Here is a 125452-nt window from a genome sequence, read left to right as displayed (position 1 = left end):
AGAAAATTAAGGCATCAAAATTTAAGGAGGAAGAAGTATAAAGGCTTACTATTGCCAGGCGGTGAAAGTTTATCATTTCACTAACATTACCTGAGTTTGAAGTAAGTTTTTTTTGCGAGGGGAAAGTGGCACATTTAGTCTTTAGAATTTAAGAGGGGAGCAAATTCGTGGTCTTTTCAATAAAAATGCCAATGAAAAGGTGTTTTCAAAAATAAATCGGGGGAATGTTCAGCAGAAGTATATTGGCCTACCGAGAACTAGTATTTGCCCCAACCCTCTGTGGCTGACTGGTCTTCAATTACTTTCTGCTAATAAAACAAGAGCTAAGAGCTCATATGTTACTTGTGACGAAGCAAGAAGAGCCAAGAGCTCATATGGTATGAGCTCTAAGAATTCTGAGAATCAATAGATTGATTTAAAAGGAAAATCAGAGGCTTAATGCCGGTCAGGATTTAAAATAAGCGCTCTGAGTCACGATGTCCTTCTAACTATCAAAATTCATTAAGATCCGATCACCCACTCGTAAGTTATAAATACCTCATTTTTTCTAATTTTTCCTCTTCCTTTAGCCCCCCAGATGGTCGAATTTGGGAAAACGACTTTATCAAGTCAATTTGTGCAGCTCCCTAACACGCCTACCAATTTTCATCGTCCTAGTATGTCCAGAAACACCAAACTCGCCAAATCACTGAACCCCTCCCTCCAACTCCCTCAAAGAGAGCGAATCCAGTACGATTACGTCAATCACGTATCAAGGAAAGTTGTTTATTCTATCCACCAAGCTTCAACTTGATTCCTCCACTCGAAGCGTTTCCCAAGATTTCCCATCTCCAACTGCCCCAAATGTCAAAAGATCCGGCCGGGATTTGAAATAATAACTTTGAGACATGAATTCCTTCTAAATATCAAATTTCATTAAGAATCGGTCACCCGTTCTTAAGTTAAAAATTCCTCAATTTTTCTAATTTTTCCAAATTAGCACCCTCCAGCTCCTCTAAAGAGAACGGATCCGTTCCAATTATGTCAATCACGTATCTAGAACTTGTGCTTATTCTTCTCATCAAGTTTCATCCTGATCTCTTTTTTGTCTACAACTTGTCTCTTTTTCAAAAGTATCAACGTAGCATTTCCAGAAAGCAAAAGAAAAAAAATCTTGAAAGGTACTGTGGTACTTTCTAAATTTGCCTATTTTTAAACTGTTCATGTACTTGGTGTTCCAGGGAGACACCTCCCTGAGCACAGAATGTTCAATATCATAACTGAATCAATTTCTATACTAATAGCCAAGGGTATTGCGCTATTCATTTATTCGTAATTTGGAATGGATTTTGACCATACAAGACTTAATTTGTTGTACTAAAGTTCTAATACACGTGATTTATTGAAATATTATTCATGATTTTTTCTTAATTAATTTGTTTATAGATTTGGCAATTTATATTAATAAATAGCATTGATATCAACTGTTCACATAAAGCCGAACTAAAATCATAGGTAGTGAAATAGTGGTCTAAGTAAAGATACAGGATTAGTTAAATTATTACCCCAGATAATGTGAAATAAAATTTTGATATATTTCCCACATTTAAATAGCAGCTCAATTTCAAATTTGAAAGTATTGAAAAGTAAAGTTAAAATTATTAACTTGTCCTTTGGGTATTGTCTGAAAAAGTATATCCACAACATCTGAACAAATCTTGGGTTCGTTGCCATAGATATATTAAATTAATTAAAAATTGGCAGGGATGCTAACTGAAAGTTTTATGTTTAGAAGAATATTCCAACTTGTTTCTGCTCATATTTGGCTTTTCTTTGAGAAACACATTTGTGGATTTTTTTTCAATTAATTAATGCTTTTAACTTGCCTTTTCTTTTAAAAACTTATTTTGTGGAATTTTTTTAATTAATTGTCTAAAATAAACAGTCTGCTATATGATATTATACACCATATATTAAATTTGTATTTAAGAATACGGATAAAATATTCCAATATTCATTCTTTTCTTCCCTTTTCTCACCTTCCTTTCAGCTTCTCAATTCAATAAATGTTGAAAATTTCCCATGGGAATAACTGTTTTTCGAGGGAAATTTACCATGGAGGAACAGTCTGTGGATGGGGATAACAAAAGGTAAAATCAACAAAGAATTTTTTACGACAGTGAAATTTTACTTAATGAATGTTCTGGCCTTATATCTAATAGCTTTTATGAGCAAAGCAAATATTATGGTCTATTATTGAATTCCATTTACGTCCCAGTTAAATAAAGGAAAACTTAATCGAAACCGCTAATGAACCCTTGATCTAATTGTCTATGCAATCACATGGTAATTATGACCTGCTTTTAGTTACGGATAGCTGTTAATTATTTAAATCAATTATTTTTATCTACAGAAAAAATAAGCCTTACAAATTTGACTCACTTATATCGTTCAGTCTTTCTTACTCCCGTGAACGTGTCACAGCATTCTCTGTTCTATTAGGTAAGAGCTTTTAATAACTTTAAATTTACTTAACAAGTATATAGTCCTACTACCGGAAGGCAGTTAAAACTTCCTATTTCACATATAATGACTGAGTTCGATAATAATGACTGATATAATACTGATCATGTATTGATGATACAATACTGATCAGTCATATAATGACTGAGTATATAATAACTGAGTTCGAAATTTTAGGGGTATAGTGGTATAAATTCACAAAAATGAAAGGAGGAGAAAATTAATTCACCAAAATTTAGGGAGGAAGAAGCATAAAGGTCTTCTTTTTGCCAGGCAGTGAAAGTTTATTATTTCACTTATATTACCTTAGTTGAAGTAAGTTTTTTTTTTTGAGGGGAAAGTGGCGTCAAGTCACTAAAATTTAAGGGGGTAGAATCGTGGTGTTTTCAATAAAAATACGAAGGAAAAGGTGTTTTCAAAACCTATCGGGGGATTGTGCAGCAGAAGTAAATAGGCCTACCGATAACCAGCATTTACCCCACCCACCCCCCATTGCAGGTTGGTTTCGAATCACTTTCGACCAACAAAAGCAATTTCTGACGTAATGAGTACCTTCATAAGTTTCTGTGACCACAAAGCGGAGATACAGATGATAAACAGACAGTCCCCCTATATAGAATTAATTCTGCTCTTTTTGGGGTTTAATTTTGCTCATTACTCTTATAATAACAGCATGGATGAGATATTCCTAGAAATCAATAGAGATTAAATATAAATTTTACATCTTTGATGTATTTGTAAGTTTTTTAAGCCCTCCCTGAAAAATTACCTCCTGCCACAAACAAAGTCCTGAATAGGAATTCAGGAGATTTTGCATCAATTTTTTACCTCCACTATCCTCTCACCTTTTCTCTTAGAACTAATTCTATATTTATAAAAAGACTCAATGAGATTTGGGTATCTTGGCATTAAAATACACCCTTTGAATTATCTCCCTAGCTGAAGTATTACTTAATTTCTGACGTTATGAGCACTCTCCAAAGTTTCTGTACCCATGAGGCGAAGGTGGAGAGGATGAAGGGGTAGTACCCCTCCTATTTGGAATTAAATTGGCCCATTTTAAATTTAGTGTTACTTTTTACTTTCATAATGACAGTGTAAAGCAAAAACAATCACAGAAATCAAGAGATATTAAATATAAATTTCACATTTTAAGGGGGTTTTTTCGAAATTTTCTGTATCCCCCTCCAAAAATAATATCCCCCCACCTTTGCGATTACATTTTAATTTATACTTCAACTCCCACCTCGTCTCTCCCTTAGAACTAATTCTATATTTATCTGAAAACTCAATTAGAGTTGGGATGTTTTGGCATTAAAATACACCCTTTGAGGCAATCTCTTTCTCTCTCTCTCTACTTATAAAAAACTGGTAAATTTCATTTACAAGTTTAAAGATCTTATACACAAATGTTTGGAATTGTAAAACAACAGAAAATTTACCCAAGCAAATTTTCCTCCTATACTCCGTATAGGTGGGACTGCCCCTTTCTATCTCCGCCTCAGGGTCACAGAAGCTTTGGAGGATGTTCATTTGATCAAAAATGGAAAGTTCTGGCTCTGTCTTATAAGCTGAAAGTAATTGTAAGCCAATCGGTTTAGAAGGGGTAGGAGTATTCATCTAGGTATGGTTTAAACTTCTAGCCCCATCTTATGGAGTCAGCAAAGCAATGAATTTGGCTGTTTGCGCTTTCTTTCGAAAGAAAACTCGGACTTTTAGAATTAATCCCTAAATGAACACTACTTTTTAAAATTTCGCTGTTAAAAAATAACTGTCTATTTAAAAATTTCGAAGCGAATGTAATATCAGTACTATAAATATCCTGAGTTTGTGAAATAAGAATTGTATTCTGTGTTTTTTTCACATAATCAAGAGGCAAAAGAGACCACTAGGGGGGGGGGGGCTACAAAAACATAAACAAAACCTTAAAATAATCATGAAATTAACAATCTAAAGCTCTTTCTCAGTTATTTTAATGTGTCTCCTTCTGGAGATCCGCTATTTTTGACCTTTGCCATTTAGTGAGCTCTTAAAGAATTTTGACCTTAGTTTACAACGCTGGGTATTGACGAGGTAACCCTCCTCATATACAGAATATTTTTTCTCGATTTTAATGTTGCTCCTTAATTTCAGCTGAAAAAATAATTATATATTCAATCTCTGATCGATTTATTATTAATGCGGGAATATCCACCCGAAAAATTTTTCTCTTCATAAAAATTTTCTCCTGCTTAAAATTTCCACTTCCTGATTGAAACACCCTCCCCCTCCATGAAATTTCCTGCGGATGGTTTCACCTGAAAAGTTTTCCTTAGCATACTTTATTTGTGGGGCAAAAATGATTATTAATTTATTATGTTTTACTTATATTTTTTACATTTACAGGAGATGAAACATCTTAGGTTTGCTTCTTTTTTCTAATCCCCTTGTTTGATTTGATCCCTGTATGGTTTGTTTTTCACAAATTATAACCAAAAGTCCAAGTTTTATCTAATGGATAATGTTTCCTTTTTAGGATTACGTGAATTGTAAAGTTTGTCAAGATGAATTCAAGATTCGAGAGATGGAGTATTTATATGAGGAAGACATTTTCTGATCCTGCATTAAGAAACAAATTTTTACGAGCAAAGATGGCAGAGCGAAGAGTATCTGCTGAGACACAAAAACAAGAAGAATTAAGAATTCAATGTAAAAAAGAACAAGAGGTGTTTAATGACAGAGTTCTGGTGAGCGAAGAATGTAAAGATAAACTGTCTGTAGGTTTTATTCATGAGCAGCCACAAGGGCTGCAAAATCACATTAAGGAGGAAGGAGAGCTTGAATTCAAATTTGAACGGCAGAGGAGATATCCAGCATCTGAAAGTAGAGAACAGATAGGAGAGGAAACAGAACTGTTGAAAGACTTGACATGCAAGCAGAAAACGAAACTTTTAAAGTACGTAAAGTTATTTCAAATTTCTGTAACTTCTAACTTACTAAACAAGATGAAAAAACAACGATATTCTCCCCTCTAAATTTTCAAAAATACATTTTTACTGCCTTCCAATTTTTTCATTTTCGTAAATTGACGCCCCTGATTTGATTGCTCAGGGTATACACGGAATGCTTACTTTATTTCAGCTTTCTCTTTCTACGCTGGCTACTTCGACAGGTTAGTTGTTTCCTTTGCCTAAGGATGGCTTAGTGGAAGTCTCTGTAGATATATCTCCTTTTTTGAATCTGCGAAAAAGGAGCCTTGTTACTATAAAAATGCCTAAAACTAAAAAAATGTTCAATTTTCCGTTCTTAATGGGCAACGTTTTATGATTATCATCTGCTCAAAATTTACTGTAGAGATTTTATTATTTACAGTTGAAAATATCCTGGTTTTCCGTTACGAATAGAGATACCGTTTTGATGTCCTTAGTACTTTAATCCTTATTACTCTATTTTATTCAGAGCCGTTTTTTTCAGTTTTTTTTTTAGGAAGATGAGGAAAAGGAAAAAAGAGAAGAAAAGGAAACAGACACAATAAAATGTGTCAAGAAGCGAGGCTGAATCTCTTCTACTGTTTTCTGTCAAAGAGCTCCCCTAGAAAATATTGAAACTATTCATGTTCATCCGTGTTGATTTTAACATTATTGCTTATTCGCATTGTCTTGTTTGTACATTATTTAGTTCAATAAATAAATGAAGGACGTGTTCTCGTTTCAAATGATATATCATCTTCACTAACAATAGTTTGCATAAAAGCTATTTTCCATGAAACTGGTGCTGGAAAGTTCTGGGGTACCGTATAGGACTTTTTATTCAAAATAAAATTTATTAACCCTTCACAATGAGTTTCAAACCAAATCTCTGGGTTCAAAAATTTCTCTCCGTTGCATGTTTTGAATATTGTAGTCTATTAAGAATTTTTTTTCGTCTTGCAATACATAATAGTGCTAACCTTAAACGTTCACCTAATGGCATTACAGAATTTATGATATTATAAAATAAATGACATTCATAAAATTTAGTTTAGTTCTGTTTGTTATACTAGAGCTTTAACTTTATTCGAGAACTTATTCGGAAAGTACTGAAAAACACTACCCCTGTTCAGTTTTGTTCAGTTCATCCTGTTCATTTTGCTCAGTCAAAACCTCAGTTGGAGAAAAAAAACTGTTGCTTGAAAGAAGTCTATTTTCAGTCTTTTTATAATATTATAAAAATTAAATTAAATATATTTATTTTATATTATTAACGAATTGACTAATTTCTTTAAATAAATAATTTAATGCAATCTCTTTTAAAGTGTAATTATTGTACAATGCGTTCAATAAACTAATTGCAATTGAATTTTGTAATGTTGGCAATTGTAGGTATTAAATTTTGTTGTAGAGCACCAATTGAAACCTATAGCATTAATTTTTTATTATTTTGCTTATAAGAAAAAATAATTTTTTCATCTGAAAGTAAGGAGCAACATTAAAACTTAAAATCCGTCACCCAAAAGTACTTTAGGGCTTTTAAAAAAACTTCTTACTGTTCTAATTAAACTTTACTTGTGTTTCAGAAGTTATTCTTAGAGCATTGGGAAAACAAATCAAACTTTACCGTAAAGAGTCTGGAATCGAGGAGGGAGGAATTACTCTTACGCGTAATGATTTTAATGTCACTGCTTGATTTCAGTTGAAAAAAGCTTGTTTTTGTTGAATTTTGGATCGTTATTTAAATAGTTGTTTTAAATACGGTTCCTCCCATCCTCCATGCATAATTAGACCTAGTGAAATTGAAATTTAAGCGATACAGGATTTATGTGAACGAAATATTTCAGAAGCCCTATCCGTGTGTATAACTACGGTACAACGAAGAACGGTAAAAATAAAGGAAACAAAAAGACGCACCTCAACGAGGATGTAGTTTATCCTCTTCATAAACTGGTTGCTATTTAATTTCTTGCTTAAAGTTCTCTTTGTTTTTGTATTTTTGGTTTCTGGACTGTTTTTATAATTCAGTTTCTTATGCTTGGAATTTTTATGATCTTCTTAAATTTTTGGATGAACTTTGTTACAAATGTGTCATGAAAAAAACATTCTGATTATTATTATTTCCAAAGTTATTGTCAAATCTGTCTGTATTTATAAAGTGCCCTTTTTAGGTTGGGGAAGATATCAAACCACTGTAAAACGGCACTTTTCGTCATTGCGCGGCGCAAAGGGACAACTACAATTTTATTTAGATTTTAAGATTAAGCCTTCTGCAGATTTTTTTTTGCGGAAGAGGGGACAAACATCTACTTTTTCTTCCTTCTTCTCCAATAGGATAGTCAAAATTCAAGCAGTATAAGTGGATATCGAAATGAAAAAATCTATTTACCTACATAAGGATTTGAAGACTGTTTTAAGTGAAATTGAATGAATTTCTCAAGCATAAAAAATAACTACTAAATAGCCAAAAGCAGATGCCAAATTTCCGCCAAAATCGGAAACTAAACTAAGTGACGATAAAAGAAAAAAAAACCTTACAATCAACAAACAGGTCAAGTTAATTGAAAAAGCGACATCATTCACAAATATTTATTTTAGATGCAGAGAGGAACCTATCATGTAGATAGTCTAAATATATATATGTCTACTATATATGTCAGTAGTATGTCTAGTTACAGCTGTCGTCACAGTAGCGATTGCAGTGCTAGTAAGAAGTTAGAAACTGCCTCTAGTTAAGGTTCTAGTTAGTTCTGCTGATTTTATTCATAATTAAATTTAAAAAAAAGTTTTTTTTTAAATGAAAGTAAGGAGCGACATTAAAACTTAAAACGAACAGAAATTACTCCGTACATGTTAATAGCTTTTCCTCCTCAACTCCCGTCTCTTTACGCTAAAGTTTGACTCTTTCTCTTAACTAGTGTTTTTTCAACCAGTAAAAAGCTTTAGCGTAAAGAGCAGGGTGTTGAGGAGAAAAGCCAATTTCATGTACGGAGTGATTTCTATTCGTTATAAGTTTTAATGTCGCTCCTTACTTTCAGTTAAAAAAACTTGTTTTTTTCTTTAATTTCTGAACGTTTTTGAATTAATGCATATTTTGATTTTGTTTCTCCTCAAATAAATAATTAAAACGAAATTTGCATCCTAAAGTAACTTTATTAATTTCAGCTATTTATTTTACGGCCTTTGTGATTCAGGGATCATTCTTAAGGAATTGGGACAAAATTTAAGCTTTAGCGTAAAGAGCGAGGTATTGACGAGATGGTGAACCCCCTCATATACGTAATAAAAACATATGAACATAGAAGTTCGTTGCGTAAGCTAATTCGTAAGTTACGTATATTTTTGCTAGCAAAAACTTTCGTAAAAAATTAAAAGTTCTAGTTGCCTTTTTAAATAACAAAAAAATGGAGGGTAACTATGCCTACTCCCGCTCTCCCTTTTTTTCTCAAAATCGTCCGATCAAAGCTATGAGAAAGCCATTTAGCCATACAAATAAATTAATGTGCAAATTTCGTTTTAGTTATTCATATGCGGAGAGCCAAAATCAAAACATGCCTTAATTTAAAAACGTTCAGAAATTAATTTAAAAAAAAAAAGTTGTTTTAACTGAAAGGTAGGAGCGATATTAAAACCTAAAACGAACAGAAATTACTCCGTGTATGGAAGTGGCTGTTCCCTCCTCAACGCCCCGCTCTTTACGCAAAAGTTTTTTATTGTTTTAAAAAGTAGGGTTGAGAGAAAGAGTCAAACTTTTAGCGTAAAGAGCGGGGCTTTGAGGAGGGAACAGCCCCTTTTATATACGGAGTAATTTCTGTTCGTTTTAAGTTTTAATATCGCTCTTTACTTTCAGTTAAAAAATCTTGTTTTTTTATTTAATTCCATAATGTGTTCTTCCCTGTCATGGTTGTATACTTTGACTTTTTTATGAGTCATCAATACAATGGTACTTAAAGACAATTGTGACATTTGTAACCTAATCTTTGTCTTGTACAGGCTAATTGTAAATTCTCTGCTCCAAAGAGAGCATCCATTGTTTTGATGGCCAGTTTTTGTGTCTTCAGTAAACATCAAGCGTTTACAATTTTACACATATTGGGAAGGCTCACCGGTTAGTTAATTTTAGCTAGTTTTGTAGATATATCTTGTGGGAGACCCCCCCCCCCCCCTATTTTCAGAACATATCCCCTGCGGCTGATTGGTCTCCAATCCCGCACGACTTATAAAATAGGACTAACTCTTAAAAAAAGACTTAACTCATTTACAGGTCTAAAGCTCTTGTGCATAAATGTTTGGAACTGTAAAACAATAGAAAATTTGCCTATGACAAATTTTTCTCCTATACTCCACATAGGCGGGACTGTCCCGTTCTCACCTAACCTCCGTTTTGGGATTGCAAAAGCTTTGGAGGATGCTCATTTGATCAAAAATGAAAAGTTCTGGTCCTTTCTTATAAGCTGAAAGTGATTGACAACCAATCAGCCGCTGGAGAGGTGGGGGTATTTTTGGCAGGATGGTCTAATTGTTTTTTATTGTTTTAAAAAGTAGAACTTTGACAAAGAGTCAAACTATAGCGAAAAGAGCGAGGCTTTGAGGACGGTACAACAGCTCTCATGTACGGAATAATTTCTATTCTTTTTAAGTTTTAATGTTGCTCCCTACTTGCAGTTAAAAAAAGATTTTTTTATTTAATAGCTTTAGAAAACAACAACAACAACTTTCTTTCAACTGAAAGTATGGGGCAATACTAATGCAACTCATTAATACCCCGCTTTTAACACTAAAATACGTAGTATTTTTAAAAAGGCTTCATATTAAACAACCCTTGTTTTTCAGGAGCCACTCTTAAACGATTGGGACAAGACGTCAAACCTAAGCGTAAAACACCAGGTATTGAGGAGGTAGCCCTCCTCATTTACAGAATAATTTATGCTTGTTTTAATGTTGCTCCTTAATTTCAGTCGGAAAAAAGCTTTTTGATACACATATTCAATTTGATCAATTATTGCGGGAAAACCTACCTGAAATTTTTTTTCCCTGGAATTTTTCTTCCGGTTAAAATTCCCACTTCATTTGTGGAAGCCCATTCCCCTCGATGAAATATCCTGCGGAAAATTCCACCCAAAAAGTTCTTCTCAGCATATTTATATTTGTGGGGCCAAGGTGGCTATTAATTTATTATACTATCTACATTTTCTGCTTCCACAGGAGATGAAACATCTTTGCTTTGCTTTATTTTTCTAATCTCTTTGTTGGATTCAATCCTGTATGGTTTGTTTCTCACAAATTCGAACTAAACATTCAAGTTATATCTAATGGATAATATTTCCCTTTTAGGTCTAATTGAATTGTAAAGTTTGTCAAGATGAATTCAAGATTCGAGAGATGGACCAATTATATGCAGAGGACGTTTTCTGATCCTGTTTTAAGAGAAAAATTTTTGCGAGCAAAGATGGCAGAGCAAAGAGCAGCTGCTGTGATATAAGAACAAGAAGAACTAAGAATTCAGTGTGAACAGGGTTGCCAAAGGGACATTTTTAGTGCTTTTTTGACACTTTTTCACTCTGGGTGACACTGTGCCACTTTTGGGTGAAAAAAGGACATTTTTTGGCATTTTTTCAAAATCAATACCACATGTATTTATTTTCAGTTTTTTCTTAACTGCAACTGTTTTTAATTTGTGCTTTGTGCTTTTCAGGTTTGTTTTCGTCTTAGGTATTTTTTTTATCGTATCCGCACCACTTTCCTTTTTAAAAGCGCGAAAATTCAAAAACATATGACTTGCTAAAGAGCCTTGAAGCCTACAGGAGTATGTAGAGGTGCTGCCTGGATAGTAGTTAGTAGCAAACTATCTGATCCTGATCTGATTTGCTGCTGCTTAATCATTTTTTGGACAAGGGTGAACCTCAGTTGATTTTCTGGATTAAGACATTAGGCTTTTGGTAAATATGCAGTTTAGGTTCACATGCATTTGAGGGGGGGGGACCCTGTCCCATATGGGTACAGTCTAACCCACTAGAAAATTCTCTGGTAACTGTCAAGATCATGTAATACTGTCATAGACTGAACATCACATCCAGTGTACTAAGCGCTAACTAACGAAATGTGATTTTTGCCTAAAGTGATGAAACGATGCAAGAACAGCAGTGAAAAATGTTTTGCTTTACATGCTGTAACCTGGTGGACTGTTTAGAGAAGAAACAAAAAACTATTATTGAAACCAACTAAGCTGAACCTCTTTATAACGCTTCTGAATTGGAATCCGATTCATTCTGTATCTGCTCGATTTCTCTAAGCCTTCATAACATGAAATGCACCATATGTGAAATCCAGCACAGCCTTTCCCTTGTAAAGGTCTCTTCATGCTGTCTAGGTTTTTTGGTTCGGTCCATTAAGCCTTGTTGGCAGCAACAGACATCATATCTGTGGTCCATTGGCGCAAATCTTTTAAGCCCTGTCTTCGTTAAGGCATTTTCCAGCCAAGACGGCTGGGGCAGCTCATAGTGAAGCAAGGTTTTATTGCCGTTTTCGTTTTCTCGCTGTACAGAGTAATCATTTTGGCTGAAAACATAAAAAATAAACAACACATTTTATCATTCTTCTTAGCTGTACTCCAACTTTTCTTTACGTTCCTGTAACACCGCAAATGCTGAACAAATCATTCAGAATCTTCTACAGTTATTATTTATTTAAGAATTAACGACGCTTCTTGACTACTAAGGTCCCTGCGTCGGCCCTGCAGTGCATTCCTGCAGCGTGATTCGATCTCTGGGTCCCGTATTACCAAGCTAAGGTCAAATCCACTGCGCCAGCACATGACATTTTCTACAGTTCTTGAAATAAGACTGCGCTTTCACATTTTTTGCCAAAAACGACAAAAATGAAAACCGTTGTCCAAAAAGCAGCAAAGCCAACTCTGGTGCCGCAGAACACCATAATAAAACAGGGTTTTACTGGGTTTTCAAAAGAAGAACAACTAGTACAACCAAAGGTTTGAGAGAACCCGAGAAATTGTACTGAATTCTTTTTCTTCTTCGCATATTAGGCAATTTGAGGTTTTACATGGGATTTTACTTATTTGAAGAACCGCTTTGCTTTTACTTGAAAAAGGAGAAAATAAATCTGGGCCTGGAGTGGCAAGAAAATCATTTAAAGCCTTTTTTGTCAACTTTTAAAGTATATTGACTAGTTTTCTAGGAGGACACTAAAAGTGTCTCTTTTTTGCTGAATTTGACACTAGTCCTAAAAAGTTTTGGCAACCCTGAGTGTAAAAAAGAACATGAGGCGCTTAATAACAGATTTCTGGTGAGTGAAGAATATAAGATAAACTGTCTGTAGATTTTATTCATGAGCAGACAAAAGGGTTGCAAAACCACATAAGGAAGAAGAAGAGCTTGAATTCAAATTTGAACAGCAGAGGAGATATCCAGCATCTGAAAGTAGAAAAGAGATAGGAGAGGAAACAAAACTGTGCAAGCAGAAAACAAAGCTTTTAAAGTAAGTATAGTTCTTTCAAATTTCTGTAACTACTCACTTACTAAAGAAAATTAAAAAACAGCAATATTGTCCCTTCTAGATTTAAAAAAATACCTTTTTACCCCACTCCAACTCTTTAATTTTTGCAAATTGACACTACTGATTGGAGAACTCAGAGTATACAGGGAATGCCTACCCTACCTGCAGATTTAATTCCTTTGTTGAATCTACAATAAAAGAATCTTGTTTCTACCTAAATGCCTAATACCCCAAAATTTTTCAATGGGCAGTGTTTTATGGTTATTGTCTTCTCAAAATTTACTGTAGAGATTTAATTATTTACAGCTGAAGACATCTGGTTTTCCGGTGTGAATAGAGATACTCTTTCAATGTACTGTTTCTGTAGAAAGCAAATTACTTAGTAACTTATGGAGGTGTCTCCCTGGAAGACCAAATACATGAACAGTTTAAAAATAGGCAAACTTAGAAAGTACAATAGCACCTTTCAAGATTTTTTTTTTTTTTTACTTTCTGGAAGTTCTATGTTGATACTTTTGAAACAGAGATAAGTTGTAGACAAAAAATTAAGAGAAGAACAGCACAGTTTTAGGAAGGGTAGAGGATGTTTTGGCCATTTTTTTACTCTTAGGTTAATAGTTGAGAAGTGCCTGAGCCATCAGACCTCTTTAGTCCTCAGTTCTTAACATTATTATCAATTGTTTGGTTCAGCTAATAGAAGAGCTTCAGCAGAGGTTCTATTCTTCTTCAGTGTACCAGATAAGCTCATTAAAGTGATTAGTGCTATGTATAAGAATAAAATTGCTTTGACTAAGCTAGGCAATGAGGTTAGTAGCTCATCTTGTATTGAATCAAGAGTTGTGTTGCAATGCATTCTTGCTTTTATGGATCATTCGGGCAAGCTTTATTCTATGGAACTCAACAAAGGTCATGAGAGAGCATGGAATCAAATGGGGAAGTAAAGCCCCCCTAGATTTAGATTTTGCTGATAGTAAGGGCATCCTAGGTGAAAATATTAGCAAAGTGAATGAATTTTTGGAGATTTTGAGAGGTCAGGCTGCAATAATAGGTTTGAAAATTAATATTAAGAAGACTTAAGTTTCTTAGACTGGGAATGGGTGAAGTTGTTGAGCTGAAGCATGGACACTGTGAAGGGTGGAGGGGAATTTGTTTGATGTTTTCCAAAAGATGTATCTACAGATTATTTTTGGAACCTGTCTGACTGACTGTATTTAAATCTGTAAGCTGTGTGAAAAAGGTGATTCTATGCTGTTTTCTGGGGCTATAATGAGAGAAAGATTCAAATGGCTAGAACCTGTTATACAGATCATGGATGAAATATTGTCAAAAATTATCCTCTTTAGTCAGCTGTTAATGGTAAAGCAAAAAGTACATCATCCCAGAAAAGGGTAGGATAAGGTTCTAAGCAACAATTTAAGGGAAACTGAAAATTATAGGGTTTGTGTAAAGAGGGAAACTTTTGATAGAATGGGATGAAGCTGGATTGTGCACAGCTGTGGTGGCTTGGTGCTGCAGTGAGTTCTTAGTACTAGTAGTAGTAGTCGTATTGGTCTATCATTGCATAAAAAAACTTAGATTTGTAGGTTCTATATATAAAAAAAAAATCATGAGATATCCATAAATAGGTCAATATCAGTTCCAAACTAAGGAGACAGATAATTTTAAATAGTTGACACATCAGCAAATTTTCTTCAGATTGATTGGAAAAACAACAGATATTCTTTTGAACACCCTTTTTTTGGAAGTGGGAAAGGGGGCAAAACTTGGAATTTTTTCCTGGGCGCTTCATTTAACAGAATTTGAAGATCTATGCATGGTATAGAGTAGAAGGATATATTTTGAAAAGTCAATCAAATTAATCAATCAATTAATTACACAGTATATTATATAACAATAACATAATATTATGGACTACTAAAACATAAAACTCGGAAACAGTTAAAGAATCAAAAGAGGAAGAAACAGGAACACAGATTAGGTTTTGTGGTTTTTTTTTTTTTTTTTTTTTTTTTTTTTTTTTTTTTTTTTTTTTTTTTTTTTTTTTTTTTTTTTTGGTGTTCATAAATTTTTCTATCCAGGAATTCTGTACTGTAGGGAATTTTGTGAGATTTTTTATTTGAGTAGGCTATATATTATAGTGTAGTCGAGTAGTATGGGGAGTTATATTGAGACAGAGGAAGATTGTTTTTGAGGAATAGTTCTTCTGGGCAGGAATTTTGAAGTGCATTCCTTATGAAACATCTGGTTAGAGGAATTTTTCTATTCTCTAGAGTTATTTTTTCTTAAGAAACTGAGCCAATTTGAATTGAAACTAGAAAAGGAAACTGAACCAATTTGAAATAAATCTTGAAAAGGAACTTCATGAGATTTCTTATTAGACTATATTATAGTAAGGTCAAGTAGCATGGAGAGTTATATTGAGGCCAAGGAAGATTGCTTTTCTGGAATAGATTTTCTGGAGAGGAGTTTTGAAGTGCATTCCTTGTGAAACATCTGGTCAGAGGAAAGTCATCTTTTCTTAGGAAACTGAACCAATTTGAAATGAAACTTGAAAAGGAAACTGAACCGATTTGAAATAAAATTTAAAAAAGAAACTGAACCATTTTGAAATAAAACTTGAAAAGGAGACTGGACCAATTTGAAATAAAACTTATTCAGAGGTGTATTTGGAATACATCTGATCAGATCGCTCTTACTGTGATATATACCAGAACACTGAATCTAAATCAGATAAGTCAGAATGATAAGGATTGGATAAGTAAATTGGACTTGGTCAGAATGGCTTTTGAATGGCTGAATTGAGCTGAGTATTTGTACCAAAGCATTAACCTACTTCTAAGAATGTTATTCCTTGAGCTTTGTTCACGGCTATTGGGCCGTCTTAGTTGAGTGGCTAGCAAGCTAGACTTGCGATCTTTTGACCGTATGAACAGTTGTTCAAGTCTTTGTGTCACTGTGGTTCACACAGGTATCAGTGGTTTGATTCTTATTTCTCAGCCAGTGTTAACCCAGCTCTAAATAGGTACCTGGAAAAATACAGGAAAGATTTGCAAAAGCACAGGATGGGTGCACTCTAACAGCAGCTCCTAAAAAGCTATGTGTGTCTGATCCTTTTGCTTCCCAATATAAAATATTTCTACAGACCCAAAATAAAGACTTCACCAAAAGATGATGAAAAGCTATTTTTGATGACAAACAATTGAATAGTTCTTTCTCTATGCTAGTGCTAACATGAAAACCCACCAAAAAGTTTGTGACACTTTTTCAGCCAATCAATAAGTGACCAGCAAAAGATCATTTTGAACTTTCGCTGCTGCTCAAGGGTATCACCAAGAAGTTTCGTCGATGTGAGGGGGAAGGGACACTACCATAAATTTTGCTTTTATCAGTACTTAAGTGAGAGCATATCTCATTTTCCCTCATCTTTTCAATGTCACCTTGTTTGCTTTAAGAACAGTGGGACATCAAACCTGACTTTTCTTGGTGGTACGTGGGTCACTGTTTGTTTTACGGATGTCGTTAATTTGACTTCACAATGGCTTGATTGCTTTTAAAATTAAGGCCATTTGCTTTAAGCTCGAGCCAAATTATAGTTGCACTTACAGATAATGGTGAAAATGGGGGAGTTGAACAATGATTAACTTTCGAGCATTATTTTTGTCATTGACTAATCAGAACCAAAATTTAAGTAGAAAGATAATATAAATTTTAGAAGATGCAAGACATTAATACATAATACTTGAGAACAGACTAGTGTTGATACACGCAAATTAATGTGAATGTACACAAATTAACATTGTTATTATTGAACCTACTTCTTGCAATTTTTATTTTAGCATCTTTGGTCTTACATCAAAATCAAGAGGAAACACGTATCATCTATGAGCTTTTTGTTCAATAAGTGTGACTATGGTCACACTTTGTTATGATTCAGTCATCATGGATATGAAATCCTTCTCTCAATTTCTAAGTATATTGTTAGGATATCTCTGGCATATGGGGGGGGGTTGTAACAGATAGTTGTAACAGTTTTTTCCAAGAATACTGTCATATTTATTCTATATGTTATAAAATTGATTTTTTTTTGTGTAGGTACAAACTGAATAGGGGAAAGCAATGAAAAAAGGGGGAGATCCTCCTCTCCGTGGATTGGAAGCAGCTTTCTCTTGCATATATGCAAAACTGTTAAGAAAGAAAGAAACTGAAAAATATCTTCAAACTTCAAGCATATTTATTTTATTTATTTATTATTACAAATAGCGTTAAGCATCAATGCTTGTCGCATAAACACAAAATCATAATACTAATCTAAAGTAAATTGGCAACAACAAACTAAACAGCAAAAACTTCTAAATAACACGAACCTACACAACAAAAGCGTCTAAATAAAAAGGCATATTTACTAATGCACTCTTAAAAATTCGAACACTCTCTGCCTTGACAACCTCCAAAGGCAAACCATTCCATGGTCCGGCAACTCTACTAACAAAAGATAATTGACTTGACCAATTTTTTCAGTGGTTTTGGGGATATAATTTATAATCATGCTGACGAGTAGAGTGATAATGGTTAAATTTAAAAAATAAATTTGGATCAACATCATCCACTCCTTTAATTATACGAAACACATTTACAAGGTCATTGCGACGTCTACGAAACTTCAACAATGGGAGTCAAAGCCTAGAAAGTTTACAGATTTTATCAACAGATATTAACTTCAAACATATTAATCTGTTGATACAAAAGTCAACTGAAAATATTGTCAAACTTCGAGCATATTAATATGTTGATAAAAAAAGTCAAATGAAAAAATATCGTCAGACTTTGAGCATATTAATCTGTTGATAAAAAAAAAACTCATTAAAATTCTAATCCTTTTGTATCCAATCAACCCCCTCAGAAATCCCGATGTGCCACTGATTGAGGGAGTGTAGATTGCTATTGCTTCCTGGTGGATTATGTCCCCCTAAAAGATAAATTTGCACATTTTTACATCAGAGATCACTAATAATCAAACATTGGAAAGGGGCTTCATTTTCATTTTATCAAATTTGTGTGTTATTTTTCTGATATAGGGTACGTAACCCCATTTACCCCTCTGTTTATAATTGGTTGCAAATTGTCACCTTTCAAGGGAATATACTGTAAGATGGCTGCATATTTTGTGCCAGAATGAAATTTTATGTGGTGAAATGCTGTGTTTAGCTGCAATGACTATAAAATATACCAGCACATCATCCCCTATGCATATCCCACCTTCTCACAATCATCAATGATTACTCAGGGGTTGCAGCTTAGTCCTTGCAACAAAAATAAAACTTTAAGCTAAAAATAACCAATTATTGTTGAAAAGGAAAACAAGAAAAACAATGGTTCCTTATTATTTGTTCTAAACTGTAACATATTTGTTTAAGATTTTTTCTTGCAACGAGTGATTTGAAATTCTTAGGGATCCTGTCAAAATTGGAGAGTTTATCCAAAGTAATCTCTTGGCATGGTGAACCCATCTTGGGGGAATTTCATTCTTGATTAGGTGAAATAGATTTTATTTTTTTACCAGCCTGCTGAAACTTGATGTCACTATACTTATTCAAACGTCATTGACGACATCGATTGACAGATTACGTCATTATTTTCTCTTGGCACAAGTTTTTCTAAGATCATTTTTGACCTTTTTTAATAAAAATGTTAAAAAGAGCAAAATAATTTGATAATTTCGGGCTGTAGATTTGAGTGTCCAAAGTTTTGATTAGCAGAATAATAAAAATAATGCTTTTAAAATTCTTTATCATTCTTTCGTCACTTAATAATTGCTATTAAAAAAAAATTCCATTCATCTCTCATAAACCGTTTAAAATATGGAACGTGAAGAAACTCAAATTTTGATGGAGGTCGAATGCGATGTAACTAACCTTTGTGAAGAATCAGTAGAGTCTACAGGAGCTAGAAATGCTGTTGAACAGGATATAAATACTCTTGACAAGCAAATAGCATTACCAAACAAACGATATTCTGAGAATGTTGACAAACAACAAAACGACGTTAGCCATTCTGCTGAAAAAGATGGCGAAAGCACAGAAAGAACTAAAAGGCGCAGACGCCAAAGGAAAAGGACTAATAAGCCGAGTTGTGTTGATTCTAACACAGATAAAGCACCTGATAGAACAGGTAACGTTGAAACCTGTATTTTGAAGGAGGTTAAACGAGATGTCATTGTTGGGGGTCACCCTTGTATAGAAACAGTTCACAGGGCCGGAGCACAAAATGTTATAGATCAAGAAAATCTGGTAAAGACGAATCCTCGTAAAAATTTAGAAAGCTTGCCGGAAAGAAAGCATAACGCCGAAAATGCAATTAACCTTTATAGAGGCAGAGGGGTTACAAATAGTGACACCTGTGGGAGGGGATATATGCGTGGCTTGAACAGAAGCCAAGGACAATCATTTAATTCTAACAAAAATAGAGGCAGTACTTATGATGGGGATAGAGGCAGAAGAGGATCAGACTTTAACAGAGGTAGAGGAATATCTGACAACAGAGGTAGAGGAAGGGCCGACTTTAACGGAGGTAGAGGAAGATCTGATGACAGAGGTAGAGGAATGTCTGAATTTAACAGTGATAGAGGAAGGCCTAGTTTTAACCGAGGTCATGGAAGGTCTGAGTTTGGCAGAGATAGCGAAAGAAAATACTTTAACAGTGGCAGTAGAATGCCATATTTTAACAGAGGAAAAGTAAGAAGAAGCAGCTATGTTGCAAACGGAGGCAATGCAAGCTACGCTCAAAGCAATACTGAATTAAAGGGAGATTCTTACGATGCCAAAGCGAATAATTTCGCATATAGAGACAGGGAAAATGGAGAATTCAACAGAGGGCGAACAAGTAGTTATACTAGGAACGTTACTGCCGAAATACAGAGGAAGTATGAGGAAGTCATTACTTCCTTACAGAGGAAGTAAGGACTTCAACAGAGGTAGACGAAGGCAAAATTTTCAAAGGGGAAGAGGAAACAGCTATAATCGGATCAAGGGAGAGTAAGATCAAACGTTATTATGAAAATGTCTGTGTAGAGAATCGTCAGTTTATCAAAAAAATTTGAATTTAATTGGAAGGATTTGAATTAAATTTTAAGGTAAAAAAGGTGAGTAAGGTGAGAAAAAGAAAACGGAATGTGTGTGGAATGGTCTGTACCTTCGCACCTTCGCATAATTAAATTGATTACACACAGGAATAAGCCTTTGGCTCTTAGAATGGTAAACAAAAAACAACAGGGAATCAGGTAGAGTCACCCAAATCTCACATCATACCCTAGAGAATTCAAATTCACTTTATTTTGCCCTAAAATTCTTGTCAATTACAAAACCAGCAAAGGTCAAAAACAATTTAAAAAACCTACAAAATTAAATTACTTACACGTGGCTTATTTCCTTAACTATTTTCCAAGTCACTATTATAATGATTGACGAAGTACTGACCAAATGACTTCAGGTACCGTTTGGATGAGTGGATCGGCGGTTTTTCCAGCTTAGCATCGTTTTTTGTTCTCTCTCTGAGCCTAGTGGAATGTTGAGTTGGGCGTGTCTCAAAACCCAGAAGAACATCATGGTTTGTTTCCAAGTCAAGGATTTTTTGACTGAAATCTGCAACCAATTTATGCCTTCTCTCTTTAAGGGACTCCAACCTTAGAACTTTGAGGCTCGTCTCCTAGTCAACATAACCATTTCCCAATATTATTTTGTAGGCCTAAAATATTTTATACAAATATTGTAGATATACCCTAATCATTAGAGTATACCTGCAATACTACACTATGGTCTCATGACATATGACCTAAGTGCAGCCACCATAGTATTCCAGCTTAAAAGTTTGGCCCTTTTAAAAAGCTGCCGACCCATGCTTTAGAGGAAGTAAAAGTCGTAACAAAATTTTCATAGGTGAACCTGTAGAAGGATCATTAGCCTTTGGTGAGCAAAATTGACTCTATTGGCCGCTGTGATCAGTAGTTTTTCGGATCGTTGGTATTATACACGTCCTGGTGTTTGCATTTTGAGGTGCACAATAGGCTGCCGTGTGTGAGGAGTACCCTTGTGCAGCCTTATACACGAGGACATTCGTTGAATAAAGGAGTGCTCAGTAGATTTTTATGGAATTAGGACTTTGAGGTAGTTATTGTGGTGGATTGCCGCAAAGTTTGGCTCGTCACTGATTGAGAAAGGATGAGACCATTGCCTTGGAACTAACTGGCTCTGTAGTGGGGGCTCTCGGAGGAATAGAGGGTACAAACCTTTTAGAGGTAGAAGGCCAATAGAATTGCCATCACATCATATTGAGACGAACCAACACTGAAGTCATTGTTGCTGCACCAGCAGCATAGTTCAGGGGTCACGCGATGATGAGCAGGTATTGTCACGAGGTCTGGTGTCTATATTTATTAAAATAAGGATCATGTTTTGACAGCAACAAGAGATTTGATCTTGCTGTGTAGTGAGGGCTCTCTGAGGAATTGAGCATGCAAAGCTCGTGATGAGTCTCAAGTTATCTTACGTAAATCCTTGACATCATAAATAGTGGACGTGAGACTAAAAAAACTGTGGTAGTTGTTGCCTCAGCAGCATTTTGGTGGGGCCTGGGAAGCTCTCTTTATCCTTCCTGAGGGCCCAAGTGGTGCATTCTATTTTCATCGCTGTAATTTTTCAGGGATCATCCGTGTTCAACTATTGGCTGCAGAAAAAATAGAAAAAAAAAAGGTAAAATAGATCAATTTATATATGTAATCTATATATATAAAAATAAGTTGTTTGTGGGTTATGTCTGTTACACTATATCTGTTACGCCAGATTATATCTTCTATATATATATATATATATATATATATATATATATATATATATATATATATATATATATATATATCTATATATATATATATATATATAAATAAGTTGTATGTATTTTTGTGTTGAGGGTTTGCATATGACGTCTGAAAAATAAGAAGAAAAAGAAAACAAACTAAAATGTAAAAACTGGGAATTGCATAAATATTTCGAAAAAGAAACAGCCGAGGAAGCTGCTCAAATAGTTAATTCAAAGAGAAATTTTAGTATAAATCATACAATGGCAGAAGAAACAGCCGAGGAATCTGCTCAAAGGGTTAATGCCAAAAGGCTTGCGGTTAAAGAACGCAAAACCGCGCAGTTAGATGAAAATCCACCTGGACAGCGAGAGTCAAAACGTATCAAAACTAAAAATGATAGCGATGATGATTGGGTTTGGGATTTTGACTTGGATAAGGTCATCAATGTCTACCAGATTTTAGTTTAAAAAAAAGAAGGTTCGGCGATATGTATTTACGTCTGAAAAATAAAGAAGAAAACTGAAAAAAGAAAAATGGTAAAAAACCAAAAAAAAAAAAAAATAAATAAAAAAAGAAAAAACCTAAAAAGAAAAAACATAAAAAAAAATAAAAAAGGTAAAACAAAAAACTAAAAAAAACTGGGAATTGCACAAATATTTCAATATATTTTGACAATAGATTAAAATAATTCGAAAACCTTACAACAGATACCCAAAATTTTGAGGTTTATTATAAATTGTTGGAGCTTTAGCATGCTTGGCACGTAAAGATTTTTCCAAGTGTCAATGTTAGAATGAACATTGACAAATTGAAGAAAACAAATCAATAAAAAGAAGAAACTAAAAAAAATAAAAAAGAAAAAAACTAAGAAAAGAATAAACTAAAAAAGAAAAAAAAACTAAAAAAGAAACTATATCTATATATATAAAAATAAGTTGTATATATGCATGTTTGTTTGTGCGTTTGTATTTGACGTCATTATAAGTATATAAGGCTTTGTATATGACGTCATTGTAAGATGACACTACAGACCGGGACACCGGGACACAAATGACGACCGGGACAGAGGGAATATAAATGACGACCGGGACACTCAAAGAGAAATTACAGACCGGGACACCGGGACACAAATGACGACCGGGACAGAGGGAATATAAATGACGACTGGGACACTCAAAGAGAAATTACAGACTGGGATACCGGGACACAAATGACGACCGGGACACAGGGAATATAAATGACGACCCGGACACAGGGACACAACTACAACGGGGACGCCGGGGGCACAGGGGGATATATAAATGACGACGGGGACACAGGGAATGTTCGATTAGCAATCACCATCAAGAAAGCTCAAGGGCAATCGTTCGAAAAATGCGGTATAGATCTGAATACGGATTGTTTTCCCATGGACATTATTATGTTGCATGTTCAAGAGTTGGTAAACCTGACAATCTGTTTATATGGACAGACAATGGGACAGCAAGGAATGTTGTATATTCGCAAGTTTATGTAGTTAAATATATATATATATATATATATATATATATATATATATATATATACCCAATGATTTTAGGAAAACCTTAATTAAACCACTGTATAAGAAAGGTGACAAGAGTGAATGTCGTAATTATCGAGGCATTAGTCTGGTCTCTGTAGGTAGCAAATTACTGAGTAATATGATACTTTTTAGACTGAGACATGCTGTAGACAAAGTTTTAAGGGAAGAACAATGCGGTTTTAGAAAAGGTAGAGGATGTGTCGACCATGTTTTCACTCTTAGGTTAATAATTGAGAAGTCCCTTCGTTGTCAAACACCTTTGGTCCTTAGTTTTATTGATTATGAGCAAGCTTTCGATTCTGTTGATAGAACAGCGTTAGCAAAGGTCTTATCGTTATATGGTATACCAGAAAAATACATTAAAGTGATTTGCGCTATGTACGAGAGTAATACTGCTGCGGTTAAGGTAGGAAATGAGGTTAGCAACTGGTTTTGTATTAAATCAGGAGTTAAGCAGGGTTGTGTTCTATCCCCCTTTATATGGATCATTTTGATGGACTTCGTCTTAAGGAGCACAGGAAAGGCAATTGGAGACCATGGAATCAAATGGGGAGGAAGAACGCTTCTGGACTTAGATTATGCTGATGATTTAAGCATATTAGATGAAAGTGTGAGCAAAATGAATGAATTTTTAGAGGTTTTGCGAGTTCAGGGTGCTAAAATAGGCTTGAAAATTAATGTTAAGAAGACTAAGTCACTAAGGCTAGGAATAAGTGAAGATGAACAGGTGACCTTAGGTAACGAAAAGATTGATCAGGTTGGGAGCTTCAGTTACCTTGGTAGTATTATTAGTAAAGATGGTGGGAGCAGTGAAGATGTTAAAAGTAGAATAGCTAAAGCTCAGGGTGTTTTTTCACAGTTAAAAAAAGTTTGGAAGAATAGAAAGATAAGCCTACAAACCAAGATTAGAATATTGGAAGCTACAGTGATGACAGTGGTCAAATATGGTTCTGAAGCATGGACACTCCGAAAAGCAGATGAAAATTTACTAGATGTTTTCCAGAGAAATTGCCTACGGATTGTTCTGGGTACCCGGCTGACTGACCGTATCTCAAACAGTAGGTTGTACGAAAAGTGTGGTTCAATCCCGCTTTCTGGGGCTATAATGAAAGAAAGGTTGAGATGGCTAGGCCACGTTCTACGGATGAGGGATGACAGATTACCGAAGATTGTCCTTTTTGGCCAACCGTCTGGGGCTACACGGAAAGCAGGTCGTCCTTGTCTGGGTTGGGAGGATGTCATAAATAAGGATTTAAAGGAAATGGGAACTTCCTGGGAGGGTGTAAAGAGGGAGGCTTTAAATAGATTAGGTTGGAGGAGGAGCGTGCGTAGCTGTGTTGGCCTCAGGCGGCTTGGTGCTGCAGTGAGTTATTAGTAGTAGTAGTAGTATATATATATATATATATATATATATATATATACATATAATATATATATATATATATATATATATATATATAGATTTACAGGTGGGACACAGGGACACAACTACAATGGCGCGTAAATAATATGGCGCGTAACAACTTACGCGCGCGGGGGGGCTTGGGGGGGGGCGAAGTGCCCCCACCAACTAGGTGTTGGGGTGGCGCGAAGCACCACCCCAACAGCTAGTATAGTTATATTTTGTTTCTTTTTGTATATTTACACCAGGTTATTGGAGAAATAAAAGGGAATCTTTAAAGACTATGTCCGTGTCCATACCTTTTTTTCTGAAACTTTCAAGGATCATTGCCTGGGCTAATGAAACCACACCTGTTTGCTAATCAGATTTCTGTAGTAATGTGTTCGACAATTAATTATATCTAGCTACCCTCATATGCAGCAGGAACATCTAACTAGATGGATAATATCTTGTTCTAGCTTTTCTTACATTATCCAAACAGGAAGATAAGTGATTTATCTCAGTAATGCAGTGGTAATATGCTAGACAAATAATTGGCTCTAGCTAGCCAATTATCTCCCTTAGGTGCAGCTTGAACATCTAACTAGGTAGATATTACTTTTTCCTAGCCTCTCTTATATCATACAACTATGAAGATAAGTGTGTTCTGTAAGTAGTTTGGTGTTAATATGCTAGACAAATAATTGTCTCTAGCTAGACAATTATTTCCCTTAGGTGCAGCTTGAACATCTAACTAGGTAGATATTACCTTGTCCTAGCCTCTCTTATATCATAAAACAATGCAGATAAATACGCTAGTGATTTTTTCCCGTATGAAGATGTTCTTGGCGCTAAGAAACTTTTATATAGCAGTTGTCGGATATTATCGCTACTCTTTCTCGCTGCTCTGCAGAAAATATTGATATTCAGGAGTTCGTAATCAAATCCCCCTCTGAAGTCCCTAGCATTCCGGCGTCAGCTTATTCTATCCTTACCGCCAAAGTCAACCAGTGCCTTGATCAGTTAAAATCACTTGCTCACCTCAATAGTCCAGCAACATCTATAAATAGTTCTTTGGTCTCAGATAGTAAGGGTACCAATCGCAAACCCTCGTACGCCGTCGTTCTTAAATATCCGCCTCCAGAACTAAGAGACCCCGTTTCTCGCAAGGAAAAGCTTGATTCTTTCGCCGGACATGACGGAATTGTGTCGGTAAAGTCCGATCCGGTAAGAAAAAGATGGGTTGTTGTTACGCGGGATAAAGTTTCCGCCAATTCTCTTGCCGCATCTGCTGTTGCGAGCTATCCAAATATTCTTGCTAAAGTGATTGATCGCAAACCTCTTGGAGTAATTAGGGGACTTCCTGATACTGTTTCTAGCAGTATACTCATCTCCGTTATTCCTGGTCTTGTTGAGGCCAGCCAGATCGGCTCTTCTCATACATTTCGTTTAGAGTTCCTTGATTCCGCTGCACTAAAATCTGCCATCGCTACAGGTCTGCGCTTGGGTTACGAGTCTTTTAAAATATCGGAATACAAAGAATTGCCCAGACGGTGTCTTAGATGCCAAAGTATCCATCATTCGTTAGCTCACTGCCCATGTGCCCCGAATGAGATGAAGTGCTCTAAATGTTCTGGATGCCATTCCAATACTAAAGACCATCCTTGCTTAGAGGCTCCGAAATGTGCCAATTGCGGCGAAGCTCATGTTTCCTATAGTATGAATTGCCCAGTGATCAAACGCGCTCTAAACTCTGCTCCAAAATGAATCAAGCCACTATTTTAAGTTTTGCTTCTCTCAGTATTAACGGCACAAAAGACAAAGACTTGTTAATTAATGAATTATTAGTCCATGACATAGTGTTCTTGCAAGAACATCTTTTGACCAAATCAAACGTTTCTAGCCTGAAGCGATCTTCTGTCCACCATTTTTTTTCACAAGAGGCCAAGAAAACTAGAGGCCGCCCTTCCGGTGGCCTAGCAATTTTTTTCCGTTCCCCATCAAAGCCCTCTGTGATTCATTGTGATGATAACATCTTAGCGATTCAATGTGACAGTACCGCCTTTATAAACGTTTACTTACCTTGCGATCGACGTTCTATAGCATCGTTCACATCTTTCGCTAAATGTTGCTCCAGTTTAAAGTCTCTGCTCGAAAGTCTACGTTTGAAAGACCTAAATTGGGTTTTAGCTGGTGACCTTAACTGTGACATTCTTGGTACCTCCGATAGATCAATCCTCTTGCAAGAATCACTTGCTAGCATATATCACGTCGCAGTTAAGAGCCTCCCATTCACGTATATTCATAACAGAGGCTGTTCAAAATCGAACCTGGATCACGTGATCTCTTCCAGTTCCAGCCTAATATCATCGATTGTCTGGGTGGACGAAGAGAAGATTGATGACAATCACCTTATTCTTAGCTGTAATTTGTCCTGTGAGCTATCTGGCAAAACACTTTCGGCTCAGCCGAAGTGGCATACGAAGTTGAACTGGGATCGTGCTAATGTCCCACTATACCTTGCTTTGCTAACTGCTTTACTGTCGACCATAAAAGTGCCATATCACCTGCTGCAAACGTCAGTTTCCTCGCCTTCAAGTAGAGTTGACCTAAATTGCTATTATTATCAAATTGTTCATTGTCTTAAATCAGCTTCCAAAGCTGCAGTGCCTGTGGATAAAGTTAGGATTGGTACAAGAAAGCTTAATTGGAACGTTGATCCTGAAGTAAAAGGTGCTAAGCAAAAAGCCAAATTTTGGCTACGTATGTGGATATCATGTGACCGACCATCGTCCGGAGCTGTTTTCTCTGTGAAACAAAAGTGTAAACTTGAATATAAGGCCAGTTTGAAGAGAGCACGCTTGAATGCATGGCCAGGCCCCACCAATAAGGCCTCCTGGAATAAGGTTATTAATAGTGAGAAATGTTCCCCATCTACCCTATCTTGTCTCCAGCTAGCTAATTTTGTTGATCATTATAAGCGTGTGTTCAGTGTATTTAATAGTTTTCTTCAGTCTTTTTATTATAAGTTGCTTAAGCCACTTTTACCATACCGTCTCCTGCAGGCTCATGTCCAGCCTGTAGCAATATCTGAAATTCGCCGGGCTTTAAGAAAAATTAAGCGTTCAAATAGCCTTGATGGTGACGGCCTTTCTTACCGATTTTTTGCTTATGATTGTCCTGCTCTACTTAACCATCTACAAATATTCCAGTTTTGCTTAGCACAGTCGCTTGTTCCTGATAGTTTCCTTTGTGGCCGTGTAACGTCTATTCAAAAGTGAGGCAAGGACTCCATGTCATGTGTGAATTATCGCCCCATTACAGTATCGTGTTTCTTAAGTAAGTTGCTTGAACATTTATTATTACCAGAAATTGAGTCGAATTGTGATTTTACACCTTTTCAGTTTGGTTTTCAGAAAAGTTTCGGCTGCTCCCATGCACATCATGTTTTAAGCCGACTCATGAATGATGCCGTAAAAACTAAAATGTCTTTATACTGTCTTACTGTTGATATTTCTGGAGCTTTCGACAATATTGTGCACTCTCAGGCTTTATTTTCCCTTGCGTCTTCAGGTGTTAATCCTTCCGTACTAAGTTTATTGTCTTCTTGGTATTCAAAGTCTAAAATTCAAGTTACCTGGAATGGCCAAATATCTGACCCGGTAAAAATCAATAAGGGAGTTCGGCAAGGTGCCGTATTGTCTCCTAGTATATTTAAATGCTTGCTTGCCTCGTGCCTGCGTCCCCTTAGAAGTTCTGTTTTTTACGGTAGTATTGGTTTGTCTTCTATTGTATATGCAGATGACGTTCTTCTTGTTGCCCGGACTCGCCGTGGATTGCTTTCTAATTTTACTATATTAACCAATGAACTATCTAAGATTGGACTGTCAGTTTATGCGTCTAAATGCGAGTTTATTTGTTTTAATAGCCCTTATGTGGTCGCTCCATTCGTTGCTAGGACTGCAGTTCTACCATGTTCTTCTTTAGTTAGTTGGCTTGGTCTGTGTTTTGGCCCAACACTTTCCACTACCTATTCATCCCTAGTGAATCAAACCGTGAAAAACCTACGCGTCGCTTACGGAAAAATATCTCCAAATAAATGCCGTTATAACCACAACGGTTTGTGCATGATTTATAACGCTTATTGCGCCCCTGTGCTTTTGTTTTTATCAGGCATGGCTCATCTGTTTCGTAAGAAAGATCGACATACTCTACGTACAGCTTATTTCAGATATTGCAAATTCCTCCTCCGGCTTCCTAGATGGCACCAAAACAAAAAAATAATTGCTCGATGTGGTTTAATTGATGTACCTCCTCGGATTCGGTCTTCCAGCGATGATTTATGTAAAAAGACTATCAACTTTATTCAGTTTTATGACCCTCTGCAGCCTTTTTTCCATATTGATACTGGTTAATTAGTCCATGTTGTCTTTTGTTAGTTTGAATTTTGTTTTTCTTCGCTGTTTATCGTATTTTTTTTGTTTATTTATAATACTCCGTACTTTGTGTTTTTATACTTTACGGGTAATAAAGTTCATTCATTCATTCATTCATTTGGTGGTAATATGCTAGACAAATAATTGCCTCTAGCTAGACAATTATTTCCCTTAGGTGTAGCATCAACATCTAACTAGGTAGATGATACTTTGTCCTAGTTTTGTTATATTATCCAACTAGGCAGAAAGGTCGGGGCCTCCCCCGGGGCACCCAGCGTATCCCTAGGTGGCGATAGTGGAACATCCCACAGATATGTAGAGCATAGGAGGCAGGGATCAAGAGGGAACCTTGTCCTTGGGATTTCATAATAAAAACTGGGGTACCCTCATACGGGGCCGTAAACACAGGTGAAGGAGGAAGAAGGTCCCTCAAATGTACACTCAACAGAGCTCACCGGTGCGTGCACACATCCCGCGAGTTACAAAACTTCTCCCAGTAATGGGTTAAATTGTTTGGTGATGCAGAACACCATTGTGGGAGGATCCTCTATGGGAGGGTAACTGCAGCAGGGCGTAAGACCCAGATTTATAATCAGCTGCCTCTGCAAAGTGCTACCTCGACTCTTTCGGGGTACCAGCAAGACTAGGTATCTTGCGTTCAACTCCATCCCTACTTGAGTGCACTCCTCTAGGAAATTATAGCCTAGTAAACGACACAGCTTTTGCAGGGGATTCTGACTAATAGATAATTCTTCTGAGTTTTGTCCATTTTGATGGGCTTTTCGGGCTGAAAAGCCACTTCCTAGCTAATGTATCTACTATGGGTTGCCCCCCCCCCCATTGTAGCATAATATTTTCGGAGGTAATAAGAGTCGGAGGTAATAAGCTTGAGACTGTCTCTGCAGCCTCTCGATTATTGTTGATAGAAGAGCATTGGCAATTGCTGAAAACTATGTTGTGACCAAGATGGGCCTAGGATTGCACAAAGTCTCTATTCATACTGGAAGTCCCAGGGACTTCTTGCTGCCCGGTTTTACGCTGGCTTAAGCACTTCAGTGTGGACTTGGGAAGATGTGTTGGTCCCTGTCCAGTGCTGATAAGCGGGACCATTACTTTTCCCAGGGCCAAAATAATTTCAAAGATTTAAAGAATATGAAAACTGGAACTTGAAACGTCACGACATTCAAAAATGATTATCGTATGGGTATTTTAACTAATGAATTCAGACAAATCGAACTTGATTTATTAGGATTGTCAGAAACTCGTATCTCAGTGGTAGAAAGCATGAAATTAGTTGATATAGAATTTATTTACTATTATTTATTAGAAATTTATTATTATTAAAATTTATTATTAGATTTATTTATTATTTACTAGAATTTATTTACTTATTCGAATCAAAAGGTCTAGTGACCTTTTTAATTGGTCAAAATGATTAGAGGGTAACTAGACCTCCTCAGACGCACCCTTATTCCCCAATGAAATCCGATCAAACTTTTCAGTTAGTCGTTTGATTCATCATAGTTGAAAAGCCCAGCAAACGACACAGGAAGGATGGAGTAAGACATGGAGTAGGGTTCATGATGAATATGGAAGCTGCTAAGTCTTGCTTAGGATGGGAGGGTATTGATAATAGAACATTAATCGCTCATTTTATGACTAAGAAATTCAGGGTATCAGTCATAATAGTATATGCCCCTGTAGAACCGAATGAGGGAAATACTGGTGACTCAGATGAATTTTACTTACAGCTAAAGAAGTAAATAGACAGGGTCAAAGGGAAGGATGGAAAAGGCCGTAAAGTAGGCTCGACAGTTACTTATATGTACTTCGAGATACTAGAAAGTATCCAGCGTTGGAAAACTGACCACCGCGCCAATCTGATATCTTCTCCGAAAAAGAGGCACAGAACCATCGAGCTAGTATTTGCAGTTAATTTAAATGATTATTTATTGCATCAGCAAAGTTTACTGTGCGATTTGGTCCTAGATAGAAGGTGGTAAGAGTGGATATGACATCGCAAGGGCTTTGGCAGCTACTCTTGATATAGCATGCCTGGCGTTTGTTGATATTAGGAAGTTAATAACATGTTCAGATCCATGCATTCCATAAAATAGAAACTCCATCAGAGCTATAATATGTAAAGTATCCTGTTCAAAATTGCACAGGTGAAGAGAATCATTATGAAATATTGTGAGCCAGGACACTCTTATTCAAGTAGATGCAATATTAAGTTTTAATGAGAGGGCTCGGCGGTTCAGTTATTCAGTTGTTCAGAGGGCTAAACGACGGTTCAGTTACACGCATACCATTGTCAGGATATGTTAAAAATCCTACTGTTAAAACATTTTCTAAAAGTGTCTATCGAGCTACGAAGTTTTAGATATTTCATTTTATTTCAACTTTAATTTTTAGTTCAATATTAGAACCGTAGACTTTTGAATTGAAAAATTAGACCACTAGACCTGCAATATTCCGATTTTCAAATTAATAGCGTAAGATTGGTTTTGCTGCCCAAACCAAATACACCAGAGCCTAATAGTTACGCATGCTCAATAATTAATTCCAATAAGCTACACTGAACGCAGGAAGGAAAAATGATTGAGGCGCAAATTTAACTAATTGGCTTGAAACAAAGACATATTCCTTTACTTGTTTTTGTACTGAAGCTATATGCGACCAAGGGAAGCAATTTCAAATGATTCTAGAACAGAGCTGCCAACTTGCATACTTTCACAGTTTTGGTATTCTTTTTTGCCTCATTGCACTCTTTTCCTACACGACCGGTAATTCCCCTTTTTTGCCAATTTTTAGTCAAGATTCCTATTTTGCATTCTCTTATGAAATGATAATAGAAAAGTTCTAAAGAGATGAAACAATTCAAAAAATAATTAGGCCGTAAAATATGCAACAGTCTGATATTTATTATCTCTGCCTGTGACTTCCCTGGTCTTCCAGCGGTCTTTCTAACATTCTCAGCCATTTAAGAAGCAGTGGATCTAAGTCAAACTAACAAGTAGAAATATGTAAATTGGAAACGCAAATTTAGTAAAAGAAGTCAAAAGCTTGTTGGTGCAATCATTTCTTTCAAAAATAAAAAAGTGAGTATGCAGTAAGATGATGAACAAGCAACGACCAAAATAAATCGTTTCATAGTCTACTCTCAAACTAACAAAAAAAAATCATAGATTAGGTCTTCTCATTATTTTAAAATGCAAATGGTCCAACTCGGCTTGTGATAGCCAAATAATTTATTTTGAATGCGGCCCATACTATCAGAATATAACATCTATAATCTTAGTATACTATCTAATATCATACTATCTCTTCACCTGAATATATTGTAAAATCCCCAATGGAAAGCATCACTCTATCGCTTACAGAGGTTTTCAGACGCTTACAGAAATTAGATACTAACAAATTGCCAGGACCAGATAACCTACACCCCAGGCTATTAAAAGAAACTGCAGCTATCATAGCAGAACCGCTTAGGGGAATTTTCCAGACATCACTTACTTCTAGAGAGCTGCCAGCAGACTGGAAAATAGCCAACATTACACCGGTTTTCAAGAAAGGTAATCGTTCTAAGCCTGAAAACTATCGGCCTATTAGCCTGACCTCAGTCGTCAAAATACTTGAGTGCATAGTCAACGATTCCATCCTTAAGCATTTGACAACCAACAAGATCTTGCCCCCAAGTAGCATGACTTCCAGTCAGGACAATCAATTGAAACAAACCTCTTGGAATCATACAAGGAAATCACAGTCCTAATTGACCACGAACATCCAGTTGACCTGCTCCTGCTGGACTTTGCTAAGGCCTTTGACAAGGTTCCTCACAGTCGACTGTACTCCAAAATATCCGCTATGGGTATCAATCAGGCTGTTGTAGACTGGATGATGAATTTCGTTACAAATTGTAAGCAGAAAGTTCGCTTATTTGCTACAGATGGCAAACCAATCTACTCTGACGAGGCCGAAGTAATGAGTGAAATACCACAGGGAACTGTACTGGGTCCAACTCTCTTTCTGATTTACATCATTGACATATTTAACAATTTTGACAATGGAATGCACCTATTCGCTGATGATGCCAAACTCTTTGGTATTGCGTGCCCTAAGAGTATACAGCGACTGGGCTCTACAAATTTAATGTAGGTAAATGCTGTGTATTACACCTTGGACCCAATAGCCCAATGGCAAACTACACGATCTACAACCCCACCACCAAAGTAAGAGAGCAACTAGAGAACAGAGCAAAAGAAAGGGATCTTGGTGTCATCATTGATGATAAACTTAAATTTCACAGCCATGTCCAGCATGTTGTTTCCCGTGCAGGCTCCAGTCATGGACTACTTAAACGAACTATCAACAGCAGACAGGCATCTATGTTTATAAAACTATATAAGGCTCTCGTCAGACCCCATCTCGATTTTGGCTTGTGTCGTACTGGTCCTTCTTATCAACTGTCCTTTCTTTGGCGGCATCCTCAGTACAAACCAGCACAACACAAGAGGACACTCCAATAAGCTACCAAAGTCAAGCTCCCGATCGAAAATTCGCCTAACATTCTTCTCGAGAAGAGTCATAAACCATTGGAATCAACTGAAAGATTCAACTGTCAGTGCTCCCTCCATCGAGTCCTTCGAAAACCAACTTGACAAAGAGTGGGAGAAGAAGCAGTGGAGGTTCGACTGGCAGTCATCAACTCAAGAGCACTACAGGTCTGAAAGACCTTAAACTTCCCAGATGGATTAAGGTGAATAACAGAATAAGGCACATTATGAAAATATGGAGTAGTAGTAGTTTAGGGACTTCTTGCTATCTAGAAAAATAGTTGAGTTACGTTCAATTTAATTAGTTCCTGCTGTTTTAGTAGAATTTCAAACAAAAATAAATAGAAGAGTGATCACAACAGTGAGAGGGGCTGCAAAATTCTGTGACTTACACATTTTTTGTAGCAAAACCAATTTTTTCTGCCTTCATTAGCACTCTATTGAAAACTCAGCAGTTGGCAATCCTAGCGTCAAATGTACACACTTTCAAAAGTAGTAAGAAAGAATCCAAGGTCAAGCACTAGATATGATATAGTAGCTTTTTACTATTTTACTGAGCTTTAGGAAGGAAGCTATAATTCATCTTTGGGTGTGTACCAAAAATAATATTTGAAATGATTATTGAAAGCTCAGAATAAATAGCCTAGTTGAAATTTTGTATGCTAATTTGGTTAATAAAAACTTATTGCATATTATAAAGCTAATTTTTTAATTGAGCCCAGAAATGTAACTTAGTACTTTATCTATAGTTTTTAGACTATGATGTGAAGTTAAAAAAGTAGGCTAGTTAAAAAATAATTTTATGTAAAAATCAGCTTTTAAACTATTCCTTAAACAACTCTTGATGATGTTTCTATGCCCTGCTGAGATGAAAAATAAAAAAAACATCAGTGCCCCACCCCCCCCCCCCCACCCAAAAAAAAATTCTTGTTCAATGTGGAGGGTTGTGATTTATTTTCAAAATGACATTTTACTCTTGAAGCTAATGAAAATAGGCCAATGGTAAAATTCTAGTTTTGCCACTTTTTGCTATCTTGGAAAGGGGTTAGGTTAGGAAAATGAAACTTTCAGGGATAGAAAAAATTTCAGATTAGTTGATGTTTAAAAGTATGCATCAATTTAAGTGTTTTAAGTTGAATTTACGAGTGAAATGATTATTATGTTCAGAAAGGGCAACAATTGCATCAAATTATGTGCCTATCTTAGTCCTATATAAATAACAGAATTGTTTACACTTTAACCCAAACTTTAAAAATTGAATATGAATATAGTACAGTAGAGAAGGCATAGAGATTAAAGTATACAAAAAAACAGTTGAAGGCATAGAGTTAGTAAGTAAAGTAAGTAATTAAGATGGCACTAGACCCTTAAGGTCCAAACTGGTGGTGCTGATCTCTGTTTGATGGCCCTTCAGCAAGGAAGTGCAATGGGGGTTTGGGGACCAACCATCCTGTGCTTTCACACACCCTTCCTGCTTACCTTCCCCAGATTTCTCCAGGTACCCATTTAGAGCTGGGTCGACTCTGGCTGAGCTTACAGAGTCTCGCCACTGACCCCCATCCCAAACTAAATAACTAGTCATAACTGGGATTGAAGCCATAGAGTTAGAGGCATACAAAAATATTTGAAGGCATGCAGATGGAGGCCTACAAACATATTTGAAGGCCTTTGTTTGTACTGTGGTCAACTTGCTCAAGAGCTTGTCAAATTAACATTTTTGAAAAGTTTTTTGTAAAATGGACAAGTTTTCAATCTTTTCTGAGCCATAGCCTAAAAGTAAATTATTTTGGAAAACATAAGAAAGTTTAAATAGCAAACAGTTTTAGCTTTTGTATTAGACATAAATTTAGAAGAGAATATCTGTACTTGGGACAGGCCTGAAAAGACACCCTTGTCATCTTGCAAAAAAAAAAAAAATCACAAAGAAATTGCTCAACAATATCTTTGCAATAGGTGACTTCTGCAGAAGTTTAAAATTCAAAATCACCATTTTGTCATAAAGTTGATGGGACCTCAATTCTGGGTTCACTCTCAAAAATATTCTTTGTGAACTTCTTGAAATGTTTAGGGAGACATAGGTTTTGAAGTGGCCATTTACTTTTGCTTGCTTATTCATCAGTTCCCTGGGAAAAAGAATTGGTGGATCTGAAATGTTCTTCTTACCATTTTAGATTAAAATTGAATTTGTTTCTGTGACAATATTTCATTCCATACTTGGGACTGTCCCAAGTATTGATACTTGGGACTGTCCCAAGTATTGGTAACTATGAGGTACAAAAACTCTTTCATTCCCTATTTTGTTTTGCATTTTAATAATTGATTTAACTTTGTAACTATGTTTATCCCTTAACATTTATATTATCATTGTAATTGTAATTGTTCTGATGTGCTTATGCTAGCTTGTGTGCTATTTTAGCCAATAAATCATATTCTATTCTATAAAGGCATATTAGGGTCTGTCCTAAGTATAGTTACCACTTGTCCCATCTATAGAGCCCGATTCCGTACTTGGGACAAAATGGGGGCTATGAAATTAATTCCTTTCCTTAAAAACCGAATGAGCTCCCAGTTTCAAACCTTGGGGATAACTTTGTTAGTTAATGCAAAAAGATGTTGATATATTTTTTTGGTCTCATCACAAAACATGAGGAAGTTGGACGCAAACAAAAAAATTGTCCCAGGTACAGATACTGTCTCCTATTTTAAATTCAGAGAGTATTTTCTAAATATCAGATAAAATTTCAGTAGTATTTGAGTTAAAATTGGTGTCTAGATTTTGGTATATAACCATATGGGCTTTTTTTGCCTTTGACAATTGACAACTTGACTCATTTCTTTAGATACTCACACCATTCATATCTGCAAGTGTAAGAATAATTTTCAACATTAGCATAGATGTATAGAATATCTCCAGTATTATTTTTATGATACTGTAAATGGATGTACAGGCTAAATGAGATCCTTAGAAGTTCTCCTCAAGCTCCTGTCTCCATCCCATTTTTGTGTTTAAAAATCGATAAACCAATTTTTTATTCTAAGAGCTCATGAATTAGCCTAAAAATTTAAAATGTGTTTGATGTCAAGCCTATTTGAGAGAGGATAAGCTATATCCTAAACTTTACTTGCAAAATTCATCAATGCTAAAAAATTGGTGGGAGTTATAGGGGACAAAAAAAACTTCAAGACCTAAAGGAATGCAACCTTGTTGTTGTTGTTGTTGTTTTTTTATTTTTCTTCACCGAAAATGCCAAAAAAATCCATTTTTCAATGAAAATGTGAAAAAAAAGGATCTTTATAATCTACAGAGCTAGTGGGCTACAGTTGCATTCTTTACGAAATAATGATAGAAAAAGTGCTAACATAGTAAAACAAAAATCAAAGAAAAATTCCCTGGGTGAAAAATATACACCAGTATTATATCTATTATCTCTGTCTATGACTTTCCCCCATCTTCCAGTAATCTTCCCAGCATTCCCAACCATTTAAGAGAAAGTAGATCTAAGTCAAATTAACAACTGTAAAAGTACAAAGTGGAAACTCAAATTTAATAAAAGAAGTTATAAGCTTTTTAGTGCAGCCATTCTTCTCAGATATAACAAAGTAAGTATGCAGTAAAGTGATAAAGCAACAACAACCAAATCAGCTGTTTCATAATATTTTCTAAAAATGACAAAAATTCTGCAAAGACTTTAGAGCCATGCATTATTTAAAGTGTGAATGGTCCAACTTGGCTTGTCATAGCCCAAGAATTTATTTTGGATGGGACTCATACTATCATGAAAATATGGGAAAAATTGTAGTTTAGGAACTTCTTGTTATCTTGGAAAATAGTTGAGTTAGGTGAATAACACTTTCAGAAATGAATTCTGGGTAAAGACTTAACCTGAGACATTATCAATGAGTCACTATGTCTTTTTGGTTCTTGGGATTAAAGGATTGCATAGACAACAGGCTTTGAAAGCTAAGCATATTTTCTATCTAACCATAATGTGATTTGTTTCAAATCCCTTTTATGGGCTTTGTGTTTTCTGGAAGTTGGAAGTGTGATATTAGGTTTATTATATTGTAGTGTTGCAAGAAGATAATAAGAACATAATAATCCAAGATGATTAATGCTGAAGCTAATTGATGATCTATGATTTTTGAATTATGGTGCTTATGGCTGAATAAAGATTTTGAAAAGGGAGATAGAACTTACTGGTGATGTGATGTTTTGTTAACTGCCAATATAACTTCAGCTCCCCCTCCATCAAAGAGTCGGTTGCCCCCCCCCCTCAAGACAAGATGCTCCCTATGCCCATGGTTATTTCTCAACTGAGTTATTGCTCTTCTTTGAAATAGCTTGATTGGGTGGCCTCTTGTTCTGGAAAAATTATCTAACTGAAAGGAGAATTCTCTAGAAATGGCGTTTAGGCTAAAATAATATCTCCCTTTTCCTTCTTCAGTGCAGGATGGGAAGCTTAATTCTCTCAAGATGCAAGAGGTAATGACTATATTTCACGTCTTTTATGTTCTTGTTGGTAAATCTTTTTACAGGTCCCAGTACCTACTGGCCTCCCTTGTTGAGACAGGTGGCAATGCACACAACAAACTTTATGTCTGGGTAGATTTAGTCTTTGAAAAGCGTGTCCATAATACCAGGTGACCTGCTACTAAAGGTCTATTTTATTACATTCAGTGTTTGCTTGGCCCTTGCTGCAGTTTTCCAAGAGGATGGCTGTATTTTCAGCTCAGACTTTAATATACTTTCTTGCGAAAAGGAGATGTTAAGATCTATCTGCTGAAGTAATGTAATGCTGCTACACCTGTTTTTCCCCAAAGTGGATTATTTTACACTTCTGGATATAAAAGCACACCAAATTTATGGGGATTTAGTATCAATCAACACTGCATCACTGATATTTTGATATTCTTGGCTCCAAGTGTTTATGTTTGGCATATTTAATTTTTTAAACACCAATTGTAAATATCAGTTACTGTTCCTTGAAGTTAAATTAAAAAAAAAACACAATTTTTCTTTCCAAAAAGAGTAAAAAGCAATTTCTATTTTTATTTAGACATAAATTAGCTTATAATACTACATTTGCAATATATTTATATCACCCTAATTGAAAAAAACAAGGCCTAAACAGACAGAAATTATAATGAGCAATGAAGTCGACCTTAAAACAAACACAGATCATCCCAAATAAGTGAGTGTCTTTTCCTCAAACCTCCCATCAAAAAGATACTATGTTTTTGCTCACAAACAATCTCTGAAATTTTCAAGCCTTTTTTCAGAACTTGTATTTCGTTTTTAATTTCCCGCCCAATTATCACGTTTCTGCAATTTTTTTTTTCCTTTAGGAATTCTTTTTTTAATTTTTTCTAAAATTAGGCTACTTCTTTTTTCCTCGATCTGTAATGACTTTTGGAATAACAAAGTTCTAAGAACTTTTATTTGCTAAACATTCTGTTTCCGCCGTCCTAACAAAAAACTGTTACAGAACATTGTTTGCTAACAAATGAAAGGTGAAAAAATATTCCGACCATAGTCTGTTAGACAAAAATACTATATTTTGCATGCATTTATAATTTTCGTTTTGTTTATATATATTTATATTGTAATATCAAGTTTGCTATTTTGATATTTGTGTCTTTTATCTGTTTTGGTTGCCGCGAGAGATGGGCGTCGACTCTATTCTTGTGCCCTATTCAAGTGCCCTACTTAGCCAGGTTTCAATGGAGGTTTTAGGGGAGGGGACTTAATTATAGGGGCGCAAAATTTCAAATGATTCAAATAATATTTATAATTATTTTGTAATTTTTTTAAATTTTATTCTGAGCAAAATAAATTAGAGTGCGCAGCTGACAGCTAGTAGAAGCAAATTGAATCCAAGATTTTCTTCTTTTTTTTCCATATCGTTTCCCGTATAAAGTAAGAAAAGTAAGATTTGAATGAATGAACAATTTTGATGATATATGAAAAGTTTTGTTTAATAAATGAAAACTTGACCTGAACATTTTTGAAAAACAGGGGGGGGGGTCTGATCAAGATTTCACCCCGGGAGAATAATAAGCTAGAACAACCACTGTCTGGCTTAGCTTTGTCTTTTTGTTGTTATTTTTTTTAGTTGGAAAGTATTTTATGTTGAGCTTTTTCAGAGAGGAGGGCAAGACCTGACTTGGTGGTGTTTGTGCCATCCCTTCAAGGGATCTAGTTTTTAAATTTTAATAGGCAACGCCTAGAAGTGTAAAGAATTTAATAGAAAGGAAGGATTATATTCTATCCAGAAAAAAACTGGAATTTCTAATTTGGAAACAGTTCCTAATTGTTTTAGTAGATTGTTGCTTTTTTTCCAAAGGTTGTTACTGACTTTTTTTTGAAAAAAAAAATAGTTTTTAAATCCCATATTAAAGGATTACTGAATAGAATTTTAACCTGGAATATCTACTAACACTCTGAAGAGGTGCTCCATTTACGCTCGGTCTAACTGTGTATTTTCGTTTCCTCTTCACTTTCTTGAAAATAACAGTTGTAACCTTTACTGTTGCTGAAACACCCTGAAGAGGTGCTCCATTTACGTTCAATCTAACTGTGTTTTTTCGTTTTTACCCTTCCCGTTCAGTGTTTAGCCTCCCCTTCCTGGCACGCAAAATTGAGCAGCCAAAAAGAAAGTATAAAATAGGTACCTCTAAATATCGATCAGAAGTCTTAAGGGGTAACAAAAAGACCAGATATCAAAAAAAAAAGTATTAGGACAGGGGCTGGTTGGTCTCCAATTACCTCTGGCTTATAAAAAAAAGACTAGAACTCTAAGAAAATGTCCGTATGAATTCCAATAACAAATACTGTCTGTAAGCAATGGACAAATAGCAAAACTGACAGCCCTTTCCCTAAGGGCTGTGGGGGGTCATGTCATCCCCAGAGGAATTTCTATTGGACCTTTGAATTACGATGAACCAAATGGCTATCCCAGAGTTTTATTTCTATATCTTTCGAGAGAAAAGGGGCGTTGGAAGAGGGATAGCTGCCCGCTACTCTGTTTGGTCACTTAAAAAGCGCTTAAACTTTTAATTCTGGTTCGAATGAGCCCTCTCCCAATCTTCTAAGACCCTTGGTTTGATACGATTGTCCCTGGGGGAACTTATTATAAGTTTTCTTTAATTTTGGTCAATACAGAATTAGTTGTAAGGGAGATACTAGGGGATAGTGGAGGTTGAAATTGGCATATAATCCCAAGGGCTGTCTCCAGGACTTTTGCTTGGTGGTTTTTTTTTGGGGGGGGGGGAGGGGGAAGTTTAACATTAAACTCAAAAACGAGCAGAATTTATTCCGTATAGGAGAGTAACTGCCTCTTCATCATCCCCACCTCCGCCTCACGGTGGTAGAACTTAGGAGGATGCTCATTCAATCAGAACTTGAGAGTTCTAGTCCTTTTTTATAAGTTGGAAGAGATTGGAGACCAACCAGTCCCTGTCCTAAAATAGTTTTTCATATCTGGTCTTTTTGTTACCCCTTAGGAGATCTGATCAACATTTTGAAGTACCTATTTTGTACTTTTTCTTTGGCTGCTCAGTTTTGTGTGTGGAGTGAATTTTCTGCGAGGGGGAGGGGTAAGTGCCTAGACCCATTTTTAATACCCAAACTAAAATGTATAGTTTCCGTTGTAAACATTTTGTATCCCAAAAATTTTATATAATTATCTTTATTTCAGATGGATCTTCTGCCAGATTGGATAAAGGTAGAATCGAGAAGAAAGCCAGGCGTATATTATTATTTCAACAGTGTCACTGGTCAATCTTCATGGGATCCTCCGAATATACGAACAGGTGAACCTTCAACTGACAGTGATACTAGACGTCTGATTGAGACAGCTGCGAATGAAAACAACCATAGGGAAAAAATAGTGGTTAATCTTAAGAACGACGAAAATCGAAAGCGATCAGTTGACGCAAATACAAACAATAATGAACCTGAGAAAATCATTGTGAGTCTCTCGGCCGCTAATGATAGGCGTGTAGTGAAAGCCGTAAGGAAGACGATTCAAACAAATCCATCTGTCTCTATGAATTCTTCTAAAATCCCAGTTAGACTTCCAGAAATACGACCTGATATAGCTTGTCCTGCTCCACCTAAAAAGAAAATGTACTCAGAGTGTGCTGAGACAAAAAATAATGTTGTAAACCTTACAAAAAATAACACAGTGACTATAAATAAAAATAGGCCAACGGCATCTAGATTTATTAAAGCAAAATCTGAAGCTAGGAATAATTTTAAAAGGTTTGAAACTAACCAAAAGGAAAAGCCAAATGCAGATAGGAATATACCTGGTACTAGTGTTGGCAGACAAGCTCATAAAGCAGGCGAGCAGATTGTCAAACCAGTTCATCTTACCAGTGCTGCTGACGAGGTCAAAGCAGAGAGGCGTTGTTCTTCAGAAAGTAGAATTGAATACCCCAATGCATCGCTCAAAAATCAGATGTCTACTTGTGTTTCATCATCTCCTAGTAGATCATCATTGATGAGTATGGATCGGCGTCCTTCATCTGAATTAAATTTAAGAAGATTGTCTAGGGGTTCACAGAACAACCTCTTCGCTCAGTATGCAAAAGCTGTGGATAGTGATGATGAAATGGACTGGGATCCCATACCCGAAGAGGTAGTTACCAAGTCAATCCTTAATATTAGACAAGCATCAAATTGCCAAGAGTCCAGTGTCCAGATGGTTGTCAACAATTATGTCATTGCTGAAAATCAGCTTGTTATTGTTGTTGACACTAATATATGGCTGAGTCATCTGTCAATTCTAGTGAAACTTCGAGAGATGGCTGAGAGAAATGTGGTGAATATGATTTTGTTAATACCGTGGATTGTTGTTCACGAGCTTGATTGCTTAAAGTCAAATCCCGAACTTGAAATTGTTGCCCGTAAGGCTGGAAAATATATACAGAGGGTGTTGGAAAACAAGGAGATAGGGCTGGTTATTCAAACAACCCAAGATGCAAAAGAGGCCGAAAGTTTATTTGATTCCAATGTTAATGATGATAAAATTCTGAAATGTTGTCTTTATATGAAGCAAAGAGGATTTGATGTGGCTCTACTCTCTAATGATAATATGCTTTTGACCAAAGCTATGGGTCATTCGATGAAAGCCTTTTCAAGGAATGATATTGCCCAACAAATAATTGACTTTGCTCTGCCCAAGCCTGATGTGCAACTAATAATGACACCGAGAAGACTCCTTTCAATGATTGAAGAAGCGATGATCTGTGTTTGTAGTCAAATGATCGAAAAAAGATTTGAGACGCTTTTCGAAGAATTGTGGCCAAAAATAATATGCATTAAGCCACCGTTTTCTGATTTATGTCAAGTGTTTCAGGTTTATTTGAAACATTGGATAGCTGTGTTTGGTGAAATTTATCCTCGAGGACGTGATTCTGATCTGAAGACATGCAAGGAACTACTCCTAAAGGCGAAAGATAGTAATATCAGCTTGGCTCAAGTTGATATCTTTGTGAAAAATTTGCTAAGATTTTTGGAAGAAAGCAAACCCAAATACGACCTTCGAATGACAATAGATGACGCTATTTCATTGATTGAAAGTTATTACGGTGAATTTAAAATGCAAAATAAAACAGAAGACAAAACAAGTGCATCAATTTTGTGCCTTTTTCAAGCAGTTTGGGCAACTATTCACAGAATTTGTGGTTCTTTTTCTGAAACTCTTGGAGTTGCATGCGATGGGTATGAAAAACTGTCTGTTCCAGTGACTATATCAGATATGAGGGAGCTAATTCCGTCCATAGCACACAAGACTAGAAAACTTCAGCAACAAGTTGAAATGTTCCTTAGACAACCGCATGCGGAATTAAGTGCTGTTGAATTCTTCACATTTCTTGTAAATTTTTTGCCTCGATTAGGTATAGGAATGAATCCTGAAGGTGTTGAGAAACTGTCTCTACAGTGTTTGCTTGATTTTGTCAAAGATAATGAAAATGTTCGACTATTGCAAAATGGGTTGGAGCAGGTGAAAGGATTCTGCAGTAGACTCGATCATCTGTGGTCACTTTTAGTTTAATTGTCCCACCAGTTTGTTGTTAGATCGTTTACTTTTTTATACTTTTTTTTGTTTCGAACTAGTCAGGCTCGTACCAGGAATTTTTGTGGGGGGGGGGGGGATAATAAGAAAATCAATGTGATAAGATGAATAAAAAGTACACATAAATGCAGCAAAATTTAGGATTTGGGGAAACGGGCCACATGCCCACTTCTGTCTGTGTATCCACCCACATCTGTCCTGATCCTGTTCTGAATTTTTGCACCGACCCTGGCAGTTAACTGTAATATATTTTATGAAGCGTTTTAGTTTAATTATATTTCGGACTTGCCCTGCCATGTCGGTTAATTAATTAATCAATTTAGTTAATCAAACAATTAATTGAAATTTTCTCCTCTGTATTGCCTCTTTTGAACAATTTTTTTATGGGATCTGAGAGGGAGTTTTTATGTAAACAATTAAGTGGCTCTTTCCAGAAAGAAAATGAACTTTCTTCTATGTAAAGACTTTTCCAACGGTGTACGTAAAAAATAATGTTAAATGCTAAAAATAAACATTATTAAAATAAAGATGTTAAACATAACAAATTCCACATAAGTTTCATTTTCTTAACTAAAGAATTTCAAAGATTCTATATCGGCATCATCAAAAAAGTATCATTTACAGATATTATCAGGAATATATGCAGGCGAGTGAGAGGGGTTAGGCCTTCTCTTTGAAATCCTAGTTTTTTCTGAATATTTTTGGAATTCTCATTAAAATTATTAAACAAAATTACTTTATTATCCTCCCCCTTGATAAAATATGTGCATGTGTCTGATTACTGTATGGTGTTTTGAAATAAGAAGATTATTCATTATCTGCTTTCATAAAACGTTAAAATTTGCAATTGCTGATAAAAACAGGGAACTAATCTGCTAGTATTGTTAATTTCTCGAAAACGAGATCAGTTCACGAAATTCCACGAGCCACAAGAATTCCACGGCATCGGTCCAACATGACTTGAAAACGAAATAAACGCTTTGATCTGCTTTGAAAATCTCAAGAAAGAATGAGTTGCGTAGTATCTTTCGGTTGGACTGGTCTGTTCTGTCCTTTTAGGGAGCATATTTATACAGAAACTATGCTCTTCTATTTTATTGATAAATGTTGAAAAAACAGCTTTAATACTTATCACATTTTAATTATTCAAGATTTAGTTGTACTTAAGTTGCACTTACAACTGTAACTTACATAAAAAGGACAAGATTGATCTGAAACCGTTTAAAATATAATTTTTGGATATTTTGCAGTTTTTCAACCCTTTAAATCTAAAAAAAAGCAAAGCAAATATAACTCAGTAGATGGATTAAAATGTAAAATGTTCCTATTTTCCAATTTTGTATCCATATATTCGCAGTATATATATATATATATATATATATATATATATATATATATATATATATATATATATATATACGTATAATCCTCGAAATTCGTTGTATTGCTAATAAGACGAATTTTTATTCTTTTTTTTAAACCGCTAAAAGACGGTTCTAACGCCTCCTTGTAAAATCCTAAGACTGTTCAGTCCTCATTTTTTTCTCTTTTTTTACTTTATTTTACTGTGCCATTTATGGAAAAGGAAGAGATCTTTATGCCTTTTTAAGCAATTTTATAACCGGAAATAGTGTAGTTTAATGTAATTTTCTTTACAGGGGTCAGTGGGTAAAACCATCCAAGTTGTCCTTGAAAATACAAGTCAGTGGTGTCACTTTATGGAAATTTAGGGGCGTGGGCCAAACATATTTTGTCATATCTTTGGGGTGGTAAATTCTTCGTTTTTATTTTTAATGAAAATACCAAAAAGACATTTTTCAATTAAAATATCCCCATAAAGATAGGCTATAGTGTATTTTCAAAATAAGGATGGGGGGGGGGATATCTAGGAGGAACAGGCGCCTTCGTCACTGACTCGTATCTGAAGTGCCATCCAAAACTTGATATTTTGCTAATTGTAATAGTTTTTTTTTGTTTTTGTTTTTTACACAAGTTCTGCCCAAATGTTGTAAATTTTGTATGAGATAATTATTGCGATAAGACACTGTTGGGTGATGTCAAAATCTTGGGGGGGGGGCAAATCTGCAGCCAGTTTTCCAGTATCAAGTGAAAATGACGGTAAAAAGTCAAAAATAAGCCATTTGGTGCATAAAGGTTCTATTTAGAACTATAAAGGGCACTTTACAATACTACAAAGGTGAATATGTACTCTAAAAACTTATCTCTTGATGCTTCAACTATGCAGGTTTATCTTAGTTTTGACATAGTTTTCGATGAAACTAAATTTCAGCTGGGGGAGGGGCAAACAGAGGTGTGGAGGGGCAATTCAGGAGCAAAGACCCTAAAATAGTAAAAACCCAAATTATGTCGTTTTAAGAGATCTCCCTCCATTTTTTTCTATTGGGTAATAATACACCTCAAAAGCGAGGTATTTTTATGAACTAAAACACCTGTAATTTAGTTTTTTTTAACCTCAGAATACTATGTTCAAGTAATTTTATAAACCAAAGAATAAACATCGAAAAGAAGCATCTACTTAGTTTCAATTTTTCCCTTCTTCAAGTTCTGAAATTTTGTCTACTCTTGTCTTTTCAATTTTAATTTTTCTCTTTGAAAGACCACAGCCAGATACCATATTGAGTTTATCCCATGATTTCGTTAAATACTGACGTCCCTGTGGGTGAAAGTTTCAAACGAGGAATGAATACCGATATAGCCAATCATGCACATCCTCCCCATGGAAAATCTGAACCATCTTGGGTTTCTATATCGTGTAATACCCTGGGCGCAGAAGATTTTAGGGTCTCGAAATTTGAAGTAAATAATATAATCTTTATAATCATTTTGTAATTTATATTCTTTCAAGTGCATGTTCTATTTTTTCTCTGCTTCTAGATGACCTTCCTGAACCTCCTAGTACTCTGCCATCTTTTATCTCTGGTCGAACTAAATATCACAAAGGTTTCAAAATACAAATCATGTTAAATTGTTTTACTCTATCTGTGAGGTCATCTCAGAAGAGAGAAGAGGCATTAATACAGTCAATGTAGCATAACCTTTCCATAGGAAATCTAAAACATCTCGGGTTTCTGTATTCCACTCTTGGAGACTCATTGTATAAGGTGTTACGAGGAAAAATAAATGCTGAGAAAAAAAAAAATTAATGTTTCAAGCAATGCCAAAATTTAGACCTAAGAATGAAAAATTTCTGACCTAGCCCTCTAAAACCGTGGCTGTATATTCCTATGAAAACTATTATATTCACCATTTAGTCCGTCATCACGTGTGTCTGTAGTTTTTTTTTTCGGGGGCAGTGATGGTTCTGGCTCCCTTGCGCCCAGGGCAAAATCTTGATTAGCCCCCCCCCCCCCCCTACTGCCGAAAATTTTTTACATTCAATTCTAACAAAATTTGAATTTATTAACAACATATTTTGTCTACTTACTTTTATTTTCAAGAAATGGTGATGAACATACGAAAAACTGAAAATTTCGAATTCAATTTGCCAACTATGTCAACTATGCCATCTACTTTTTTTTAACTAAAAATAAATTTCAATTGATTATTTATTTGAAATTTTGCAGCCCAAAAAATTTTTGTGCTCGATGCAAGTGTCCTCTCCCTCCCTCCCCCTCCCAGAAACGCCTGTGTTTGGAGTAAAGGCGAAATATATAAAACTACTGAACAAATTATGAGTTTTTCAGGATGAAGTGAACTCAAAGACCCCCCTGGATATGTACCTATCCACGTCATATACATTTGTCATATATGTTTTATTCTTTAGGAACATTTAGAAGAACATTGGAAAACTTTCCGAGGGTTAAGATTGTTTTAATCTCATAAATCGTTGACCTACTGAGGGGCGGTGGCAGTGGTAGGCCATCAGCATAGCTGTTGGACAAATGGGGGTATCTCTCCTGAAAACAGCAAAACAAGTAAATTATGGGAGTTTTTTTAAATCATGAGGCCTTTTGAACTAGGTTTGTTGCCTCCTCAATTTTCCACAACTTTGGCCTACATTCCTGCCATACAACATAACTGTATGCACATAAGAGACTTGCCGCAGATAAAACAGGCGTCCCTTATTGCCTTAATTTTATAATTCGGTGAAATGATATTTTTAAAAGATGATGTAATTGTTTTGTTTTGTCGCCAGTGAATATAAATACGTCTTTGATTTATTTAGACTCAATTGCCTTCTGCAGAAAGAAAAATGTCCGACAATCGTCAGTGCCCCCTCTCCTAAATAGCGTCTCTTGTTTGTCATTTTATCAAGGGTATATTGTTTGTAAGCGATTTGAAATTTAGTTAGTATTAGTTTATATGAGTTTATAATATGCGATTCTGAATCTTATTTGAAATTATATTCCGGTTCATCTTAGTCGGCATTATGTTCGACTTTTGAAATTTAGTTGTGCTGTGTCCTCTTACTTGGTTTAATATATCTTTTTCATTCTTCCTTTGATGCATCTCAAGAATTGATAGTTTGTCTTTAGGCCATTATGGAGTGACGTAACTGAAGCTTCCCAAATCTAAGATGCTCTCCACATAATTTGAAAACTACATGCGTCGGTTGGAGTCCGAAGCACAATTTCCTAGTTTCGAATAATTAACAAGAGTAAAATGAATTCAAGTTCATTGATTTTTAAAAATAACTTCTAATTTGAAACCCAAGATATTCACGGTTGAAGCATATACATTCAACATAGCTATAAACCGAACCACACAATTAACGCTAAATATTCACTTTAACACGGTAAGACCTATTCATAACATTAGCTAAGAGCTCATATCGTACTTATGACGAGGCCGGAAGAGCCAAGAGCATATATTGCATGAGCTCTAACAAAATTCTAAGAATCAATAAATTGGTCTACAAGGAAAATCAGAGGCTTAATACTGGTCGGGATTTAGAATAAGAGCTCTGAGTCACGAGGTCCTTCTAAATATCAAAATTCGTTAAGAGAGAGAGGTATCGGTATATTTAAAAATTATCGTAGCATAGCTTAATTCAGTTTTTTTTTACAAAATCATACATTCAAACAAAAATCACACACTACAACTCAGCATTGAAAATTGATGTGAAAAAAGGCACAAATGAGTTGACGTAACGATTAGTTCGTACTTTAGGGGGTAGAAGTTTATTTTGTAACGAGTTCGACTATTGGGAGGGGCTAATTTGCGTAGTAGTGATCGATGGCTCTTATAGGCCAGGAGGGATTTTCCAAATTGCTGAATAAGGTGTTCAAGCCGGACTTTAAGCAGTGATAAATGTAACTTAGCGAGGGCTTGATCAGAGGGTATGTTGCGGTTTCGGAATATAATCCTTGCTCTTCTGGACGGACTCTATGTCGCGTAATAGATACGCTTTGCGGATAGCAGATGGACCCCACACCTTGCACGCGTATTCGAGCAACGGGCCAACTTAACATATGTAGGCATGGAGAAGACTTATAGTGTCACACCCAAAATGCCTCATTTTGGTAAGTTTCTGAAGGCTTGCATTAGCCTTGTAGACGGTTAAATTAACATGGGCACTGAAACTACAGTCACTAGTGAAAGTTACTCCAAAGATTTTTATTTCATTCACAATCGGGAAAGGGACTAAAGGCATATCTATATTCCTCTTCAGAGGGTTGAAACGAATTATCTTCGACTAGTTGATGGTAAGATCATGACTTGAGCCATCGGTCTTTAGCTGATCAAATAACTAGCAGATAAATTATTCCAGCTAATTTCGTGCCTTGTGGGGCCCCGCAAGGAGCATCTGACCATGATGAATCCAAATCGTTTTCGTGGAGTGCAAAGACTTTTTTTTCGGCCAGTTAAGAAGTCAGGTACAAGGCCAAGGGTGCGTCGTTTGGCACCCATTTCCTGGAGATACATGCCTGCAGTCAGGTGGCGGATTAGGTCAAAGGCCTTTCTGGAATCCACTGCGAAAATGTCAACGAAACAGCTACCTATTTTGGGCCATTGGAGGACACAGTCAAACATCCGTGCCAGGTAGATTGTAGTACTGCACTTGGGGAGCCCACCGTACTGGAATTTATCAATACGCCCATGAATTTGTTTCAGAAGAAACAAGCCTGTAAGTTTTGTTTGTTTCGCCAAACAAGGTGTAAGTGAGATCGGGCGGAGATCGTCGCATGCACGAGGGGCGCACTTTTTTGGAATAATTCTAATATAGGCCCGTTTCCACTGTGACGGGAAATAGCCGGAAGCAAAACCCTCGTTTATGATGCAAGACAGTAGTAATGCTATGAAAGCTGCATATTCACGTAGCAATTTAACAGGTAATTCACCAGGTTATGAAGATGTATTCGGTTAGATCTTCCGCAATTCTGCGTAAACATCGAACTAATGATCATTATTTTGTTCTCAGGCTCACATTTTTCAAGTATGGTGGACTTTTCATCAGCCGTAATAGGTGGATAGGTAGTGCAGATCTTGGTGAAGAATTTGCTCACTTCTTCTGTACTGATTATGGACCCATCATAATTGCTGATCTTTACACTGCTGTCAAAACCTTCGCCTCTAACTCTTTCTTATTGTCTTTGGCTTTAATGTCTATTCCAACATAAGTGTGAAGTTATTCATCTGTATAGTAAAACTTAATGCTTACATCCTTGCACCCAAAAATCTTCTCATTGAAATAAAACAGTCATGAATAATAGTTTCAGATTATTTAGAAAGCAGGTTTTGCATAAATAGCTAAGGAAGTGTAGGAATAGAATGACAAAAATAATTCTATTGTATTATTTTCCAAAAAACAAGAAAAACGTATCTTATCCTTTAACTCTTTCTTGTGGTCTTCGTCTTCAATGTCTATTCCAAGATAAGTGTGAAGTTATTCAGCTGTATAGTAAATCTTAATGCTTACTTCTTTGTACCCAGAAATCTTGTCATAAAAAAATAAAACAATCATACAGAATAGTTTTAGCTTTTTTAGAAAGCGAGTTTTTTAAAAATAGTTAAGGAAGTCTAGGAATAGAATAACAAAGATGGGCTTTCGCAAAACAATATAACATAGAAAAAGATATTACAAATGATAATTAAAATTTTCATGAGGTTATATGAGTAGATCATCCGACTTGACTGGCTGAACACAATCATAACGTTCACTCTCAGCTACAATATCACGGCCAAGGTTCTAAGCCCTTTTCTAGTATGCAGGAGGTTGGGGGCTTGAGGCTCACGGGTAAAATTTTTTCAATGTTGTGAAAAAAATTCACAGGTGAAATTGTGTAATGAATAGTTTCTATTATATAGTAACACTAGACAATGAAGCCATCTTCACGAACTCTTTTAAGGTATTGAATGTACATACTGGGCCCATACAGGCTATACTTTTTTAATTAATTGGTTATGGGACTCAATTTCATCTTTTAGGACACCAAAGGAATTTCAGCAATTAATGAAATTCTTAGTTGTTAAATTGAACTACATTCAACCCATCAATCAATCAGTCATTAATTGTTTTATTCATGCCCGAACAATATTATAAACACGAAAAGATAATTGGGTCCAAGAACCTTGACTTTTTGTGGGCCACACAATACAAAAGTAAAACACACACAGAACCATAAATAATACGCTAAATCACGAAATACATACAAAATATAAAAAGGGAGAATATACAATAGAGTACAGTGAAAAACTAAAAATAAAATTAGTAATAATACTAATAGTTATAATCGGAAATAAATAAAGCAGAGAATACACAAAAGACCAAGTTGGGATTAGAACACGAAAAATGAAAGATAAGAAGAGAAGTTTTGAAATGAGAAGGGTTCCTAAAAATAGCCTTGAAAGGAGATATACGTAATTTAATATAGAATTTCTGAGTGAAAGTGACAAAAAAAGGGTGTTTTCGGATATCCATTGATTAGCATTTAGTCAAAACAAACTTCCGTGCCGAATGACGTAGCAACGGGGAGTACTTGTGTGATGAGGACAGTGTAAACACAGACTAAACAGAAGCTAGATTAAGGTTTTGTTTTGCAATTATGAGCTTGAGGGATCATATGCCTGTATATATGTATAGGTCAACCGAAAGGTAAAGTATTGGGAATTTCAAACTGATTCGGAAACAATTATTTTAACGAGGGGGCCGGTTGCCCCAACCTAAAAGTATGTTTCTACATAAGGGTCCCCGTGGTCTAGGAACATATTGATTGTTCTATGGTGACTTACCTGCAGCAAATCATTTATAAATACACAAAACAGATTGATCACAAGCAGCTACCTTGGGGAACTCCACTGAAAACACAGCACTGTTTCGATAAGACCTTACCATCCCTAACATTTTGTGACCTATCTGTTGGGAAATATATGATCCAAGCCAGAGTTATGCAACCAATTCCATAATTTTTGGCATTTTTTCAACAACAGAGGTACTTAAACATTATCAAATGCCTTGCAAAAATTAATATAAATACAATCAAGCATTTGAGCTAAATCAGCCATCTTTAGAAAATCATTGATTACCTCCATTGACTAAATATTACAAGACCTATTTTTCTTTAAAACATGCTATGCTGTATGCCGCAGGTAATTATTTTCAAAATTATTTTGGATCCAATAAACAATTACTATTCCTATAATCCTTGGAAAAATTTAAGCGTTTGAAATAGAGTAATGATTACTGAAACCTGGACTTAATTCAACTGAGAAGCAAAAGAACTGGCTAAGCAAAAAGCCCAACAGCTGAAAAAAAAAACAAGCTAAGCTACTCAGAGTGAAAATTTCCAGATACTACTTCAACCAACACCACCAAGAAAAAGATCAAGATTTTCACGAAATAGGCAGCCACATGTTAAAAAAAAAAACACAACAAAAACGGATCCTATCTTGGTATTGATAAGAAAAACTAATCGCCAGCCATTTAAACAAGACAAGAACCCACATTTGAGGAAACTAATATTTTCTGCAACAAGGGATAATTTTGATGTGTCTGCTTGGATCATGTATGGCTGAAATGCATTTTCGCAATAAAAATCTTGCAAATATTTCTATTCAAAAGTTGGATATGGTATCTTTTGCTAGTGCTCCGGTTGAATATAGATCATAATAAGAAGGCTTTCCACAAATATGTGCAGCACAGACATGACCTGGATCTCTCTAATGAAGAAATTCAGCTTGAGCTACAAGATACTTCAGGATTGCAAGTAGAACTAGCAACTGTAACTAGAGCGGAACAAAAGAAGGATGATGATCTAGTTGACAGCTATTCTGATTAGTATTCAAAACAAGATCAAATTGCTACGTAATTATATGACCAAAATGTTTGGTACAAACAATGCAAAGCAAAAATGTTTCAGTGACTGATGAAAACGTTTGTCTGATGCATGGTCATACGAAAAATAACTGTAAGCAAATAATTCTTCTATGTCCATAATGTGAAAAAATGGATCACAATCAAAATGCTTGGACAACTGGAAAAATCGTAAAATCTATGGGCACTCTTTCCAACAAAAGCATTTCATCTTTTGCATCAGAAATGAGCTGTTATTTACTTTTTCTCTAGCTTTTTCGGCAAAAATTTTCAAAGGCCATACTGGAGGAAAACTCTTTTTGAAGATAAGAATAAGGGGTGTAAGGGGCATCTTTCTATACATACAGAGCAAATCTTATGTTCCCTTTAAAATCTCTTTTGAGTTCCATAAGATGCCCTGTTTTATTGTAAACTCGTAAATATATCCAACTTTTTGTATTTTTTGTTTTGAGTCAAAGCACGATCACTTCTTATATAAATACAGTCTTGATACTGGCAATAACCTTTGTAATAACGTATCATAATAGTTAATCATCTGACTTTTACGTGCCACTGTTTTTTCAAAATATTAATCTATTTTCTGCAATTAAGGCCTAATATCACTAGACTCTGAAAACTAAATCCAACCTGAGCTTTAAAATTATAGCGAAATGTACACTGGCGGATCCAGGGGCCAAGATTTTTTCTATGCCCTCTTATCCTGTTTTTTTTTAGTTTTGTAGAATAAATTCATCAATTTGGTCAATTATTGACACCTTTGTTACATTTTGCCCCCAAAGATTTTTCTCGTGGGCACCTTGGTCACATTGGACCTCCTCCAAGATTTTCCTCTAGATCCTCCCTTGACAATATATTATATTAATGGCAGTGCACTTTTTAAAAGGGTATAGCATCATTAATTGGAGGATCCTTTGATTTTGAGAAACAGCTCTTTTGAAATTTTTTTTTTAGAAATGCCTTATTTTTTATTTTCATTGAAGAGAAATGGTACCGCAAAAAATAATAAATTTATTAGACAAGATATGTCAAATGAAATCAGTTTATATTCTGTCTCATTGCATTTGGTTTGACCTCACGTTGTTTCGGTAAAAATATTTTTAAAGACGGTTTATAATGCGGGGTAGCTTGTTCAAAATAAGCATTGAGGATGAATCATCAACCATACATATAAAGCAATGTTAGATTGTGTCCCTGATGGTTGCCATAAACTAATTTATTTTATTTTAAACTTACAAATATCACCAATTGGATTTTTTTTTTGAGTCTCAGTGTGATCACTTCGTGTATAAATGCCGTCCTAATTGCTGTAATAACCTTTTTAATAACATATTACAATAGTTAATAATTTGAAATTTACTTAACTGGGATGTTCTTTAGGAAAGTCAGTGGAAAAACTTGTTCATCTTGGTCTACCAATTGGCCCGTCCCTAAGGCAAACCCGTTTGTTGCTGATTTCCAGCCTTGAAAAAAAATTGTAGGGCGCCTTATGCTTCAGTTGTCCGAAATAAATAAACCTTTCAACCAAATAATCCTCGATAAACTATGTAATTCAACAGCATTACCACATTTTCAATACACAGCACCATTTTGTAAGATTTTCTCACAAACAGATATACGTATACTCCGTTCATTATACTTCAAATTTGCAAAATATTTACTCCATTTACCCCTGTGGACCCGAAATTAAGCATTAATTCATAATTATAAAATAGCCGACCCAGCAATAGCTCTATCAAAACGTATTTCGAAACACAATCGCAACATCAGTTTTCACCCGTGGTGTCCCCTTCTTGTGCAGTTACATTAAAAGTTGTATTTATGTAAAAGTTGTTCAGCTCCTTATAAATTGATCTGATAGATGTGATGACTCTTTTTCTCTCTTTCTCACATTCCTTTTTTTTAAATATTCTCCGTCTGTGTATTTTTATATTGTATGACGGGTCAGTAACGAATAAATAAATAAATTTTTCAAAATATTAGTCTCTTAGCTGCAAGCGAGGCCAAACCTCACAAGACTATAAAAACTAGATACAAACTCACTTTTTACTGAATTTTTACTCAGTTTCAACTTTTTAAAAGGGACAGCCACATTCAGAAATTGGAAAACTTTTAGATTTTGGGAAACGTCTCATTGGAATGTTGTTCATTAAGAAAATGTCTTTTTTGCATTTTATTGAAGAATAGCGTTACCAAAATCAAAAATTGTATTACCTATTTTAAAAGGCAATCCATAGTTAGGGAAAAACTTTTGCTGAAAGTAGATATAAGGAGTGGGGTGTCCCCCTTTACCTATAGAGAATTTTGAATGTTCGTTTCAAAATCCCTGATGAGGTCCATACGAAGCCTTTTTTTATTGTAAACTTTTACATATCACCAACTTAATTTATTTGTTTGTTGCTTTTGGTATGACGCGTTCGACCAATAGGTCATATGCTTTGATTATCATTTTTCGTTTCGAGTCAAAGCGCAATCGCTTCTTATAAAGGATAAATTAAAAAAAAAGTTTTTTTTTTTTACTGAAATTAAAGAGCGACATTAAAACTTAAAATGAACAAACATTACTCCGTACATGAAAGTGGCTGTTCCCTACTCAACGCCCCGATCTTTACGCTAAAGTTTGACTCTTTCTCTTATCTCTACTTCTTAAAATGGTAAGAAACTTCACCGTAAAGAGCGGGGTGTTGAAGAAGGAGCAGCTCCTTTCATATACCAAGTAATTTCTGTTCGTTTTAAGTTTTAATGTCGGTCTTTACTTTCAGTTAAAAAAAAACTTGTGTTTTTATTTAATTTCTGAATGTTTTTGAATTAATACATGTTTTGATTTCGACTCTCTGCATACGAATAATTAAAACGAAATTTACATATTAGTTTATTTTTTGGCTAAATGGCTTTGTCATAGCTTTGATGGGACGATTTCGAGAAAAAAGGAGCGGCGGAGTAAGTCCTCCAATTTTTTGGTTACTTAAAAAGGCAACTAGAAATTTTAATTTTTTACGAACGATTTTATTAGTAAAAATATACGTAACTTACGAATAAACTTACGTAACAAACTTCTATATTCGGATGTTTTTATTAAGTATATGAGGGAGTTCGCCCCCCTCGTCAATACCTCGCTCTTTACACTAAAGCTTAAATTTTGTTCCAATTCCTTAAGAATGAGCCCTCAATCACAAAGACCATAGAATAAATAGTTGAAATTAATAAAATTACTTTAGCGTAAAGAGCGAGGTATTCAGAGGAGATTGCCCCCTCATATGCCATTCGTTTTAAGTTTTAATGCTGCTCCTTACTTTCAGTTGAAAAAACTTCTTCATATTTATTTTGTCATTGTTTTTTTTTAAATCTTAAAAAAACCCGTAACCCCTTCATGGAAATTATCCTTCCCCATGACAAATTTCTTGATGTAAAGTTCCCCCGCATAACCCCCTCCCCCCTCCTCAACCAACCAAAAAAAATCCCCCTGAAAGCGTCTATACACTTCCCAATAACCATTGCTATATGTAAACACTGGTCAAAGTTTGTAATTTGCAGCCCTCCTATGAGGACTGTGGGGGAGTAAGCCGTCTCTGAAGACACAGTTATTAGGTTTTTCGACTAAATTAAATAAAATGGCTATCTCAGAATTTTAATCCGGTGACTTTTTTGGAAAACATGAACGTGGGAGGGGGCCTAGTTGCCCTCCAATTTTTTGGTCACTTAAAAAGGGCACTGAAACTTTTAATTTCCGTTGAAATGAGCCCTCTCGCAGTATTCTAGGACCACTGGGTCGATACTATCACCCCTGAGAAGAAAAAAAATCAACAAGCATCCATGACCTACCTTGTGGCAAAAATACAAAATTCCACATTTTTGTAGATGGGAGCTTGAAACTTCCACTGTAGAGTTCTCTGATACGCTAAATCTCATAGTGTGATTTCCGTTAAGATTACATGACTTTTAAGGGGTGTTTCATCCTATTTTCCAAAATAACGCAAATTTCTCAGGCTCGTAACTTTTGATGAGCCTGACTAAATTTGATGAAACTTATATATTTAAAATCAGCATTAAAATGCAATTCTTTCGATGTAACTATTGGTAAACAAATTCCATTTTTTTAGAGTTTCGATCACTTTTGAGCTGAGTCCCTCCTTACTACAGTTCGTTACTACGAACTGTTTGATGTAGTATTGATGGCGATAAATAACCTTTTTAATGACATATTATAATAGTCAACTATTTGATATTACACTCAATTATAAAATTTTATTGGTTTAATAATGGTCATATTAATCACTTAACAAGATATAAAGTATGTATTTGAATAATTACATCTCAATTAACCTGGCCAAAATAACAATTATACTCGTATATTATAGAATCGAGAGGAGTTGCTTAGAATTTTTGTTATAGGGCTTGTCCATAGCTTTCCAGAGATGGTAATTATGTTTCTCACCATTCCTTTACAATAAGAAAATATATTATTTTGGATGATATTTCTGAATCATCTTTGGTAAAAATTAGAATTTCACTTCTTTGAAACAATCAGCAGTAAGCTTTGTTAATAATTAAATAGCCTAGCTAGGCTGAAAGACAAATACATTACTTGATGTGGTTTTTTTACAGAGATTGGATATACTAAATGCTACCACAGAAATTGGATATACTAATTGCTACCATGAAAATTTCACTTTAGTCCCCATATTAGGATCATATATGGCCTAGCACTAGGCTGAGAAAGGCCTATTCAATAGGCTAGGATAAGACCCCCAGCAGCCTACTCAGTCAATGCCTAATCTTGGCCTGATACTCTTCTTGAAAGGTATCTTTCCTATACATAGACAACAGACTGGTAATCTTCAACATTATGTATAGATGTTTACATGGTGGATACAAGGCATTCCTCATATGGCTTGGCTTGCAAAGCTGGTATGAGTTTTGTTGCTTATCTTTGGACACCCTTGAGTTGAGTGCTTTAATGTCCATTTTATAATGGGGAGAGGCTAGGATCATTCCAATTTCCAAGTGTAGATGTAAAATTGCTTCATACAGATTCATGACTCCACACAGCTTCATGGTGGTAAATATTTGTGTTATGAGCCCTAGGGCTCAGTTTTCTTTTGCAACTTGAGCTTGTGTGTGGCTCTGAAACCTGAGTTTGTCCTTGACAGCAACCCCCATGTCCCTCTCCTAACTAGCAACCCCCATGTCCCTCTCCTAACTTATAGCTTCAAGTAGGTCATCTCCAATATGGTAACATTGTCATGTTGTGTTTGTTTTGACCAAGATACAGGACTTTGCATTTTGACATGTTGAAATGCAAACCCTACTCAGATGACCATCTAGATAGTTGATCTAAATTTTTTTGCATTGTTGAGTGATTAGGGCTAATTTGGGCCTGTCCTAAGAGCTTGCAATTGTCAGCATATAGTGTCAGTGGGTTTTTCAGATGAGTTGTACAGTCATTAATGTATATGCTAAACAACTTGAGCCCCAGGATTGTGCCCTGTGGGACTCCACTAATTACAGGAATTTCATCAGAATAAACAGTTTTACTGGTGGTATCATAAACTAGTACCCTCTGAGTTCTTTCAGTTAGAAAGGTGTCAATCCAGGCAACTATATCCTCATGCACCCTGCTCATTTTCAGGAGAAGAAGTTGATGCTGTACTTTTTCAAAGACTTTTGCTTAATCAAGCAATATGACATCCACCAAAAGGCCATTATTCAAGAGGCTGGTCACAAAGTCATATGATTAACTGAGGTTTGTTTCAATTGAGTGACTTTTACAGAAACCATGCTGACTTTTTGAAAGTGACTGATCTCTTTCAAAGTGAGAGACCAGTGCACCATTTATGATGCTCTCAAGGACCTTGCATACAACAGAAGTAAGACTTACTGTGCAATAAAACTGGCTTGGTCCATTCTCCCTTTCTTGAAAATGGACTTAATGTTGGTCTGCTTCCAGTCACTTGGGAGCACTGTGGAATTGAGTGACATCCCATACATTACTGCTATTGGCTCACAAATTTCTTCAGCTGCTCTATTTGCATCCATGCTTTTAAGCCTTTTCAGACCATTCTCTATACTTATAATTATCATGTATACTGGTTCTCTGATTGGTTGCTCTGGTAAAGTGGGTGGAGTGTTTGCTATGGGCTGAGTGGAGAAATTTGTAACAAAGCTAGAGTTCAGCAAATCCACTTTTTCTTCAGCCTCTGAGGTCTTTATGTCATCCTCTTTCATGAGATCTGGGATATTGTTTTTAGAGGGATTAGCTACTGAGACATGGCACCAGGATCCCTTTAGATTCTGCTTTGCATCAGCTGCAATTGCCTCCTCATGGGCTTTCTACAATCTTCTAAGTCAAATTTCTTTGCCTGTTTCTGCATTTCTTGAATGTATCATAGTGGTTATCACATCTGTGCTGTATGTATTTGGCCCATGCTCTTTTTTTCTTCCCTTTAGCCTTTATGACTTCTTTGCATAGGAAAGGGAGTGTTTTTGGTGAGGGCAACCAGTATACTTGGGTATGTTTGTTGTCTGCAGCTAGTACTACTGTCTTAAGTGCCTCCCAGGTTTTTTCTTTGTTACCACTGTCAACCATACTCTCCCATTTGATCTTTGACAGGTTCTGCTGTGTATTCATAAACTGTAAATGATTTTTTCACTTTATTTTCCTTTTTGAAATTTGCTTTTCCTTTTTTATTTTCCTTTTGCTTGCTGCTTTTAATTGCAGGGTGATAGGAAGTAGAAAGGATTTTTTCAGGGTCATTTGTGACAACTCTGCTTAGTAAGGAGGGGTGTTGCTGGTGCCTAAATCATGTTGTTTGGTCAATAATCTGCATCAGTAGGCTGTCAGTGAGGGATTTAGTAGTGACACAGGAAGGACTACTTTCAGGGGGAATTCTTTACCTTCAACCCACTTAACATCAGGCATTTTAAATCTCCAAACAAAAAGATTTTTGAATGCTCATGGGCATTCATCATAGATATGAAATCAGATACAGCTAGATGTGAAATACATTGATCAAGGGTAGACAGACTATAGTAAACTACACCTATTATAAATGATTCAGATCCCATTTGGAGTTTCAAACAGACATGCTCAACCAACCACTATCAGAATAAATAAAAGAATCACTCACAGTTTCAGCTCTCAGCTGAAAACTTTCTTGTCTGAACCTAAAGTTTTTGTAGGTATACCCCCCTTCCCCTAAAAAATATGTTCTTTCATTTACAGTTTGTGAATTCCTTTCCCAATCCAAAATATATGACAGTGGAAATATTTAGTAATACATATTGCTGTTGGATATTAGTACACTATTAATATACAATGGGATATAAAAGGAAAAATCCAAAACAATAAGGTATGAATACTAGCCTAGAATGCCTAGAATGAAAATCTATTTTGAAAGCTGGCATAAAACATGCCAGTACAACATAAATACAGCCATTGTTAGCTAAAAAATAAAACTATCTCTCTCCAGCCCTTGAGTGCAAGGGTCAGACAAAGTTAAACTGAACATTCTTAATGCTTCCTATATAGAAAGACTAAAATACAGACTAAAAGACATCCTATAAAGGAAACTTACAGTCCCTTGGCTGCAGCAACAATATTTTGCTTCAAAAGCATCTTTTTTCATTTCTCTGCATCTGGAAGGGCATTACACATCAGAGAGAACTGTTTAATGCCTTTTTTAATTAACAAAAAATAGAAGTAATTTTAATTGTTGCTATAGTGGTAGCTTCAACCTAGTGAATTGTGGCTGCTGGACAGCTGCTAATTATCACCCTCTGTTTTAGATATATTTGCTCAATGCTGTTCATTTTTCTTTCTTGACTAAAAAAAAAATTGAAAATAAACTCATTGCCCCCCCCCCCACATTTTGTGAATCTGCCCTACTCTTTTCAAAACCGAAAATATAAATGAAAAACCAAAATGTAAATAAGGTATAATAGTGTTTTGTTAAAATCCCAATAGGTCAATACCTGTCAAGTAAGAAAATCTCTAAGGCTTAGAAATCTGACCAGGGTTAACATAGTAGCTTCTGATCCTGGATTCATTACTGAAAGTTTCATTTGTCTAGCTTACTTTTCAAAATAGTAAGAAGCTGCTAAAGTAGAATTTTACCATCAGTATATTTGGAACCGTGAGTGGTGTATATGCTTGTTAAGAAGATTTTGGCAAATCCAATTGTGAAGCAAATTGGCTTTAGATAGCTCAATGCCTATAGTGAGTATTTAGAGGTAGAAGGAAGATATTCTTAGGCTGTCCTTGTTGTTGTAGTATCTGTGGATGTGCATGTCTACTATCTCAATGTAAATATTTTACAAAATATGGTTTTAGTCATAAAAATTAATTTCTACATTTTAGGAGAGGAAAATCCCCATATTTGGGTTTTGTATTGTTTAAGTTCTGAGTGTGGGCCTATATTAACAAAAAAGAACTTCCTTAAAGCTGCATCATACAGGAATTTGCTCAAAAATTAGGCAGACTGCATTATGCCTGAAAAAATGGCCAGGCTCTTTTTCTTATTGAAAAAAGAGAGTTAACTTTATATTCTAAAAGCAAATTATTGCTAAATTTTAAGGATATTTCACCATTACTGAAGGCGTTTTAGATATATACAGTATGAAACTATAAGTAATGAAAGTAATTTTCCAGTAAACAGTTCATGTTTTTACTCAGTAGTGAATCCAGGGGGGGGAGGAATTGAAGATTTTTTTTCTGGTGCCCTCATTCCTTTTCTTTTACAAATCTGTCAATTTGGTCAATCATTTGCACCTTTGTCAAATTAGCCCCCCCCCCCCCAAGATTTTGCTCTAGATCTGCCCCTGTTTTTAATCAGTGATTCTTAGTGATCTTAGAAATTAAATTCACTTGAAAATTTTCTGTCACTAGTGCCTTGTTGATATATGCTATGGTGTTTTGAACCACTTACTGCATGTATGTTTGATATGGATTAGAAGTAATACAGAGTAAAAGCATGTCAAGTGCTTAAAATAATAGGAATGATAGCTCTCTAATCATACAGCATAAAAGAAAGTATATTATTCTTAAACCGAGTATATTAATAAGATGAGTGAGTATATTGTAGGGTGGATGCATGTGCCCCCCTCCCCCTCAGATTTGTTTGCACCCTCTATATCTTGAATTTTTTTAGAATTCTCATTGAAAAATACCTTTTTTTTGTTAATTTTCAGTGAAAAATCAAAAGAAACAACAAATTTCCCCCACCTTGGATTCCCCCCCCCCCCAAAAAAAATGCGAATTCATAATATTATATTCAAAGTGGTGTGTATGAAACTGAACCCCTGTGCACTAAACTTCTATTTAACTGAACTCCCATTCAACTGAACCCTTGTGTAACCAAACCCCCATGCAACTCAACCTCATTTAATGGAACCCCTGTGTAACTGAATCCCCAGGTAACTGAATTCCTATGCAACCGGACCCCTGTGCAACTGAAACCCCAGACTTAGTGTTTCAGCAGTTTAGAAATATGAGATAGTATTATGGGGTAAAACATATATTAGAATCTTGGAGGTGCATTAGTTGTACTCCAGCTATTTTCTACATTTCCTCAGCATACCCTGTAAGTTTAAACTCAGCTGTTTAAACTTTTTCAGATTTGTGTATGCTTTTTCATATATCCAGGATCAAACATAGCCTCTTTTCTTGAAAAAAAAACCTTCTATGTTAGCAATAAACAACTTACATAACTTACACCATTTGCACCAGGGACTGAGGGTTGTGAGCCCTAGGGGCATAGTTATTTAGACTTTAGACTGTTTTAAATAAAATTACTCTCGAAGTTTCAATCAGATGTATTTGGGTAAAAGGGGAGGGGGGTGGAAGCCCTCTAATCACTTTTGGCTCTTAAAAAAGGCACAGTAACTTTTGCTTTCAATCAAATGAGCCCCCTCCAAATTTGATTCAAAAACCTTTTCCTTTAGGATCTTATGTGTTAGCAATGAGCAAGTGGCTTAACTTACAGCCCTTGCTGTGGGAGCTGCTGGCAGGGTTATTAACTCCAGAGGTATGGTTATTTGACCTTTGGTCTATTTTGAACAAAATGGCTATTTCAAAATTTTTATTGGATGTATTTGGGTAAAAAATGGTGGTTTAACTCTTCAAAAGCAAGCCAGAACTTTTGATTTTAGATCTAATTAGCCTACTCATGTTAATCTCTACTTGTTTTTAGTTTGTATTGGTTATTTATTGTAATTTCTGTATATTTGGGTTTCATTTATTTATTTATAATAAATTGTGGTGAATGATTTATGGTAGTTTTGCCTTGGTAGATTATTCGATTTTATTTCTCTTTGTTTTTTTTTATAGGGTTCCTTACTTTTCGTTGAAAGACTTTTTCTTTTTTTGCCTTTTTTTGTAAAAAATTTCAAATTTCAAGATAGCCATTTTTTTTCAACAGAGCTGAAAAGTCCAATAACTATGCCACTGGCAATGACAAGACCCCCCCTCCACAACACTTAGATAAGGGCTGTAGTTTATACAATTTGTTCCTTGTTTACAAATGGGATTTATTATTTGAAAAAGGGGAAATGGCATAATTTTGTAAAAGTCCTGGACGTAGGGCAAAGTTGGAGCCAATTTTCTTAAATCAAGTGGAAATGACAGTGAAATATGAGCCACATAGTACCATAAAGACAGAGATATATACTAAACAAAACTGACCCCATTTCTCTGGATGCTTTAATTATGTAGGCTTATCTTAGTCTTGATAAGATTTTTGAAAAACTAAATTTGAGCTTCGTTAGCGAGGGGGAGGGCAAACTGGGGTTGGTGGGAGGGTGGAAATTGCCAAATAGCAAATTACACTAATTACGTGGGGGGTATGTTTGATTCCTGGTTAAAAAAAAGGGTAAGGATATTGAAGTGAAGCTCTTTGGGAATCTTAAGGGGATTGTCTAGCTCAATCAAAACACACTATGTCCATTTACCTTGTAAAAAGGCCATATCAGTAACATTTCAGAAATGGTTTTGGGTATTATGTTTAAACTTACAGGATTAGATAAGTTGTGTGTTCTACTGACCAAAAGGGAAAATGTGCATGCTACTACCACTATTATGACTACTGCTACTACTATGACCACAACTAAAAACAAGGGTGATATGAGGAAGATAACTGTGTTGATAACTTCCCTAAGACACTATCAGCAACTTCACATTCTAGTTTCCTAAAATTATTCCATTCATTTTCTATAGTGTCAAATTTTAAACTCTCCAGTTTATTATTTACCTGTTCCTGAGAAGATTCTCACATTCATATCCTGGAGTCTATCAGTGTTGACAACAAAACAGAGATTTTTGAGGATTTTCTTGACTGGAATTTATTTAATGACTAAAGAACAAACAATTCCAACAAGCCTGAACATGTAAAGACTCTAACTTGTGATTTATCCCATGATGTTACCTTACATTTGTAGAATACAGAAAAACTGAGTGCAGGGGGTTCAGTTAAATGGGGTTGAGTTACACAAGGGTTCAGTTAAATGAGGTTCAGTTGTACAAGGGTTCAAATGCAGTGTGGTTCAGTTGCAAAGGGGTCCAGTGGCACAGAGGTTCAGTTACAGAGGGGTTCAGTTGCAATGGAACCATCCAAAATGCTTTCAGTTAGTCTTTAAAGATGTCCTGAGAAATGAAATAGTAGAATTTTTTAGCTGTTTCTTTGTGGGACTATGGATAGTTTTACTTTCTTGTTATAATAACCTTATAACAAACAATATGCTATATGAAAATACAGCTCAATTTAACTTTCTAGTTGTATAAGGAAATAAAGGTTAAGATGGTTAGGTTGTATGTGAAAAAAAGAATGATTGGTTGCTAAAAATCAGTCTTATTTTTGTGAATCCAGCTTGGGCCAAACAAAAACTTAATATTCTTGAATGAGGTTGGAAGAGGTCAGAAGAAGCAATGCAAAAGGATATAGGAACTTCATGGGGAATAATAAGCAATGGAAACTTAGAAGAGTTTTTGCAGATTACCTTAATTTGCACTTTGGAGCTAATTCTTCCAAACTTTTTTTAACTGTGAAAAAATACCCTGAGCCTTGGCTATTTAGCCTGCTATCATGTTTATTTCATATTCCTCAGAAACAAGATTGCCTTAGTAATATTTTCTTTCATAGATGCCTGCAGATCAAATTTAATTAACTTCAATGCCGAGAAAAGTCTTTCAACACTGACTTGAGTGGGGGACCTGTATGTGTCTCCATAACTCCAACTCCAAAGCGTCTTACGTTATTTCTGTTACTCTTACTTTATTCACCAAAAATTTACTACTCCAAAATCCTGATATTCTGGTGGTAGGCCTCATACTGGTAAGGGCATATTAGGTATATCATCCTATTTATGTATGCCTCCTCATTTAAGTTGTTTTTTCTTTCAGTCAGAAGAACAATTAAATAGAGCCCTTGATTTGATGAGAAGACTCCCTCCCCAACAGATTGAGAAGAATTTGAGTGACCTTATTGACCTTGTTCCTGATTTATGTGAAGACCTTCTTAGTTCAGTTGATCAGCCCCTTAAAGTTGCTAGAGATAAAAGTGTTGGCAAAGATTACCTATTATGTGACTATAACAGAGATGGAGATTCATACAGGTTTACTAAGGCTTTTGGTTTTTGTTGTTTACGTTAGACTAGATTAAGACCTCCATAGTTCAGATAATCAGCCTATTAAAGATCCTTGAGTTGAAAATGATGGGATAGATTATCTAAGATCTGACTATACCTTAAATTACAATTCATACAGGTTTGCTAAGCCTCTTGATTTGCATGGACTGTATTAGGCTGTGCAAGATATTTCAGGAATCCTGCAATATTTTCTTCATGTTGATTGTTTTTGTTTTAAGGGTTTTGAAAATTTCATCACAGTATAAGGGAGAAGAGCACTGTTGTGCTTAGCTTCAAAGTGTTTTTGCAATTTTGCCATATAAGAAATTAAGAAGAATCTTCTCTTTTATTTCTTTTTTTTGTTTCGCTCTTCAATTTAGTTTTTTTCTTTTTTTGTTTTCGTCTTTTTTGTCAACTTTTTCTCTTTTTTTGTCAACATTTTGTACATTAGATATGCTGAACCTTTCATTGTGTTTCTGTTTCTCTTTTTTCTTCTTCTGTTTTCTTTTCTGTTTTTTCTTTTCATGTCAACTTTTTATTTCCTTTTTTGTCAAGTTTTTACTTATTAGAAATGAGAAACTTTTTTTTTACTTTACTCTTCTCAATTCTGTCTTCTCTTTTCTGTCTTATAATTTTTTGGCAAAAAAGATAGTTTCTGTAAGAAATGTAAATGCTCACAAAAGGAAAATGATATGACTCAAATTTTCTAACAACAATCTTGTAGGAACTCTTTATAGTTCATAATGATGATTTTCTTTTTTGAAAGTTAAAGCTCAGTTCTTAAAGTCTTTTGTTTTAATTGTCAAACTGTTTTCACTGCTGGACAAATTAATACTATAATACTTGATACAACCAAAAAGAAAATATTTTCAGAAGATGCATACTGAACTCCAAAAAAAAAGAAAAAAGGGTCCAAAGCTAGTGAAGCTCATAGAGGAAATATGCTCTCTAAGTATTTTGTCTGCACAATCAATAAGGCATCTTTGCTGCCAAGGAAGAAAAAGAAGATAAATTAAAACAACAATAAAAACAAACCCATGGGAATAATATCACGATTAAACATAACATATATACAATAGAGCTGCTAATGTCTTATTCAAGACCTAACTAGTCCACTATGTTTTGTGCTTAACTAACACAATTGTAGTGATTGAATGATGGTAAAAAATTTTACCATTTATTATTGAAGTATAGATCAAAGAGTATGGGTCCAGGCTGCAGCAGTAGCTAGCAACCTAGTAAGAGACAATCACGTCCAGTACTAAGAAATATAATAAGCAATAACTCCTAAAAATAAAATCAGACCAAAACAAGAAGTACACTATTAGAACCGCCTTGTCCAAAACCCCTATATAGGATACTTACCGTCCCTTGGCTTGAATAAAAAGGGAAATACTTTGGCTTTAAAATCAAAAAAGTGGCTGCAACCATGGTATTTTGTTTGTACGGTTCTTTTTCCTTTTTCTCTTTTGTTTCTTTTTTCTTCTTCTGTTTTCTTTTCTGTTTATTTCTTTTCATCTAAACTTTTAATTTCCTTTTTTGTCAAGTTTTTATTTATTAGAAATGAGAAACTTTTTTTATTTTACTCTTCTCAATTCTGTTTTCTCTTTTCTGTCTTTTTTTCTTTTTTTTAGTTTCTGTAAGAAATGTAAAAGTTCACAAAAGGAAAATGATATGACTCAAACTTTCTAACAACAATCTTGTAGGAGCTCCTTAGTTCACAATGATGATTTTCTTTTTTTTTTCTTTTTCCTGTCTTTTCATTTATCTTTTCCAGCTCAGATAGCTTAGAAGTGGAACATTATAGAGAGCTGTTTAATGGCTCATTTTAAAGGAAATAACTTATAAGAGCAGGAACTGGCACTAACGTTGACGAAAAACATCAATGCCATCTAGTACTCGGTGAAACTTGGTATTTTTTCAGTGTATTTTTTCATGGACTTATTAGGAGTTTCAGAAACTTGTATCCCAGGGGTAGGAAGCATGAAATCAGGTAATGTAGAATTTATTTACTCGGGCAGTAAAAATGGGGTACATAGACAGGGAGTAGGACTCATGATGAATAAGGAAGCTGCCAAGTCTTGTTTAGGCTGGGAAGGTATTAGTAATAGAATACTAATTGCTCATTTTATGAATTTCACTTACAGTTACTGGAGCAAAGAGACAGGGTCCCTGGTAAAAGTATGGTATTTTTATTAGGAGATTCTAACGTCCAGGTCGATAGAAATTGGGATAGATGGTATTCTAGCCTAGGTAACTTTGGTGTAGTAAAAGAAAACAGTAATGGCTTCAGACTGCTGCAATTCTGTAGGTATAACACTCTAGTTATAACCAATACAGTATTTGGTCATAAAATGGCCCATAAGCTAACATGGTATTCACGTGTTTGTAAATCAGCAAACCTTATTGATTATGTTTTTGTGCACGAAAGATTGGCAAAATAAATACAAGTGTAACAATATCCCGGGAAGTTATGATGGTGTTAGACTCCAGAATGAAAATTTGAGAGAAACTTTCATGGAACAGTTGAATACTAAACTGGAGAGTTTAAAATTTGACAATATGGAAGATGGATGGAATAATTTTAGGAAAACAGTTTGTGAGTAATAGATTGAGTTAAGAAATTGACAGAGAGAGTGGTTAATCTGGACTTATCCCAGTTAAAGATAGGAACGGGCCCGCAATTAGTGATAAGGAAAGAGTTAAAGACAGATGGATGGAATATTTTGAAATTGTGCCAAAACAAGATAGAGTTGCAAGGAAAGATATAGAGGAAAATGAAGTTTTTGACGTCTGGGATGTGAAAGAAGGTTTGTTTTGTGAAGAAGAATTAGCAACAGAACTAAGAGGATTAAAACATGATAAGGCTCTAGGTGCTGATAGGGTGGTAAATATGTTTCTTAAATATGGTGGCTCTGAGGTTAGAAATAAGTTAGCGAAGATTATGAATATGATTTTTGAAAAAGGGGAAGTTCCTAGCAATTTTGGGAAAACCTTAATTAAACAACTATATAAGAAAGATGATATAATTGAGTGTGGTATTTATCAAGGCATTAATCTGGTCTCTTTAGGTAGCAAATTACTTAGTATTATGATGCTTTTTAGATTGAGAGATGCTGTAGACAAAGCTATAAGAGAAAAACAGTGCGGTTTTAGAAAAGGTAGCTGATGTGTTGACCAAATTTTTGCTCTTAGGTTAATAATTGAGAATTGTCTGAGTTATGGAAAACCTTTCGTCCTAAGTTTTATAGATTACGAGCAAGCGCTAGATTCTGTTGATAGAAGAGCTTTAGCCAAAATCTTACTCTTGTACGGTATACCAGACGAATACATTAAAGACATATATATACATACATCAAACACGCAAAGACACTGTTGCGGATAAGGTAGAAATTGTGGTTAGCAGCCGGTTTTGTATTAAATCAGGGGTTAAGCAGGGTTGTGTTCTATCCCTATTTATATGGATCTTTTTTATTGAGTTTGTCTTAAGGAGCACAGGAAAGGCAATGGCAGACCACGGAATCAAATGGAGAGGAAAAACTCCCCCTGGACTTAGATTATGCTGATGATTTTAGAATCATGGATGAACGTGGGAGCAAAATGAATGGACTTTTGGAGGTTTTGCGAGTTCAGGGAGCTAGAATAGGTTCAAAAATTAATGTTAAGAAAAGTAACTCACTAAGGCTAGGAATAAGTGAAGATGATAAGGTGACGTTGGGTAACGTGAAGATTGATCAGATGGACTGCATCACTTACCTTGGAAGTATTATTAGTAAAGACGGTGGGAGCAGCGAAAATATTAATAATGGAATAGCCAAGGCACAGGGTGTTCTTTCACAGTTAAAAAAAATTCGGAAGAATTGGAAGGTAAGTCTGCAAACCAAGACTAGAATTTTGGAAGCTACACAGATGACAGTGGTCAAATATGGCTCTGAAGTATGTGCGTTCCGAAAAGTGAATGAAAATTTGCTAGATGGTTTTCCAGAGAAATCGCCTCCGAATTGTTCTAAGTACCCGGCTGACTGACTGTATTTGAAACACTATAAGCTGTACGGAAAGTGTGGTTAAATCCTGCTTTTTGTGGCTATAATGAGAGAAAGGTTGAGATAGCTAGGGCACCTTTTGTTGATGAGAAAGTGACATATTGCCGAAGATTGTCCTTTTCCGCCAACCGTCTAAGACTAAACGGAAAGCAGGTTGTCCGCTGTTAGGGTGGAAGGGTGTCATAATGAAATATTAAAAGAAAATGGGAACTTCCTGGAAGGGTGTATAGAGGGAAGCTTTGAATAGATTGGGATGGAGGTGGAGTGTGCGTAGCCGTTTTGGCCTTGGGTGGCTTGGTGCTGTGGAAAATTGTTAGTAGTAGAACTAGTACTGGTAGTAATAATAAAAATAATTAATTTAATTTGTGTAGTTGGTAAAATTAGTGTAGTAACAAGTGTCTGATCTCAGTCCTTTACGGAAAACGATTACAAAGCTTGAAAAAATGCCAAGTGCTAGATGGCGCTGACGGTTTTCTTGTCGACACTAGCGTCAGTTTTCACTCTAACCGCGAATCAAGGAAGTTAAAATTTCCGTTTTATAATAGTTGGGGGGGGGCTTCAAGGGAGGATAGCATCAAATAGTGTTTTCTGCTGCTTCTAATAGCTATTACTATACTATAATAGTTATTCTGTTACTGAAAGGACTTGTCTATGAAACTTTTCTAGTAGTTCACAAATATTTTATAATTCTAGTCCAGATGCATAAAAATATTCTTTTTGCAATCCATCAGAAAAAAAAATCATTGGAGAATTGAGTAATGGTACAACCCTAGCTTCATTGATGGGTTGAAGAAATGGAGCTTCCATAACTAAGTAAAGAAAAGCAAATTATCATACGAAACTGACCAATAAAAACGATAAAATAAATAGATTAGTTCATCTGGTTCAAATTGCTGAACAATATGTCAAAGTTACATTTGAAATTTCTTTGAGTAATACTCTTTTTTAGTAAGTTTTAGTTTTTTTTAGTAAGTTACTCATACTGCTTTCTCACAGTTTTCTACGACGTTCGCTATATTGGCCTTAGGCTATAGAACTGAACCAGGTCAAATGGGCAATGTCGGATATAAAATTAATACTGGGGAGTACCAATGAAACTTGCACTCTCCCGCTAGTCTTTTTTGCCTCTTTATCTGTGCAATTGGTGAAACTTTCTATCTTCTCTTTTTTTTTTGGGGGGGGGAGACTTACCCATCAAACCATTTGCGGGATTTGCCCCTGCAAATTTAAATTTGAAAGAAAGACATTTAGCTATATAAATAAGGGGAAATAGTTATTAAAAAGAGAGTTTAGACTTTACAGTATCTTAGCTCAGTCATCAGTATAATTCCTTCTTTTAGTGCCACAGTCTCCAAGCAGGAGAGACTTTTTTCATGTCGGAAACTCACCGTCCTGTTCAATAGCAGATTCTGGAAACTTTCATAAAATTCAGAAAATCAAAAGTACATTGAGGCCTAACGCATAAATTCAAAAAAAGAGAAAAAATGCAAATTATACGGAACTGATAGAATTAATAATGATAAATGCTTTTTTTTAAAAACTGAGTTACTTTATATTTTACTACTAAACTTTGTTTCTCTGTGGTATCAATATTTGAGAAAGTTTGACTTCTTTTTACTAGTTACTGTAATTATTAAGTATTTTTATTATTTAATTTTTAATTTGATGATACATTGGTGAGGAATCCATACAATATTTCTTGATGTTCTGTTAAAATAACACCATGTTGATCAAATCAAATTTAATATATTTAATAATATATTTTTAATATATTTAATCAAATTAACATGTTTTAACCTATATTAACTGTATAAAATTAGCATGAAATGTCAATCTTTTTTTAATAACTTAAACCTGATGATTAACATGAAATGTCAATTTTTTTTAATAACTTAAACCTGACTTTTTTTTACTAGTTACTGTAATGGTTAAATATTTTTGACCAATTACAAAAGGGAAGGTGTAAACCGATGTGAATATGGAACTTCTCCGCACTAATATTAAAATTGTCAATTCTATTTCACAACTTTGAAATTGGTTGATTGTAATTTTTCATTTGCCTAATTGGTGTGTTTGGTTTTTATAGGTCTCCTTGGAGCAACACTTACGATCCCCCTCTTGAAGATGGAACGATGCCAAGTGAAAATTTGAGGAAATTGGAAATAGACGCAAATGCTGCTTTTGATCAATACCGGGAAATGTATTATGAAGGTGGAATTTCTTCAGTTTACCTCTGGGATTTAGACCATGGCTTCGCTGGTAGGCTTTCTTCTTTTTCAATTAGTCACAAGGTCATATTCAAAATTTTATTGGGGGGGGGGGGGTTCCGGGTGGCTACAAGCATTAAAAGTGTTTGTATACGTTTTTACGAGTCGGAGCGTATTCAGGATTTTTTTTTAGGGGGGCGGGGGACAAAAAACCTGTAAAACGCACAAAAAATTTGTTTATATACATTTTTTACGTTTTCACGAGTCGGACAAAAATTTCAGAGGAGGGAGGGGGGTCAAAACCCCCTGTTGCCTCCCTAGATACGTCCTTGGTTAGTTATATTCCAATTTGTTGTTAGCAACGCCTTGGTGCCTAGCGACTTTTGTTTTAAATGCTCATTGTTGGGTGTCGTAGAGCACTCATTTGAGTTAGATAAATTCTCTCTTCTTTTTAAACTCCTTTCGCCTCTGCTTTAAAATAACGTCTAACGGTGTGATTTTTCTGTCTAATATTTGTTAATAGTTAATTGGATGACTTTGCTTAATTTATTAAAATTTCAGTCTTTCTATATGGCTCACCTTATTCCCTGGTTTCTTTGTTTACTTGCGGAATAGGGCTTTGAAATATTCTTACTTTGCTTTGAACTAAATTTTGCTCTGATTAGTCACATTTTCTCTTGGATCGCAGTAGAGGGAAAACCTTTCTTCGTTTTTTTTTTTTTTTTTTTTTTTTTTTTTTTTTTTTTTTTTTTTTTTTTTTTTTTTTTTTTTTTTTTTTTTTTTTTTTTTTGCACTGTTTTATTTATCTCTTGCTCTAATACTGTACTGTGAGTTCTTCTAACATGTTACGGAAGCCTAAACTGGAAAAGGGTAGGAAAGTTTTTCGAGTTGATTGGTTCAGCCTGGGCCTGTGATTCTCAGGCTTGGTAGCAGTATTCGTAGGCATAAAAAAATACAATAATATTGAGTTTTACCATTCGAAGTACTCCAGACATTTATAGACTATAGATGCTAGCCTATAACTGTAGGCTACAGGCTGTTTTTGCTACCGTAACAAGTGTGAACTAACTTCTCCAGAACGCTAACCCCTTTTTTAACGATAATGCTTGTAATCCATCACTCAGCACGGTAATATTTATGATTTGTTATGGAAATACAAGTTCAATTTGGCAAATGTATCTAATTATTGACTTTTGTGTCGTTTTTTTTGACGTTCTATTTTTAAATAGAAGTGATTTCCGTTTTTGACAGGTTTTGCAAACAATAATATCAGCCTCCATCATTGAATTGGTGCTAAAGTCGAATCGTGATGAGGCTATGTTGGGGCTCTGTCCCTTTTCTTTTCAGGTAAATAACCTATTTTCTTTTTTAATTACATTTGCTTATAGTATAGCTTAAAGGACAACCTAAATACTCTTTGCCAAGGCAGGTATTTCGTAAGACGTAAAAGCTTTGGTTAAATTTTTTTTTCAGGTATTTCGTAAGACGTAAAAGCTTTGGTTAAATTTTTTTTTTTTGGCTGATCAGGGCCGCTGAAAGATAATATTATTCAAAATTAGCCAGTGATTTAAAATTTAATTTAGCGGATTGGTCAGACTCATTTTTGGGGTCCACCCATCACCAGTTTTGTTTGTTTGAAAATAGTTATTTTGCTTTTAGTTTGTTTTTGAGACTTCGTAGATAGACTTCAGGCTAGTTTGTTCATGTTTTATCAGAGTAGACATTGGAGAATAAGGTGAGTTATTTGCTCCAATTATGTAAGATTATTTTTCCCCGAACCCTGGCAGGGTAAGAAAATAATTTTCGAGAAGTACCGTCATTAATATGTCGACAGGAGTGTCCTTTTACCCTCCAAAAAGATAGTTAGAGGGATATCAGTGGTGACACAGGCTCTGCCACCTTGGGAAGTCGACAAATGATATTGCGAGTTGTAATATCAGTGCTGGGAAAAATTGTAGAACTTTTGAAACCGCTCGATCGTGTTACTATACTCTAGCGGTATTACCAGTGACACTGGTGTAGCATTGGAGATCAAAGAGTGGTAGCCTGTAGGCTATCATTTCGATTAGTGGTGGCAGCCAGGCTTCCATATCGCACAGACTAATTCTTTTTTTTTAAGTGCGGTTTGTATTAATAATAATTTAGGCCTTTCCCTGTATTTCAAATTTGAAATTTCACTAGTGGATTTTTCAATTTAGTCTCCTAGGTTGACCAACAGAATCTTCGAAGAGCTCTTTCATCTAATGATCGTTTTCAACAATAGCTGTGTCTGAATTGTCTGGAGTATACTCAGGTGCTGTTTTTGTCCGTGCTTGCGTAGTCTACTCTATGCTCATATAGAAATCATTGCTGCAATCGGCAATGTTTTTCAGTTGTCAGAGGGATGTAGTTGCAATCGATGTTGTGAGCGGCATAATTTGTGTCTGAATTTTAATCAGTCAGAGTAAAGGGGCATTTAGAGCTACTCACCTTTAAAGCTCCACTGCTCTAATTTACTGAGGTAAGGATTGTAGTTCGCATGGAAGCAAAATCGGCCTGTTTATCTAGACTTGAAAAGATACAAATTATGTCGTATTATGAATAATTTTTGGGCATTCTTTTCTAGACAACAGCCATTGCTAAGAAACATGTTAATACTGACTACTGATATGAATATTGATACTGATACAAATCGAAATTGGCACTGTCATGTAACTGAAAATTAAAGTAAAAATAATTTGAAAGGAAATGTAACAAAATAGCTACTATGCGTGTTTGACATAAACTTTTCGTCTTTTATGTTGTCACGCCAAGGGGCAGATATAAAACCTCATTTTGATCCAGTTATTCTTCTTCTTCGGTAAACGGCACTTGGAGTCTTATCGTTCGGGGTCTTTATGACTTTGAAGTTGGTTGCGTAATATAACGTCGGTTGTTCTCATATGTTCTCCTCCATGGTGTTAAGTTCTATCTTTTTTAGTCAAAAGGAAAAAAAAGTTTAACCATGTCTTATTAAGTTTATATGTTGTGGGTGTACAAATGAGACTCCGTAAAACCACTGAATAAACTTAGCAGCTCCTGGAGTCATTCATCCATGTGGTTGAATAATATTGCCTATCACTAATATTCTATCTGCTCAGCTGAGAATTAGCACACAGTGAAAACATCTCATTAACAAACTTCAGGTCTAACTGGACGATGTAAAACTTCTGTTTGAGCACAATCCTACCTAAAATAGCTCATTGATACTATTGGCAATGCCTATTGCTGATACTCTTACTGTCAAAACTTACCGTAGGCACACAGTGAGAACATCACATTAACAAAACTTCAGGTCTAACTGGACAATGTAAAACTTCTATGTGAGCACAATCCTACCTAAAATAGCTCATTGATACTATTGGCAATGCCTAACTTCAGGTCTAACTGGACGATGTAAAACTTCTGTGTGAGCTCAGTCCTACCTAAAATAGCTCATTGATACTATTGGCAATGCCTATCGCTGATACTCTATCTGTCAAAACTTACCGTAGGCACACAGTGAGAACATCGCATTAACAAACTTCAGGTCTAACTGGACGATGTAAAACTTCTGTGTGAGCACAATCCTACCTAAAATAGCTCATTGATACTATTGGCAATGCCTATCGCTGATACTCTATCTGTCAAAACTTGCCGGAGGCAAACAGTGAGAACTTCATATTAAGTAGCATCCTTCAGATCAAACTGAACGACGTGAGACTCCTGTGTGAACACAACAACTTTCAAAAGGCTCATTGATGTAATTGACAAATTTTACCCATCGGCGATATTCTATCTGTCTGAAGTTTAAGTAGGCACACAGCTATTCGTATTCACTAGCAAGCCTCAGGTCGAACTAGATTACGCAAAGATCATGTATGAACCTAACTTGACTCACCGCAGCAACGCCAAAAATTGCTCATTAATGCAGTTTACTGAATATTACAATTACTCTATCTGTACGAATCCCAAGTAAGCACACAGTGAGAATGTCGTACTAACGAACAAGGTTCACATCAAAGTTTGATGACGTAAAACCCCCGTGTGAACACAACGACACGTAAAATTTGACTAATATTGCCTGTCACTCATATTTTGTCCGGTGAACTTTGAGTGAGAACGCATTGAGGACATTGCATGAACTAGCAAGCTTAATGTAAAAGTAGACGACGTAAGGCTCTTGTGTGAACATAACGCTGCTTAAACTTGCTCATTAGTGCAACTGACTAATATTGCCTATGACTTATGTTATATCCATGTTAACTTCGGTTATGAACACCTGAGAATGTTGCATTAACTAGAAAATTTTTTAGGTGTGATTTTAATAAAGAAAAGTGGAGACGGAAGCAAGAAAATCAAGGGCTGTTGGGACTCAATCCACGTTGTAGAGATTACAGAAAAATCCGGAGGGCGATCAGCGCATTATAAACTCACATCCACTGCTATGCTTTGGTTGCAAACCAATAAGGAAGGTTCTGGCACTATGAATCTTGGTGGGAGTTTAACCAGACAGGTAATTATTTAGTGCTGCTTAATATTTTGAAGCTGCTTACTATGAATAATTAAGCTAAAATAACGGAATGCGGAAAATAATTAAATGGAAAAGAAATGAATAACGGCGTGAACGAAAAAAAAAATTGCATAAACTGGGTCCTTTCTTATTTCCTTTTTCTAGATTTTATTAAAGCTCATATTCACTTCATTTCTTTGCGTAAGACTTTAAATTCTATTTATATCGTAGAGCATAAAGGATCTCTGGAGGGACCAGGTGAAACCCCAACTCCATGGACAGGGGCGAATCTAGAGCAAAATCTTGAGAGGGGGCCCAATGGGACAAGGGCGCCAATGAGCAAAATCTGGGTGAGGGCGGTAATGTGATAAAGGTGCCAAAAATTGACCAAATTAACAATTTTATTCTAAAAAAAAGTGTGAAAAAAGAAAAAAAACAGGGAAAGAGGGCACCAGAAAAAATCTTTAGGGATCCGCCAGTGCCCATGGATACGGCCCTGGGTTGGGCCTTTTTTCATAAAATGTAAAAAAGAAGAGTATTTAGCTGCAGTTTCTTTCTTGGGAACTCCTATACAACTTTTATGTGTTCCGTAATCCACTCAGTTGTACATCTTTGATTTGTTTCCAAATAGTTTTTGCTCCTTGATTGTTTTGTATTTCTAGATATTTTGTTACTTTAAAATTGTATTATAAAGCCAAAACTTAATTTTATTCAATTTGTCGGTTTTTCATCTTAATGGTGTACGTTTGGCAGTACTATTTTGGTGATGCTGTAATTTTATATTTTGAAGCAGTTTATTATGAATACGTCTATGAAATTGGCCAGAAGACGCTTTTCTTAACTCAAAGCCTTTCTGTTAGCTGACTTACTTTTTTTTTCTTTTTTTAGAGGTGCAGTAATTTTTAATCTTTATGGTAGTAGCACAGTGCTCTATTATATCGCATTTAGAAAAGAAAAAACTTTCATCGTATTTAGAAAGAGAAAAACACAAGGTACAAAATACATTAAGATGGTTTGTCATTAAGCTCTGGAGGTAATTTTCTCCATAAAACGACCAATATATGTGTACCTAATCTAACATAACCTGTCATCATCAAACCTTGCATTAAATTGAAAAAGTTGACTGGTAACGCTGTCTAAATCCAAGGAGAAAAAAAGGTATTTCGGACATTCACCGGTGAATATCGACATTCACGAATTTTAAACATTCACAATGTTTCAGGAGTATCGACTGTATCTTCTCTGCTGCAAAATTGTGCGCAGAAAGGCGGGGTTTTGAAGTTCTTCGCATGAACTTCAGCGTTTTCAACTTCAAATTTGAACTTAGTCTCCTATGCTTTGAACTTCATCGTTTTTCTACTTCTGAGAATCTAAACAAGTCTTTGAAAAGAGTTCTATTGCGATTTTCTATTTTGTAAAAAAAAAATATAATAATAATAATAATAAAGCTTGCTATGAACCCGCTCTTCCTAAGTTATAGTCTTTTGTAAGATAAAACGACTAAAAGACCCGTCTTCGCAACATTTTTTTTAGCCTAAAAAGGTAGTCAGGCTTTTGCACTTGGCCAATATGATAGAATTGTTACCACAAAGGTTCAAACATGCAGTGATGATACATGAAACATGAAGTGATGATACTTAATGGATAGAAAATGTTAATGACTTTGCTTGTCATCTGTTTGCACTCACATTTGCGCTTTGTTTAGCTCAGATCACAAAAAGAAGTTTATTGACTATAATTACGACAGATCGTCAAAGAAGCAAAATGGTTCGATTTTGCAACCTCTTATTTCTGTTATGAAGACAGAAAAAAATTTGAACCAAACATCTTAAAATCACATATTACCTATTAGATTTCACCATATATCTCACTCCCAGCAAAATACGTGGGCCGTCCGCGCTTGGATTGGATAACGCTTCGCCCGCGCAATGTCATTGGATATCATCAATCTTTTGGAAGGCAAATCATTTGATCGGACGGCTTTTGAGGTTTGCATTAATGTTGAAGTGAGATATTTTGCGTAAGCATCACCAATTTGTGTTAGAGTACCATACGCACCTAATACTGCTTAAATTAGATTAACTAATCCTAATTAGCTAAATAGTCAAATTACCCAAACTTAATCTGAAAACCCATGTGATGCAGCAGAAATAGGTTTGGATTTTAATCAGGGGCATAATTTGCTATGGGTCAAGGGGGTGGAATAGTTTTGCCTTAAAGCAGTATAAAAAACGACTTACATAAGAATTAACCAATGAATAAAATCGCTTTCATTCAAATTAACTTTTTTCACTTGTGACAATACGGGTTGAATCACATTTTTTTTTTGTATATTGTTAATTTAAAAGGGGTTGAACTGAATCGGGGTGGTTTGAATGGGTGTTGAGTTGGATTAGGGTTTAGTTGCACGGGAACCATATATACACATATAAAGGTGATGTGGGGAAACGAGAAAATCGATAAAGTAGACAGTTTCACTTACTTAGGCTAGGTAGTAATGATAGTAAAGACGGTGGAGGCAGTGAAGATGTTAAAAGTAGGATATTGAAGGCTCAGGTTGGTTGTTCACAGTGGAAAAAAATTCTGAAAATAGAAAGATAAGTTTGCAAACCAAGATTTGAAGCTACGGTGATGACAGTGATGAAGTATGGTTCTGAAGCTTGGGGGTTTCGAAAGCAGAGGAGGTGTTGCTAGATGTTTTCCAGAGAAATTGTGTGTGGATTTTTTTTTGTGTACCCGACTGACTGACCGTATCTTAAACAATAAGTTTACGGAAAATGTGATTCAGTCCCGCTTTCTAGAGTTAAATGAGGGAAAGGATGAGATGGCTAGGACAGGTTCTGCGGATGAAGAATGACAGATTGCCAAAGATTGTCCCTGTTGGCCAACCTTCTAGGACCAAACGAAAAGCGGGTTGTCCCCGAATGGGGTAGGAGGATGTCGTAAGGAAAGATTTAAGGGAAGTGGGAACTTCTTGGGAGGGTGCAAAGACGAAGGCTTTGAAATGATTGTAATGGAGGAGGAGCGTGCGTAGCTGTGTTGGCCTTAGGTGGTTTAGTGCTGCAGTGAGTTTAAAGTAACATATATTCCTTTTAATTCGGTGACTACAGAATAATTCTGGGGCTATTTTTGGTTCTCTGCATCTCACAATCATTCATATCGAACAATTTTTTTGAATAAAAAAATTCATATATCAGTTGATTTCTTTATTCGTGCTGCCTTTTCAGTTTAAAATAGAAGCTGCTAATTTTGAAGTGTATTCAAATAGCTCGGGGTAACGAATTGTAAGTAAAGAGAGCGAGCGTTGTCAATCAAAACCGAAACAAAAAAAAAGGCATTCAGGTAACAATATATGGATCGAAATATTTTGGCTTCTTATGCTGATTCAAAATATACAAGAATCAGCAAATTTACTCATCAAAACAATTGTCATAAGAAAATTTAATCCTTGCCCCCCGCCCTACGTTCATGTGAATCGACGCTCTTGTTTGTATTATTATAGCTGCAATGGTGGTCCTGGTCTTTCTTGCGCTTGGGGCTAAATCTTTATTAGCCCACCCCCCTATCTCCTAGAGAATTTTCAGGGCAAACTTTAAGAAAAATTGCACTTAATAACAAGATTATTTTCATTTTATTAATTAATCAACAAATTATTTTTTTTTATGTATTATTTATATTATTTAATTATTTTAACTATTATTATTTAATCTTTTTTTTAACTTATTTTGTTAATTAAATAATAATTTATTAATTATTTTCACTTATTATCTGCGCCCTCCACTTTATTTCAGCAAAAATAAAATTATAACAATTATAAAATGATTTTAACGGTTAAATTATTTATTTGAAATAGTGTGCCAATAAAATTACTGCGTCCGGGGCAAGTGCCCCCCCCCCCCTAGAACTGTCTCTGTATAGCTAGCTGTCTTATTTCTGTTTTTTATACTAGGTGGAGACCGATGCAACAGTAAGTGACACGTCTCCTCACATTGCCAACATTGGTCGATTAGTTGAAGATATGGAGAACAAAATCCGCAACACACTGAATGAAATCTACTTTGGGAAAACCAAGGACATTGTCAATGGGTTACGCTCACTACAGCCTTTGTCCGACAAACGTCATCAAGAAGCGTTACAGATAGATCTCGCTAACGCGCTACAAAAGCGACAGACAAAACCTGAAAATTGAAAAAATAAATTCCACACAGCATTGAATGTGATAACTTACTTATGTTTTCAAAAGGAGTTTTCTTATGGTTGCACCGTCTTTTTTATACGATGCTTTTTTTCTGTTAGAGTTTATTACTGATAAGAACAAAGATTATATGCAATAAGTGAGTTAGAGTAGAAATAATCCCGCGTCCAATATAGCTTATTTTAATTAATTGCAATTACTTATTGAATAAGCACAATTGTTGACCTCTGTTAATTGCCGTTTGGATAGCAAAATGAATTTTGCCCAATTAGTTAGAAAAACGTTCCAATTAATTCTTAATCTGTCCCTCTCTATACGTCTGTGTTGTTTCTCTTGTACCAAAAACTATCGTTGCAAATGGAAAAAACTGGTTATAATTAAAAATATTACAGCTTCATTGTGCCTTTTGGGAAAGGCTCTAACAGGAAGATATGTAATTTATCCCGATAGATAAATGCATCAAGAATTTTCTATCTAGAAAAGAACGATTTGCAGCTTACTGAGCTTTGAAGCACAATAAGCAAATGCTTAATTTAAGGTGATAGAGTACAAAAGGTTCACCCTATCTCATCCATTATAAACTTTTTAGTTTGTGAGGCCTATTTAGAAATTGATTGACTATTTAGAAATTGATTGGGCGGTCTTGTCATAACTTGAAGAGCTCATCCGAATAAATAACAGAAAATTGACTAATGATTGTACTAATGATAATAAACACACTCTACAACTAATAATGTATTCTAAATCTACAACTAATGACACACTCTTACAACTAATGCCAACACTCTACAACTAATGACATTGAAACATGGTTATCAAATAGGTGGGCTGCGTCACGTATGTATAACTGTTTGCCGGCAAGGAAAAGAAATAACTGTGACCTAAAATGCATTTATTTTGTATTGTCGGTTCCATCATCCTGAAGAAGAAACCTCCAAGCCACAAAACTAATGACTAATGATAATAAAAATTGACTAATTGATTGACTATTTAGAAATTGATTGGGCGGTCTTGTCATAACTTGAAGAGCTCATCTGAATAAATAACAGAAAACTAAAAGCTGGCAGGTGAAACTCACATCTTCAAAAAATGTAAATATTTTTTTTCGATTAAATGGAGCAGAATTTTCTTTTTACAGTTCAGGAAAGGGCAGTCCTTAAAAATATTCCAGCATATCTGCTTGTAAAATTCTAAAATCAGATCAATGGAAATATAATCTGAGTACTTCAGTTTCATTGGGAATTCCCTGTGGTGTCATCCGCTTTGATTAACAAGCTCGCCGACAAAAGGGACTGTAAACTTCACTATCTTTTCAGGAATATTTCATAATCAAACTAAAAATTCTCAATGGGTCTTGATATTAGCTAGTTCCCTAGAGAATTCGCTAAGGGGTCATTTGTCTTTGTGACGTTCAGCCGACACAGAACCTCGTAAAATGATTTAAGGTACCATATGGCCTTAATCGATTTTCAATAAGAGTGTTTGAACGCCAAAATTTAGAAAAATCAATTGCTCATTGAAGGTAACAAATCCCTGCTACGTGGTAAATGAGCTCAAGCTAAAGAATTTTTAAGTTAAAGCGGTGCCATCTGTCATCGTTGATGGCAGATGGTAGTTGATGCAGTGGAAAACAAAAGCTTTCCATTTTAATTTTCTTTGCGAAAGCGGATAATAAATTTTCTAATGAATGGATTGCCCAGACTCAACGCGTGATGTTCAACTGAGTGTTTTATTGAAATGGAATTCATATTTCTGAAATAGTGCCTTAAATTTAACGAAAAATATTTATTTGGTTATAAATGTTTCAGAAAATTAAGAACAATTTCCCGATGGAAAAGTTTTGAGCACCAAAGACAAACAGTAATAGGCTAAAATCGTAGGCTAGAACGTTTTGTTTCTCAATGTTTGCAGTACATATCACAATTTCATCAACCAAAGGTAATTACCATGCGCCAAGCTAAGCATGAAAGTTGTATTTGAATCTAATTAATTTTCAAATAATTAGTACCTTTTTGGAGCCACTACAAGCACGTTTAAAATCACGTTACTGCTTTTCTACTCCAGGTAAAGGTAGTTTTAACTACCCTACTCAACTTTAAAAGCATATTTCAAGAAACAGTAAATTTTAGCAACAGAATTTTACGAAATTGTTCACTTAAATGCGTCTTGTTTTAGTGTAATCATCTGAAGTCTTTCCAACCAAAGGTAATTACCATGCGCCAAGCTAAGCATGAAAGTTGTATTTGAATCTAATTAATTTTCAAATAATTAGTATCTTTTTGGAGCCACTACAAGCACGTTTAAAATCACGTTACTGCTTTTCTACTCCAGGTAAAGGTAGTTTTAACTACCCTACTCAACTTTAAAAGCATATTTCAAGAAACAGTAAATTTTAGCAACAGAATTTTACGAAATTGTTCACTTAAATGCGTCTTGTTTTATTAATGCTATTATTAAATGCTATTGAAATACATCTATGTGGAAACACTGCTTGAATATTTTCGAAAAAAACACCACTCGATTGCTAGTGTCTTTACTACCTATCATCTTACTGCATATAATCTTTTGATAAAACGCAATCTGCAGACTAGTTCTGACTCTTAGTCCCATTTTAGTTATATATAACTGTTTGCAAATTACGTTTAGCAATTTCATTTTAATTTATTTTCTTTGAAAATTGGGCGGGTAGGGGAGAGTGTATAGTACCCCAAAACAAACTGTAGTGGCCGATCATGTACAAAATAAAAAGAGAAGGGTTCTACAGAATTGGGAATATTTTTATTTTCAAACTTTACTCTACTCTGACCTTGCCCTTTCCAAGAAATCGGACTCTCATGAGTCTGATATACTTTTTGAAAATTAGACCTGACATAGTGTATCCACTCAAAACCTTAGGGGGTGATAGAGAATTGACAAATTTGTCAAGAGAAGACATACTTCTTGAAAAAATTTTTTAAACGTGGATATTTTTTCTTGTTCTTTTTTATGTTGATATTTCAGAAAGTATAGGCTTCAATTTTAAAACTAGTCTAAATGTAAACTTTTGGCCGAAATTGTTTAGATTTTTTAAGAGGTGTCCAGTCCAGGCATGATTTATCATAGCCTCTTGGATCAAAGCTGGATTCAAGTCAAGTTCGGTTAAAAGTATCAGCTCTCAAAAATACCTTTTCTGGTAAAATATTTTTCTTGTGATATGTCAATGGAATTGCATCGCTTCAATACTTTTAAGTTCTTAAAGGCTTAAAGACCCAAAACATTTTATTTTTTCTCTACTGTGAAAAATCATTCTTCAGAATTATCTAAATTGGAAAAATCAGATTTTCCTGTCATAGATTAAAATAAAGATTTTCCAATTTGGCGAATGTAAAATGCGTTTGGCTAACGGAATTAATAGACCAATTTGGGCTACCAATTAGCCGTAAATTGGCTCAAATTAGAAAGCAATTGTTAATTATTAGCCTGATTTGGGCTAACTGGGTAACTATGTGCACGGTTGGTTGAACTTTTCATTCAGGAATTGTAAGTTGAAGTTTTTCCCTTTTGAACTTTGTCAAGAATTCTTTGGACTTGTATTTGCAAATTGTTAGGGGAGAGCGTCTAGGCAGGGTATGTATTTTAGGATAACGATATTGGGATATTTGTAAATTGATTCATTGGTTAATGGTTCTGATTTGGTATTTAGTGTGTGGGTACCTCCCGCATAACGTCTGCAAGTATAAACGCCAAATTTCAAATGTTCGCGCAATAAACTTTTATCCATGGTCTTGTCTTTGTATTGTTTCTCTGTAACTACATTTGGAATACCCTTCTTAACTTTTAAGTCCAAACTCTTTGAAATTGCCAAAATATTTGTAAGGAAGAAATTTTAAGGTCAAAATTTCCTTATGCCAACATTTGATGGCTGAATTTAGAGCTGTTAAATTTTTCGTATTCAAAATTTGCATATAAGTATATTATTTTAGTATATATTATATAAGCAAAGTTCTTTTCTTTAGTTGCACCTAATTTCAGTATACGTGAGCTTATATAATTTACGTTTGAAGGACTGATTGATCAGACCTTTGTTTCTTCTAAAACTCAATTTCGGAAGTCAAGAAACTGTTAAAAGGTCTATCAAGTTGAACTGCTGCAGATGTGCGTATAGAAGTTAACAAATTGGTTGAACTATGAATGGTTTTGTTGTTCTTTGCAACTGCTTCCTATGTATTGAGCTGCCTGATTCAGATTTATTTTTTTTAAATGGTTAAAAAATAAGTATAGTATTGCTTAAACTGATTATTTCCTTGAAAGGACAAATAAATTTCGTTACTTCTAATTTGTTTGTTTTTTAGTTATTAGTTATCAAAATTCCGTTTTTTGAGTTTCGGTTACTATTGCGCCGGGTCGCTCCTTACTACAGTTCTTCACCACGAACTGTTTGATAAACTTTTATTTGTTTCGACCAATTACTGCGGTTTCTTCTATTATTGTACGTTAGAATGATTAGTGCTATGTACGAGGATGAAACCACTGCGGTTGAGGTAGAGAGTGAAGCTAATAGTAAGTTCAGCTTGGAATTAGAAGTTAGATACAGTGGCCACAATCGATGAAAATGTTGGGAGGGTGAGGGTAAATGTACTTTTCAGAATAAAGGGGGTGCAGGCAATTTTTTCGTTTTCCTGCAATAAAAATAGCTAAATAAGCTATCCTCCGGTATCTCGGAGTGGGGGGGGCAAAAGCCTCCCCCTTGATTAGCGCCATTGGTTAGGTAGAGTTGTAGGTTATCGCCATTTACATAGATTATATTTACTGACTCCTAAAGAACTCGGCAAAATCTATGGGAGACCATTGTATTTGATTAGAATGTAAACTCCTTTAGACTAAGACTTTGATCGCTCTTGATAAAAGTGAGGTACTTTTAGAAGTTTTGGGAGTTCAGGGTGCAAGAATGTTTTGAAATCAACGTTAAGAAGACATAATTGCTTAGACCTGGAATAAACGAAGGCAAAGAGGTGATGTAAGGTTGCGAGAAAATTGATCAAAGGGATAGCTTCACTTACATGTGTAGTATTATTACTAGAGGTGGTGGATGCAAAAGTAAATTGTGAAAAGTAGAATAGCCAGGCCGCACGGTGCCTTTTTTGCAGTTGAGAAAGGTTAGGAAGATAACAGTGATCAAGCATGGCTTTGAAGCGTGGGCACTTTAAAAGACTGAAGAAGATGTATTAAATGTTTTGTAGAGGAAGTGTCTAAGGATAATTTTAGGTAATCGTTGACTATACATCAAACAAATTGCCTTTGGATTGTTCTGAGTACACGGCTGACTGACCGTGCCAGACTGGTGACCCAGCTGACTGGGTACCGCTGACGTACGAAAAATGTGGTTCAATCCCGCTTTCTAGGGCTATAATGAAAGAAAGGTTGAGATGGCTAGGCCACGTTCTACGGATGAAGGATGACAGATTACCGAAGATTGTCCTTTTTGGCCAACCATCTGGGGCTACACGGAAAGCAGGTCGACCATGTCTTGGTTGGGAGAATGTCATAAATAAAGATTTGAAGGAAATGGGAACTTCCTGGGAGGGTGTAAAGAGGGAGGCTTTAAATAGATTAGGTTGGAGGAGGAGCGTGCGTAGCTGTGTTGGCCTCAGGCGGCTTGGTGCTGCAGTGAGTTATTATTAGTAGTAGTAGTAGTAGTATACATCAAACACTAAGCTGTACGGAAAACGGGGTTTCTAACCCACTCACTTTGGCTATAATGAAAGAAAGGTTATTATGTCATAGTCATGTTTTACAGATGATGGATCGCAGAAGATCGTACTTTTTCGCCATTAACCCAACTACAGACGAGAAGCATGTTCATTGCGTTCGTCACCGAATGATATGGGAAGAGGTCATCAGAAAGGATTCATGTGGGGAAATTGGAACCTCATGTTAGTTGATAGAGTGAAAGCTTCAATAGATTGGGGCGGAGCAAGGAACAACCCAAGGTGTGCTGTCACTTACTTGAAGTACTACTTAAGTAAAATTTTCCATTACTTGTACTTATACTTAAGTAAAAACTCGAGGGTGTATTTATTACTTGATACTTAAGTAAGATTACGAAATACTTATTACTTAAGATACTTTTAATGTACTTGTTTTTCAAATACTTTACCTTCGACACGAAAATTTTGTGTGTGTGTGTTCTTTGGCAATGTACAAGAAAACATCATCCTTTAGATTTAGAGTAAACTCAGATATAGCTCCATGCCCTATTTTTGGATATGAAATAAGGTATTTGTTCTTGACGAAAAAAAATTATAGTATGATCAACACTTGGTTTAATTTTTGTTTAAAAATTATATAACAAAGAAAATTGAAATTATTTCACAGTTCACTGGTCGATAGTGAGCTAAAATCCCTTGTTTTGTGCTAAATGTTGCATACTGTAGTCCATTTGGGCTTATATTTCTGACATTAGTGTTTAAGTTTTGTCATCTCGTCAACTGAACCAGATTTCTACCATTTCATCATCTTCAGGACCATATTATTGGTAAAACTACTGAAGCTATGAATCTTTGCCCATCCAAATGTTGTCTGCAATAAACAAGTCTAGGCAATTCTATCTGGATCCAATACAGTGGTATTTTGTCAAATTCGTTCCAGCAATTTCAGGTATTCAGACGTATCTGACTTCAGAATTGTCACTCCATTCATAAGTTATAGGCCCTACTAAATTAAAGGAAAACTCAACTTTCTTAAGACTTGAAACCGTCCCCCTCGCCCTATTTGAGATAGGGTTTGTGATACCAGAATTTGATATGAGCCCTGATCTTAGGCATCTTTGGTCTAGTTTTCATTTGGATCCGTTACTCCATTTGCAAGTTATACTAAATTAAACAGAAAACTTGAATTTTTCAGAAATTAAAACCCACTCCCCCTTGTTAAATTTGAGCTAGGGTCTTTATCTCAAAACTTGATATGTGTCATGGTATTAGGCCTCTTTGGTTCAATTTTCATTCAGACCCATCACTCCAGTCGCAAGTTACTCTGAATTAAACGAAAAACTGCTTTTAGCAGGTTAAGCCCTCTCCCCCCTGTTTTATTTGAGCTAGGGTCTTCATCTTTCAACTTGATGTGTCTCATGATCCTTGGCACCAAATCTGGCCATCAAAATTTTCATCCAAATCCAACCAGCGTTTTTCCCCCAATTACACAGACGGACGGACGGATTTGCAATGTCTTAGGTAACCATGTTGGCTAATTGGATCTAAAAAAAGGAAAACAATGGCATATCATCATCCAGGTATCATCACCTATTTGGATAGTGGAAAATATCCACCAAGATAGGTTTTTGAGATCTGTCCGCCCATCTCTGCAATCGAGTATAGCGGGAGAACCGCCAGTCAGATTTGTATTGAAATTGAACTATTTGGATTGAAAATTGAGCTTAATTAGGGCGATGGGGCTTTTAGTGTTAAAAAAAAATTCGAGCTTTTTATTTAATTCACTGTAACTTGCATATGGAGATGAATTTCGATGAAAATTGAATTCAAAATGAAAATTGAATTGAAATTGAATTGATTTCGATGAAAAAGATGCCTAAGAGTATGGTATGCATTGAGTTCTGGAATGGAGACCCAAGCTTAATTAAAAGTTGAGTTTTTCATTTAATTCAGTGTAGTTTGCGAGAGATTGATGGATATCAGTGAAGCTTTCGGTTTAATTTAGTGTAACTTGCGAATGGAGCAACGGATCCAAATGAAAGCTAGACCAAAGATGACTAGGATCAGGGCTCATTTCGAGCTCTGACACCACAAGCCCTATCTAAAATAGGGCGAGGGGGAGGGGGTTTCAAGTTTTAAGAAAGTCGAGTTTTCCTTCAGTTTAGTATGGCCTATAACTACTTCCACCCATGGCTTGCCCGAAGCCTGAAACAACCCTTTTCCAAAATAAGTCATACTGAAGCCAATCTTCAACCAAAAATTCCATTCCCAGAGAAAAATTACTTTGTATTGCACTTGGTATTTACAAAGTGACATACAGTGTTCGCAAATTCTGTAGGTCTGTCGGTCTGTCAGTCCCGGTCTTGCTAGTTTAGGCACTTCCAAATAAGCTAGGACGATGAAATTTGGCAGGCGTATCAGGGACCAGACCAGATTTAATTTTAAATAGTTGTTTCCCCGATTCGACCATTTTTGGGGGGGAGTGGGAGGGCGGTTAATTTGGAAAAATTAGATCGGATCTTAATTAAATTTGATATTTAGGAGGATATCTTGTCTCAGAGCTCTTACTTTAAATTTCGACCGGATCAGGTGACATTGGAGGGGGAAACCTAAAACCTTGGAAAATGCTTAGAGTGGAGGAATCGGGATGAAACTTAGTGGGAAAAATAAGCACAAGCCCTAGGTATGTGATTGACATAAACAGAACGAATTCACTCTCTTTTGGGGAGTTGGGGGGAGGTTTAATTCTGAAAAATAAGAAAAAATGAGGTATATTTAACTTACGAAGGAGTGATCGGATCATGGATTTCATCGGATGAAATTTCATGTTAGAAGGACCTCGTAACTCAGATCTCATGTTTTAAATCCCGACAGTGTCAAGGGGGGATTGGAAATCTTGGAAAACGCTTAGAGTGGAGTGATCAGGATGAAACTTGGTGGGGAGAATAAGCACAAGTCCTAGATACGTGATTGACATAACCGAAATAGATTCGCTCCCTTTGGGGGAGTTGGAGGGGGTATTAATTTGGAAGAATTACAAAAATTGAGGTATTTTGAATTTGATATATAGAAGGAACTCATGTCTCAGATCTCTTGTTTTAAACCCCGACCAGTTCTGGTGACATTGGGTGAGGGTTGGAGGGGGAAACTGGAAATCTTGGAAAACGTTTAGAGTGGAGAGATCGGGATGAAGCTTGATGGATAGAACAAGCAAATGTCGTAGATACGTGATTGACGAAACCGGACTGGATCCACTCTCTTTGGGGTAGTTAGGGGGGTCCATTGCTTTGGGGAGTTCGGCACTTCTAGACGTGTTAGGACAATGAAAATTGGTAGACGTGTCAGGGACCTGCACACATTGAATTGATTAAGTTGATTTCCCCGATTCCACCATCTGGGGGGGCGGGAGGTGAAGGGAGAGGAAAAATTAGAAAAATGAGGTATTTTTAACTTGTGAGTGGGCGATCGGATCTTAATGAATTTTGATATTTAAAAGGACCTTTTGTCTCAGAGATCTTATTTTAAATGCCGACCAACATTAAGCCTCTGATTTTTCTTTAAAAAAAAATCCATTGATTCTATAATTTTGCTAGAGCTCATGCCATATGAGCTCTTGGCTCTTACGACTTCATCACAAGTGCCATATGAGCTCTTAGCTCTTGTTTTATTCCTTTTTTCTTAAAAGATTTTCGACTTAGTCTCATGGTTTTTGCCACTTCATGGTGTGAAAACTGCTGCTAGAATAGATCAGTTGCAATTTCTGTCGTATTGTCTTCTAGTATATTTAAATGTGTGCTTGCATCGTGCCTGCGTCCCCTTAAAAGTTCTGTTTCTTACGGTAATATTGGTTTGTCTTCTGTTGCATATGCAGACGACGTTCTTCTTGTTGCCCGGACTCGCCGTGGATTGCTTTCCAATTTTACTATATTAACCAATGGACTATCTAAGATTGGACTGTCAATTAATGCGTCAAAATGCGAGTATATTTGTTTTAATAGCCCTTATGCGGTCGCTCCATTCGTTGCTGGGACTGCAATTCTGCTATGTTCTTCTTTAGTTAGTTGGCTTGGTCTGTGTTTCGGTCAAACACTTTCCACTACCTTTTCATCCCTAGTGAATCAAGCCGTGAAAAACCTACGCGTCGCTTACGGACAAATATCCCCAAACAAAAGCCGTTACAACCGCAACGGTTTGTGCATGATTTATAACGCTTATTGTGCCCCTGTGCTTTTGTTTTTATCAGGCATGGCTCATCTGTTTTGTAATAAAAATCCCCATACTCTACGTTCGGCCTATTTCAGATATTGCAAAATCCTCCTCCGACTTCCTAGATGGCACCAAAACAGAAAAATAATTGCTCGATTTGGTTTAATAGATGTGCCTTCTTGGATTCGGTCTTCCAGTGATGATTTATGTAAAAAGACTATCTACTTTATTCACGTTTACGACCCTCTGCAGCCTTTTTTCTATATTGATACTGGTTAATTAGTCCATGTTGTCTTTTGTTAGTTTGATTTTTTTTTTCTTGCTGTTTATCGTTTTTGTTTATTTATAATGCTCCGTACTTTGTTTTTTTTTATACTTTTACGGATAATAAAGTTCATTCATTGATTCATTCATTCATTCTGCAGTTTGACCAGCCGAATGGAATGCGTCTGAATAAGCGGGCTTGCTGCAGGCCCGTGATTTTATAGGCTAATATATGTTTGTAGGGAGTTTTACCGACTATCTGAATTGACTACACACCATGCGGCTTGCTTGAGTGAAAACCAGCCAAATGATATAGATGTCATACATTTTCATAAGTTTCTGAAATTTAACTTGAAAACTTGAGGCAGTTTCCTTGTAAAGGTGCCGAGGGCGAGACATGCTATCAATTGATTTTTGACTTTTGATTATTGAGCTTTAATTTCTCTTATTAAAAAAGTATGCAACTTACTCACTTGGCTCCTTACTTTTAAATTTGAGCTTTTTTGTTGCTAAGGTTTCTGTTTATTGAATCAGAGAATGAACTACTTTATTACCTTTTATCTGTTTTAAAGCCAATCCAAAGTTTGTTTGTCTATTTTCAATATTTTTTCCACCATTCCGACATGTTTCAGAATAACCCTGTATTTTTTCAAACGTTCCAGATTTGACTGTGAACTTGTGCACTGTATTAATCCTGTCATGTGATCTCTTTGATCCAATCAGAAGTTTTTTGACTGCACTTAATTGTTTTGATAGTCTTTTTCTTTCAAGCCGTTGTGTTGAAAATTGGTTCAGATTATTTTTTGGACTTCGTTGGGTGTCTACCAGCCAAACAAGGGAGAAAAAATATTTTCAATATTTTTTTATCATTCCCACATGTTTCAGAATAACCACGTGTATTTTTTCAAACATGCCATATTTGACTGAACACTAATCACCAGAAGTTCAACTCTACGTGCACTGTGTTAATCTTGTCATGTGATCTATCTGATCCAATCAGGAGTTTTTTGACTGCACTTAATTGTTTTGAAAGTCTTTTGCTTTCAAGCCGTCGTGTTAAAAAATTGGTTCAGATTATTTTCTTGGACTTCATTGGGTGTGTACCAGCCGAACAAGGGAAACGGTTAAAAACGATAAAACGGAAATTCTGGTTCGTGATTAAGATTTCCAAGAGAGGAATGACAGGGGACATTTTATAGGCAAGGGAAGGGGCTAAGAAGTCTTCAGAATGGCTTTAAAAAAGGAAGCATGGGCTTTATATCAGATATATATATATATATATATATATATATATATATATATATATATATATATATATATATATATATATATATATATATATATATATATATATATATATATATATATATATATATATACAATTTTGGCAAGTACTTGATATTTGATACTTAAGTAAGAATTTGGAAAGTACTTATTACTTGATATTTAAGTAAAAAAAAACAATGAGTACTTAATACTTGATACTTAAGTAAAAATTTGGAGTACAACATCAGCTGGGCTCATTAATCTTAGAATCTGACCAATTTATGTGACATCTATTAAACTTGCTGCTACATTACCAAAAGAGGAACTTGAAGATTGAAGCATGCTGCTAAAACAGGAACATGTTAAGCTGATTCTAAATACTTTTTACGTTGGATCATACATTCCTTAGAATTTATTGATCTGAAACGTCGAATATTGCAAACAATTGTTAAAGCTAGGATACAACCAAGGCAAAAGTACTGCATATTTTGACAGTGATCCATCCTTCTACTGCACTTATATTGGTTGATTGGGTAATTGGTGTCAGGAAAATTAATAAGAGCCTTGTTTATTTTCACACCTGCTTCGGAACAACAAAAATTGTACGTTTAACAGAAATGGTAAAAAATAATGTGAAAATCTAGAAGCGAATGCACATCTATAAAAGAAAAGAACTTGCAACGGTATTGTAAAGATTTAAGAAAAATTAGGATATCAAAAATATGGTAAATCATCCATTCGTCGTCTCACATCATCAGTTGCATCAATTAGAACGGAGGGGGGGCATCTGACCCCTTTAGATTCCAAGACATACCCTTGTTTGATATTTCTATATCAAAATGTCGGGTCTTTTCCTTGAAAAAATTGCCCTGTCTCCCCAACAATTTTAGGAACAATTCTTGCCCCCCCCCCACATTTTTGTGAATTCCCACCACAGTGCAACATTTTATTTCCATTACTTTAGTCACCTTCTAAACATGGTAATATCGCCCTCAAAATAGAAAGACTGCTTCAAGAAAACCAAAAGAGAAAATTTGGTGAATGCCTTCGTTAAAGATAAAAAGGGGTAATCACTTCCCAAATTTATAAGTTAGAAGACTTGAAGATATTCTAAATACTGATTTGCTCAACCGAATGCATGCCCAATGTATAATACATCCTGGGATTACATTCAACCACGTTCAGCGCCGGCGCCACTTGGCAGAAAATTTTAGAAAAATATCCTTTTCTGATATTTCGATTAAAAAAATCAATACAGACCAATAGCCCCCGCCCCCAGTTTTGAAACATACCTTTTTTACACCTTTATTAAAAATTCTTGTCCCGAATATATTTTCTTGAAAAGGTGTTCCTGGCTCGCATTAAATGGTTTTTAATTACCCCCACTCAACGAGCCTTGAGGTACAAATAGACATAACTGCATAATTTAGCGTCGGCTTCGAATTAGAAACTTCTGATATTGGCATTCCTTTTCATAATTTTGCGCTAACTTGTTTACTTCAATGAAGCTGAATATGATAAACATCAGATTTGTGAAAACACTGTATAGGTTAAGTTCATGCAGTCTCACCTTCTATGCTGCTAGATGACTTGGGGAACGAATTTTCTTTTTCATTGCATTGTATAAGATTAACGACGGTTCGTGACTGATAAGGCAAAAATTCGGTAAGTGGGAAATGGAGCTAGTGTCGATAAGAAAAAACTAGCTACTAGCGCTATCTTGCGTTTGGTTACACGTGGCTTTTTTTTACAGTGACATAAAACAATTAAATTAAAAGTAGGGTAATAGTAAGCTAATCCACGTTCTTAAACAAGAGCTAAGAGCTCATATGGCATGAGCTCTAGCAAAATTCTAAGAATCATTAGATTGATTTCAAAGAAAAATCAGAGGCTTAATGCCGGTGAGGATTTAAAATAAGAGCTCTGAGATACTTCTAGGTCCTCAAAATTCATTAAGATCCGATCACCCATTCGCACGTTAAAATACCTCATTTTTTCTGACTTTTCCTCTCCCTTAAGCCCCTCAGATGGTCGAATCGGGGAATATGACTTTATCAAGTCGATTTGTTTAGGTCCCTGAAACGCCTACCAATTTTCATCGTCCTAGCACGTCCAGAAGCAATGTCCCCCCCCCCGTAACTCCCTCAGAGAGTGGATCCATTCCGATTACATCAATCATGTATCTTCGAAATTTGCTTATTCTACCCACCATTTTCATCCTGATCTCTCCACTCTAAGCATTTCCCAAGATCTCCGGTTTCCCCCCTCCAGCTCCCCCCAATATCACCAGATCTGGTCAGGATTTAAGATAAGGGCTCTGAGACAAGAGTTCCTTCTAAATATCAAATTTCATTAAGATTTGGTAACCCGTTCTTAAGTTAAAAATTGTTTAAATTTTTAAACAAGTCTAATTTTTCCGAATCAACACCCCCCCCCTCCCCCAAAGAGAGCGGATTAAGTCCGGTTATGTCAATCACGTATCTAGGACTTGTGCTTATTCTTCCCAGCAAGTTTCATCCTCTCAAAACATTTCCCAATCAAAACATTTCTCCTCTCAAAACATTTCCCAAGATTTCCCGTTTCCCCCTCCAACTCCCCCAATATCACCTGATACGATTGGGATTTAAAATAAGACCTCTGAGACACGAAGTTCTTCTAAATATCTAATTTCACTAAGATCCGATCACCCATTCGTAAGTTAAAAATACATCATTTTTTTCAATTTTTCCTCTCCCTCCAACCCCCCGGACGGAAACGACTGTTAACAAGTAAATTTGTGCAGGTATCTGACATGCCTATCAATTTGCATCGTCCTAGCACGCCCAGAAGCACCGAACTCACCAAAGCACTGGAAATCCCCCCCCCCCGCGCGGGCCCGTTTTAATTGTCAATCGCGTATCTAGAACTTGTGCTTATTCTTCCCATCAAGTTTCATCCCGATCTCTCCACTCAAAGCCGCTTCCAAGATTTGTTTCCCTTCTTCAACCCCCCACGTCCCCGGATCCAATTCATATTGAAAATGGAGCATCTGAGACATAAAATCTTTCTATATATATATATATATATATATATATACTAAGTTTCATAAGATCCGACCACTCATTCGTAAGATAAAGATACCTCAATTTTCCCCCTTTCCCGTCTCCCCCCCCCCAATGTCACCAGATCTGGTCAGAATTTAAAATAAGAGCTCTGAATCACAAGATCCTTCTAAAAATCAAATTTCATTAAGATCTGATCATCCGTTCGCGAGTTAAAAATACCTCTTTTTTTCTTATTTTTCCAAATTACCAACCCCCAAAGAGAGCGGATCCGTTCCGGTTATGTCAATCACGTATCTAAGACTTGTACTTTTTCCCATCAAGTCTCATCCCGATCCGCCCACTCTTAAACGTTTTCCAAGATTTCAGGTTCACTGGATCCGGTCGGGATTTGAAATAAGAGCTCCGAGACATGATATCCTTCTAAATATCAAATTTCATTAAGATCCAATTAGCCGTTCGTAAGTTAACAATACCCTATTTTTTCGGATTAACCACCCACCCCCCAGATGGTCGAATCAGGGAAACGGCTATTTCTAATTAAATCTGGTCTGGGCCCTGATACGCCAGCCAAATTTCACCATCGTATCTTATCTGGAAGTGCCTAAACCAGCAAAACCGGGTCCGAGAGACAGACCGACGGAATTTGCTATCGCTATGTCACTTGGTGAATACCAAGTGTCATAAAAACGATCACAAAGCTTAAAAAAGGTCAAGTTTCGCCAAATTCTAGACAATGTTGATAGTTTTGTCGACACTTGCGCCATTTCCTACTCTTTTACCCATGTTCTTTGTACTAAGGTCCTTGCGTCGGCCCTGCAGTGTTGTTACAGTCAGGATTGAAATCCGTGTCCCGTATTATGAAGCTAAAGTTTAACCCGCTACACGAACACAGGACAATTCCCTTCTTCAAACACATAGTTTACTTTAGGAGTAACTCTTGCTGACATAGTTAGAGAGCATGTTTGATGAAGTAAATCTGCATCATTTTCATCGTCGGCATCACTATCAGATTTAAACAGAGTAAAAATATTAAGCTAGTTCTTCTGATGAAGGAGTCAAGGAGTTGAAAGGACTCGAAGATAGTCTATATACCTCTCTAAAATTTTTGGAGCTCGAAAGACAAGTTGATAGAGCTGAAACTTGTGCACATATGGGCCTATTAAGTCCATAATTACTTCAGTCATTCCTGCTGGATGTCAACCGTATATACATTCTGTAGTTAATGTAAACTTACTATACTTTACAACCTAGAATGCACCCACAGAAGTATTTTTACTCTTTAACGAGCCTATACTTTCTTAGACTAACCCTGGATTCCCACGAAAACGAATTTCACTGTGAAACATTGCATTAAAAATCACACATAACATTCACATATTAAAGGGATAATTATTATATGTGGTCCCACTCGACATTTTATTTGCGTTCAATTTAAAAAGCAGCACGTTAATTCAGCTTTTTAGAATACATCAAATATTTTAGTAATGATGATATTTAAAAATAGCTGAGAGTAAAAAATCGAATGGTATATTCATTCTTTTTTTCTTTTATGGCTTTTGTTCTAGCTTAGAAACAAATTGACTATTCAAAAGTACTACTGCTAAAATCAACCTACCCCATGCTAGTCTAGATATTTAGCTGCTATTTTGTGCAAAACCCAGGTTATACAGCATCAAACAAAACAAACTAGGCTACGTTTTTTCAAATTCGGCCTAGCCATCTAAATTTGCCTATTAATCTTACCATCATCCCCAACTTCTTCTGCGACGTTACTCCACTGCTTTCATACAAGCAACCTACTCTTATGGTTTTATCAGCTTTAGAGTAGTCTTCTATCATTTCTAACTGACAAAATCAGTTTTTAGATTTCACTTTGATTTTCAATTTTTCAATATCTTTTTGTAAAAAGATCAATTTTTCAATATATATTTCGATCTTGCCCAGCCTATTGGTTTGATGCGACTTATCAAAATTATTGGAGAAGTTGAGATTCACGAACTTCCGCAATATTTTGGAAAATCAGATAGATTTTTACCAAAATTCGCACTCAGCAGTGATATTCGCATTTCCGACTGAATAATCGTGTGGGGTAAGATTCGATAGGAACCCAGGGTAAACCATTTAATGACATCTGACAAAATAGACCTACATAATCATCAGTAAAAAAGAAATGAAAATCGTTTCCCTAAATGAAAATAATTAGGTATTAGTATCCTCTTTATTATATCATTCATCAACCAGGCAACAACTGGCGGAGCAAACACCAGCGAATAATAAAAAAATTACCTATAAACATTAGTTCTCTGTTGACTGCACTTATATTAAAAAAAAAGAAAGAATAATCGAATGTATTGGTAATTTTTATCCCTAGATTAAAATTCAACAAAACAAATATTTCCGGCAACACAATTTATTGTGTTCTCTTCTCCCATTTTTATCTACCAATAAGGATTTAACGGGAAAACCCTGATTGGCCTCACATAGCAAAGAAAAAAAAATCCACCAGAACTTATATTTTACACGAATTAAGTTAGAAAAACTCTTCCACTAGTTGGCAGAGAGAAATTCTTCCTTAAAAAAGCAAAAAATAGCGAACTGAATGGATAATATAATACAGGCATAAAATTTATTTGTCACCAGTTGTGCTCGTCTTGATGGCAATGACACACTCTTCACCGCAAGCCTTGAGAACGGTACACTGAAAAAAGAAAAGAAAATTAAAATGTAAAAAACACTTTTTTGAGATTCGTTAACACATAGCATTGTTCAATTTCCATTAAATTCATTAGCGACTTAAAATATTAAGCAAAGACCTTGAAATGAGCAAAATATGACCTTAAAGTGCAAAGAAAAAATAGTCCCATCTCCTCTAAAATTCTTTTTTCCCTCCTCGAATTTCTTCTGAGCATACATGGTTTTTTTTTTTTTTTTTTTTCAAATATGGTCAGATAAAAGCGAGTCAAATTAAACCACCAGTTTGTTAATCTCCGAGATAAATTACTATGACTTTCTATAAATAACTTCCAGATAAGAGCTAGAATTGTATAACAAAATTATCACTCAATTGTAATTTTTTCAGGAAAGAATTCTTTATTGGTATCATACTGAAATAAGTTGATCAGCGCAATAAGCAACTATGAACACAAATGATAAAATTCAAACCATGGAGTCACTTACCTTTTTCACGCAATTTTTCATTATTCGTGGGTCTGACCTACAGTCCCCCACCCCCTAAAAAGGGAAAAATTGCGCCCTGAAAATGCCCCTTGAAGACTGAAACTAAGAATGCCGGGAGCTGGTACGCGCCAAGTGGTTCGACCAAGCATAATTTTAATAAATATTTCTTCTCCTAGCCAATAGTTTTTTTTAAGATATCGGAGCAATTCCCTAGTTAACCATCATCAAAACTCTAAATCAAAACAACTTAACACTTAACCAGATTAAAGCAGGAAGAAAACTGTATAAAACGCCGAAAAACAAAACTGCATTATGACAAGAGCCCCAATTTTTTTTTATTCCCCATAAGTTTAGAAAAATTCCTTTTAGGTGGTATTTTCATTCAAATATGTCCTTTTGATGTTTTCTTTTGCATTGATAAAATATATATTAAAAACATTGTTTATAGGACCCTAAGGAGCTAAAAAAGGACGAAACTACAACTTTGATCTCAGCCCCTTACTTTCAACACTACAAAAACTGTTGGATTGCCTTAGACCTTCGAAAGACCAAGTGTCAGTAAGGGTAGATCAATCCAATATAATTTCCTTTTCTTTAACCATGGTAATCTGAGAATCATAGACTACCAAATATAAGTAAGAAAAGGATATGCATTGAACTATTACCACCGTGCACAAAGCAAAGACCATGTATCACGCTTTTCCTATAAATTCTTAGAATGAGTCACAAAGAAAATTTTCACTGGTTGAAAATATATTTAAAAAGAAATTGTTGGATCGTGTTAGGCCTTCAAAACAAGGAATCAGGAAGGGTGGAGCAATCAATTCAATTTCCATTTCCCTAACTGCAGTAATGCAAGATTTTAAAATCACCAAATGAAAGTAGGAAAAGGACAAGTACCAAACATAACATCAGCACCAATATACTATATCACCCGTTTCCGAACAAAAAAGGCCTGAAAAGATATCTATAGTAAATATTTCAGCAATATTGTTGCATTACAAAAAAAAAAATAATAAAAAAAAAAAAAAAAAAAAAAAAAAAAAAAATCTTAGACCTTAAAGACAAAGAGTCAGCCAGGTTGGAGCAATTCAATTTCCTTTTCTTTAACTGCATTAGTATAAAACTCCTAGATCACAATATCAAAGAGGAAAAAGAACATCCAGTAACGTCGTGCCCAAAGCAAGAGCATATCTCACGCTCTTCCAATAAATTCTTAGAAACATTTCTGAAGTAAACCTCACTAGTTGTCTTTGGATTTTGAGAGAACTGTTGGATCGTCTTAGACCTTAAAGACAAAGAGTCAGCAAGGGTGGAGCAATCCAATATAATCTCCTTTTCTTTAACAGCAGCAATCTAAGGATCATAGATCACCAAATGAAAGTAAGAAAAGGATATGTTAAACATGATATCAGCACGACCATGACTCTCATACTTTTCCGGCAAGGGCTTCGAGAGATTTACCCAGTAATTCTCACCAAACGGCTTTTGGCAATTATTGGAAAAGCTTGAAAACGTCAGAAACGACATTTAAGGGTAATGCAAGCTTAGCAAACGGTTTTTGGTAATTATTTCCAATATACTAACTCACTCTTGTCCATATAAAGGTGCGGGAGGATTTCTGTATTATATCAGTTGCCTAAAGAAAAGAAAAAAAATGCAAATGTTGGGGCGTCTTAAACCTTCAAGACAAAGGAGTCAGCCTGGGTGGAGCAAACATATTTAATTTCCTTTTCTCTAACTACAGCAACTAAGGATTCTAGTTCACCGAATGAAATTAAAAAGGATAAGTGTTAAACATGATATCAACACAAACAAAAACCATTTCAAACTTTTTCGCCAGACACTTACTAAGATTTCTCTAATAAATTAATCACCATTGATTCTTTCTGAAAGTTTTTGAATTTTTCACAAACATTTTTATTAGTAAAAATATACGGAACTCACGAGTTAACTTACGTAACGAACTTCTATATTCATATATTTTTACTACGTGTATGAGGGGGTTCGCCCCACGCTCTTTACAATAAAGTTTAAATTTTGTCCCAATTCCTTAAGAATGGCCCCTGAATCACAAAGGCCGTAGAATAAATAGTTGATATTACTAATAATACTGAAAATACTGACAATACTTTAGGGTAAAGAGCGTGGTATTAGGAGAAAATGAACCCATAATATGCGTAATAGTTTCTGTTCGTTCATCCTGCACCCCCTTCATTGAAATTCTCTTCCCCGATGGAAAGTTCCCCCACATAACCCTCTCCCCTCAACCCCTCCCCCAACAAAACTTCCCCCTGAAAACGTCTATACACTTCCCGATAACACATTACTATATGTAAATACTGGTCAAAGTTTGTAACTTGCAGTCCCACCCACGGGGACTGTGGGGGAGTAAGTCGCCCCCAAAGACATAATTATTAGGTTTTTCGACTATGGTGAATAAAATGGTTATCTCACAATTTTGATCCAGTGACTTTGGGAAAAAATGAGCGTGACAGGGGGCCTAGATGCCCTCCGATTTTTTTGGTCACTTAAAAAGGGCACTAGAACTTTTAATTTCCGTCAGAATGAGCCCTCTCACGACATTCTAGGACCACTGGTTCAATACGATGGCCCCTGAAAAACAAAAACAAAAAACAAACAAACAAATCAGCATGCATCCGTGATCTGATTTGTGGCAAAATATACAAAATTCCACATTCTTGTAGATAAGAGCTTGAAACTTCTATTTTAGGATACTCTGATACAATGAATCTGATGGTGTGATTTTTGTTAACATTCTATCACTTTTAAGGGATGTTTCGCCCTATTTTCTAAAATAAGACACATTTTCTCAGGCTCGCAACTTTTGATGGGTAAGACCAATTTTGATGAAACTTAAAACCAGCATTAAAATGCGGTTCTTTTGATGTAACTATTGATATCAAAATTCCGTGTTATAGAGTTTTGGTTACTATTGAGCCGGGTCGCTCCTTACTACAGTTCGTTACCACGACCTGTTTGAAAAATTACCCCAAAAAGCTCAAAACCTCATTTATGTCTCAATAAACATGCTAAGGTTTTTGGATATGTTCTCTCCTTGTACATACGCATTACCATTGCCAGCTATTGAATCTATCCATCATCTCAATCGAGTAGGCTATTCATAGGTTTACAAAAACATAGACAACCTAATACTGGCATTAAAAGGACTAAGGGGCGTTCACACTAGCATCTTCCCTAATGTTACGAATAAGACTCAGAGCAAGGTGGTCGAAGGCATGATTGAAGCTTTCATCGTAGTTGAAAATGAGGTTACAACCTTTCTTTTAATGAAAACGATTAAGAAAGCAACCAACTTAAAGTAGTCTGCGACAAATACATGTGTTGGTATCTCTAACATCCCACCATATGTTAATATTGTAAGGACGTTTATTAGTTTCCTTATATAGCGAGTCTCAACATTCTTTGCCTGCAAGGTAACACTAAAAAAGGTCTTAGGCGAGACAGATCAGAGAATTTTACCAGGAGCGAAAAATGGAGGTGGGGTAAAAACACACACCCACACAAAATCATTTTTGAGGCAAAATTGTCTAAAGGGGAGGGGTTCCTTAGATTATCCCCTCTCCATGTCTTTAGGAATGCTGAAAAGGCTTTAAAAATGGAATTAATCGAACTTAGACACAAAAGAAAGCTCCAAGCTATTTAAACTATCTTAACCGAGTGACTAGTACACTGCCCTTGCATGTATCCTTCTAGACTGGGATTCAACTTCTAGTGCCACCGATTATTGAATTTTGGATATGAGTCAATTGCATGAATCTGAGCACAGACCGAGTCAGACCATCTCTAAATGAGCACATGGAGGAATGAAACTGAGAAATGAAAATGGAACTGAGATTGGCAATGTCGGCTTGGGCTATATAGTCTAGTGCCATCTACACTACCTCTTTCTCTCTCCTTTCCACATAAAAGAGAAGATATACACCCAAAGCAAATCAATGAATGTGAAGTAATAGAAGTACGTACCACTAGTTCCTTTCCAGCTTCGAAGTCGTTTTTCAATTGAACACCTAAGTCCCCTTCTGGGATTTTCAAATCTTGACGAATATCACCAGCTTCAGTCATAATGGAGAGGTAGCCATCATCAGATATGTCAACAAGCTACAAGATGAAGAATTAATGGAGCAGAAGTGAAACTGACGAAAAACAAAATGATAATCAAGACTTATTTTATATCTGAAACTTCACTAAATAGCAGTGGTTTTATTTATTGATTATTTAAAATAAATGCTATAATTCTGAAGACATAAAACTAAGGCTATATTCAAGGTTGTAACCATAATAACTTTACTTTAACTGCAAAAGTTACTTGAAGTGATATCCGCCTGATACCGTTATGAAGTAGGTACTATCTTATGGGGTTTGTAAGGGTTTAATCCTTTTGAGTTTCAATTTTATTCATTACTCTTTCAATATAATTTGGTCTAAGAGTACTTTCAGTATGTTCAAACTGATACTGATATCGATAGCAATGAAAATGCTCATTAACTATCCTTAGTAAAAGTTTCTTAAAGTAAATCCAAAGTTACTTTTCTGTTGTTCCAGCTACTACAAAACGTCAGCTAAAGCGACAAAGTTACCTTTTGGTGAACCTGGAATGCACCCTAAATTTATACTTGGACCCTAATTAGCACAAGAAGACAAAACCACTCAAGTCGACACTAGACGAAAGTAAAATTGATGAAAAACAAAATGATATTCAAGATTTATTTTCATGGGTGAAATTTTCACTGAAACACCGAGTGGTTTTACTGATTGATTAATTCAAAAACATACTATAATTCTCAAAAATTGAAACTAAGCTATACTTGGATCCAGTAGCAAAATATGCTATAGGGCAGGGAGGCACCTGCCCCCTCCCCAAGCTGAAATTTAGCGTCTTCAAAAATCTTGTCAAAACTAAGATAGGCCTATATAATTCTAGCATCCACAGAAACAGGTCAGTTTTCTTTAGTATACCTTTGCCTTTATGATGCTATATGGCACACTTTTCACAGTCGTTTTCACTTGACTTCAGAGAATTGACTCAAACTTTACCCCCCTTCCCAGTATTTTAACCCTCTAATCGAAACTAGAAGAATCACTCTGGAAAGTCAAATTAATGGGAAAAAATCATTAATTCAGATTTTCAAGATATTCTATAATGGTGAAATTTTTACTAGCAACCTCGAAATTTTCGGTATAAACCAACAATAGTCACGTATACATTTCAGTAAGTTTAGATTCTAAGTTTAAAAACAGTTTGACTTTTTATTTCAGTGTTTCAAAATTTTAATGCAATAACACACAAGGAATGTGATAGAAAGTTGGATCTGTTTATCACGATGTTTCGATAACTATTTTTATAGTTATCAAAACACTATAATTAAACAATTAAAACAGAACACTTTAAGGATAATTTTGCACAGGCAAATGTGCCGCTGCTAATAAGACTGGTGGAAAAAAAATCACAAGAAGAGTATCACTTTCTATTTCATTTCTAAAAGTGGAAAATACAGCTTTCTATTTGGGGAAGAACAAAATCCATTTAAATTTAAAGCAAAAACTATGCTGATCAGGAGGCACGTATCCAGGGAGTGAGAATTACTGACTTTCAATATCTCCTCATCCTTCCAAAAAATCACCAACACATAAAGTGGTTTTAAAATGCAGATTAATACAATTTTTCTTATATTTTACACGATATATATATATATATATATATATATATATATATCTATTTCTAACTCTTAATTTGGTATTGACAATGCAGGTGAAAGACTCCTACCCCCCTCAAACAGATTTTTGGTGCCCCGAAAGAAAGTCACGGATAGGGTACTGCTCAGTATTGTTTAGTTTAGACACATGATACCCAAAATATTCTAGAAGGGAATCCCCCCTTTATAAACGAAAAACCTCAGTTGGGGGGGAGCGTTAAGATTGAAAAAAACCCTCCCCCTAAAAACACTGAATAATACAAAGGCAGGCAAAGGGATTATTTGAGGAGATTAAGCGAGGACGACAAAGACCAGATCTTTTTTTTCAATGAGTAAATACTTCCCGTTGCACATTTTGGAGGAGACAAATCCCACATTTAAAAGGAGTACTACTACTACTACTAAATCACTACAGCACCAAGCCGCCCGAGCCCAACACAGCTACGCACGCTCCTCCTCCAACCTAATCTATTTAAAACCTCCCTCTTTACACCCTCCCAGGAAGTTCCCATTTCCTTTAAATCTTTATTTATGACATCCTCCCAACCCAGACAAGGACAACCTGCTTTCCGTGTAGCCACAGACGGTTGGCCAAAAAGGACAATCTTCGGTAATCTGTCATCCTTCATCCGTAGAACGTGGCCTAGCCATCTAAACCATTCTTTAATTATAGCCATAGAAAGCGGGATTGAACCACATTTTTCATACAGCCTACTGTTTGAAATACGGTTAGTCAGCCGGGTACCCAGTACAATCCGTAGGCAATTTCTCTGGAAAACATCTAGTAAATTTTCATCTGCTTTTCGGAGCGCCCATTACAAGAGAACTTTCTGTGTTTGACAGAGGGCAGATCCCAAGTACAAGAAAATACATTTTAAGCCAGATATTTTCTATTGTCATGGACAGATTTTGGATGAGTTTGGAAGAAAGACGTGATGGCACCTCCTTATTTTGATACATACTTTCTCACTACCATGGACAGATTTTGATAATGTCCATTTCCATGGACAGATTTTGGATAAGTTTGGAAGAAAGATGTGATGGCACCTCCTTATGTTCATACATAAGGAGGTGCAATCTTCAGCAAGGCTGTGCCAAACAATATTGGAGCCTCTTGTCTATGCAAACAGACATTCTATCATAGAAAAATTAAAGTTCTCATTTATGATCAAAAGTAAATAATTGTTAATAAATAAAAAACACAAAAATCTGTCAAAACATCACATGAACTAAAGACCAAATAACTTATTAAAAACCCTTTGCTTAACAACCGTGACGCCCATATAGATTGATGAATTTATACCCTTCTCCTTAGGGATGCCCATTAGTGATAATATGAATGGATTTATCTAACTGAAAAAGTAATTAAAAGTAAATTAAAAAATAAACATAATAAAAAAAGTAAGCGGTAACTAATAAAAAGAAATCATAACAATTCGACAAAAAATCGTTTAAAATAAAGAATAAACTTACAAAAAAGTCAGCACGCTTAACAACTGGTACATCCATATTGTGGGTTGAAGGGCAGATATCTTCGGCTTTCTTGGAGGTAAAAATATCGATACCAACCATGTGAACCTTAGCATGACCATGTTTCCCTGTCTTTGACGTTGACATCTCCACAATTTTACATGGGCGACCCTGCAAGTAATTACCGTTTTGTTATAAAAAAATTAAGTACACTAGAATGATACAAGGAGTTGTAGGTCCCCTTAAATAGTAAAAAAAAAAAAAAAAAAAAAAAAAAAAAAAAAAAAAAAAAAAAAAAAAAAAAAAAAAAAAAAACGATAGCCCAAACGTTTTGTTTTAACACTAAGCAAAGCAAAAAAAAAAGCGTAAAAGAAGTCTAAAACAGGTAACACTGAATAGAAATTATGAAAAAACACAAAATTTATTTAGTTAACATCAATCTGATAGAGAACAATATATGGTAGAAAAAAAACTAAATCTGACCATGGGCGGATCTAAATCAAAATCTTGGGAAGAGGAGCAATGTGACTGTCAATAATATACAAAATTGACAAGAATGACAGCAGCAGAAAAATCTTGGGGGAGGGGGTAAACCCGCTCCTCCCTGGATCCGCCAATAAATCTGACATAAAAAATAATTCAACTAGGTAAAATTATCTTCTCAAAGATTTCAAGTAATTTGTCTTGTTTTTTGTTTATTGTTCGACTATATTTTATTTTCTTTTATTTCTAGGACTTTACTAGTACTGCTCGATCTTCTAAATCTCCTTTTAAGGTACACTTTATGAATTTCGAATCTGACATGAAATTGGGATTTTTTGCCTTATCAGTCACATTACCCCTCTACTATAATCTTAGTCTATTACCAAATACCAGAAAAGAAAAACACGACAGCAAAGGAAATATACAACATTCGGATGTGTAAAATATTCAATGTCAATTTAAAAATCATTGTTTGTTTTGGGTTTGTCTTAAGTATAAAATTAGAAGTTTTTGTGATTCGTGGAGGTGTATACGGAACTTTGAAAAAAAAATCTATCTAGCATGAGTATTTCAAAAAAAAAAAATCTTATTGGATATTCAGCTCGAGTCGACTTTCGGGATTATTATCTCTTCAAAGCCACATGTTAGTTTCTTAACACAAAGGCTAAACAAAATAAAAGCTGTAAACTATATAGTGAAATAAATCTATTTAAAAAAAAAACATTTACTGTAACTTCAAATGGGATCAGATCTTGATCAAATTTACACCTATGTATTCAGCAGATTTAAGACCGAGGGACGCCGACTTCCGCACCTGGATTAAATCTCAGGACGACACATGTGTCACATGGTTACGCCACACTTGGCACACCACCTGGTGTACATGATTTCTGAGAGAGGGAGAGAGAGAGAGAGGGAGGGAGGGAGAGAGAGAGGGGGAGAGAGAGATCACTGGTATAAACAGGGGGAGGGTTTGATATTCAACTCCCCACAAAGTTGTAAAAAAATAATAATAAGTAACTATATTTCTGATACAGAACAACACAAAAAATGTTGTTTTTTATGGTTGGAGCAATCCTTGATCCATTAAACCACTACTCAGAAAACAGATTCCAAGTCATCAATTCACCCCTCCTTAATAATGAAGACTAAAGCCTTACTTTCAACTAGACTATATATCAAAATCAACTACACATATCCAGAGCCGTTCCTAGGGTTGGTGGTGTCCAAGGCAAAATTAATTACAGCGCTTCCTCCCGACTCAAATATAAGCAAAAAAATCAGAATCAAAGTAAAAAACTGGATCAAAATGGATAATTTCCAAGCCATGGCCCGTCCAAGCCACGGTGCCAAGGGCAATAGCCTCAGTTGCCCCCTCCCCTAGCAACGGCTCTGCACATATCTGATGAGTTTCAAGAATGATTGCAGTTCGTCACTGTTGCGCCAAAAAGTCATATCTGACATTTGGCACTCCCGAAGTAAATGTTAAAAACTGTTTGGCGAGCTATTCTCAAAAGGAGGGTCAGAGCATGACAGTATATACTTTACCTGCTCAATCCTTTCTTTGACTTCAGCTCACCAAAAGGATTCTAGTGCACCAAATGAAAGAAAGAAAAGGACAAGAGTCAAACATGATATCAGCATGACTAAAACTATCTGACATTTCCAATAAGTGTTAAGAAATATTTCACCAATAAATTCAACAGCAAACCCAGGTTGGATTTATAAATAATAATAAAAATGTTGGATTGTCTTAGTTATCCTTTTCCGCCAATTGCTTATTAAGACTTCTCTCGTAAATTACTCGGCAACACTACCAAAATTGAGAAGAAGAAAAAAGACCTGCTGGATCAACTGAGACCTTCACAGACAAAGAGTCAGCCAGGGTGGAGCACTCCAATTTAATTTCCTTTTCTTTAAATACGGTAATGTAAAGCTCCTAAATTAACATACCAAATCAGGAAAAGGATATGCATTAAATTGATACAATCATGCCAAGGACATATGCAGGATTTTTTTTTTTTAGAAGGGGAACAATTTTGTTAAACACATCAAAAATTTGTTAATATACATTTTTATTATACATTTTACATTTTTATTATATTATATATTTATACATTTTTATTCTCTTTACGAGTCGGAAAAAAATTCCGGGGGAAGGTCAAAACCCCACCACCTGGCTACGGCCCTGCATCACACCCATAGCAAGAGCACGGTCTTGGTCTCATCAAAGTCTTTTAATAAATTTTTAGAAACATTCCTCAAGTAAACTCTACTAGTAGTTTTTGAATTTTGAGAAAACTGTTGGATTGTCTTAGACCTTCAAAGACAAAGAGTCAGCAAGGGTGGAGCAATCCAATATAATATCCTTTTCTTTAACAGCAGCAATCTAAGGATTATAGATCACCAAATGAACGTAAGAAAAGGATATATGTAAATTGACATAACCACACCAAAACAAAATACCAAATCTCACGTTCTCCCAATAAATCCTTAAAAACATTCCTAAAGAAAACTTTTTGAGAGAACTATTGGATCGTCTTAGACCTTCAAAGAGTCAGCAAGGGTGGGGCAATCCAATATAATCACCTTTTTCTTTAACGGCAGTAATCTAAGGATTATAGATCACCAAATGAACGTAAGAAAAGGATATATGTAAATTGACATAACCACACCAAAACAAAATACCAAATCTCACGTTCTCCCAATAAATCCTTAAAAACATTCCTAAAGAAAACTTTTTGAGAGAACTATTGGATCGTCTTAGACCTTCAAAGAGTCAGCAAGGGTGGGGCAATCCAATATAATCTCCTTTTTCTTTAACGGCAGTAATTTAAGGATTATAGATCACCAAATGAACGTAAAAAAAGGATATATGTAAACTGACATAATCACGCCAAAACAAAAGAGTAAATCTCACGTTCTCCCAATAAAGTCTTAGGAACATTCCTAAAGAAAACACTTTTGAGAAAACTGTTGGATCGTCTTAGACCTTCAAAGACAAAGAGTCAGCAAGGGTGGAGCAATCCAATATAATCTCCTTTTCTTTAACAGCAGCAATCTAAGGATTATAGATCACCAAATGAACGTAAGAAAAGGATATATGTAAACTGACACAATCATGCCAAAACAAAAGAGCAAATGTCACGTTCTCCCAATAAACTCTTAGAAACATTCCTAAAGTAAAGATTACTAGTTGTCTTTGGATTTTGAGAAAACTGTTGGATCGTCTTAGACCTTCAAAGACAAAGAGTCAGCAAGGGTGGAGCAATCCCATATAATCTCCTTTCCTTTAACTGAGGACATCTAAAGATTATAGATCCCCAAATGAACGTAAGAAAAGGACATGTGTAATACTGATACAATCACGCCAAAACCAAAGAGCAGATCTCACGTTCTTCCAATAAATTTTTAGAAACATTCCTCAAGTAAATATTACTTGTTGTCTTTGGATTTTAAGAAAACTGTTGGATCGTCTTAGACCTTCAAAGACAAAGAGTCAGCAAGGGTGGATCAATCCAATATAATCTCCTTTTCTTGAACAGCGGCCATCTAAGGATAATAGATCACCAAAAGAACTTAGGAAAAGGAGATATGTAAAACTGATACAATCACACCAAAACAAAAGAACAAATTTCTAGTTCTTCCAATAAACTCTTAGAAACATTCCTCATGTAAACTTCAAAGGCTGCCTTTTTATTTTGAGTAAATTGTTGGGTCGTCTTAGACCTTAAAGACGAAGAGTCAGCAAGGGTGGAGCAATCCAATACACAACTTTTCTTTAACAGCAGTAATCTAAGGATTAGAGAATACCCATTGAAACTAGGAAAACGACAAGCGCCAAACATGATGCCAGCACGACCATGACTATTTCACTCTTTTCCAGCAAGTGATTCGAGAGATTTACCTGGTAATTCTCATCAAAATGCATTTGGTAATTATTTCAAAAGTTTGGAAATGTTAGCAACCACTTTTAAGGACAACTCAGACGATTAACTCTGCTCCCTTTTGACACGTACTACCCTACTTAAAAAATGAACACTATCTGCTTTCCAGCTTTAAAGACATTCTGTAATTACTAACCGAAATTTGTAGAAATATATAAACCAAAATTAGCCCTTAGCAGAGATACCAAAGACACTTATTTGAGCCTATTTTGCTTCCTCTGAAAAAAATTGCTAAAAGTATCTATGCCCTATTTCCTTAATAATTACAACCCCTCCAGTACACATTTGTGTTCTATATATTAACTGAACAAACAGAAATAAACCCTAGACTGCCCCGCCCCCTTAAATTTTTGTGAATTGACGCCACCGATAAATCAAAAAATGTATTTGCATCTTAGTTTGAGAACGAGGTCGATAGACCCATTGCCATTTGTAATGCATACAAAAAAAAGCAAAAGAAGAAATGTCCTTTATGCTAAGCAAATCAATGAACATCTCTTGGGTAATATATGCATTAAAATTTGGCTTCAAAACTCCAATTCATAATGCGTAGTTTCTTGGAATACTGTTTTAAAATTTAAATTCTCAAAAGATTTAGAAATCAAGGATATCTTTATTATTAATCTTCTTCTAGTCAATTAAGTCAACCATTTGACCTTGAACTGTCAACACTAAGTCTTTAGTGTTAAAATACTTCCTTTATGACCTATATATTCAAGAGTCGAGTTCAGTCAATCCAGGAAATAATTTTTAAGAGATTAAATCTTTTTTGTCTATGTAAACAACGTTTTGTATATATGTTGACCTGAGAGTAATTGTCGTATTCCGTCAGAAATCCAATTTTTTAGATGTTCTGCAACTTAGTGTATTTTTTCCCCTCTTTCGGATCGTCATGCAGGGATCCTGCACAATCATTTGTTGCCTAACAATAGAAAATTCAGTATTATCCTCATCGATATGTCAGTAAGTTTCCACAGAGCAAGATTATTCTATCGTACTAAAAAATTAAGCTGACATAATCTTATAAACTACACTATGGAACCTTAAAAATCTTTAATCACATGTTTCTCGCAAAATATCTTCAAACAGTAGCGGTAGCAGGTAAAGGACTAATTTCGAATCATAATTAATTTGTCTATCTGGTGTCTTACCCTAAAACCGTCCCCCCAATATCCCCCCCCCAGACGGTCGAATTGGGGATCGTCTATTTCTAATTTAATCTGGTCTGGTGCCTGATACGCCAGCCAAATTTCATTATCCTGTCTAATCTAAAAGTGCCTAAACTACCAAAACCAGGACAGACAGACCAACAGAATTCGCGATTGCTATATGTCACTTGGTAAATACCAAGTAAAACTAAGTGACTTATAGGGAATATTTCAAACAAGCTTAGGCCAGACCAAAGTGCAGAATCACTACTACCATTAATAGCCCACTGCAGTGACAAGCCACTTGAGGTCAACAAAGCTATGCAAGCTCCTCCTCCATCCCAACCATTTCAAAGCCTCCCTCTTTACACCCTCCCAAGAAGTTCCCATTTCCCTGAAGTCCTTACTTACAACATCTACCTATTCCATTCATGCATGTGACTCTAGACAGTTGACCAACAGCGACAATGTGACATCCTTCATCTGTAGAATGTGTTCTAGCCATGAACAGCATTTTTTTTTTACTCTTTGGGAATTGATGTGACATCTCTAGTACAGAAAAACAAAGGAACAGTAACTAGGGTTGCCACAAGTGGAATTAAAAATTATATAAAAGATACAAAAAAGAAAAGCTATAACCAAATCCACCAACAACAGTAAAAAGAATCATGTATGCTCTGCATAAATCAGTGTAACCAGTCTTGTTTGAATTTCGCTTCAAACCTCAAATAAAATTTGAAGAAAAATATTGCAGTTAATATCCAATACATGGATGTTTGACCATTCCTATCATGCACAAAGTATAAAAAAAAAAAACCAAAGGTACTGGTAGTACTTCCTCTGAAAAAAATTGCTAAAAGTATCTATGTCCTATTTCCTTAATAATTACAACCCCTCCAATACACATACACATTTGTGTTCTATATATCAGGATCATACATCTGCTTGAGAATTCGAAATCATACAAAAAATTTTCTTAATCCTTGGATTAACAAAAACAACAGACATATTTCATTTTGACAAATAAATATCTAATTACAAACCTTAATCATCACAAAGCCATTCTTACGAAGAGCAGAACACTGAACTGGGTAAGTGGACGAGGCAGCAGAATCTCCAGATTGAAATTCATGGTCATCAAGCTCTGCCATTTTTGTTTCTAGTTGATACTTTAAACTGTGCAAACTAAAAATAAAAACCCAATAATTAATCTATATGATAAAACCTACACCACAAAACCTTGGGGAAGAGTTTTCATGTAAATACAGGCAAGAAATGGACATGTTTGTTGATGACTGACAAAATAAAAACTGAAAAAAACAAAACAGTTTCTTCTTCCAACACTGAAATGACAAGACTGGAACAAAAGAAGGTACTCCCATACAATCCAGAACACACTCGAGAAGAGAATTTAGGTTAATCACGATTATATACTTCAGTTTATACAATACAGTTCATTTTATGACTCCATCTAGTAATGTCTAGGGTTAACTTAAAGCTGAAAATTTGGAAGGGTAGCTACCTATCAGGAAGTTATGATGTTGGAAAACTCAAGGATGGGAATTTGAAGAAAACTTTCCAGGAACAGTTGAATACTAAACTCAAGAGCTTAAAATTTGACAATGCAGATGATTGGAACAATTTGTGAAGTTGCTGTCAGTGTCTTAGGGAAAAAAGTTAAGACTGTAGCTAGGAATATTAGAGACAAAGTTTCATGATTTATAGAGAGGAGAAGGGGTTTGTACAAGAATTATATGAGTGATAGATCATGTGAAAACAAATTAAAATATGAATTTGAAATACAAATTAAATAAAATTAAAATATGAATAAAGGAGGTTAAGAACACAATTAATGATAAGAAGATATCACTCCTATATATCAGGAGTGATAAGAATTAGGAATAAATTATAGAGAGATGGATAGCACATTTTAAGAATGTGCTAAACTGAGATACAGTTACAGGAAAAGATATAGAGGAAAATGAAAAAGTTTGTGATACCTTGGAAGGAAGATTTGTTTTTTGAGGAAGAATTAGCAACAGTACTAAAAGGATAAAAAGGAATAATAAGGCTCTAGGTGCTGATAGTGTGGTAAATGATTTTCTTAAATATGGTGGCTCTGAGGTTAAAAATAAGTTATTGAAGATTATAAATATGATTTTTGAAAAAGGGAAAGTACCTAAGGATTTCAGGAAACCCTTAATTAAACCACTATATAAAAAATATGATAAGAGTGAGTGTCAAAATTACTGAGTCATTAGTCTGGTCTTGGTAGGTAGCAAATTACTTAGTAATATGATACTTTTTACACTGAGAGATGCTGTAGACAAAGTTTTAAGAGAAGAACAGAGCAGCTTCAGAAAAGGTAGAGGATGTGCTGACCAATTTTTCACTCTTAGGTTGATAACTGAGAAGTGCCTTAGTTGTCAAACATCTTTGGTCCTCAGTTTTATTGATTATAAGCAAGTGTTCAATTCTGTTGACAGAAGAGCTTTAGCAAAGGTCTTATCCTTGTATGGTATACCAGACCAATATATTTAAGTGATTAGTGCTATGTATGAGAATAATACTGCTGTAATTAAAGTAGGAAATGAGAGTAGAAGCTGGTTTTGTATTAAATCAGGAGTTAAACAGGATTGTGTTCTATGCCCCTTTGTATAGATCATTTTGATGGACTTTGGCTTAAAGAACACAGGAAAGGCAATGGGAGACCATGGAATCAAATGGGGAGGAAAAACTCTCCTGGACTTAGATTATGCTGATAATTTAAGCATCCTAGATGAAAATGTGAGCAAAATGAATGAACTTTTAGAGGCTTTGGAAGTTCAGGGTGCTAGAATAGGTTTGGATATTAATGTCAAGAAGGCTAAGTCACTAAGGCTAAGAATAAGTGAAGATGAAAAGGTGGTGTAAGGAAACAAAATGATCAATCAGGTGGGCAGGTAGTATTATTAGCAAAGATGGTGGGAGCAGATAAGATGTTAAAAGTAGAATAGTCAAGGCTCAGGCTGTTTTTTCACATTTAAAGAAAGTTTAGAAGAATAGGAAGATAAGTCTGCAAACCAAGATTAGAATATTTGAAGGTACAACAATAACAGTGGTCATATAAGGCTCTGAGCCATGGGCGCTCCAAAAAGCAGATGAATATTTACTAGATTATTTCCAGAGGAATTGCCTACAGATTGTTCTGGGTACCTGGCTGACTGACCATTTTTCAAACAACAGGCTGTTCAAAAAGTGTGGTTCAATCCAGTTTTCTATGGCTATAATGAATGGAAGTTTGAGATGGCTAGGGCACATTCTGTAGATGAAGGATGACAGATTGTCCTTTTTGGCACAATATCTAGGACTAAAAGAAAAGCAGGTTGTCCCTGTCTGGGGTGGGAGGATGTCATAAAGAAAGATTTAAAGGAAATGAGAACTTCCTAAGAGGGCTATATATTTGCACATTAGGGGCTGGGGGTGAAGTGACCTAACATTACCCCAAGCCCCTTTAATGTATAAATATAAAGCCCAATTATACAAGTCCAATGCATTTTGTGGTGCATCATTTATCTTTGTTGTTATGAATGCCATTTTCTTTTATGTTACATTCAACAAACTTCTTGCATGTACTTTTTTTTCCATTAGCTACAAAAATGGCTTATGCTAGGTTGATAGGGTAGTAAGCAAAACAAAGTGCATACAGGCAGTCATTGTACACTTTTGACAAAAGTTGTTCTCCAGTCTTTGACCTAATCAAAACTGAAGATATGGGAAAAATAGCTAAGAAAAGCTTTTATTCTGGCTTTTACAACAAAATATCTTATTTTACTGAATAATAGTAAACAACTATGCTTTTTCTCACAGATAAAATTAAGTTTATACTATTAAAATTTTCAAATATACTCCACTTTCAGCCCTGTGTAAAATACAGGACTTAATTAGTTGTATATTAAAAAAAGCAATTCAAGTCAATTTTTTTTCACAAAGAAAATGTGTTTTGAGATACCCAAAATCAATGCATAACAGGTTAGATCACATGTTTTTTTTTATAAGCTTGCTATATCAATCACTTTCTAAATCATTATATTGATCAAAACTTTTAATAGCAAATTAAGAATTACCTTAATTTTAACTTAGGAGCAAATTGAGATGAACTAGCCAGTCTTAACTGAGTTGAAACAAAAATAAAGATAGCAGGTTTGCCTTAGTTCTTTTCTCAACAGTCCCCTTTTCATAGTTTTAGGCTTTATAATTTTAACAACAAGAAATTATAATAAATAAAACATGGTATGAATCAGAACTCTCAGGCCAGACTTTTTTTTTATTTAAAAAGGCCTCAGTTTCAACCTTAGAAACTTATTTCAGGCTAAATAGATGTACTGTATTAAAAGGCATCTGATAGCACCAAGCTGCCAGAGGCCAACCTAGCTGTACATGCTCATCCATCCCCATATATTTAAAGCAACCCTCAAACACCCTACCAGGAAGTATATAATTGCTTGAGCTTGATTATGTGCTTCTAGTGAATAGGCCTAGTGTTTTTAAAATGTAGCTAATAATACCTTCCCAGGATGTATACTTTTAAAAATTAAATTACCCTCCCAAATTTAAATTTTCCTACTTGTTGATTGAGTTTTGCTTCTTTGCCATTAGGCAAAGCCTAGTTTTAATTGAGGAATAGTGAAAAAAGAACAAATGCAGGAAAAATAAAAACATTTGACAAACCTACATAGGCTGTTCACAGATTATGGACATGGGAGGGGAGCATGTAGCCTAAAATAGCCTAGCATGAATTGATTTTAGGAGTGACATAGCTTAAATAAGTATTTTGACTGATTTGATGGTAGACCTACTTTTAAGAATTTTCCAATGCTCTCTCCTGAAGAGTGATTGTACAAAGGAACTGAGAAGAGGGAAAACTTGCCAATCCTTGTGCTTGCTATTAGAGTGAGATAAAATTGGCCTAAAAGGAAATAAGCCTAGGTCTACAGTAGGCTACACCCCACAGAAGTTTATTGAGGTTTCATTGACTGAAAAAAAGTTGCTGCTCTTTTTTTTCATTTTCAAGGGAGCTTTCTCTATCCTTTATTAGGCTATAAGCTTGACAGCCAACACCCTAGAGCTGCCCTCCCAATTTCCCCCCGAGATTAAGACCCAAAGGAACATCTAATAGTACCAGCTGTTATATCAAACATTTGAAGCTAGACAGGGAATGAAATTAATACTAATGTCAAGAACTCACCGGTAAAAATGAATTTGTAAAAATCACGGGTGCATGCCAAAGTTGACAAATTTCAATATGGCGTTTATTCGGAAACCTGAAATCTTCACTATCATCAAGAAATGATAGATCACAGGCCGTTGGACCGCTTCTTTAGCTTAAAGCGCTACCTATAACTAAATTCTCTTGCCCAAAATAAAAAAAAAGTCCTATGAAGAAAACTGACATGGCGCCCAACGACATAAACAGTAGCATGATTTTTACCATACAAAAATTTTACTTGGAACACCTTAAAGCTCTCAGTTGGATTAAGGTGACTAAGGTAAGGTGAGAATAAATGAAACCAAAACGAACAGAAATTAAATAAACAATCATAGGAAAAAAAACATACAACAGTTACTAATATAAATGAATAAATAAATCTCAAAACAAATAAAGCTTAAGTTGAATATGCAAATCAAGCTTAAAATGAGCAAAATATTTTACTATTAAGCAATAAATGAAACCAAAAACAAGCGAAAATTAAATAAACAACCGTAGCAAACAAACAAACAATAGTAACTAAAATAAATGAGTAAAGAAACCTAAAGCGAGTTAAAGTTAAATTTGAATATAAAAATCCAGCTTGAAACGAACGAAAATCTCTACGAAGAATAGTTTGAGTTTTGACTCCTTCTTTCACAGTAAAATTCTAAAGCCTACTGCGGCATATCAGCACCGCCAGTTTGGACCTTAAGGGTCTCACTCACTCACTTACTTACTGCATGCACTTTACTGAAAACGAAATATTTTACAAATATTTTCTTTTGTACTTGTTACAAAATTGAAAATAAACATGAAAATTACAGTAAACTACAATTTTGAACCGATGAGTTTTCAGCAATTAATGTCGTTGAATACCAAATATTTAGTTTAATTCGATTAGTTCTTTCCAAGACTGTCCAAGACAAGTATAGCTTCGCTATCAATAGGAGTTTGGATACTGCCCTCCTCTCTAACTGTAAAAGCCTAAAGCCTATGTCATTGGTAATTGGTGCTTCACTAAAAATAAATTATATTAGAAATAATATCATTTTCAGTTATTGCAACATTGAAAACGAAAATAAAATTACAGTGAAATAAAATCTTGAATCGATGATTTTTCAGCATTTAACAGCCTTATTTATCAAACTTTCAGTTTAATTTTATTTTACTTTTCAAGGCCGTTCAAGACAGGTACAGTTTTCAGTAAAGTGCCAAAGACGCAGTCGGTTTTAGATTTTTACAGAAAAAGAATTTGTAATTTCTCTATGTTTTCAGTTAGAGCAATTGTAGGTTTCTATTTCTTCTTATCTTAAGTTTAATATGGGCTTTACTTTTCTTTAGAAAACTTCTTTTCTAAGTTGTTTTCTGTTCTTTTTTGATTGCCATAGTTTCAAGCTTTTCACAATTCCACATTTCAAAATATTTTTATTCCAAAACAAATTAGCAGTTTTGGTAAGAACTAATAAATTAAACTGAGTGGATATATAATGATATTAATTGCTGAAAGTTCACCGGCCTAAGATTTTGTTTCACCCAGGCCAGATTTAAAGCTTTGACGCCTCTAGGCCCAGGAGTTTTTAACGCTCCATTTTTGCAAGATTTTCGGGAAATCCCCAAAACTTCGGGAATAGTGAAAGCCGCAGTGCTAATGTTTATTGGTAAATCTTTGTGTTGTTTCACTACAATTTTCACGTTATTTTCAATGTTGTAATATGAACAAAAGATAATACTTATAGTATAACTCGTTTTAGTAAAGCACCAAATGCGCAGTAGGACTTATTCTTCTACCGGTAGAGAAACGGGCAGTAACCATACTCTTGTTTGTAATGAAGAGACCATTCAGTAGAACTAGATAACCCCTTTTCCATGAAACCGACCACGGTCTAACAACCAATCCTTAATCCAATTGTCACTTGTGTTTGAATTCTGTTCTACCAACTATTGTAATAAAAAAAAGGTAAACTAATTTTATAAAACTTTGTAGCCACTTATGTAAGAGAATGATAATTCTAAGTAATAGAATAGGCTATTTAAGCAAGAGAATGACACTTTTACGATTATGGAAACAGGCATTAGCCATACTCTTGTTTGTAGTGAAGACACCATTCATCAGAATTACATAACCCCTACTCCCTGAAAACGACCGTGGTCTAACAACCAGTTCTTATTCCAATTCTCACTTTTGTTTGAATTCCTTTCTCCCCATTATTATAATAAAAAAAAGTTAAACTAATTTTGGAGAACTTTGTAGCCACTTAGGTAAAAGGATGATTATTCTAAGCAAGTGAATTGGTTATTTAAGTAAGAGAATGATGCTTTTACCTTTAACGAAACGGGCAGTATCCATACTTTTGTTTGTAGTGAAGTCACAATTCAGCAGAAGTACATTACCCTACTCCCTGAAAACGACCGTGGTCTAACAACCAATCTTTAATCCAATTCTCACTTGTGTTTGAATTCTGTTCTCCCAATTATTATAAAAAAAAAGTTAATCTAATTTTGACTTTGTAACCACTTATGCAAAAGAATGATAGTCCTAAGCAAGAGAATTGGTTATTTAAGTAAGAGAATCATACTTTTACCGTTAAAGAAACGGGCAGTAGCCATACTCTTTTTTATTGTGAAAACAGCATTCGGTAAAGCCACTTAAGTAAGAGAATGATAATTTTAAGCAAGAGAATGGTATTTTCAAACACTCAAATACCACACCTCATCTCCTTAAATCTACCATATTGAGGAGTTTCTTCTCATTCGTAAGTTAAATTCTCGAGTGCGCTAGTTCTGTTCTGCATCCTTGTATTTCCAGTGAATGGTCGGACACAATAGAGGCAGTTCAATCCCCCTCCTTAGGAGATCCAATCCGTTTACCTTCAAGGAAAGGCGAATAAAAATTCCTTTCGCTTTCACCAACAATGCCCTCCTTACCTCCTTGCCCCTCAATAGATTCCCTTTTCCATAGTCAATTTTCTTCCCTTCGACCCTACCTCCCTCTTTCTGCTTTAACAAAAAACTATCTTATACCAATAAACTTTTCCACTGAAAGATTTGGATGAGCTTTTGTCCTGTTCATATTTGATGTGTTAAATGAGTGAATCCTCTGCCCTCATTTTCTTTTACCTTAAATTCTTAAAAGTTTGTTCCAAATATTTGAGATTTCTTTTTATAGTCTCTCTCTTTTAACTAAATTGTATTTTCTATTTTTTTAGTCTCAAGACTAAATTTGTATTCGTATTCTTATTTGGTTTATTCTTTTGTTCTTGTGAGTTTATATTATTTTTTTCAACAATTTTTTTTTACAACCTCTTTGACATTCCGAAATTAGTTTTTTCCTGGCAGTCTTGCTAATATATGATTTTTTTTTTCTTGTGTTTATCGACTAATAAATGCGAGTTCAGCCAATCCGGGCTTGTGACAGACGTTTTTCTGGAATATATCTTATTTTAAAGAAATATTTTGTCAAAACAAAACCATTTTTTTGTTTCTGTCAAAACCGAATAACTTTCCACGGGATTTATTGATAAATTTCGTCGAACATGTTTATTTTTTCAAACCTAGTTGCTAATATATTGATTGTATGCTAAGATCGTCCAATAAAGTTGTTTCTTTTTTAGTCAAATTTAAAGCTTGATTAACTGTATCGATCAGTGAGTGTCATCAGTAGGATTTTAAGCCATAATAACCTTCCTTTTTATTAAATCTCATAAAATTTCATTAACGCACGTTTTTTTCAGTTGAAAGTGAAGAGCGATACTAACATTTGAAAAATAAAACAATCACTCTTTATATGAGGACTGCCGTGTCTCTCAACTCCTATCTCCTTATGCAAAAGTAGAACTTCCATCATATAGAAAAAAGTGTAATTTTCATAACTATGCTTCGAAAACGAGTGCCCTTAGTTAACAACAATTGCTGCAATAACCGGGTTTTAAAGTGAGGTCAAAAATACTTACCAACTGGTGATTTTTGTCGCATCATATCAAGTTTTCAGAATACTTCAAGTTGAACTTTAAAGTGAAGAGTAGAATAGGGGGGGGGACCTTTCTCGTAGATATTTTTGCTGTTTTAACGTCACTCTTTGCTGTTAATAAAAAATCAAGTTTTTTTTTTAATCCCTATACGTTCTAAAGTTTCTTAGAAAATTATGAGGGATTGTCCTTGAAATTGTACAGATTCTGTAAAGGTTTTTATATTTTAAACTGAATGGTTACCTCATAGTTTTTGGCAGATACCATTTTGCTCTATTTGAAAGAAATACGCGGAAAGCAAAAATTCATCAATATAAGGTCTAGTTTAATGCCCGAAAAGAAACCAGAAAAAAAAAAAAAAAATCAGTTTGAGCAAACCAGATATCCTTATTCCATGAACACTAGCTTGATAGAATCACCTCTGAAAAAATCGGCGGGGGGGGGGGGCTGGAAAAATGCAAAGAATTAAATATCTACATATTAATTTTCTTATCTTCTTAGGGATGGAAAGGCATAGTACCATGTTACCTTAAAATTTTGAATCTTGTCCACAAAGGGAGGAGAACTACTACCCCTTCAATATTCACTTAATGATTAATCTACATATATTCCTTCAAATGAAAGGAGGTTAGGGGATAAGGTTCGCTCCCCCTCGACATACACTTAATGACATCTTCAGGAAATTTCAAAATTAGGCATAGATTATGCTTCAGAGAATTCATGATTTCCTGTGTTAAATAAAAAGAGTAATTGAAAGTGCCAGTCGAGCGTCACCCAAATTTCAGTGACCACCAGGTCAACGTGACCCCCCCCCAAAAAAAACGAAAAAAATCAGTAAACGCGTATCTTATACGCCTTCTCATAAAAAAATCAGTATCTTTGTAAATAAAGGGCTGCGACTTCTTTCCTGGATTTTCCGGCATGATTGCAGCTATTTCTACGAATATTTCTCCTCCCTTTCTCCAAAAATTCTGCAAATTTTTGAAAAAACGTCGATGAAAAAGTTCATGGAACCCTTGCCCCCCCCCCTCCAGGAAAATTCCCTGACAACAATCAAGATGCTCTTCCAATTTTCTACCTTGTGTGCCGGTAAGCATGTGATATAATCTTTTATGTCAGAAAGGAAGCATTTTTCGGCAATAAAAAAAAGAGCTATCGCCATACATACCCTACGTTTACGCTTGATCAAACTGAAGGGAGATTAGAGGTTAGTTTATACATTTTTCCTCCTCCAGCCCCTCTTCCACATTTACTTGAATCCTCAGGGAAAGTTAAAAAATTTGGATATAAAATGCGCCTTTTGAGGCATCAGGCATAACCCACCAGCCCTCCTCTATAATAGCTGATGTGAAATTATTCATCACTGATCACAATTTTATAAAATATCAAGTGAACCAACTTGATTAAATGAATATTTAAAACAAGTACCTATATTAATCGTTTTATAGGGACTGCTTGACTCTTTAGGAACAAATGCGCCACCTCGGGGCATTACTGCCTCTGAAACTGGGAAGCTCAATATATAATATTTCAATAGTTTTAAATCGATTGGCTATCTCAGAATTTTCAATCGATAGCGTATTTGACCTCTTTTTGTGTAAAAACTGCAGTTCACCGTCACAAAATAGTAGAAAAGGCCACAATATTAGAGTCTCGGTCACAATTAGCCCAGGACACTTCTTACTTCAATGAACTTATGATATGTCACATTAATCTGATGGAAGCAACGGTTTGATCAAGTTCTCAGGGATTTGATTAAATCACGAGCAAAACAATAAGGATTTGTCTGTGAAACCTTCAGGTTACCGAAACCTAAAAACGCCGCAGCGAAAAAAAAAAGAAAATGGGAAGAAGAAGAGAGTGAGAGAGGCAGAGGTAGGAAGAGAGGAAGTATTTTTGTCCTTTTTGATGTTGTGATAAAAAACTACACAAATTGTACAATTTACAAAGAAAGAGAGAAAGTCACAAAAAGAAAGAAAGGGAGAGAGAGAAAGAGAGAGAGAGAGAGAAAGAAAGAGAGAGAGAGAGAGAGAGAGAGAGAGAGAGAGAGAGAGAGAGAGAGAGAGAGAGAGAGGAGAGAGAGAGGAGAGAGAGAGAGAGAGAGAGAAGGAGGGGAATCAATAAACACAAAGCATTAATGATGCATGCACGGAAATACTTCTACACAAATATGAAATTAGACAATCTTGTTTATTTTCATAAAAACATTGGAATTTTACAAAAAGACAGTTAATTCTTTCTGCACTTTTATCCCACCTTTCGCCTTTAATAAACAAAAAGCTATAAGCGAAGGATAATCAAAAACATCGCTTTTAAACAAATGAAATACAACAGTTCAAGTATTTTTGTTCACAGAAGAACTACAAAGGAGAAACGCTTAACCTTGGGAGCCTACCTATCCCAAAACCAAATTTCTTAATCACAGGGAGTTTACATTTTAGGCCGACTCAGAAGATGGTTCAAAGCAAAAATAGATACGTCTGTCCAGTTGTATATTAAAAAAAAAGTCAAATAGAAAATGTTGTAATAATAATAATTTTGAATGTTAATTAAAACTACTTTAATAAATAAAACTCAAATTAACAACCTTTTACAATATTTTTTCAATGAAAAGACCAAAAAAGATATTTTTCAATGAAAATACTAAAAAAGTATTTTTCGGAATATAGGTGGAAGGGGGCCAAGCAAATACCCCATCCAACGCGCCATTGTGTCTGAGGCCTAGCTTATTGGATTCAGTTTATGTAATAATGTACCAACATCAAGTCATTACAGTTACGAAAAATAATGCTTATTATTTATCTGCTCCTAAACGTAAGCAGTGTCCCCGCAAGAAACGAGATTCCAGCTTCCTTGGGGGGGGGGGACTATAAACTACCAAAGGGAAGAGACCAGCCTGCAAAAACGCCAATCCTCCTCCTCCAATCGATTCCTTTCCAATGTAAACTTCTTATGACACCACGCATGCGCTTCCAAGGGAGGCTATCTGCTTTAGAATTTGGGAAATAGTGAACTTTGAGATTATCAGCTTGAAGAGAGATTATTCTGATTTATTTACCTGCAGCTAAGCTTTCTAATCTTGGCTATCCAAAACCTTACAAACATGAGATGAACCAACCAAGTTTAAAAAGGCGGTCTTCCAAAAGATTACAGATGTAAAGGAATAATTTGATAGGTTTACGAAAAAAAACATCTCGACGTAAACAAATGAAATTAAAGCATACTTTTTACCGGAAACGTAAAAGATTACAGGAAAATTTCTTTTTCTCTTTGGTTGGCATTCTGCCAATATCCTAGCAGGAAAAATATACATGACCAAAAACATACAAACAAAAAACATATCCCAACTAGCGGAGTGCTTTTAAAGCAATCTCAATGAATGACTGTGGTGTTCGATATGCAAGACAGCTGCGAGGGTAGCTATTACGATCCCTTCTCACTTGCTTTAGCTGGTAAAAGGGAATCAATCATCGAGCGAACAGGTGGTTCATTCTTGATATTTTGTTTTAGTAAGACCTACTCTAATTTCTGTGAATATAAACATAATTAAGTAAAAGCCATGATACACAAGGTCGAAGCCTGAAGCTTTGAGATCGACTTGAATCTATAATCGCATTAAGAGATTGCTTATTCTTGACATTTGTTTTTAACAGTTGGTACTATAATACCTATGAATGCAAGAAGAATTAAGCATAAACTACGATACACAAGGTCTTAGCGTCAAACTTTGGGATCGATTGAATCGATGATAGTACAAAGTAGTCATTCTTGAGATTTAATTTGACAGTTGGTACTAATATTCCTAGGAATACAAACAGAATTAAATAAAAGTTACGACACAAAAGGTCGTAGTCTGAAGCTTTTAGATAGATTTGAATCTATAATCGCACTAAGAGATTGCTTATTCTTGACATTTATTTTTAACAGTTGGTACTAAGATACCTATGAATGCAAGCAGAATTAAGCACAAACTACGATACACAAGGTCTTAGCGTCAAGCTTTGGGATCGATTGAATCGATGATCGTACAAAGTACTCATTCTTGAGATTTATTTTGACAGTTGATACTAATATTTCTAAGAATACAAACAGAATTAAATACAAGTTACGACACAAAAGGTCATAGCCTGAAGCTTTCAGATAGATTTGAATCGATTCTCGAACAAATGGAATGTTCATTTTTGACATTTATTTTAGCAGCAGGTAGTAAGATTCCCAGAATCAAGAAAAAGCTATAATCTGCGAAGTCATAGCCCGGAGCTTTGAGATCGACTTGAATCGATCATCAACAAACAGATTGCTCATTATTGACATTTATTTTAGTAGGACATACTCAGATTTCTATAGATACAAACAGAACTAAGTAAAAGCTACAATGCCCGAAGTCTCAGCCTGAAGCTCTGAGATCGACTGACTTGATCATTGGACGAACAGACGGACCAATCTTGACATTTATTTCAGTAGGGCATACTCGGATTTCCAAGAAGAAAAACAAACGCTAAGTAAAACTGCGCTGCAGAAGGTCACAAACAAAAAGTTAAATGAAGTTGGTTTTTAGATGAGTTCATGATTTGAAAATTCAAGTTTTTTGTCCTAAAAATATACTTTCCAGGCATTTCTTTGGGAATCGTCCCCCTCTTCATTTTGAGGAGAAATTTTGGAGTACACCATTGTCGCTAAAAGTTCCAGTTCTGAGTTGAATAAAAAAAAACAGATTAGTCCCGAGAAAAAAAACAAAAAAAAAACAAAAATAGGTTGTAAAAAAAAAAAATGATTAGTTTTCCAATTAGGATAAAAATAGAAGTAACATATGTCCGCTGAAAGCCTGAAAAATTTAAAATACAGAAAAAAGGAAGCTATATTAACAATAAATCAGAAAGTTTTTCTAGCCAGCACTCTTTGTCCCTCATCTTCATATTCTCTTTTGGAGATCCACATTCTTTTGAATGTGTCCAAAGAGGCCAAAATAGATCCGCCAATCCATGTGGAGTATAACCTCTCCTGAGGGGCAGATATCTAAAACAAAGAACGATATTATACTTAACTTATCATTTTCATTCAAGGTAAATACTGAAACGTAAAAATACAAAAAAATCATTTACGATTTGATTGTATCAGGAAGAAATCAAGACTGAATTCCCAAGTCAATACACG

General features: G+C 35.3%; 4 protein-coding genes across 8 annotated transcripts in view; 2 read left to right on the top strand and 2 right to left on the bottom strand.

Annotated features, from left to right (window-relative positions):
• Positions 1-12639: 12639 nt before the first annotated feature.
• On the top strand, positions 12640-45238 carry LOC136029973 (transcriptional protein SWT1-like). Of its 5 annotated transcripts, none has more exons than XM_065708541.1 (3): positions 12640-12944; positions 21657-21706; positions 41448-45238. In XM_065708541.1, exon 3 carries the CDS (start codon positions 41448-41450, stop codon positions 43809-43811), a length of 2364 nt encoding a protein of 787 aa, XP_065564613.1. In that variant the 5' UTR covers positions 12640-12944; positions 21657-21706; the 3' UTR covers positions 43812-45238. The 5 variants fall into 5 exon arrangements, with proteins under 5 accessions (XP_065564613.1, XP_065564612.1, XP_065564611.1 ...); XM_065708540.1 differs by having other exon boundaries at positions 12641-12944; positions 21657-21702; positions 41447-45238; XM_065708539.1 differs by lacking the exon at positions 21657-21706 and having other exon boundaries at positions 12646-12944.
• Positions 45239-57447: 12209 nt separating this feature from the next.
• Positions 57448-84988, top strand: LOC136029972 (F-actin-capping protein subunit beta-like). The gene is made up of 5 exons (XM_065708537.1): positions 57448-57521; positions 65495-65706; positions 71848-72020; positions 76282-76481; positions 80428-84988. The coding sequence occupies exons 1-5, from the start codon at positions 57519-57521 to the stop codon at positions 80665-80667; spliced, it is 828 nt and encodes a 275-aa protein (XP_065564609.1). The 5' UTR covers positions 57448-57518; the 3' UTR covers positions 80668-84988.
• A 12356-nt stretch (positions 84989-97344) lies between these two features.
• Positions 97345-116433, bottom strand: LOC136029971 (eukaryotic translation initiation factor 5A-like). The gene is made up of 5 exons (XM_065708536.1): positions 116331-116433; positions 112147-112288; positions 105529-105696; positions 102326-102460; positions 97345-97838 (listed from the first exon to the last, which is right to left on the bottom strand). Exons 2-5 carry the CDS (start codon positions 112252-112254, stop codon positions 97767-97769), a joined length of 483 nt encoding a protein of 160 aa, XP_065564608.1. The 5' UTR covers positions 112255-112288; positions 116331-116433; the 3' UTR covers positions 97345-97766.
• A 6036-nt stretch (positions 116434-122469) lies between these two features.
• LOC136029968 (beta-centractin-like) overlaps positions 122470-125452 on the bottom strand; it is a 61609-nt gene continuing 58626 nt past the window's right edge. The window contains exon 9 of the mRNA XM_065708532.1: positions 122470-125314. Within this exon, the coding sequence (XP_065564604.1) occupies positions 125171-125314 (144 nt within the window). The 3' untranslated portion in view covers positions 122470-125170. The remainder of the gene's footprint in view (positions 125315-125452) is intronic.

The sequence above is a fragment of the Artemia franciscana genome, chromosome 8, assembly GCF_032884065.1.
Source record: "Artemia franciscana chromosome 8, ASM3288406v1, whole genome shotgun sequence".
NCBI lineage: Eukaryota > Metazoa > Arthropoda > Branchiopoda > Anostraca > Artemiidae > Artemia > Artemia franciscana.
The sequence above is the reverse complement of the archived record's forward strand: the minus strand, read 5'-3'. Positions and strand labels throughout refer to the sequence as shown.

Bases quoted from the DNA above. Each gene is read 5' to 3' on its own strand.
- LOC136029972 (XM_065708537.1), top strand. The intron at 65,707-71,847 runs GTTTACTAAGGC...TGGTTTTTATAG, and splicing joins AGAGATGGAGATTCATACAG to GTCTCCTTGGAGCAACACTT. The intron at 72,021-76,281 runs GTAGGCTTTCTT...AAAATTTTTTAG, and splicing joins TTTAGACCATGGCTTCGCTG to GTGTGATTTTAATAAAGAAA.
- LOC136029971 (XM_065708536.1), bottom strand. From the start codon at position 112,254: ATGGCAGAGCTTGATGACCATGAATTTCAATCTGGAGATTCTGCTGCC. The intron at 102,461-105,528 runs GTAAGTTTATTC...TTCATCTTGTAG, and splicing joins TTAAGCGTGCTGACTTTTTT to CTTGTTGACATATCTGATGA. The intron at 97,839-102,325 runs GTACGTACTTCT...TTCTTTTTTCAG, and splicing joins AAGCTGGAAAGGAACTAGTG to TGTACCGTTCTCAAGGCTTG.
- LOC136029973 (XM_065708541.1), top strand. From the start codon at position 41,448: ATGGATCTTCTGCCAGATTGGATAAAGGTAGAATCGAGAAGAAAGCCA.